The sequence below is a fragment of the Myodes glareolus genome, chromosome 10, assembly GCF_982192425.1.
Source record: "Myodes glareolus chromosome 10, mMyoGla1.1, whole genome shotgun sequence".
Taxonomy (NCBI): domain Eukaryota; kingdom Metazoa; phylum Chordata; class Mammalia; order Rodentia; family Cricetidae; genus Myodes; species Myodes glareolus.
The window spans coordinates 31484470-31628648 of record NC_142035.1 but is presented as its reverse complement, the minus strand read 5'-3'; the positions used below and the strand labels follow the sequence as shown (position 1 = coordinate 31628648).

At 38.6% G+C, this 144179-nt stretch overlaps 2 protein-coding genes and 1 long non-coding RNA gene across 3 annotated transcripts; 1 reads left to right on the top strand and 2 right to left on the bottom strand.

The window, feature by feature from the left end:
- Positions 1-27262: 27262 nt before the first annotated feature.
- On the bottom strand, positions 27263-34007 carry LOC125413837 (uncharacterized). The gene is made up of 3 exons (XR_007236063.3): positions 33883-34007; positions 29791-30054; positions 27263-27752 (listed from the first exon to the last, which is right to left on the bottom strand). It is a non-coding gene; the product is annotated as an uncharacterized LOC125413837 (long non-coding RNA).
- Positions 34008-34025: 18 nt separating this feature from the next.
- Positions 34026-108012, top strand: Xrn2 (5'-3' exoribonuclease 2). Its single transcript, XM_048455532.3, has 30 exons — positions 34026-34186; positions 49497-49624; positions 49705-49816; positions 50196-50307; positions 51292-51350; positions 51427-51516; positions 52263-52335; positions 52582-52632; positions 53085-53242; positions 54344-54418; positions 54504-54637; positions 54736-54793; positions 54877-54984; positions 59722-59766; positions 60865-60996; positions 63467-63585; positions 66189-66324; positions 67106-67213; positions 67297-67386; positions 68392-68464; positions 71349-71432; positions 73492-73589; positions 74173-74252; positions 76104-76160; positions 88319-88387; positions 88475-88606; positions 90505-90632; positions 99349-99412; positions 104859-104997; positions 107489-108012. The coding sequence occupies exons 1-30, from the start codon at positions 34112-34114 to the stop codon at positions 107552-107554; spliced, it is 2853 nt and encodes a 950-aa protein (XP_048311489.2). The 5' UTR covers positions 34026-34111; the 3' UTR covers positions 107555-108012.
- A 5663-nt stretch (positions 108013-113675) lies between these two features.
- Positions 113676-115154, bottom strand: Nkx2-4 (NK2 homeobox 4). The gene is made up of 2 exons (XM_085696247.2): positions 114695-115154; positions 113676-114289 (listed from the first exon to the last, which is right to left on the bottom strand). The coding sequence occupies exons 1-2, from the start codon at positions 115140-115142 to the stop codon at positions 113676-113678; spliced, it is 1062 nt and encodes a 353-aa protein (XP_085552373.1). The 5' UTR covers positions 115143-115154.
- Positions 115155-144179: the final 29025 nt, after the last annotated feature.

Below are 144179 nucleotides of genomic sequence, written 5' to 3'. Positions count from 1 at the left end.
CAAGAAAGGAGAGTTCCTTCTCACATTCTGTTATGTAGCAATAACTCACTTAAAATATGCTGGGAAACCATCTCCATCTTGACACCTGCCACCAAAAAGGGGAAAGAATTTTGCTGGACCCCTGATAGTTTGCTCTTCTTGGTATTGAAAGAGGAGCATCCCCAGAGAGGCTGAGCCGTGTAGTGGTTAAATGTTCAGGTTCAGGACCAGATAAACATATACTGGAATCCCAGAACTAGGCACATTATCCAGCATCTGAAGATACTTAACAGACTGCCTAGACTGCCTGTGAATAGTTATTATCAAGCTGAGATAAGGACATAGCCTTTGGGCTGAATCTCAGCAGTTCAGCAAGAGGCCACCTGGGAGCTGAGTCATCTTGTGTCTTGTGCGTCTGTGAGCCAGGGGATGTGCATAACTAGCAAGTCACGTTTTCCAGTAAGTGATTAGAAGTTTCTCATACCGCAAACGGGTGGCCTGTCTCTTTATGAAACTGGTGTGTGGATGACGGTCCAAGCTGGGAGCTATAAAAGCTGTCAAAACAGACCCTGAGATCCCACAAAACACCTCAAAATGGAGACAGCATCGTTTCAGTTCCTCCAGATCTGGGTTTGATAGTCCTCCCAGGCTGAGAGGCTTGTCAAGGATCCCAAGTCTGTTCTCCACGGACAATACTGTCCTTGTGGTTTTTAGTCTATGGATCTTTCCACAGGCCATGAAGATGGAGCAGTAATCTGTTCTTCTGTCTTCTCTTCCACCGAAGCCTTTCCCCAGTTTCTGGCAAATCTGTTTCTTTGGGAAGAAAAAGGTAAACACCAACTCCTCGGATCCCTTTTAATAGCCAGTGGGGTTCCTAGCACTGATTAAGGAGAGGTGCTATTAAACCGAGAGTTATGGTCCTTTATCCTTCCATTCTAAAGTTCTTTCTAAATTCATGTCTTCCCTTCCCACACATCTATACCAGCATTTATTGTCCTCAGTTTTCTTGATAACAACCAGCCTGATTAGGGAGAATTGGAACCTAAAAGTGCAGTTTTCATTTGCACTACCTGATGGCTGGGGATATGGAATACTGTTTGCTAGCCATTTGTATTATTTCTTCTTTTAGGACTTCTGTGTTCAGCTACACAGCCTATCTTTTAGTTGGATTATTTTCTTGATGTTTCAGTTTGTTTTGTGTGGTCTAGACATTACTCCTCTGTCATATATGTAGCTGCTAACCATTTTCTCCCGTTCAGTAGATTTCCTTTTCACTCCATTAACCCTTTCCCTTGCAGCAAAACCTTTTAACTTCATTGGGTCCCAGTTGTCAGTTGTTAGCAGTATTTCCTGAGCAGTCAGCATCTTATTCAGAAAGTCCTTCCCTTTGCCTGTAACTTGAAGTGTTTTCCTTTCTTTTTCTTCTAGAAGTTTCAGAGTTTCAGATGTTGCATTAAGATCTTTAATACACGTGAAGTTGATTTTTGTGTAGTGTGAGAGATAGGTATCTAGCCTCAATCTTCTAACGTATAGATACCCAATTTCCCCAACACATTTGTTAAAGAGACTCTTTTCTTCACTGAGTACTTTTTAGCTCAAAAGAAAAAAAAATGTACGGCTATAGCTGCACAAGTTTTTATCTGTGTTTTCTCTTCTATTCCATTAATTTATGTGTCTGTTTGGTGTGTGTGTGCCCTTACCATGTTTGTTTGGTTTTTTTGTTGCTGTGGCTCTGTAATATACCTTGAAATTATGTTTGATGATACCTCCAGATTTCCCTGATCCCCTCAGGATTACTTTTCCTCTCTGAGGTTTATTGTGATTCCAAGTGTCTTTTAAAATTATTTTGGAGCCAGGTGGTGGTGGTGCTCACCTTTAATCCCAACACTAGCAAGGCAGAGGGAGGTTGATCTCTGAGTTTGAGGCCAACATTGTCTACAGAGCAAGTTCCAGGACAGCCAGGGCTGTACAGAGAAACCCTGTTTTGGAAAAACTTAGAGCTAGAAAGGAGTCAGTGGTGGAAGGTGTATGCTGCTCCTGCAGAGGACCCAAGTTCAGTTCCCAGTCCGTACAGCTCCCAATTGTCTCTAACTCCAGTACCAGGGATCTGACACTTGTTGTGGACTCCAGAGGTACACATGCACATGACTCCATCCTCCAAAATACACATGATTAAAAAAATCTTTACAGAAAGATTTATTTTGTCTGTTTCTGTAAAGGGTAGAATTTGAATTTTGAGGTGGATTGCACTGAGTCTGCAGATTGCTTTTGGTAAGACAGCCATTTTCACAATATGAAAGTCTTTGCATCTTCTTTGAGTATTTTCTTTGGTTTCCCTCTTGAGCTGTTTCAAAGTTTCAGTGCATAGCTCTTTCATGTCCCTCCTTAGGCTATTTTAAGGTGGCTTTTGTGTGTGTGACAATCATGAATAGGATTGTTTCCCTAATTTCTTTCTAGACATGTTGTTTGAGGCTGCTCATTCATTTCCTGGCTACCCAGACATGAAATAATCACACAGAAATGTATTTATTAAAACACTGCTTGGCCTATTAGCTTATGCATATTCCTGGCTAACTCTTTTATGTTAAATTAAACCATTTCTATTACTCTGTGCATCACCATGAGGTTGTGGCCTACTGGCAAAGTTCCATCCGGCTTCTAGCAAAGTTACATGGCTTCTCCCTGACTCTGTCTACTTTCTTCTCTATCTCTGCTTGGAATTCCTGTCTTGTTTTGTTATGCACTGCCGGTAGGCCAAAATAGCTTCTTTATTAACCAATGGGTATTCACAACATACAGAGGGGAAGCCCACATCAGAGACATGCTTGTTCTTATGTTAATTTTGATTCCTTTCACTTTGCTGAAAGGGTTTATCTACTGTAGGGATTTTCTGGTGAGTCTTACTGTGCCCCCTTTAATCATGAGTTGGTTCTCCTTCCCAGCAGCTTTCAACGCATTTGCTAGTTTTGCATATTTAACATTTTCACAATCATGTGAAGGTTTCTTTTCCGGTCCTATCTACTTGGTGTTCTGTGTGCCTTTTATGTCTGGATGGGCCCCTCTAGCCCTAGGTTTGGGAAACTTTCTGCTTCAGTTGTATGTTTCAATTCAGTTTATGTTTTCTATGTTTTTGGTATGGGGGCCGTCTCCTCCTTCTATGGCCATAATTGTGGATTTGATCTTTTCATGAAATCTCAAAGATCTTGCATATTCTGTTTACACATTTGAAAAATGTATTAGTGTTCTTAACTAATGCGTCAGTTCTTCCACTCTGTCTTCAACCTTAGACAGTCTTCCCTCCCCTTAGTCCATTCTGCCAGTGAAGCTTTCTACTGGGTGTTTTATTCATCACATTGCTCATTTCCAGTGTTTCTGATTGATTTTTTTTTTCAGTAAGTCCTTTCTTGCCCTCCTCCTCCTCTTTTTTTGCTTGTGTATGTCTGTGGCATGTGCATTTTCACATGTGTAGGTGTGTGTGTGTATGTATGTGGGTATGTAGGGTGTATATATATGCATGTGCATATGTGTAAGGCGTGTGTGTATTTAGGGTGTGTGTGTATGCGTGAATGTGTGTGTGTGTGTGTAAGGTGTGTGTATACACACATGCGTGCACACTCTGGATGCCAAAGGTTGATGTTTGGTGTCTATTTTGCCCTCACTGGTCACGTCCCCATCAGTAGCCCCTGCTTTGGATGTTGCCTCTGCTCCACATCATGGATTGCTGGATGTTGTCTCTGTTTGTCTCGTAGCACTTTGCACGGAACAGTTGCCTTCATACTCTTTGGAGCTGTCTAATAAAATATATTTCGTTCAAAGGATCTGTCTTCTCCAGAATCAGCAAAATTAAACTGTGCTAGTAGAAGAGAAAGAAAGAGCTGGCAGGGGAATTGTTTGAGAGGGGCCCAAAGGAACTTTCTAGAATGCTGAAAATGTTCTGTACTTCCAATCACAATTACATGAGCATTATTTCTGTTATCTGCTGCTGAAAAATAAATCACCCTCAAACTTAGTTACTCAAAACAGCTATATAGATAAATAGATAGATAGATAGATAGATAGATAGATAGATAGATAGATATAGATATAGATATATGGATATGTAAGTGGGCAGGGAACTTAGAGAGGGTGCCATGGAGACTGAAGTCTGTGATGCCTGGGGCCTCAGCTGAAAATCAGTTGTCTCCATGCATTCATCAGTTTCCCATCACTGTAGCAAACTCCTGGGATAACCAGCTTACAAAGAAGAGGGGTTTATTTTGGCTCATAGTTTCAGAATTTCCAACAAATTCTTTGGTTGCTTTGGGCCTGTGGCTACACAGTCCATTGTGGTAGAAACACATAGTGGAGAAGGCTGTCACCTTATAGTGGCCAGGAAGCAATAGGGAGAAAAAGGAAGAAAGGGGCAAGCCTCCCACATCCTCTTCAAAGGCACATCTCCAGAGTCCTGATTTCTTCCATTAGGCCCCACCTGTTAAGAGTCCCGTAACCTTGTAATAGTGCTATGGACTAGCTATTAAATTTTTCATCCATGGAACTTTGGGGCATTTCAGAACCAAAGTATAGCAAGCTGTCAGCAAGATCATCCATACATAATTTCTTCTTGTGGCTTCTTGATTTCCTTTGAAGCTCAGGGAGTGGATTTTGTGGAACAGAGAGATGGAAAGAGGAAAGATGAGATGCAAAGGAAGGAAGAGGGGAGAGGGGAAAGGGGGAAGGAAGGGGCAGAGGGAGAGATTTGGGATGGGAGCAAGAGGGCGTGAATAAGGAATGTTCCCAGGCAGAGTCGATGTTGAGTTGTCTAACTCAGTTTTAGAAATCATACCAAATGTAAGAAAGTCACTAATGCCAGCTCAAATTTGAGAAAAAGGAATGACGTGGAGAATCGCACAAGATTTGCAGATTTGTTTTTGTTTTTATTTATTTTGTTTATATTTTTAGACTTATTTTTATTTTGTGTGTTTGTGTGTTTGGGCTGCATGTCTGCCTGTGTACCGTGTATGTGCCTGGTACCCATGGTGTCAGAAGAGGACACTGGGTTCTTTAGAACTGAGTAACAGACAGGTATGAGCTATCATGTGGGCTGGTGGGATTCTAATCCAGATCATCTGGAAGAGTAATGGTGATTTTAATCACTGAAGAATCTCTCCATCCCCTTCAACACACTTTTAAATGCCTACGGGCTTGTAAAACTGTCAGAGCTCCCTGAGTGAACACTTACCCCATAGGCATCTTTCAGTAAGCCAATTATACATTTTTTTTGAGATATGATCTCACTATGTAGCCCCAGCTAGCCTGAAATATACCTCAATTTAAAAAAAGAAATAGAAACAAACATGGTCACCCCAAACCCTAAAGTGAGAGTCCCCCACCACAGTCCTTTTGCTTCAATTTACTTCATAACACTTGTCAAAACCCATCAAAGCATTGCATATTGATTTCATCATTTGTTTGCTGTCTCCCTTCCACTCCCGCTCACAACCCCAATATGCTCATAAAATCTAAGACCGTGATCACTTTATGCTAAACACTAACCTGAGTCAGGAACATGGCAGCTACCCAGCCAGCATTTATGGGATGCACAGTACGGCTCCAGGAAGGACAGTGGAGACCTACACAACTGAAAACAGGGACCCAGGCAGGTGTGGAAGTGAACCCCCATGTCACTGGCACTGGAGAGGCAAAGTCAGAGGGCCCCAGATCAAGTTCAGCCTGGGTAACTATGGTGGTTCACCTGCATCATCAATGTCATTGGATTTGGCATCACTGAGGAGATGAACCTCTGGGCGTGTCTGAAAGAAGATTTCTAGAAAGTTTTAGCAGAGGAAGGAGAACCCACTTTACATGTGGGTGAAGCCATCCCATGGGCTGGAGTTTCAGACAGAATTAAAAGCAACAAATGGTCTTGTTGAAGGAGGGTCTTCTGTCTATGTGTTACTTTCATTGATTAAATAAAGAGACTGCCTTGGCCTTTTGATAGGGCAGAAAATTAGGTGGGCAGAGTAGACAGAACAGAATGCTGGGAAGAAGACAATGTGGTACACTCCCTGGCTCTCCTCTCCAAGATGGACGCTGGTTAGACTCATGCTGGTGAGCCACAGTCAAGTGGCAATACACATTGTTGGAGATGGGTTAAACTAATATGTGAGACTTAGTCAATAAGGGGCTGGAGATAATGGACCAGGCAGTGTTTAATTAATACAATTTCTGTGTGGTTATTTTGGGGGTTAAGCTAGCTGGACACCGGGAACGCAGCCCCCTCCTCACTACAACAAACAAAAGAGAAAGTGAGGGCACACTAAACAGGAAAAGTTTGAAAGTCAAGCAAAACCAGAGTGTATTAGGAAGAACAATCTTATTAGAGCATCTCTATGGAGAACAAAGAAAGGGCAGGGGAAACCATGCCATCTGAGTTATGCTGGCATGGAGGTGGTCCCTGATGGGCAAGCACTGCTTTGTGAACATAGGAGCTTTGGAGAAGGAGCACGGAAAGTTGAAAGTACGAGAAAAAGCCATCCAAAACCAAAGCAGAAAGGGGGAGAAAGGAAAAGCTGCCTCTTTCTGAGTCAGGAAGGTAGGCAGAACCAGAAGCTGATGGCAACATGGATGACTGGGCTGGGGTCAAGAATTCTGGGAAGGAAAATACAGTATTCCTTTAAAGGATTATTCTGCCTATCTCTATAGCATGGCTTAAGGTGCGCTTCCTAGGGCTGGTTCTGTCTCCTTGAGGGGTAGTCCCTTGGTTGGGTGATTGGCCAGCCTGTCTGCATTCATTCCTTTATGTCTTTGATAATCAAGGCCAGACACCCCATCCTTTAATGGGCCTTTACTGCTGCTTAGTCAGCAGTGATGGGAAAAGTCACCAATGCAGTCACACAGTAAGATACAGTCTCAAGACAACATATCTCACTAAACCAAACCTGGGCTTGGGAGCTCAGCCAATGAAGTGCATACAACAGAACCTAAACTCAATCCCCAGAACCCACGTTTAAAAAGCCAAGCTCAGCAGATCCTGGGCCTCTCTGGTCAGCCTGCCAAGTCTAATTGGGGAGTTCCAGGCAGGTGAGAGATCCTATAAAATGTAAAGGGAAAAAGTGTCAAAAAAAATGACTGTGTTAACTTCAAAAGTAATTTGCAGACAGATGCTAGGAGGATTGCCCAGTGTTAAGAGCACTTACTGCTTTTCTGGAGGACGTGAGTTCAGTTCCCAGCATCCCTGTCAGGTGTTTCATAGCTACCTGTAACCCCAGTACTGTAGGAGCTTCTGGCCTCTGTGTTCATATACGTTTATGTATGAATGTATGAATGTCAGACTGTGCTTAGGGCTCTTCAGTCGTGCCAGTACATTGGGCACGTGGAGAGTTCAAGTTCATAGACTTATGTAAGATTAGAAACTCTTTGCTTTTACTTATGGAACTTGGTCTCCTTGTTGGTTTTTTGGGAGACTCCGTGGATCTGGGTATAATAGTGCCCACACAACTCTGAAAACAAAGCAAGCAACAATAAGATTTTTAATGCCCATGTATCACTCTTTATGGACAGGTGTCTGGTTTCTTTCACTCTCAACCCCACTGTTACTGGTTCTTGGGCTGCTGAGTGGATTCAGACAGAGCACAACAGTGTGTCAAACAGTCAAGAGTTTAACTGGAAGCAAGGAAGCAAGAATAAACTCTATATTATTTGAAAATTTTATACATTGCATCTTGGCCACATACACAGCCCGCCACACACACATACACCACCACCCCACCACACATCACCCCTCATACACACTTCCCCCTCTTTTCCTCCTCCTCCACAAAAATATCTCCCCTCTAACTTCAGATCCTCTATTTTTATGACAGTCAGCAACTGCTACTAGCTCTCAGCTAGGGATGGGGCACAGGGAGCACCCTGTTGTGGCATATTCTGTTACACTGTGTGAAGATATGTCACTGCGATTGGCTTAATAAAAAGCTAAGCAGCCAATAGCTAGGCAGGATTTTCAGGCCAGCGAGAATGCTGGGAAGAAGGCAGAGTTGCCAATGAGACACAGAGGAAGCATAACATGGTAGATGAAGTAACAAGCCATGAGCCATGTGGCAGCATGTAAATGAATATAAAAGGGTTCATTAAGTTATAAAAACTAGTTAGAAACAAGCCTATGCTGTAGACCAAGCTTTCAAAATTAATAATAAGTCTCCATGTAATTATTTGGGAGCTGGCAAGAAGGATAGAAGAATCTATTTGTAGCACCCCCAACTACGAATAAACTTCAGAAAATGAGTGGATTGAGCAGAGCAGCATCTACTGGATCCTGGCAACCTATGGGCTTATATTCTTCCCTGTTTGTCCCCTCCCCGGTCTCCTTCAGGGTTGTCACTTTAGGGAAAGGAATATACTTTTTTCCAGAAGCCCATTTTGCCCAGAATTCAGTCTGCTATAAATAAATATATAAGATGCAAGAATATGTGTAGGGCTTAAAGTATTCCTAAAGTTGAAAACTTTAGTAGGGGAAGGGACAGCAATACTTTGCCACATGCTTCCCTGGAGACATTGCTTTGAAGTTGCTTTAAGCTGGCGTAGCTAGTGTGGGCCACTATCAGCCATTGTCCCTTATATCTTGGTTTTGAGGCTCTGAGTTGGCCCAGCTGGAGTTGACCACAATTATTTTTACAGCCTGTTTCAGACTGTTGAGTCTAGTGGTATATTATTTGAGTTTTAATAAATAAAGCTTTCCTGAAGACCAGAGGGCAAAACAAACATACTAGTCAGTCATACAGGCCAGGGAGTGGTGGCATACACCTTTAATCCCAGGACTCGGGAGACAAAGGCAGAGGAATCTTTGTGTGTTCAAGGCCACCCTGGGCTACAGAAGATTGAATCTGTCTAAAATAGAAACAGAGCTCACACAAAGGTGATCCCAGCACTTGGGATCACGTGCCTTTAATCCCAGCACTAGGGAAGGACAGGAGTGATATGGATGGGTGGAGATTCGTGGAGACAGGATCTTGCCCTTGTGTTTGTCTGAGCTGTGGTAGAGATCTCTCTAGTGGCTTGGCTACTTTGCATTTCTGATCTTCAGATTGAACCCAAATATCTGTTTCTGGGTTTTTATTATTCATGCTACAATTGAGCTGGTCTACTCACTGTTCCTTATGTCTTCTTTGGGGTCTGTATGTCCTGGAAGGAGTCTCCTCACTAACAGTATTGAGTGCAGGTCTCAGACGTCACATTCAGACAAAACAAGTAAGATCATCTCCCTTGGACCTCCAGATCTAGAAAGGTCCTTGAAGGCAAATTGGTTTTGTTCCTCTATTTTTAATCTTTAGTTTCGTTTTTAATTTTGGTTTTTGAGACAGGGCTTCTCTGTGTAGCCCTGGCTGTCCTAGAACTCGCTTTGTAGACCAGGCTGGCCTCAATGGCCTCAAACTCATAGAGATCTTACCTGCCTCTGCCTCCCAAGTACTCGAAGTGCTACAACCACCCAGCCTGGCTCCTCCATTTTTGAGGGCTGTGAGACTCTAACAGAGATGAGGAGCTTTTTAGAAGGTTCATAACAGCAGGTTTAATGTCAGACCATGCAATCTGGGTCCTGAGACATGGCTCTGCCACCTCCCCCACCCCCTGGCCCCCATGCAGCATTAGGAAGTTGAATTCTAGTCTGCCCCTGCTGCTGGGGAGGAAATAAGTGAGACTCAATTGCCCTATCAATGTAACGCTCACACTTTATGCTAAGCGGAAAGGATATGATGTATTTCTATATTTGTTATTATTATTTTTAGTTTGGGGTGATTTAATTTGCCTTTGGTGGTGAGATCAGCTGTGTAAAAAGGATTCTTGGTTATTCAGTGTCAATCGCGTTCCCCGGCCCGCTTCTAACCAATGCACGCTCTGTAAAAGGTAAAGATTTCTAAGCCAGCTCTTCCTCAACAACTGCTCCCATGATAGGAAGATATGAACATGTTCGTGCCACTCACTACAAGAAAAGCTTCTGGATCTTATCTTTGTTGCACGCTGAGAACACTAATTAATTTCAGGCATTCTCCTATTGTGTTCCTCAAAACTCTGGAGTGTGAGGCGCTCCAGCATTGTGCAGCACAAGCCAGATAATAGCTTGCTTTTGCATAACACAAGTGCTCAGTCCCGTGTTTTAGCTCTTATTCAAGTTTCTTGAATGACTCTATTTAAGGAACTCACGTCGGGACAAAGAAGCACACTAGCTCACGTGGAGGATTAATTTCCGAAAAGTATAGAGATTTGCAGGACGGTGTACATTAGTTTTGAGAAACAGCAGAAATGACCAATGACCTTAAATTATTAATAAGTTTTGGGCTTCAAGTTGATATCATCATATTACTAAGCAAAATTGACTACTGTTGATTCTTAAAATAAAATTTTTTTCTCACCTATCCTTGTTTTCCACTTCCTCCTCAGTATTACCTTAAAGACATAACAGACTGAGCCAAGAGATTTCATGGGTCCAAATCTGAAATGAGATGAAGATGCAGCCTTGGCAATAGATCCAGACTTCGTGCATGCTCAGCATCACCAAAAGGATGATTTATAATTAGTTTCTTAAGCAGCAAATGAATAACATGACAGGATTGCTGTTGCAGTTGCTTGTCATGAGCCATACATTCCAATTTTCTACTTCATGTTTCAGCTAAAATTGCATCAACCTACTCAGTCACCTCAGGATCTCTAATAGTTTCCTGCTAGGGTCTCGTGTTCTTCAGCTCTGCAATGTGTCCATCAGGCAGAGATGCTGCATATCTGTAAACCCTGTGCCCCCTCACCAAAGCTTTGCCTATAGCAGATGCTCACTGAGTGTTTATCCACTGAATCTGTAAAGACGGAATACTCTCTGTATCCTTCTCCCTTAGAAAATAAGATCCTAAAATAAACAGGTTTGGTATGGAGATCACACCTGTGAAACTTGGCATAAGAACATGGTAAGTCATACCTCCACTGGGCTGTCCAGCATTGGCCCGGATGAACTCTACTGACCCCTGTGGCTAGTAACTGTGTCATGACCACATGGGTGACTGTAGACCTAGTGGAAGCACTGTCACTGAGGTATGGCTCAGCTGTGGGCTAGCAAGTGGCCCACTGTAGTGTGAATGCTAATTGGTGTCATTAATAAAAACCTGGACTCAGATACCAGGGTAAATGCTGAAAGATCAAAGAGACAAAGGAGCAAACCACAGCCACCTCTTACCTCACCAACTTCTCAGCTGAAAAGGGGCCAAACTCCTGTCTCCACCCTGCCTTATCACTGCCTCTCTCTGCCCAGCTATATTACTTCCAGTTTTCTCCTCCCAGGCGCTGGGTTTAAAGGTGTGTGCCACTACTGCCTGGCCTCTATGGTTAACTAGTGACTAACTCTGCACTCTGATCTCCAGACAAGCTTCATTTGTTAGATCACAAAGAAAATATCACCACCTTTCCCCCTTTTTTGTCTAAAATAAAAAAAGGTTATAACTAATATAAGAAAAACTATATACAATAAGTGCAATAGCTATATACAATATATACAGGCAATAAATACATCAACAATGTCTAGTCCATTTGTATTAGATAAATTCAAAGAAAACACTCCATTATCTATCCTATCTTGGTGAGTCCAAAGGATTGTACCTAATGCACTTTCTATTCTAACTTGCATGGCCAAAATTATCTTTTAATGTTTTTCAACTTTATATATTCTTTATATACCTCTTTAGTGAATTTCTTTTCTGAATCTGGTAACAAGAAAACCTATATCTATAAAGTCTTCAACTCCATCAGACACCCGAGAAGGAAATAATTTTGCCTGAGTAAGCAGGAAGTGCAAGTAACAGATTTCCAAAAAATGAAAAAAAATTATAGAAACATCTGACTGCCTTGACAGTAACCCAAGTTTCCTCTGCAGTGTTGGGGCATCCATCTTCAGCCTACAGACCTAGCATATCTGACTGACTTTTCTGTGAAGGATATTCTGAGGGGCTGTCCTATCTTGTGTTGGCAAAGTTTGGCAGTCACTTTGTGTCCTGCTTGTCCAATTTGGACAGCATACTGTTAGCAGTCGAAGAAAGATCCATTTCTTGCCTAGTGACTTACTTTTACCACAAAGAAAGTAAACTCTGTATGGCATTTCTTTAATGTCCATCATCTTCTGCAATGTAAATTGGTGCTACCAGGAGCAGACATGTCTCATTGTCATAAAAAACTATGTTATTAAAACATCGTAAATGCCACATTCTGCACATCTCTAAAGTATTTGAAGATGACTTGTCTATCTAAAATATCTGTTTGACCTTGAAAAGATACCAATATGACTAAAAATTTCATTATAATAGGTAACTAGTTACTAGCCTGCATTTTCTTATTATCCTAAAGACTTGGTAATAATAATTTTCAAGGACTAGAAATTTGTATTACATTGTTAAATGATCTGTATAGGTACAATACCTTGAACAAAATTAGAAACGTATGTATGGTATGTTCTAACAAAATAATCTTAAATTTGTATCAATATACAAAAATTCATACCAATATTTAAATACTTAACATGAGTAGTTGCTCTTTTGATTTAAACGTAGATTCAGCAATCTACCTTTTTATCTTATTTCTACATTCTCTCTTTTTCTTTTCAGAATAGGCTCAATAATCTACTTTTAAATACTATCATATCTATATCCCACATTTGTCTTTTCAAAATAGCAAACCTACATCTAAACCTCTTTGTTCAATTTTTTTACTGACAAATACCAATAACTACTTGTAACCAACCCCCATAAACAATTACAAATAGCCATAACATAATAGAAAACCAAAACCACTCATCCCATATCTTGGGAATGTGGGTGTTGTGTTCTTAAATTTACTTCCTGATGTCTGGAGGCAACAGCAACTTTAGAGGATCCTGAAAATAAAAATTTGGGTTAATTGTTAAGTCCTGGGAGAGGTAGCTGTATCATTTGTTGTCCAGTCTCTGTGCAATGGGAAAATGAAGGACTTGTCTCTAGTCCTGGCTACAGTAGTGTGTAAGGCTGGATCATCTCAGCTAGCCACCTCAAAACTGTTCTGAGCAGTTTGTAGTCCAAAGCTGATCTTCAGGTGATGTTTGTCAGCATAGTGACATTATCATAGCCCTGGTGGAATTGCTGTTGTGGGGCCCCATTCTTCTTTTGGAGACTTCAGAATTTGCTGTTAAGGCATGGTCTTGGTTCACTGCAGAAAAATTAAGCAGATCTCAAAGAGGTTAAAGGATCAATATTTGGTATGTACATCCAGAATATAAAAACATAATTCTTAGCTACCTGATAGAAACTTAAACCCAAAATCATGTACAGGGAGCTAGATGAAGCCTTTTTCTAGAATTACTTAGTACTTTATATGACCATTAATATCACAACAAAAAGTTTAATATATATATATATATTATATAACTTTGAGATAATATTTATACCTTAAGAAAAGCTGATAATGAGTCAAAATAAAACCAAAGGATTATGAGATTAGTGACAATGAAATAGTCCCTTAATTTTGCTTTTTCTTCTGTCTCTTATCAGTGGCTCTTTTCACATGAGACAGAGATTTTGGATTTATAGGGATTTACTTTAACAAGCATACTTGGGTTTAGAGAAGGAGAGAACCACACTCCAACTTCAAAGTCGGCTTTAATTTTTAATTGGACTGGGACCATAAAAGACCATTTTCATTATATATTTGTAGAGAACAACAGAAACAAACATTTGGGAAGATTTATGAAATTTTATTCTGTTAAAATGTGATATATCAATAGACCAATTTACTCTTTTTCTTGGGATATTTTTTTCTGGATGATTTGTCATTTTTCTTCAGACATCTCGTTTGTCCAGTGAGCTTCAGATTCCTTAGCTGGCTGCCTTTATTCTCCTGAAAAGACAAAAGCAAAACCCTGCCACAACCCTAACTTTGGAGAGCTTCCCTTTTGGCAAATTATATCTGACCAAATGAAAAGTATTTGTTAGTTGTATAGGTTAGTTTAGATTCAATGGCCAAGCTGCTTGATGAACTATCATCTCTTCTAATTAAGAGATCTCTCTTGTTCAAATCAAATCTTTATTAATTTTTATGGTATCCATAACTTTTCTTCTCCTGTGGAAACAAAAGCAAAACTCAGATATGCCAGGTAGAGCTATCAGCCTCCCTAGATGTAATGACTCTCTTGCCCTTCCTAACTATAAACAAAAATGGTATTTGTAATGTTCCTGGTAATTCTGCTAATATCTCCTTTATTTTACAAGAGCAAGAAAATCAGGCCAAGGTCACACCAAACACTACCATTCTATTGGCAATCAGCTTTGAAAACAGACCTCTAAGTTCTTATGTGGAAATGGGTTATGTTTGTAATAATTTTAACAGTGATTCTGTGAACCTTTTGACTATGTGCACTTAATGCTGTTTAATTTTATCTCCTCTTACTGCAGTCAATCTCCCACTAAGATAGTCCTGTGAAAAATTCACTGAGGGTATTGGGGTTCCCTTGATTTGCCTCCAAGGCCTGAAAGTCTGCAAGAATGGGAACCCTAATCCTTTTGCACCCCAGTTTACTCAGTGCAAATTTAATCCTAACTCCCATCTCTAAGTACTAATCAAGGACTTCCTTTTCTCACTTCAGCTGGGTTTTATTTAAATAAAATCACCTATGCACTTTCAAGGCTATTTAGATAGGATCACTGGAAGGGCATTGCAATGAACACACCCAGCAGCAACTCCACCTAGCAAGAAAAAGCCAGTTCTGTCATTGTCCAAATTTCCTAATGGGAGTTAGGGTTACCTGGTCAGAAGGGGTAATGATGAGAAGAAGTGATAAAGTTATATGGGCAGTTTAGGGATAAGGGCCTTGACTCATATCTTTCTATCCCCTAAAGTTGGTTAAAGGGGGAAAAAAAAACACATAACTGAACATAGTTGGACATGAGGCAAAGAAGAAACAGGGCTCAGGTATCAAGTGAAAACAACTTATGCCACACAATAAGTAAAATGTGAAACTGATTCACACATTTATGGATTGTGGATTTCAAAAACATCACACAATTAAAGTAAGCCAGACAAAAGACTTTAAGCGAATGACTTCCTTTCCATTAAAATCTAGGCAGAAACCTAGTCCACATCACAAAATGCAGACCAGCGATCGCTGTGTTCCAGGAGAGGGCGGAGCTCCTTTGTGGGGAGATGAGGCTGTTTTAGGTCTGGATGAGTGATGATTTCCAAGTATGCATGCATCAAACTTTCTGAGTCCTGTGGTTAAAAACCATTTTAAAAAATGTTTTATTGACTCTTTGTGGGTTTCACATCATGCATCTGGATCCCACTCATGTACCCATGCCCTTGCTTTCACCCTCTGTCCTTGCAATCTCCTCCACAGAACAAAACTTAAAAGTATAAAAACAAAAACAAAAAACAAGCAAACAACAAAAACAAAAAATAATCTTGGCATAGAAGCTATAGTGTGTGGCCCAGTGAGTCACACAGTACACTTTAAAACAAATAATTTCTTTATTGGTTCTTTGGGAATTTCATATCATGCACTCTAATTCTGCTTACCTTCCAGGCCCTTCATATCCTCCCCTCACCCATGAAGCACCCCACAAAGAAAATTTTTTTTAAAAAAAGCAACATAACAAACAAAATAAGAATAAAACAAATAAAATAAAAATAAAAACAAATAAAATAAAAAACACTTGTTTCTCCTTGTCCCCACCTCTCCAACACCTCTTCATTCATCCTGGTGGCACTAGGAGCACTGTGTCACACAGCATACCCTTTTGTCCAGTCAGCTTTACTAGCAAATGTTTGTAGCAATGAGTCACTGGTCTGGTTCAAGGTCTCTGGTTTCTGGTCCACCATCATCACTGGGTCCTCACCAGAACTCCTCTGGGACATCCTATGGCTGCCCTGAGTTAATCAGAATTCCTCTGGGCTATCCCACAGCTGCCCCGCGTCATGGCGACCCCACTGGTATTGTTCCACAGGTCCAGCCCTTTCGTGAGCTCCAGCAGGTCCTAGATGGGGATAGATGTTAGGGTGGGCCAACCCAAGGCCCAGCTGTGAGCCTGGGTGGTAGCTGAGAGGGACAGTCCTGGCTGCTGGGGCCACCTGCCTCAGATGAGGGTGGAGCCAGCTCCTCTATGCCCATGCCATGAAGGTCAGTTCTCCTTTGCCTGTGGTGAGGGGTGGGGCCATCTCTCCTAGGAGCAGGGGTCAGCTCTCCCATGAGGGTCGGGGCCAACTCTCTTGCTTCAGTGTTCAATGAGAGGCAATGCCAACTTTCCCTGGGCCAGCCAAGGGCGGGGCTGGCTCAGACTGGACCTCTGATTTCATCACATGTGGTTCCTATGGCCCCGGAGGTGACACAGGCCACAGACATCACCACAAACCCCAGCTGCAGCTGGACCATGGTCCAGACATGGTCCTTGACAGCAGCCTGGGCCCAGGTGACATCCTGGCTCCAGGTGGAAGGACTGGCCACTCAGATTGGGATGGTTCTGGTGGCAGCAAGTTCCCCGGACACCACCAAGGCCTTAAATTGCAGCCCCAATTCCAGTGCTCTTTGTCAACTTTGGTAGCAACATAGGACTTGGACTTCAGCACAGACCCCACCCACAGTAGAACCGTAGACTCAGACTTGGTCCTCAGCAGCAGCTAAATATCAGTGTTACCAGTGTATGTTACTCAAGGCCCAGTCAGCAGTGTGGCCCTTGGACACCAACATGGCCCTAGACCTCAGGCATCTCTATAGCCTTCAATGGTAGCAGGAGCCTCAGACATCAACATAGACCCTGGCTGCACAGTATACACCCTTTAGTCCATACATTTTTACTTGTAAGTGTTCATTGCAATGGGTCATTGGTCTGGTTTGAGGCCTCTGGCTTCTCCTACAGCCTTGATACTGGGCTATTTGGGGATATTTGTACACCGTGTAAAGATGATTGGTGTAATAAGAAGCTGAATGGCCAATAGCAAGGCAGGAGAGAATGGGTAGGGCTTTTGGGCAGAGAGACTTTGGGAAGAAGAAAGGCAGATATGCCAGCGAGACTCAGGGTAGCAGGATGTGCAATATGGAAATGAGGTAACGAGCCACATGGCAGAATGCAGATTAAAATATATGGGTTCATTTAAGTTATAAGAGTTAGTTGGGAACAGCCTAAGCTAAAGGCCAAGCTTACAAGATTAATAATAAGTCTCTCTGTCATTATTAGTGACCTGGCAACTCAAAGGAGGTTCGACTTCACTGGGCCCTCTCTGGGATTCCCCTTGGCTATCCTGTTGTTGCTTTGTGTCATGGAGATTCTGCAGTTTTGAATATGCAGGTCCAGCCCCTTCACATGCTCCAGCAGTTCATAGATGAGGTGGGTGTTAGGGTGGGCTACTTTGTAGTCCTGGTTCTTGGCCTGGATGGAGCTGGGTTGGTCGGTCTGCCCGCGTTCCCTCATGCTCGCCACTTAGGCAAACTCTCCAGCACTGCCCTGGCTTGTTCATCCAATGTGAACAGACAGCAAGGAGTAGGGTCAGCTCTTGGGCCCAGCTCCCCCACACTCACTCCACCAGGGCCAGCTCTGCTCTTTTGCCCAGGTGAGTTTCAGGGCCTGCTCTCTGGATTGGTGCACTTGGTGAAGGGCACGACCAGTTCTTCTGTTCTCATGTCCCCAAGCTTGGCTCTCCTGCCTGTTGCAAGTGGCAAGGTGTATAAGGGGAGGCCATATTTTTCATACTCTTGCCATCCCATGGCGTACAAGGGAGGGGCCAGGGGCAGCTCTTCTGCTCTCACTGCCACAGGACTGGCTCATCTCCTGTGTGCTGCAACTGGTGAGGAGCAAGGCCAGTTCTCCTACTCCCGTGGCCCCAGGCCCAGCTCTCTCACCTATCACAGGTGGCAAGGGTTGAGGGGAGGGAGGGCATTTTTTTCTCACCCATGCCACCACATGGCAGATGAGGAGGGGCGGGGCCAGTCCTCCTGCTCTCACCAGCACCCACCCTGCCCAACAGGGTGAGTTGTATTGTGTGGCCCAGATAAGGTACCAGGCCTGGATCTCCCAAGAGCCGCTGCCAGAGGATGGCAGTGCCAATTCTGCCACTCTCATGACCTCAGCATCAGCTGTCCCACCTGCCACAGGCTGCGAGGGGTAAGGGAGGGGGAAGGTCATCCCCCGCAATCCATCATATGGCGGATGAAGGGTGGGGCCAGATTTCCCGCTGTCGATGGGGTCCACTCTAGCTGCCTGAACTAGGTGCAGGGCCCACGCTCCCAACTGTTGCAGCTAGTAAGGGGCAGGATCAGCTCTCTCATGCGGGACCAGCTTTTGCTGCCTGCAGTAGGTGGCAAGGAACAAGGGAGTATCTTCCCACCCCTATGTCACCTTGTGACAGACCAGGGCTAGTTCTCACACTCTAGTGTATTCAAGGCCTGCTCACCCGTACCCTGCTAACAGGGACAACGCTAGTATGCTGCCCCAGGGGAGGTTCAGGGCTCTCTCCAGAACTGTGCAATAAGTGAGTGGCAGAGCCAGCTCTCCCTAGTGCTGCAGCCAGTGAGGGGCAGGCCCAGCTCTCTGCAGCCCTATCTTCACTGCCTTCGGTGGCGACAGAAGCCTCGATATCAACACAGACTGTGACTGCGGGTGGGCCGCAGACCCAAATATGGTCCCTGGCAGCAGTCCAGGCCCAGATAACTCTTTGGCACCAGGTGGCAGTGCAGGTTACTCGAATCTGCATGACCCCAACAGAGATTCAACCCTTAGATACTAACCTGACCCTAGGTGGTGGCCCAGGCCCCTGACATCCGTGTGGCCCTTAGGGATGCTCTGGGTCGTGGACATCAATACAGACCCCAGCTGAGACTATCCAGTCATGGTCCTTAGCAGCCGTCCAGGCTCGGATGTCACCATGGTCATTTAGATCATCATGGACCCAATGGCAGAGTAGCCCTTGAACCCCCACGTGGCCCCAAGTGTGGACTGCTAAGGGAGCTCCTTCCACTCCTTCAGCCAATAGCCACTGAGATACCAGCCCATTGGGGCATGGTCTCTCTCTCTTTTTCTCCTTTGAATAAATAACCATTCTATTGATCATAATTCAAACTGGTGTGGGATTGTTTGTGACTTATGCCTTTAGTGGACCCAAATCCCAGGCAGCCGCACTAACTTGGATAATGACAGGAGCCTTGGACAACAGTGCAAGTCCTGTCTGCAACGGGGCCCCAGGTCCAGACATGACCTCGGCTTCAGCTCAGGCCCATGTGACTTCCTAGCCCAGGATGGCAGTGTCTGTTACTCAGGTTTATATGGGCCTGGAAGCAGCACAGTCCTTGGGCACCAAGAAGGCTACAGATGGAGGCCCAGATCCTGGGTATCAGTGTGGCCTTTGGTGGCAACATAGGCCACAGATGTCAGCACAGAGTCAGGCTGCAGTAGGACCATGGACCCAGATATGGTCCCTGGCAACAGCCTGGGCCCAGATGTCATGTGACCCTAGTTGGTCTTGTAGATTGCCTAGATAAGCATAGCCCAAGTGGTGGCATGGCCCCCAAACACCAACATGTCCTTTGGTGGCAACTCAGACACTAGGTATCAATCAGCCTTCAGTGGCAGTGGGAGTCATGGACATTGACACAGATCCAGGCTGTGGTAGGGACACGGACCCAGATGCAGTTCAGCACCAGACAATGCCATAGCCCTGGGTGGCAACATGGACCACCCAAGTCTGTATGGCCACCATAGCAGCTTGACCCTCTTAGACCAATATGGCCTCAGGTGTTGTTCCAGGCAGTGGGCCTCTGCACAACCCTTGGTGGCAACTCGGAGCCCATCTGTAGCACAGGCCCAGACATGGCCCCTTGCGACAGTCTGGGCCACATATCACCAAGGTCCAGGGAGGTGGCACAGAAATCCTGGATCAGTAAGGCCCCTCTGGAGGCGCATCCCTTGGGCATCAACTTGGTCACAGGTAGTGGCCCAAATTCTGGGCATCCACAGGGCCCTTGGTGGTAACAGGAGCCATGAACATCAACACAACCCCTACATCAGAGTCTTGGACCAAGTCATGACCCTTGGCAAGGAGCCCACGATCAGACATCACCATGACCCTGGGTGGCAAGCAGGACATCTATCTCAGCCCATTCCTCATCACCTCACCACCCTCACCTCCTCTCTTCAGACCTGCCTCTCTTCCAGCACACAAATAATTCTCTCTCTCTCTCTCTCTCTCTCTCTCTCTCTCTCTCTCTCTCTCTCTCTCTCTCTTCCCACCACTCTGAATTCACTAACCATAATGGTGCTAGACTGCCTGGGTAGGGTCATGGGTGAAATTCTTTAATTCTTTTTTGCTTTGTTTTTGTTTAGTTTGGTTTGATTTTTTTCGAGACAGGGTTTCTCTGTAGCTTTGGAGCCTGTCCAGGAACTTGCTCTGTAGACCAGACTTAAACTCACAAAGACAGGAGGCTGTCTGCCTCCTGAATGCTGGAATTAAAGGCGTGCACCACCACTGCCCAGCATGGATGAAATTCTTGTGCTTGTCTTGTGCTTGTCCTATGCTTGTCTTCCAAAGCCTGCCAGGCCTAGAAATGCCCAGCAGTTCATGGGTGAAATTCTTCCTGCCCCAGGACTGTGCTTGTCTTCTGGAGTCTGCCAGGCCTAGCAGTTAAAACACATTTTAATGTGTGTAATTGTACCTAAGTAACTGGACCTCCACAAGTTGGTTTTATTATTATTGTTTTTAGATTATTTGTCTTTAATTTATGGATACGGGTGTTTTGCCTGCATGTTTGCCTGTGTACTACATGCATGCAATGCCCATAGAAGCCAAAAAGGGCATTGGATTCCCTGAAGCTAGAGATACAGCTGTTAGCCTGTATGTGGAGCCCGGAAAGCAAATCCCATGTCCTCTGGAGGAGCAGCTAGTACGCTTATCTGTGAAACCATCTCTCTAGCCCCTAAAGTTAATTAAAAGAAAAAGAAAAAAAGAATCATGGCCAGGTGGTAGTGGCACATGCCTTTAATCCCAGCACTCGGGAAGTAGAGGCAGGCAAATCTTTGAGTTTGAGGCCGACCTGGTCTACAGAGTGAGTTCTAAAACAGCAGTTATACAGAGAAATTCTGTCCCCCCCATCAATCAATCAATCAATCAATCAATCAGTCAGTCAGTCAATCTATGTTGTAATAAAAAACGAACCATAACTGGACATCGCAAAGAAGAAACAGGGCTCAGGCATGGTGGTGCAACCTTTAATTGCAGCGCTCAAAACCCAGAAACCCGCAGAGTTCTATGAATTTGAGGCCAGCCTGGTGTACATAGCAAGCTCCAGGCCAGCTAGAGATATACAGTGAGACACTATCATAACAACAAAACAAAACAGCTTAGAGAGATAGCTCAGCACTTGAGACACGTACTGGTATTCCAGAGGACCCAAGTTTAGTTCCCAGTAACCTCTTAAGCAGTTGTGAATCCAGCTCCAGCAGGATTCAGTGCCTCTAGCCTCCTTGGACACCTTGTATGTATTTGGGTACACATATACACACCCCACACACAATTAAAATAAAATATTTAAACAAAACAACAAAAGAGGAAAATTTCCAAGATGACACAATTACTCAGGTGTAATCTTAACACTTGGAAGGCTAAGGTAGAAAGATGGTTGTGAATTTTAGGCCAGCCTGGGTTACAGAGTGCGGCCTTATTTCAAAACAAAACAAATAAGACTTTTGAGGTGTTTATGACTTAAGATGAGGCTAGACAAGCTCATAACATGGGTCCTATATTGTAGGACAGAATGAATTAAGTGACCAACAAAACATGGACAAGGAGCCGAGGAGAGAAAGAGAAAAGGGGAAGAGTAGGTGGGGAAGTTGGGAGAGAGAACATTGTTTCTTGGCGTTAATGATACATCATCTTTTTAACAATATTAATTTATTTATTACATATACAATATTCTTTCTGCATGTATGCCTGCAGGCCAGAAGAGGGCACCAGACCTCATTACAGATGGTTGTGAGCCACCATGTGGTTGCCGGGAATTGAACTTTTGGAAGAGCAGGCAATGCTCTTAACCACTGAGCCATCTCTCCAGCCCATGATACATCATTTTAATGGAAGTCTCATTTATCCCACCAGGAAGACCTGTTTCTTTTTCCCCTCCCTCTACCGATTCTTGCTTCACTTCATCAGCACTCACGTTAGGCCTTTTTTCTTTCTGTCTTTTGAACTCATATACTAAGCTCTGTTAATCTAAATGTTTACGTTCTCTCCCTTCACAAACTGCTTGATGTTATTTACTTTTAAATGTATTTATGCGTACTCACCTTGGAACATAAGCTCCTTATGGTGACATTGGACCCTCAATCTTCCATAGTTCCTTTTAGAGCTAGGCAGGTCTAGAAGTCCTTCAGTCATCTTGATTTTCAGTTGCCAAAACTGGTCTTTAGTAATCCATTGTTTAATTGGCAAAACATGATTTCAATCAGGAACAAGAATCTCTTCAGGGACTATCTTTATAGACAAACTGGTGTTGGTGTCGTAAGTCTCCACAATCTCTTTTTCTTCCAATAAGAAATTTCAGCCAGGGCAGTCACATTTGTATTCGAAGCCTGCCAACTCTGACCAGAAATCAGGTCTCCATTTAAAGTCACACCTTGACAAGTGGATTAGATGTTCTAGTGAAAGGCAGATAAATGTCACTCATGTCACTAAAGAAAAGTCAGGGCTGGCTTATCAGCTTGTAGGGTTGAGGTCTTACCTTCGACACTTCTCAGAGTGCTTTACACTTTATTATCCATTAACTGGGGTCTTTTCCATTGAGCCTCTTCCATTTGTACCACAGAGGGAATTACACTGCTCACTCTTAGGAATATGTGACTTCTGACAACAGCCTGTCTTCCTTTAAGAGACAATACAACCTGTGGCCTTAAATGGAAATCTTCCAGAATTTCCTCAACTGTCATATTACAGAAGGAAATGGAGTAGGCTCCTTTCATTGTACTGAATGTAGGACATCTTGTATCTGCTTTACCAGCAAATCATGTTGTAGCAGGCTCTGATCATATAACTCCGAGTTTAGACTCAAGCATAAGATTTGTCATCGAAATCTATGTAATACCAAGTGTGGATTTAGGTCTGTTTTTATCTTATCTTTCTCCCCGAAACCTAGTACATGCAGCCAAACTTACTAAATGTTAGTAGCAGGTACCGACCTCTATATATATAGCCTCAGTTCTCAAAGCAGCTAAGGAATGCAACTGTTTTGCAAACAGTAATCTCACTGGCAGAAAGATTTAGAGATTGGCTGCCAAAGAGGCTTTAAGGTGACCACAAAATGCAGTCTGCTTGGTTACAAATGCCTGGCTATTCCACAAAAGAATCTTTCTCACAAACTTTAGACTACACTACTCATTGTTACGTTTTCTTGTGGCTGGGGATACGATATGGTTTTAGTTGACTTAAGATGTGAGCAGAAGCTGGATGATGGTGGCACACTCCTTTGATCCCAGCACTCAGGAAGCAGAGGCAGGCAGATCTCTGTGAGTTCAAGGCCAACCTGATTTACAAATCCAGTTCCTGGATAGTCATGTCTATACAAAGAAATCCTGTCTTGAAAAACCAAAAAATGTGAGCTTTAGCGGTGGAACCTTAGAATTGAATAATATTTCTGATTATACTATCAATGTATCCTTACTGGAGCTTTAAAATGCATATTTTAATTATCTACATTTCTATATTACACTTCTGTCCTTGTGTTTCTGAGCTACATTGTAAAGGCTAATGAGGCTAGAATTGTATATAAACAAACATGTTCTGAATGCTTGCTCACCAACATCCTTTTTACTTTTGTCTTTGAAGTACACTTGGAGATTATGGTGGTTAATCTTCACTTTCACGCTGACTAGATTTAGAATCGACTAGGAGATTTACCTCCTGGATGGCCTGTGAGGCTGATTCCTGAGTGGTTTAGCTAAGGAGAGAAGACTCCTCTTACATGTGGATAGCACCATGCCAAAAAGCTGAGGGCCCAGCTGGAATAAAGAGGAAGGGAGGTGAAAACCCATTGGGCGAGGACATTCATCTCTCTCTCTACTTCCTGCCCTGCCCAGATGGCAGTGATACCCCAAGAGAAAGCCTTCTCTACTGTGATGGACTATGATGCCTCTAACTATAAACAAAATAAATCCTTTCTCCTGTAAGTTGTTATCAGGATTTTGTCACAGCAATGAGAAACAGGCTGTGTACAGAGCACTGGACTGAGAAGTGGAGCCCTGAGTGATAAACCTGACCTGTGGAACCAGATGTGGGAATATGAGAGCACGAATAATAAAAACCCAGAGAAGATATTAGGGTTCAATCTGAAGATCAGAAAAGCAAAAACAACCAACCATTAGAGAGACCTTTTACCTCTACCAAATCTTCAGACCGAAAGGGCGAGAGCCTGTCTTCATGAACAAACTTCACACTCCTTTGTGTCTCTTCCCCTTTATATCCTTCTCTCCACTCAGCCATAGCACTCCTGTCTCCACCTCCCTAGTGCTTTATGTGAGCTCTGTTTCTCTTTCAGACAGATTCAATCTTGTGTGTAGTCCAGGGTGGCCTTGAACTCACAGAGATCTCACTGCCTCTGTCTCTGGGATTAAAGGTGTATGCCACTCCCTGGCCTGTATGACTGACTAGTAAGGCTGTTTTGCTCTCTGATCTTCAGACAAGCTTTATTTATTAAAACACAAATAATATACCACTATAGAACTTGACTTCATTTTGTCCGTGTCCTAAAAACTTGAGCAAACCTGAATGAAAAAGTGATGGATTAAGTTATTGGGTGGAGGAAATCCCAAGACAGCATAGCATTCAGGCTGTGACTCAGTTTACCACTTACTGTGCTATCTATGCTTATACTGAGAGAGTAGAGATAGGAAAACAATGTGCAGTTTGGTGAATAAAGGAGTACAAACAAGATTAAAGGAACAGACAGGGAGGGGTGCAAAGTTCTGTAATTCCTAAAGTACTTAGCACAATTAAGGAGAACCGTGAGCCATGGGCAAAGTAACGCAAACAACAATAATGACTACAGATTATTTTAGGTTGTGAAGAACATTTAAAATGGAGCCTGAATATGTCAAAACCCTAAAAATCTGAAAGACAACCTTTGGATAGGTTCCAGAAACAGAAACTAGTAGTTCCCTTTTCTAGCTTTATGTTCTAAAATACAACTTTTCAATATCTTTAACCGTTAGGCCTCTTTGTACTTGTCTTTTCCCCAGTGTTTATTGTATGTTCAACAGTGTTTTGTCTGCATATATGTCTATGTGAGGGTGTCGATGACCTGGAGCTGGAGTTACAGACAGTTGTGAAGCTGCCATGTGGGTGCTGGGAATTGAACCTGTGTCCTCTGGAAGAGCAGTCAATGCTCTCAACCACCAAGCCATTACTCCAGCTCCTTTATACTCTTGAAAAGTATTACATTTTTCAAAGCACTTTGTTTAGATTTATTTTGGTATCATGATAAACCAAACTGGAGAACACATCCTTGTCTCCAAGAAACTATGTTCTATTAAAAAGTCACTTTTTGTCACGCATGGTGATTCATGCCTAGCACTCGGGAGGCAGAAGCAGGCAGATCCCTGTGAGTTTGAGGAGACTATGATCTACATAGCGAGTTCTGGGTCAGTTAGGACTATATAGTAAGACTCCAGATCAAAAAATAAAAATAAATAGCATATCTATATAAATATTATATAAATATAAATAAAACATGTCATATGTATGAGTGGTTTCCCTCCATGTTTGTCCATATAGCAGGTATGCTTGATGCTCTAGGAGGCCTGGGAGTGTCAGACTCCTTGGAACTGGAGTTACAGACAGCTGTGAGCCATCATGTGGGTGTTGAGTACTCTGAAAGAGCAGCCGATGTTCTTAACCACTGAGCCATCTCTCCTGCTGCAGAACTGTGTTCACATTTCCTGTTTTTGCCCAAAGTTTAGTAACAGTCCAAAGACTCATTTTATTTCTTCCTTATGTTTTGATGATTTTATTAGATAACAAAATCTCTACTTTTTCTGAATGTTATCTTATTATGACCTGGAAAATTCATTTGAAATCTAATTAGATGCAATGGTGAGAGATTTTCCTTAAATTGTTATGCAATTATTGCTGTGTCTCATACTGATATTCGATACAGCAATACTTAACTCTTCCTAAATTAATGTTTAAATGAGTAAAGAAAATAATCCATTTAATTGTGTTATTTTCATTTTCCCCTTTTATGGCTCCAAGGATATGTAGATCTTTTTTATGTGTGGGTGTTTTGTCCACATGTCTATTTGTATACCACATGCATACAGTGATCATGAAGGCTGAAAGAGGGAATCGGACTTCTTGGAATTGGAGCTACACATGATTTTTAGCTACCTTGTGGGTTCTGGGGACCCAGCCTAGGTCTTTTGAAAGAGCAATAAGCTCTCTTAATGCTGGGTCATTTCTGCAGCCCCAAGATTGTGGATCTTAGATAGTTAGTAAGTTGATTTGCATCTAAGCCTGACAGAGACAATGCTATGGGTTCAACCAATCCTAGTTCCTTTCCTATTCCTGAGTACTCAAGATGACTACTTTGCCTGGTCTTCTTCTGCACTTGGGACCAACATGTTTGGGCCTAGTGAATGTAAGTACTATAAGCTACCACTAAGTATGGCCCTTAAAAAATCCGGCTCAGTCCCTTCTTCCTCAACTTTGCCTTTGTAGAACTGTCTCAGTTACTTTTCTATTACTGCACTAAAATCCCATGACCAAGGCAATTTAGAAAGTGCTTAATTAGACCTATGGTTTCATAGAGTTAGAGTTCATGATGACAGAGTATGGTGGAAGGAACAGCTGAGAGTTCACATCTTGATCCACAGGCAGGAGGCAGGGAAAACTGGGAAACCTCAAAGCTTGCTCCCAGTGACACACCTCCTTCAACAAGGTCATACCTCCTAATCTTTCCCAAATAGTCCTACCAACTGGGAACCCACTATTCAAACACATGGGCCTAGGAAGGCCATTCTCATTCAATTCATCACAAGAATCAAAGATGAAAGAAACAAGATCTCCAAGTCACTGTGAGGATTAACATTATGTTTTAACTGCAAATTACTGTGCTTAAGATTTATGGGAAAAAAAATACCTCTAATCTGTGAGTCTTGCTTGCCCAAGGACAAATCATTTCCTGGAATGTTGCTCATATAAGATAACAAGTCACATGTTTTTGCTTTTGTTTTTTTTAAAATTTATTTATTTATTTATTAAAAATTTCCACCTCCTCCCCGCCTCCCTTTTCCCTCCCTCTGCCCCTCTAGTCCTAAAAGCAGTCAGGGTTCCCTGCCCCATGGGAAGTCCAAGGTCCTCCCCCCTCAATCCAGGTCTATAAAGGTGAGCATCCAAACAAACCAGGCTCCCACAAAGTCAGTCCATGCAGTAGAATCAAAACCCAGTGCCATTGTCCTTGGCTTCTCAGTCAGCCTTCATTGCCAGCCACATTCAGAGGGTCCAGTTTGATCACATGTTCCATCACTCCCAGTCCAGCTGGCCTTGGTGAGCTCCGATTAGATCTGTCCCACCGTCTCAGTGGGTGGACGCACCCGCTGTGGTCCTGACTTCCTTGCTTATGTTCTCCCTCCTGCTCCTCATTTGGACCTTGGGAGCTATGTTTTTGCTTTTGTAAACAAACCTGGTTGGACCAACTGTACAGGATGTGCTTGATCACATGTAGGTGGGTGATACATAGGCAGGAAGTATGTCAAGATGTATGCTTGCCCCTGATTGGATGAAGACAAAAAGTACATAGCCTTGTGGGTTTTGCCTTTATAAATCTCTAACTTACATAATTTGGTGCCATACTATGGTGATCCTGGGTATGTATCTGGTCAGTGCCCATCATTCTGAGTATTTAATAAAGCTTACTTCAAATTTGGCTCAAAAATTGTAGTAGTGTTCTTGTTCTTGCCTGTTTGGGATTTACTTCACCATAAGAAGACCCACCCTGGAGCTTGGCCTCACAGATGACAAATGCAAACTTCAGAATCATTTGTCCTCGCAACAAATCATACCTTCATCCTCATACAATGTCAGAACCTCTAGCACCTCAAAATGTGAATGTATTTGAAGACAGGTCCTTTAATGAGCTAATTAAATGAGGCTATTAGGTCTTAAGTCATTATGTTTGACCTCCTTAATTAAAAACAGGTGTTTGATGCCAGTTGAAGTAGAGCATACATGTAACCCTAGCAACTGGAGGCTAATACAAGAGGATTTCAAGTCTGAGGTCTGCCTGGGCTATACAGTGCTGTGGGAGAACTGTTTGCAGTGCCACTCTGCTGTGCCAATAAAGTTTATCTTGAATTAGAGGGCGGAGCTAGCTACTAGCTGACCAAAATTAGACGTAAAAGTTTTGGAGGACCTAGGACATATAGGAAGTAGTATCAAGGGTTTAGGAAGATGTGCGGCCTTTTGGATGGAGGAAAGAGAGAGAGAGAGAGGTTGTCACTGGTTGCTTCTCCACTGCTTCTCGGATCAATCAGGTTTGACTCCCGAGCTTCTATTAATAATAAAATGATCTAGATAACTGTATCTTTAAAAAGTCTCTGAACTGAACTCACACAAGAAGGAGGCTGAAATAAAGTTATAGAAAGAAAAGGGCCAAGAAGAGTCCGTAGAAGTGATAGTGTACCTTGGTCTTGGACTTTTGAAACTGTGAAGGTTGAAGAAAAAGTGACTGCTTTAACTTCAAGGGACTATTGCAGCTGGGGGCTGAAAAGATGATGGAGTGTTAAAAAGAGCACAGAAGAACACATTACCCACACCAGGAAGCTCATAATCTGTAAGAGCAGCTCCGCGGTCTCTGGGGGCAGCCATGTGCACAAACCCCTCCCTACACATATATAATTAGGATTCTTTTCAAAGTCTTAAGAAAAATGAGACTAGATTGCAGCTGGGCATGGTGATGTATGCCTACAATCCCAGGATTTAAGAGGTGGAGGGAAGAGGATCAGAAGTTGTAGTGGCATTTCATTTGTATTTTAATAAAGCTCGCCTGTGGATCAGAGAGTAAAACAGTCATACTGACCGGCCTTATAGACCAGGCAACAATGACATATACCTTTAATTCCAGTAGCCACACTAGCTTGCCATAGAAACCAGGTGGTAGTGGTGCATGCCTTTAATCCCAGAACTAGAGAGGATTGCTTATAAGACAGGAGGAGACAGCTCTCAGTCTCATTCTGAGATTCCTGGAGGCAGGATTGCCATTTTGGACTTAGGTAGAGGTAAGAGCCAGTGGCTGGCTGTTTTGTTTTTCTGACCTTCAAGTTGAACCACAATTTCTATCTTTGAGTTTTTATTAATTGTGCTTCAAAAAGTTCAAGGTCACTCTTGGCTGCAAAGAGATTTTGTGGCCAGCCTGGGCTACATGAGACTGCCAAAACAAAACAAAGAAGACTGTAGTGTGGAGATATAACCTAGGTTAAACTGACAAGGATCAAGAAAGAAGGCATTCAATGATCTAGAAACCACTAGTAGGCAAAGACAAAATATTCCCTATGATAGTAACAGTGTTGAACCTTTTGGGGTCTATTTTTCCCCCAACCTCCCCACCCTACCTCCAGAGAGCTCACTGATCCTATCCTTCCAGATTTGGCTTTGCCCCCACTTCACTGACAAAGTCCCCAGAGAAGCAGGAGTGTTCATGTTGCTCTGATAGGGACTGTGGTAGTTTTGCATTCTTTAACCTAACTATTTGCTGTTGCTTTTGATTTTTGGTTTTCTTGAGACCAGTTTTCTGGCTGTCCTGGAACTTACCCTGTGGACCAAGCTGGCTTCTAACTTAGAGATCCACCTGCCTCTGCATCCTGAGTGCTGAGTTAAATGTGTGCACCTCCACCGCTGGCCAGAATAACTGTTTTTTAAGAATCGCCCTTACTAGGCCAGTGAGAAGACTCATCCGATGGTAAAGGTGGTTGTGGTTGTGGCAAAGCCTGAAAACTCGAGTCTGAATCCAGGGATCCATACGGTAGGCTAACTTGTCCTTTGACTTCCATATATTCATTGTGACATGTGCTCCTCCTCAAATAAATAAACAAACAAACAAACAAGTAAGTAAGTAAATAAATAAATAATAAAAGTCGCCTTTATTGAGTCATATTATGAAACATATATTCTTATGGCAGTTTAGTAAAACTTTTAGCTGCTGAAAAATCTAGATTTTTAAGGTACAACAAAAGCTGAATATCCTGCTTTACATATTACCCTTTGCTTTGATGGAATTCAGATGCCAGCTGAAAGCTTTCCTCTGGCCATGAAATCCAGGTTTGCAGACGTCTACAATCTGCTTCAACATTCCTGTGCATTTCCAACATTCCTGTGTATTTCCAACACTCAAATTCTTGTCACCTCTTCTGTTGCCTCCACTTGTAATAACAGACCACAGAGATGCAACTCGGCTTCTTCCTCAATTTATACAAGACAAATTCAAGCTTGAGTGGTGTGGGACAATTGTCTATGTTCTGTCAATTATGTTTTAAATAAATGTTGATTGGCCAATAGCCAGGCAGGAAGTATAGGTAGGACAACCAGACAGGAAGTAGAGGTGGGTCAATGAGAACAGAATTATGGGAAGAAGGAAGCTCTCTCTGCAGTCCTGTCCAGACACCGAAAAAGGAAGATGTGACCTGCCCCGCTGAAAAAGGTAGCGAGCCATGTGGCTAATATATACAAGAATAATGGGCTGATATAAGTTATAAGAGTAAATAAGAAGCCTCAGCTAATGGGTCAAACAGTTTATCATTAATATAGACCTCTGTGTGAGGGCATAACGGCTGTGGGACCTGGTGGGAGGACAGAAACCAGGCAGGACAGAAACCCCAACAAGCAGGCCCTCATGTTACACTTGAGTAGTAAAAGACTTCAGAGGACACATGGGGCTGTAGAAAGTATCATCACACTTAGTCCACAGCCTCCTGCCACCATCTGGACTCCATCTCATTATCTTCTTCACTTCTTTTTTCTGAGTGCTGAACATCCAAATTTTAAAGAGATTTATTTATTTTTATTGTTTAGTGTATAAATATCTGTGCATCATGCACATGCCTTGTGTCTGAGAAAAGAGGACACTGGATTCCTGAAATTGGAGTTATGGATGGTTGTGAGACATCATGTGGGTATTGGGAACTGAACCTAGGTCCTCTGCAAGAGCAGTTAAGTGCTCTTAACTGCTGAGCATTGCTTCAGCCCCCAAATGTTCAGTTTTTCTACCTCTTCTATGTAAATAAATTGATTATTTCACTACGTAAGTGAATGGGCTTTTTAGCTCCCCAAATTCTGCAACTGGTTGGTTAGGACAAGTCTTTACAATAGACAGAGGCTTAGCACAAAATAGCTTAATGTAAAAGTGCTTTTTGGGGGTGGAGGCTCATGTATGTAATCAACAGACAAACATACTATATTAATTACTTTTCTATTGCTGTGATAAACACCAAAACCGAGGCAGCTTAATAGAAGGGTTTATTTGTGCTTACAGTCCCAGAGGGAGAAGAGTCCATCACCATCAAGGTTGGGAAGCATGGCAGCCAGCAGGCATGGCAGCCAACAGGCACAGTGGCAGCTGCCACAAAAAGCAGAGGGCTCCCACCTGCTGAGAGCTCCCACCTTCAACTGCAAGTATGAAGAGAGAGAAAACTGGAAATGGTGCCTAGCTTTTGAAACTCTCATAGTCCTTTCCAGTAACATACTTATGTCAAGAAAGTCATACTGATAAGTATTGGATTTCTGTTTATTGGGCTTCTCTGTCTATGAAGTAAGCCACATTAGACCGAATTACTAAGACCAGATTTAATAAACAGAGCCAAGCAAAGCAGAGCACTAATGGGTGACTTTCAGAAAGGCAGGAGAGGAATCACAGGGCAGGTGTGGTCTTGAGCAGTTCCTGGGGAGGAGCTGACCCTTGGCCGGCTTTCTGAGGTGCAGGATCTGGAATGGGAGTAGTGAGACCTGAGCAGAGATTCCCAACACATACCTTGTAAGCCTCTCCAAAAATTGTCACCAACTGGGGACCAAACATTCAAATACCTGAGATTATGGGGGACATCTTATACAAACTACATTTATCAACCAAATTACAAGGGAAGGTTTTTAGCTGGGTCTCAAAAACCCCTGGAACTGGTCTTACAACTGTTCCTCCTATTGTAGACTAGCAGAAGTTTCCTTATTTTTCCTGTTTTTTGCAATAGGGCCTGACTCAGGCTAGCCTCCTGCTTCTTCAACCTCTTCAGTGATATAATTACAGGTCCCTGCCTCATTGCCAGACCAAGAAATTTCAATGCTTATCATTTTATACAGCTTTAACTTTCTTTACATTTCAAAACTCAAAACGATCTGTGATGGACTCTCCTGGGCTCAATATAGCAAGCTGCTTGCTCCTACCCAACTGCCTACAAATTTGTGTTCTTACGAAAGCATAGCGCATCCCAGGGGAACCAAACTCTCAAGAAGGGCTATTTCCAATTAAAATGAGAAATTTCATCATAGATAGAATATTCTAGGATTTTTATTTTTTACTATCCTTAAATTAAACATGGGTTAACTACCTAAGTTCCATGCTAGAATTTAAATCAAGTCATTGAATCACTGAGGAAGGGGCAAGATTTACTGCCTGACAGGAAGCAGAGAAACAGGCTTCTTGAGGTGAGCCTTTGGGATTGAGTGTGATTTGTCAGGCCAAGAAGGGATTGGGGAAGAGAGACTTCCAAGCTTGAACAAATGGACACAAATATCCCCTTTCATACTTCTTCTTTCATATGCTGAGGGAAAATATTTGAAGCCACCAGAAAACAAGGGATAAAAATATCATGTTGGTTTGAGGACAGAGGATTAAACGATCCTTGCTTGACGGGAAATGTAAGCTTTACGAACAAGTAAGCAATTTAACCCTTTGGCAACCTGACTTTATCTGTTAAGTGTTACAAAAATGGTTCAGCAGGACCACAGGAAGGGTGGAGTTGTTACACTTCCTGCAACGGGCCAACAGGCCTTGCTTCAAGGTCAGGCTGTTACCGCCCTTACTACAAACACAAACACACTCTCCCAAAAGCAGCCCCTTTCAGCTTTTCCTTTCTAGTCTGCTGCCTGCCCTGAATCTGTTTTTCTGTTTGGAGACTTCTTTCCCTACCAGAGTCACCAGCCTAACACAGCCAGCCAGCACTGAAGGCTCAAATAAACAAGACAATTCTTCAGTTCCTTGCCTTAGCACATTGTAAGTCCTTAATAAATGATAGAGCATGGCACTAGCAAGTGTTGATACACGGAGTAGAGCGGCAAGGTTCAGCAAATTCTTGCTAGACTCTGCACCTATTTAAAGTGACTTGTTGGGCTGAGAAATGGCTCAGCAGTAAAGAATTCATGCTGCTCTTCCAAAAGAGCAGAATTCGATGCCCGGCACCCACATCAAACAAATTATGGCTGTTTGTAACTCCAGTTCCGGAGAATCTGACGCCTCTGGCCTCCACAGGTTCCAGCACTCATGCACATACCCACACGCAGACATACACACATACACATAATCAAAAATAAATCTTGAACATTTTTAAAGTTGCTTATGCAAAGCAGATTTTTTTTAATTGTAAAATATCCTATGATGTTTTTTCATAGTTCTGCCAGGTACCGTAGCATCAAAATGAGAGAAACAAGGAAATGGAAACTAGAGCGCAGCCCAAGACTGATTTTTGCGAAAGGAAGCGAGACAGGCCACGCCTTTCGAAAAATCGTAACTACACCGGCAAGAGCCTGCTACCGCAGGCCTGCTGTGCCACGCGCCCCGGGACTACTGCGGGCGAAGACGTAAGCCCGGAGCCTAGCTCTGGAAGGCTCGATCTTAGAACGCCGCAAGCCAGGCCTTACCATCCCGCCACACAGTCTGCCCAAACCAGCCACAACTTGTGCCGTCTAGGAGCTCCTTCCACTTAGCCGAGCTCCTTTCCCGGCTTCCCCCGCGGTGGGGCGTGACGCCACTTCCGGTCCCTGACCGCACGTGGGAGGAAGTGTCGGTGCCCGCGCCCGCTGCTCCTGCCAGTCCCGTTGGTTACACTAGCCCGCTGGCCCGGCCGCTGCCCCGTGCCGCCCGCTGGTCATGGGAGTCCCGGCGTTTTTCCGCTGGCTCAGCCGCAAGTATCCGTCCATCATTGTCAACTGCGTGGAGGAGAAGGTGAGGAGGCTTTCATGACGCCGCGGTGGGGATCCGGCGCGGCACGTCTAGGCCGCGGCCCTAGGAGCCGGGCGCCTGCCCCAGGCAGCCTCGCGGGCCGCTCCGTGGATTCGCGGTTCCGGAGACGGTCAGGGCAGAGCGAGGAAGAGTGGGGGCGTCCATGGGGGCTTGGGCGGCTTCTTCCCCGCCTGCCAAGCCGGACACCCTGGTCTCTGTCCACGGCTTTGTTTCCTTGACTGCCCGCGCAGCTCAGGGCTCGGAAGGGCGCCCGGGCTGGGTAGACCCCTGACGCGGGCTGCAGGGATGGCAGGATGGGGACCGCTTGCTGGTCCACACGCGTATTGTTTCCGGTGGCCGGATCGCGTGTTTTTCACCCGAGCCTGGCCATTTGTTGCTGTCAGAGTGGCTAGTTCCGAAGGACTGGGACGGGGGAGCCGTCGGTCGCCCGAGCGGGCTCCACTGTAGGGCTGCGGAGCAGCTTGCAGTTTCACTTTCCGGATTCTCAAGTGGTGTTAGTTTACTAATTTGCGGGTAGGCTTTTAGCCGTTCCTATTCGTGGGTTTTGCTTTCATCGTTCCCATGGTTCTGTCTGAGTTCGACTTTGTACTCAGTTAGAATTTCTGGATTGGAAAAGTTCCGTACACATGTGTCCCCTCCCACTTTTGGCTTTAGAACCTACTACTCTCCTGTCTTTAAGAACCTATTTCTCCTGCTTTAGGTTATTTGCTCTCTCTCTCTCTCTCTCTCTCTCTCTCTCTCTCTCTCTCCCTCTCTCCCTCTCTCCCTCTCTCCCTCTCACACCCTCTCACCTCCTGTCTTAGAAGAAACCACACGCATTGTTTTGGTGACATTCCTAGCATTTCTTGTGTTCTCAAAAGACAAGTTGCTAAGCTGAATCGTTGTTTCCTTTGTAAAACTTGATGTTTCTCTGGGCCAAAGGGAAAGCAACAGTTCCTTGTTCCGTCCTTTCCGGTCTGGTCTTCCCTTTAAAGACAGTCACTTTGAACTGTTTTGACTCTATTTCTCACTGTGTTTATATTTGGTTTATGGGTCTCAGGTCTATCTAATTCTAGGTGGAAGAGGAATTAGACATTTATTCACCACCACTCTGCCTTCCTAATGCTAATACACATATCTCACATATCTGACAATGATAAATTTTGTAATTTAACCGAGAATGCCTTTAAATTTTTATTACGCGCATGCCTTTACCCCAGCATTCAGGAGGCAGAGACAGGCTGATCTATGAGTTCCAGGTCAGCCTACTCTACGTGGGAGTTCAAAGCAAACCAATCTACATAAGCGTTCAGAGCAAACCAAGGCTTACATGTGAGACCCTCTCTCAAAACAAACAAAAATTCTGTCGCCTTTATAAAGTATCATTTTACTAGTGTCTGTAGCCTATACAAAGTATCCTTTTCTAGTTTCTAAGGCTGATGTTAGCTTTTTCTCCTCAAACAGTCGTAACTTCGATCAGCTGTACATTAGCTCTTGTTCCATATGAGCTGCGAGAGAAGTGGTCTTGCTGACTGTTATGTATGTGATTAGTTTAGGTTGCTTATCTTTTACCCAAATTGGCCCCTCCAATTTCCTCATATTTCACCCCTCTTACCTTTCCCCATGCAAATTATTTTATCATGCATTCTGTCAAGTCCTTTTGTTCATTAAGCTTCTTTAATTTTTCCTTGGATGAAGAATCTCAATGCTTAGCCACAAACTCCAGACTCTCGGATTACCATGTACACTGCCACTCCCAGCTTGTCTTTATGTCTGTTTTCTTCACAGCAGTTTTTTTCAGTATGCTTCCTGGAGGTGATTCCTGGGAATTACTGTTTCCTGAATTTTAACTTTCTTGGCTTAAAGTGGCCTTTCCTTTTTGGTTTTGAATTGAATTCTTAGGAAATGCCACTGTGTGTCATCTGAGTTTTCTGTTCTGAGTTTTCATTTTAGGTCCCAAAATACCCTTATTCTCCTCATGATTGAGTCCAAGTTGGAAACCCAGTTCCCATGAAGACGTTGGAACCATTCTTTTCAGCTATTATTGTTGATGAAAAGTTCAGTTTTAATTTTCCTTTTTTAGACATTGTCTTACTATATAACTCTGGTTGGCCTGGAACTCAGAGATCTGCCTGTCTCTGCCTCCCAAGTGCCAGGATTGAAGGTGATGGCTACTAGGCCTGACTGTTTATGTGATATTTATTTATTTAAGTAAGTTTTTGGTAGCATTTACAATGTATCAGACACTGAACACTATTGATAATAGGTTGATAGGTGCTTATAACAAACAGACAATAACTGTCAGTACCAATATGAAAACTAGGAAAGCCATGCTTCTGATGTGCGACCCTCCCATTTCATTCTTTGGAATTGATCAGTTTTTTTACTTTTCATTGTGCCTTTTGCACATATTTGCACATTTAGATACCAGTTGTCCTTCCTTACAGTGTCTTGCTCCTCTCTTGCTCATCTTTATTCCCAACTAGTTACCCTCCTACACTGACTTTGTGTGAATTGGTCAGTTTTATTAGTATTTAGAAGAATGTGGGTGAGAGTTTTTTTTTTCTCTCTTCTTATTTTTTGTTTTTCAAGACAGTGTTTCTCTGTGTAGCTCTGGCTGTCTAAAACTCATTCTGTAGACCAAGCTGACCTGGAACTCAGAGATGTTCCTGCCTCTGCCTCCCAGGTACTGGGGTTAAAGGTGTGTGCCACCAGTGCTTGGTGAAAGTTTTTGGGTGTGTATGTATGTGTGTGTGTGTAACATGAGGGCCGGCTTGTTGGGGTTTCTGTCCCGCCCGGTACCCCACAGCTGGCAACTCCCAACGAAAATCACAGACAGAACTCCATAAGGTTATAAACTGATTGGCCCATTAGGTCAGGCTTCTTGTTAACTCTTATAACTTATGTTACCCCATTATCCTTATCTACATTAGCACATGGCTCAGTACCTTTTCCAACAGGGCAGCTTACATCTTTCCTCTCTGGTGGTCTGGGCAGAACTGACAGAGGGATCTTCCTAGAATACTCCAGCCTCTTTGCTCCACCTCTACTTCCTGTTTGGCTTTCCTGCCTGTACTGCCTGCCTGGCCAATCAGCGTTTTATTAAAATATGATTGACAGAATACAGATAATTCTCCCGCACCAGGTGTGTGTGCAGACATGCGTGCACCCTGGACAGGAGTGGAGGGACAATAACATGTGTGCCTTGGCATGTGTATGGAGGTCAGAGGACAACTTTGTGAACTCGGTTCTTTCCTTCTAAGCAAGTACCTTAGCCCAGTTGAATTTGTGGTTGACCCCTCCTAATAGTCTTCATGGCTCATTGGCGTTCATGTTACATAGTTAGACTTTGAGACTGATATTGTTGCATTGTGAAACAGTAGATCAAACTTTTCAGGAACTCAGGATCCTTTCTACTGGGTGCTGGGATTATAGGCATGCACTACTGTGCTCAGCTTCATTACAGTTTTAAAAAATATATATTTGTTATATTAATGAATTTCATTACCACATTCTCATGTGTTTATGTTATGTATTCTGCTCTTCTTTATTTACTCCCTCCCATTACTTTCTTCCGGCACAAGTCTGGAATCCTCATGAGAGAATGCATGCATTATTTGTCTTAGCCTGCTTGTTTAGCATAATAATTTCCAGTTCCATCTATTTTCCTGCAGATGACATAATTTCAGTCATCTTTGTGGTTCAATAATACTCCAGTGTGTGTATGTACACATCTTTCTGTATACATGGAACTCCTAGGCAATTTTTTTTTATAAACTGAATACTGGCTATTAAAAATAGTGTCTCAATAAATATGGATATGCAAATATTTCTGTTCTGTGCTGTCTTTGATTTCTTCTAGTATATATTCAGAAGTGGTACAAAAGCTAAATCATGTCATATGGTAATTCTACCTTTTTCTTTTGTTTACTTTTTACTTTTTTTTTTGAGTAATCTCCATACTCTTTTCCATAAAGACTATAGTTAATCATTTTTCCTCTAGCAATGTGTGTCTCCACTCCCCAGTATCTTTGCCAGCTTACGTTGTTTGATTTCTTTATGATAACTATTCTCACTGGGGTGAGATTCATTGTAGTTTTGATTTACATTTCTTGATGACCAAGGATTTTTTTTTTTTTTGTATTATCGACAACTTTATCTTATTGTGTTTCAAGACAGGGTTTCTCTGTGTAACAGTTCTGGCTATCCTGGAACTCATTTCATATACCAGGTTGGTCTCAAACTCACAGAGATCTGCCTTCCTCTGCCTCCCAAGATGTGTGCCACCCTGCCCAGCCACCACTTTAGTCTTTTAAAGGTCTTATTTAACTTTCCTGTTTATTAATTAGATTCGTGTATGTGTGTAAAAACTTTCAGTTCTTAATGGCCTGTCAGAGGAATAACTATCAGGGATGTTTTTCATTCTGTGTACTTGCTCATCACTAGTTGCTCGGTTTTCTATACAGAGATTTAATTTCATTCATTAATTTTTTAAAAATTTATTTTTATTCACGTGTTTCTTTGTATGAGTGCCCTCTCAGGCCACAAGAGGGCATTCGATTTCCTCTAGAGCTGGAGTTACAGGTAGTTGTGAGCCGCTTCCTGTTGGTGCTTGGAACAAGAGCAACAAATGCTCTCAACCTCTGAGCTGTCTCTTCACCCTCTCATTTGTCTGTTTTTTTCCCCTATAATTTCCTGGACAATTAGAGCCTTTGCTTGTGTGTTTATCATAAAATGTCTTCTTATATTTTCTTTTGTTATTTGTAGAGTTTCAGATCTAGCATTTAAGGTTTTGTTCTATTTTGAATTTATTTTGTACTAAAGAGATACGGTCTGGTTTGTTCTTTTGCATGTAAATACTCAGTTCTGTAGAAATGTTTGTTGAAGAGACTGTTTTTCTCTATCTTTTTTTTTTTTTGACACTTCTGTCAAATGCATGAAGGCTATTGCTGTTTTATTTCTGGGTCCTCTATTTTATTTCTTTTTTTACATGTCTTTTTGTGATTGGTAATAATGCTGTTTTTGTTACCATGGCTCTGTTGTATAATTTGAGATGGAGTGACACCTCTAGTGTTCTTTCTGCTCAGGATTGCTTTGACTTTTTGTGCTTCCTTATGAATTTTATTTCTCTCTGTAGAGAATATCATTGGAACTTTTATATAGATTATATTGAGTCTGGATTGCTCTTGGGTCAATCCAAGGTATGGGAGGTTTTCGTCTCCTAGTGTCTGCTTTCTTCAATGTTTTATTTTGGGGATGTATGTGTGGTGCATGCACACGGGTATGGGGTTGCTTGTGCTTTGCTTGTATGTGAAGAGGCTTAAGCAGGACATTGGGTATTTTTCTTATTTACTACCTACTTTATTCATTTAAGACAGGGTTTCTCACTGAACTGAAGCTCACTTTTTAGATGAGGTAACTAGCTAGCAAATTTCCAAGATCTCCTTGTGTGACCTTCCCAACTCTAGGTTGTACTTATGCGCAGCCTGCTTTTTGCACACAGATCCTGGGATTCAGAATTAGATGCTCAGTTCTTACAGAGCACACACACTTACTTATTGAGGCATATCCTCATTATAGAGTTCTCTTACCTCCTTGATCATACTTACTGTAGAATGGGTTGGTTGATTTTTTTTTTTGAAGCTGTTGTGATGGGATTTTTTTCCCCTGGTTTCTCAGCATGTTCATTATTTGTATGTTAGAAAACCGCTATTGAGACAGGGAGTATTGTTCTATAGACCAGGTTGACCTCTAAATCATAAGATATCTATCTGCCTTCCTAGTGCTGAAATATGTTTGCCCTTTGTCTTGTTTTGTCTTTTTAAATGATATGTCACGGATTGAATCCAAATAATACTGTTCACATGTATATGGAGGTGTTGGACTGGAACATCAACAATGTGCTGGAGGTTATACGCCCGAAGAAAATTGACTCCCTTCTCTAGCTAGGGACAGGACTTTATGAGTCCTTCCCTCATCCTTGCTAGAATATTGACTGGCTTGGTCTTGTGTAGATTTTGTGCTGGTAATTCCAGCTTCTTATGAGTGCAACGACCATGTCATGTCCATCAGACAGGATTTTACAACACCCTTCTCCACCCTTTAAAACTTAGATTTTTCCTCTTCCATGATGTTCCCTGAGCCTCGGTGGCATGAAAGTTGATGTCCATTTAGGGATGAACACTTAATATTCACTTATTCTCAGCTGTTGCTGAATAAAACAAAACAACCATACTTTCTTTTGTGTGTGCATATGCTTGTATATGGGTGTGCCTTAGTGTGTCTGTGGAGGTCAGAGAACAAATTTGGTTCTCTCCACTATGTAGGTCCTGGGGTTCAAGCTCAGTTCATCAGGCTTGTTGATAGTTACCTTTACCCCACAAGCTATCTTGCTGGCCCTTTTGCTGGTTTTATTTTAATGGTGATTTTATATCATGATATTTCACTGAAGATATTTATCTGCTCTGAGAGTTTTATGGTAGAATTTTGAGGGTATCCTTAAATGTATTTTTTGTATATGTACAAAAATACATGAGCATATGTATGCAGTGACAATAGCTTTTATCCAGTGAGCCATCTCGGTTAACCCGTCCTTAGCACCTTTTGAGTATAGAACATTCAGTCTACAAATAGGAATAATTTACTTTCCTGTTTGTATCAGGTTTCTTTCTCTTGCTTTATTTCTCCAGCTAAGAATTCCAGTGCTGTATTGGAAATACGAGTGGATAGAGTGGACATCCTTGTCTTGTTTCTGTTTTTAGAGAAAATACTTTTGTATTTTCCCCCATTTACTATTGACTGTGTTGCTCATAATAACATTTGTTATGTTGAAGTATGTTTCTTCTATTCCTAATTTCTTGAGGGCTTTATCATAAAGGAGTGTTGAATTTTGTTGGAGGTCTTTCCTGCATCTGAGATCATATGATTTTCCTACCTTTGCTCTAATTTATTTATGATGTATGAGATTTGTGTACACTGATTTGTGTATGTTGAATAATCCCTGTGTCCCTGGGATGAAACAATCTTGGTTATAAGATCTTTTAAAATGTATTGTTGATTTAGTTTGAAAGTGTTGTAATGAGAATTTTGTGTCTGTGTTCACAGGGAAGACTGATCTACCTGTAGTTTTGTTGTTGTGTCCATATTTCCTTGTGTCAGAGTGGTACTATTTTTTTCAAGAATGAGGTTAGCTGAATTCTATTTTCTGGAACAGTTTGAAGAACATTGGTGTCATTTCTTATTTAAAGATCTGGTAGAATTTAGCAATGAATTTGCCCTAGCCTGGGAGATTCTATTACAACTTTACTTTCACTGTGCATAAATTCTAAATTTAATTTGGTAAGTCATAAGGGTCTAGTCATTTATCCAATTCTAGATTTTCCAGTTTATTGGAATAGAGTTTTCTCTAATGGGCCTCTGAATTTCTTTACTATTTATTATGTTGTCCCCTTTTCACTTCTAACTATCAATTTGAGTATCCTCTTTTGTGGCTTATTTGATTAAGGAATAGTAGTTAGTATTATGCTAAGGCCATGCTTATCTTCCCTGTTTGTTACAGTTTGAGTATGTACTGCTGAAGTAAGCACAGGATCAGTCAATCTAGATAATCTTTTCGAGATTGATAACATATTGTCTTGTGGTTGTGTTATATTTGTTTGGTTTTTTTTCCCCATTCTTCTCAGGAACATTTGCCTTGTTTCTAGTTTGGGACTGTTAGAGAAAACCCATGAGCATCTGCATACATCTTCAAATAGACACATATACTTCCTTTTATGTGTGGAAATCTAGGCGTGAAATGATGAGATTCTGTGGTAGGTGTATGATTTTGCAAGAAAAATCAGTCCTCCAGCCTTTTGTTGCAAATCAGATCTGTCTTTTTGACTTGAGCAGCACATGATCGTTCTCAGTTGCTTCATTACCAATGGTTAGTCTTCTAGGTTTAGATATTCTAGCGTAATGTCATCTGATTGTGGTTTTAAACTTGCATTTTCCTAGTGACAAATGATAATAAAGCATTTTATCAAGTGCCATATGTATCTTCTTAGGCAGAAGGTCTGTTTCAATTTTTTTGACCATATGTGAATTAAGATTATGTTCGGTTTTATTTAGATATTCTAGATAGAGGTCTTTAGTTTGATAAATATTTTACATATATTTTCTGTTAATCTTCAGATTACTCTTACTTAAAAGAATACCTTAAATTAAAAATTTTATGTTTATGATTGTTTTGCTTGGATGTACGAAGGTCTGTGCACCATGGATGTACAGTGCCTGAGATACCAGAAGAGGGAGTCAGAATACCTGGAACTGGAGTTACAGAATTTTGAGCCCTGTGTATTGGGAACTGAACCCAGGTTCTCTGGAAGAACAGCTGTGGTTTTACCCACTAAGCCTTCTCTCTAGTGCCTTAAAATTTTAGATTATAATCATGAGTTTAGTAAGTTTTCTCTTTTAAATTTCTGCATTGTTGTTGTTAAAAACTTAAGTTTATGTCAAGATCATTCAAGCTCTTTTTTTTTTAAAGAAGTTTGAGTCTCTGTTCATTACATTGATCTTTGTTTTTTTTTTTTTAATATTTAAACCTAGTTTGCCTTCCTTGGAAAGACCACAGAGGTCATATTATATTGGTTATTATAATTGTTGTTGTGTTCAGTTCACTTTTTGCTTGTATATTTACAAAAAATACTTGTACAATTCTTGCAGTGTCTTTTAGTGGGTGATTTGTGTTTTATTTTTTGAGATGGGGGTCTCACTGTGTAACCCATGTTGTGGTATTAGTATGATATAGTAAGTTTTTTTCATTTTTTATTGAAAAACTATTTTTCATACAATATATTCTGGTTACAGTTTCCCCTCCTCCCAGATCCTTCCAACCTCCCCACCCACATCTTTTTTTTCTCACTTTTTAGAAGGCAAACGAGTTGGCAACAACAACAACAAAAAGAATTTTAAAAAAGAAACACACACACACACACAAAGCAATAAGAATACAAAATTGGAAACCATGCTATACAAGCAGACCAGTAAGACAAAAAGAAAAGGAAAGAAAGAAAGAAAGAGAGAAAAATACCCAAAGCATGCTGGGACAAAAAGTCTATAAAAGTACCGTGGGGTTTGCTCTGTGTTGTCCATCTACTGCTGGGCCTGCCCTTAAGTGTGGTTAGTGTACCCAGTAGGGTTCCATTGAAGAAAACTAGGTTTTCTTTTGCAAGTGAGTAGCAGTTGTAGTTGGCATCTTGGTTAGGTCTCAGAGCCCTGGTCCATTTCCTTTTCTCAGTACTGGGAATTCTTGGAACACACACTTTGGTTCTACTTTCTGGCACTGATCAGGGGCACCGATCAGGTGTTTGATAAATAAGCAGTCAGTGTTTTCTTGGGGAAACTCAGAGGGGCTTTGAATGAAGGTGGGTGGCTCTCAAGCTGCCATCATTCCAGAGCATTTGCAGAGACTGTTTTCATTTTCTTTCCCAGGACTGGTGTCATAAGCCACACCACGACAGACTGGCCCTGTGGCTTCACTCAGCCCTGCCCGTCACACCCTGAATGGTGGGGGGTTGGTGGTGGAGGAGGTGGGGGTTTGGGAGGCAATACTCTCAGGGAATGATCCCAACCCAGTGAAGGGGAAGAAGAGCCGACTTGGTCTGTGGTGACCTTCACAGACATGAGTGACCCTTTTACCAAAACCAACTACTTCAATTTCCCCTTGAGGCTCTATAGAGACAGCAAACCCGGTCTACAGAGCAACAGCCAAGGCTACACAAAGAAACCCTGTCTTAGAAAAAAAAAAGAAAGAAAGAAAAGAAAGCTGGGGCCCTGATGGCTCATGCCTTTAATCCCAGCCAGCACTTGAGACAGAGGTGGGCGTATCTGTGTGAGTTCGAGGCCTGCCTGGTCTACAGGTCTACAAGAGCTAGTTCCAGCACAGGCTCCAAAGCTACAGAGAAACCCTGTCTCGAAAAACAAAAAAAGTAAAACAACAACAACAACAACAACAACGAAAGAAAGAAAAGAGGGCATACACTTGGTCTGTAATGTCACTTGAATTGAATGCAAAATTTTTGTGTGACAGGAGAAAGGTGGTCATCAACCCATGAAGATAGCTCAGGAGCTCCTAGCTGTGAATATATTCTCATTCTCTCTCTCTCTCTCTCTCTCTCTCTCTCTCTCTCTGTGTGTGTGTGTGTGTGTGTGTGTGTGTGTTGTTGGGGCTGACTATTATGTGTTAGTGTTTTGTTGAGGATTTTTGCATCAATAGTCCCATGAGCTACTCATCTGTAACTTTTTTTTCTTGCTAGGATTTGTCTGGATTTGGTGTTAAGATACTGACTTTATACAACATATTAGGAAATGTTGGAAAGGGTTGATGAATAATAGGTGGTATGAATTCTTTTTGCATACTTGGTGTAGGATTCACTGCTCTTGGCCTGGGGTTTTCTTGCTGGTCAGTTTTGAATTTCTGATTAGTTTCTTCACTTATTATTGGTTTGCTTTGATCATCTTTTCCTGAATGGTTTTGGTAATATGTTTGTCTGTGCTAGCTTATTTGTTTATATCTTTATTTGTAGTATTTTAATAATTATTTTTGGTTTCTAAAGTTGGCAGTAAAGTAAGTTTTTGTGTCGCATTCTAGTAATTTTAGCCTTTTTCTTGCTCAAGTTAAATAAAGGACTGTCAGTTTCATTGATCGTTTTGAAGGATTAGCTTTTAGTTTCACTGACTTTTTTCCTGTTCTCTGATTATTTTCTACTCTAGTTTTGCATTCTTTTTGTTTACGGTAGACTTGATTTATTCCTTTTCGTGGGGTCTTGAAATGGAGAAAGGTTATTGAGATATTTATTTTTTTATTGTGATTATGATTAAGGTGTAGTCTAGCTATACAAGCAAAACTAACCTCAAGCTCAGGCTCATGTTGTTTCAGCCGACTGAGTGCTGGAATACAGATGTTTGCCATCTTGCCTGGTTTGATTTGAGATCTTTTTTTAAAGGTATGTTTTTATGTTTATGTTTATGTTTGCCTGCATCGCATCATGTGTATGCTTGGTGCTCACGGAGCTAGAAGATCTTTCTCTTTTTCTCCTTCTTCCTCTTCCTTTTCTTCTTCCTTTTCCTCTTCTTTTTGGTTTTTTAAGACAGTTTCTCTGTGTATCCTTGGCTGTCCTGGAGATCATCCTGTAGACCAGGCTGGCCTCAAACTCAGATCCACCTGTCTCTGCCTGCCTCCCAAATTCTGGGATTAGAGGTGTGCACTACCACCACCATGCTAGAGGATGTTCTTTTATTAACATTTTTTAAAGTCCTGTTTTGAGGGCTGGTGAGATGACACAGTGGGTAAAGGCATATGTTTTCAAGCCCAGCAACCTGAGTTTGAGCTCTGTAACTCACACGATGGAGAGGATTCTAGCAGGTTTTCTGATCTCTACATAGGATTAGTGGCATGTGCATGTTCCTTACCTCCACATACAAAAAGCAAATAAAATGTAGCTAAAAATTAAAAGTATTGGGGGAGGGTAAAAAGGCAGATTAGTAGTTAGGAGCATTTGTGGCTTTTGAAGAAGACCTGTGTTCATATCCCAGTACCTACCTTTGGTAGCTCACAAGTGCCTGCAACTACAGTTGCATAGGATCCAATGCCTTCTTTTGGCCTCCAAGGATACTTGTATGCATGTGGTGTGCATGTAAACAAGCAGGCACACATACATACATACATACACAATGTAGCTACTGCAGCTTTCTTTCATTGGTTGTTTGCCTGATTTCTTTTCTCTGTTAACTTCTACTCTTTGTGTTTGAATCTCAACCCTGCTTCTTATAGATATATTTTGGTCCACTGGCTTTTTCTGTTGTATTTATGCTGTAATTACCAGTATATTTGGATTTGTGTTTGCTATTTGACTTTCTTTCCTATGCTTCATATAGTTTTTCTTCCTGTGTTCTTTACTTTCTTTTACACTGAGTGATTATTGTCTTTTTTGCTTTTTAAAAATTATTTTTCTGAAGTCATCACTGTGGAGTTTGAATTATCTTACAGAGTCATTTTAGTCTGAAGAAGATTCATATTTCTTGGAAGTCAAGTCTACTATCGACAAATTCTGTTTCTCTTCACAGAGAAGTCTTTATTTCACCTTCATTTTAAAATTTTATTATTATGTGTGCATAGTATATTATGGTGACTGTGTGCCATGGTGTGTATATGGAGGTCAGAGGACAATTTTTCAGAGTTGGTTCTTTGTCCATATTTGTGGGGCTTTTGGGGATCAAATTCAGGTAGCCAGGATTGGTCAACAAGGTGCTTTTACCTCATAAGCCATCTCACTGTCCTAAATGCTTTAAAATTATGTTTATTTTATTTATTTGGAGGCCATGGGTGCATGTGAAGGTCAGATCTTTCTGCAATGTGGCTTGGCATCAAGGGCCTTTTATTCTCTGAACCATCTTGCTGGACTTCATCTTCATTGTTTAATGATAACTTTCCTACTTCCTTGATAGAATTTTCCTTGGTTAGCATTTAGTATTTTTATGCCATCCTTCTGACTGCCTGAGAAGTTGCTCTTTCTGAGGTTCTCTTGAGAGTTACTAAGCATTTACTATGTATTTGTTTATTTAAATATTTTAGATTTATTATTTTATAGCTTCCTCCCTCCCTGGGGTTTCTCTGTAGCTTTGGAACCTGTCCTGGAACTAGCTCTTGTAGATCAGGCTGTCCTTGAACTCACAGAGATCTGCCTGCCTCTGCCTTTCAAGTACTGGGATTAAAGGTGTGTGCCACCGCTGCCCAGATTTATTATTTTATCTGTATGAGTGTTTTACCTGCGTGTGTGTGTATGTGTGCGTGTGTGCACACGCCCTTTGGAGTTTAGAAGAGAGCATCATATTCGCAGGGACTGGGATCACAGATGATTGTGAGTGCCATGTGGGTGCTGGGAATCAGCCTTGGGTCCCTTGCAAGAGCTCTGAGTACTATTAATCGCTGAGCCAATTCTCCAGCCTGCCTTTTACCATATATTTTTTAAAATTTTTGTATATTTCAGCATTTTTACTGTGATGTTATCTGTAGTTTAGAGTTCATAGAGCTTCTAGGTATAGTTTTTAAATTTGGAATAATTTCTGCTCCATCCTCTTTTTCTCTTCCTACCGTAACAAAAAAAATGTATCATATGTACATTCTTTTGAATCCATTTTCATGGGTTTTCTTGGTAAAGTTACTGTTTGTCCTTAGAACAATTTCCAAAGACTTGGGATATATACATATTTTTATTGTTTGTTTGTGTCTCTCTATGTATCCCTGGCTTTCCTGGAACTCTGATTGAGCCCCTGCCAAAAGTTTCCTTTTTCCATATCCCTCACCCTCAATTACAATACACACTGAATCTTGCTTTCATGCCCTTCCCGTCCTCTGAGTAAACACTTTTCTGAAATGGGCTTGTCGCCATTCCCTTGCTTTTCTCTGCCTTCACTGCATATGTATTCAGTTCTGACAGTATCTCATAACTATATGTGAATGGTATAATATGAATTCTTTTGTCTCTGAATTTTTTTTTTTTTGTTCAGTGGTATGTTTGTGACCATCCAGCTTGCTTTTTAGATCTTACTTGGTCTGGCAGTCCAGTACATGGGTACACTACAGCTTATTCATCATTGTATTCCTGAGGTTTTCCCTACCAAAGTTAACTTCTGCTTTTTATTCTTTAAACAGCTTTGTTGAGATATAACTTTTTATTTGTATGCTAATAGGTTTCACTGTGACATTTTCAGACACATGGAATTATTTTTATCATGTTCATTCTTTATTACCCTTGAAGTATAAATTCTATACTTGAAATTCACTTGCTTAAAATATCAGTTTTTTTATTACTATTTGCATTTTGACAGAGTCTCACTATGTAGTCTTGACTGTCCTGCATGCAGGTCACTGTATAGACCATTCTTGCTTCAAACTAATAAAGATCTACCTAACTTAGCTTCCCACATGCTGGGACCAAAGGTGTACACTATCTTGCCTGGCAGTGTCAGTATTTTTAGTGTATTTGCAGAGTTGTGTGACCCTTGCTATTAAATGTTTCCTTACTACCTAAGGCAGTGCATTCTCATTGTCACTTTTCTTTTCTCTTACCTTTTCCCCATCCTCAGCTTGACACAGCCATTATCTATCTTCTGTTTCTATAGATTTGTCTATTTGAGACTTTCTGTATGTCACAAAGGATGTGGACTTCGGTAACTGATACCATTTTAGCATGCCCACAATGGGTTTTTATGTATGTGTTTGAGGATTTATACTAGTTAAACAAAAATTGGGTCTTAATCTTTCATTGAAGTTCTGGAAGAAAAAGGCAAAAGTACTGTCATTATAAAAGTATAATTGAGAACTTTTGAGAGTACAACCCTATTTCTTGAAGGATTTAACAGTGTAGTTGGGTGGAAGTGACAGATTAATCCTAAAACTGGTGGTACTACAAGAATATAAGCAAAATTCTAAGAAAATATTGGAAGAAAACAGTTTCTTTCTTGGGTGATGTGTTACATATACTGTGAAGCAAGCGTCTTGATTTGTGTCTAGCTGAAAAGTTACTAAGATTTTAAGAAGTGAGTATTGGTAGAGAGGAAGAAGGCATTCTACCAAGAGGGTAAATAGAAAGGGTAGTGAGATGACAGCACTTTCTTGGAACTTTTGTTTTGTTTTTAGGTTTTCTTTAGAGACAGGGTTTTACTCTATAAATGTATAACTTACTGTATAGTGGAATTTATTGTATAGCCCATTAGCCTTAAACTCAGGACACTCTCCTCCTGAGTGCTGGGTACAGGTGTTAGGTACTATATCTGGTTTATAGGAGCTTTTGAGAAATAAACAGGCTGCATAGTATTGTTGTGGGGCAGGCTCATTGTTTAGTATTTGGTATGGAAAGGACTGGGAAAGTAGGCAAAGTTAGACAAAGATGCTTTTGTGTTTTCCTGATTAAACTCTGGACTGGAAATGAGATTGTGTACTGGTGAGGCAGTCGTTGGAAGGTAGTTGTGACTTTCTAGGTATGATGTGCTAATGACATGGAAGGGAGTGGAAAAGCATTTTATGTTAAATTGACAGAACTTGATGTGAATGATGAGAGAAGTCACTAAGATGACTCTCCCTACCCATGTGGATACCTCAGTGATCTCACATAATTAACTTGAGTTAGAAGCCATTCACATTTAATGGGTTAATTTGGTTCTGTTTGTACTCGAAGTATTTTATTTCCAGTTCTGAAATTAAATTGGTTCATATTGAGTTTAGTGCTTGTCTTGTTTAGATTTTAAAAATCAAATTATTATTTCTTCATAGCCAAAAGAATGCAATGGTGTAAAGATTCCAGTTGATGCCAGTAAACCTAATCCAAATGATGTGGAGTTTGATAATTTGTATTTGGATATGAATGGAATCATCCATCCCTGTACTCATCCTGAAGACAAGTATGTAGTCCCTTTTTGCCATTGATAGCACAGGTCATAGAAGTACTATAGTCTTTTACATTGTCTGCTTATAATTATAGACCAGCACCAAAAAATGAAGATGAAATGATGGTTGCAATTTTTGAGTACATTGACAGACTTTTCAATATTGTAAGACCAAGAAGACTTCTCTACATGGCAATAGATGGAGTGGTAAGTGCTAAAATACTTTAAAAGTCTCTTTTTGTTCTTACAACTTTCTGAATATTGTAATGAAAGTCAGCTGACTAGTGAAAAATATTGACTGTTAATTTTAGAAAGAAAAGCCTGATACTTCATAGTTCATTGATACTTTCTTTTAGTGCTTATTTTGTGTCATTACTGTGCCTTATTGGTGATTGCCCTTTTGAAGTGACATAGGCCCATGCGTGAATTTCATTACTTACCAGTACTAGGTGACACATACAGAGGAGTTGAGAAGAGGCAGTTTGGATTTACTGTGGTGATAGAAAGAGAAGGTGGGGAATAATGTATAGATTTGCTTGCGAACATTTTGAATAGCATTATGTAAACATGAGGTATACATTTTTAGGCACCACGTGCCAAAATGAACCAGCAGCGTTCAAGGAGGTTTAGAGCATCAAAGGAAGGAATGGAAGCAGCAGTTGAGAAGCAGCGAGTCAGAGAAGAAATACTTGCAAAAGGTAAGGAGAGTGTACCTTTAATTTGGACTTTTCCCCTTTTTTCTACAGTTTCCAAAGCTTTAAAATTCTTGGTGGGTACCTAGGTTAGATCTAAGTCTCACAGAAGAGGAAAGTGGGAAAGGGATACTGAGGCCTGGTTCTTCTCCTGCCCCATGTGTGTGGTATGATGTCTCGTTGGTTTTATCAGGTTTATTTTTGGTGTGTGCTACCCATAGCAGTCTAATAGATAGGAAAGCCATGATTTTATTTGACACTATAATTGGATTTTACAGCTGAAGAAAAGGATGTCATGGACTGCATTTATAAATCTTATTGTGCTATATTAATTTATTTGGAAGTGTGTAAGTATATAGTTGTTTTAGACATGGCTTTAATTAAGACTCTTAAAGTTTTTGATATCTTAATGATTTATTAATATCTATTAATAAATTAATTAATTAAATATCTTAATGATTTATTAATATCTATTGTCAAAGTTAAAACTATTATCCAGTGCTTATGTTCTTTTGTTACAGAGGAAGGACTTCATGATTTTTTATTCTACTGGTGTTGTAGCATCTTTTGTATGTTTGACAGTCTTGTTAAAGAAGTGATTCTCAACCTGTAGGTCATAATTAATACCACTGAGAGTCAAATGGCCCTTTTACGGGAGTTGCATATCAGATCTCCTGCATATCAGATATTTACATTATGATTCATGACAATAGCAATATGAAAATAATGTTATGGTTGGGGGTCACCGCATCATGAGGAAACTGTATTAAAGGGTTGTAGCATTAGGGAGGTTGAAGACCACTGTGTTACAGTTTTATTTAAATTGAAGAGGGGAAATGCTGTTTTTTTTGGAGAGGGAGGTCACTTTTTTCTTACCTGATAACATGTTTCTTTTATATTTGAATGTTTTTGTTACTGTTCGCTTTTGGTGATTAGTTTATTTCACTTTTTATGGGGAAAACGAAACAAAACATTGTCTCTTTTGTCTAGGTGGCTATCTTCCTCCAGAAGAAGTAAAAGAAAGATTTGACAGCAACTGTATTACACCAGTAAGTAGTCTCAGGTTTTGCTAGCTGCTGCTAACTCTTAAATGATAGGTTAATTTCTTTCTTTCTATCATTTTAGGGAACTGAATTCATGGACAATCTTGCTAAATGCCTTCGCTATTACATAGCTGATCGTTTAAATAATGACCCTGGGTGGAAAAATTTGACAGTAAGTTTCACACTTTAGTACTTCAAAAAGATTAGAGTGACCATTTGAGTCTGTACTTTGATATGACTGATATTATTTATGATTTTCTCCCATAAAATGCTAGTTGACTGTCAGAAAAAAGAGAAACTTTCCAAGTTATTGGAAATGGGATACCTTTCATGGCCAGGTTTTATATAGCTGAATTTTCTCTAATGCCAATTTTTTTCTCTTACCTCATGTGAAGCTATAAAATGGGATTCATAAATCTTAAAAATACATGTCTAAGAATGTAGTTTTTACTAGAAAATAGATTTGTCATTAGATAACAAGATGTAGCAGATTAAAGTTGTGGGACTGCATTTACAAATGCATAAATAAAGCTTGAGTGAACTTTTCTGTAATTGTAGCTTAAGATGTGTTTCCTTTTAATTAGACTTGGTAAACTCTACCTTTTATTGATTGCTCTTGGGTTTGGTACTTTATCCTTGATAGTAAGTAGTCAGAGTCTGTGAATTGATTGGTAGTAATAATGGCTTCTGACCCTAGTCCTTTTCTGCTTTTCCACTCTATGTGGTTAGTTATTCAGTGGTGTACTGTTAGTGTTTAGCACACATCTTTAGAGATTTTTTCCACCTAGTAACACCACGTTAACGAAATCATCTGTTTTTCTTAAAGCAGTCAGTCTCTTTGTTCTGGTAGAAATTGGGGAGATGAACTAAACATATTAAACTTTTTTAATAGGTAAACATATTAAACTTTTTTAATAGGTTATATTATCTGATGCTAGTGCACCTGGTGAAGGAGAACATAAAATCATGGATTACATTAGAAGACAAAGAGGTAAAATTCAAAAGTATTTGATTGTATATTTGTTCTAACAAATATAACACAGGCTGGGGATATAACTTAATGGTAAAAGATTTACCTGCACATGGGGTACTTTGGGTTTTATCCCCAGCACTGCCTGTAAACAAACAAAAAGGCTGTTAACTAGAAAATACTTGGCAAGTTGTGGTACTTCTTTTGTAGATGATATGTTTCTATAAATATGTCTCCTTTTGTTTTTGTTTTTGTTTTTGTTTTTAGCCCAGCCTAACCATGACCCAAATACGCATCATTGTTTGTGTGGAGCTGATGGTATGTTTCTTCTTGAGGATTTTCTGTTCTTGGGTTAAACCAGAGTATGTTGTTGAATTGTTGTGTTGTGGATATTTCAGGGTTGGTTGATAGTTCCCAGATGTCTTGCCTAAGTTTAGAAGGAATCTCTGTTGATTTGCTGTTGTACTGTGGTCACCTGTCAGGAATTTTGTTCTATGTTTTCTTTAAACTTTAGATAGCATGTCACTGACTTTATGACGGGTAGTTTCCCACATGTAATCTGAGTGGGGGTTTGTTGTAGATCCATGTCTCTGAATGGCTTTGTAGACAGAACTACTACTAGGATGACTTTTTGATTTTTGCTTCCTATGCTCTGTGTTTTGTGGGGCTTTTTCTTGCGTCATTGTTTAGTAGTATTTTGATTACGGTAAAGGATTCTTCCAAAGTGCCATTCATTTGTTTTTGGTTTTTTTTTTTTTATTGATTGATAGCTGATCTTATTATGCTTGGTCTTGCTACACATGAACCTAACTTCACCATAATCAGAGAAGAATTCAAGCCAAACAAACCCAAACCATGTGCTCTTTGTAATCAGTTTGGACATGAGGTCAAGGATTGTGAAGGTTTGCCAAGAGAAAAGAAGGGAAAGGTAAGAACTTTAAGATGGACAGTACTGCATTTAAAAAGTATGTTATCATGGGAAAAAATGGCACTGTCACAAAGTATGCCATTTAACTATTTTAAAGTGTACAGTTAAACACCAAGTCTATTCAAACTGCTTCATAAAAGTATTTCACAGAAATGCAGCTTATAAAATAATTTAAGGTAAACCTGTACTCACAAGCTTACACATACTCATATTTTCTACTTTATGTTTTTCTAATATAATTTGTGTTTCTGTGAAGGTAAGTTCTCATAGATGATGATGCCCATTGAATGTGAATTACTATGGAAGATATTTCAAGTGATTAGTATTTTTTAAGGGAGCTATACATCAAATACATTAGATATTTTGTTTTCTATTTATTTGAGCTTACTTGGTTGGATGAAGTTCAACCTACATGTGTTTCTATTTTAAGAACTTTGTGCTTGGAGAAAAAGTGAAAAATAAATATAAATATAATATACTATATGATTTCGTAGTGCAGATAGAATAAATGAAGTATGTATGTGTCTGAGAAGGGACCAGAGGAATATATAACAAAATACTAATATTGGTTGGACATAGGTAATGAAAGACAAATATGTCTTTCATACTGACCTATGAGTTAAAATTTTTTTTACTTTTCTTTAGAAGGTTTTATTTTAAGGTGTGTGTGTGTGTGTGTGTGTGTGTGTGTGTGTGTTACTCTGGATCTGGAGTCACAGGTTGTTGTGAGCTTTCTGATGTGGGTGCTGGGAGCTGAACTTGGGTCCACTGAAAGAACATCAAATGCTCTTAACCACTGAGCCATCTCTCCAACTCCTTTAACATTTTTTAAAGGGTTTTAAATATATTCTAGAACATGAAAGAATATTCATCTGTATCTGTCTCCTCCAAAGTAAAGTATGCACTGCTGGTCCTTCATACCAAATACTTGCTTACTTATGATCTAGATGTGTTTATTTTTAAATAGTTTGATGGGCTTTTCAAATTTAGTACTTAAGTATTAAATGGGATCTTACATTAGAAAAACCCTAAAATTTGTGTGACTAGAAAAAAAAATTTCAGGGTTTAGTCTGGGAATAATCTCCACTGTCTTTCTTACAGCATGATGAACTTGCAGATAGTCTTCCTTGTGCAGAAGGGGAGTTTATCTTCCTTCGGCTGAATGTTCTTCGAGAGGTACGTTTCAGTGATTATTGGAACTGGCATTCCTCAAACATGTTCTTTTCATTGCTTTGATGTCAGCATTCTTCTTTGGTTGTAGTATCTGGAAAGAGAACTCACCATGGCCAGCTTACCATTCCCATTTGATGTGGAGAGGAGCATTGATGACTGGGTGTTCATGTGCTTCTTTGTGGGCAATGATTTCCTTCCTCACTTGCCGTCACTAGAGATTAGGTATGTGTATCTGTGGGATGTCTGAGTGACTGTCTCAGCCTTCTTGACTTTACAGAGCCCACTGGTCCTAATGAATAATGTTTGTCTCCTGGTGGCAGGGAAGGTGCGATTGATCGTTTGGTTAACATATACAAAAACGTGGTACACAAAACTGGGGTAAGTTTATTCTTGAGTAATTTAAAAACAGAAGTATTTGGTTTTCTAGACAGGTCATTTTACATGTATTTTATCACTTACAGGGTTACCTTACAGAAAGTGGTTATGTCAATCTGCAAAGAGTACAGATGATCATGTTAGCAGTTGGTGAAGTTGAAGATAGCATTTTTAAAAAGAGGAAAGATGATGAGGTAAATACATTGCAGTACCTAAAATTACTCCTGTCTCTAGGCTGGGATAGACTTTTTACGTCTGTGTTGTAATACCACTGTAATGTGTCGTCACGTACGTAATCCCAAGCTTGGTACTTGATTATTTTACAAAGGTTGCAATGCTTGCTGTGTGTAACTGTAGTGTACATTATTTGAGTTGTATTGCAGTTTTTCTCTTCCTAATCTTATTTAGGATATAAATCTTAAACTGCTAAAACATGGGTGCCACATTTTACAGAAACTGTTTATACTCTAGAAAACAGGGTAAGGACTAGGAGTTTGTATTCTAGGAGTTCAAGTGTAGGATCTGAGTTAGATAGCATCAGCTAGAGCAGAGTGATGGAAGAATGTAGGCTTTGTGGAGGGTAGTAGCTCTTAAGTAAATTGAAACATAGAGGGAGGAACTTAAAAAAAGAGCACTTGGAAGCTGACCATGTAAGACTGACAAGTGCTTTTTGAGAAGTCCCGATTTCTGTCCTAGGCAGTTTGGTGTTTGTTGAATCCATTCACTGAGATAGCAAATAATGTGAGTAGAGGAGATTGAGGTGAGAGACCAGATACAAATTGAAGTTAATTTTGAATATGAGGGGACTACAGGATGTCTGACATGGAGAAAATCTTGAAAACAATTTTAGAACCTTGGTTGATGGGAGGGGGTACTTGAAGCCATGGTGGAATGTAAAATTCTATGGGAGCTTGAGTAGAATGAAAGTGCCCTACGAGAGCTTGGGAAACATTTACCATTAATAAGAGGTAAAAGGAGATCCCTAAATGGAAGAAAAGCTGCAGGTTAGAGTTTCTTAGTCATACTACCTAGCCCTTGGCCAGGGGTGCAAAGCCTAAGGAAGCTGGTGGGCTGGAATGGCAGCAGTCTACAGTCAGAATGTTTGGAGATGGATATGTAGGGGTAGCAAAGGAGACCAGAATGGGGAAATGAGCTGATAATAGCTTCTTTCTCTCCCTTTTTAAAATCTATTTATTTATTATGTATACAGTATACTCAGTATTCTGTCTGCATGTATGTCTGCAAGCCAGAAGAGGACACCAGATCTCATTAGAGATGGTTGTGAGCCACCATGTGGTTGCTGGGAACTGAACTCAGGACCTTCGGAAGAGCAGGCAGTGCTCTTAACCACTGAGCCATCTCTCCAGCCCTGATAGTAGCTTCTTAAAGAGAAAGAAATTCTTTTCTAAACTAATTTTGTAAAAAAACAAAAACAGAAACAACAAAAAACCCACATGGCTTTATTGAGCAAATAGTAAATAATAATTACATTTTTTTTTAAACTTTGTATATCACAATTCTGTTCTCTTAGTTTTAGGACTTTGAACCTCTCTTATGCATTCTTTCCAATTGCCTTGATATTGAGTTGTTTTCTTCCAGCATCTGCTGGAGCAGCTGTTTTGGAGTGTGTGTGTATGTGCATGTGTGTGTGACTATATCTTCAGCACTTAACAGTGTTTTTACTTTATTACTATTGATACTTAGCAAAAAGTAATATATACTTTGTTACAGCTTGGTATAAAAGAATCCTTGCAAGATCAGTCTTTTTATGTGACTTTAGAAGATGCTATCACGTTAAATATTGATAAGTTAGCATTGTAGCAGAAAAGGTTTTATTTCTGCTTTAGTGTTTCAGACTTAATATGATTTCTGGCTGACCTAGTGAGAAGATTTTTTAAGCCTTGGTGTCCCTTTTGTCATATTGTTTTCCCCATTGGCTGGAAACAGGGGAAACATCAAAATTTCAGTTTGAAACTTCTAGAAAGTATATTTGTGGTTTTTGACACATTCATAAAGGTATTCATAGCACATAAAAATTAAAGACCAGTAAGGTTTACACCAGCAGTATGTTCTTCTGTTTATGTGTTACTACCAACCCTCTGAGTCAGATATTTATCAGATAGCAGAATGGAAGGCTTCAGAAAAGGATGCATTATGAGCTTTGGTAATCTTACTATGAGCCTAGCTATGTGCCAGTGTTTTGATTGCCAGTGATAAGGCAGCAAAAAACCAAAACAAAGCACTAAAGTAAAACCAGACAAAAATTTCTGCCTTCCTGGAGCTTGCATTTTTTTAATTAATTAATTTTATTTTATTTTATTATTAAAAATTTCTACCTCCTCCCACTTCCCTCCCCTCCCCTTCCTCCCATCCCCCTCTCCCTCCCCCTCCTTCTCCAGGCCAAAGAGCAGTCAGGGTTCCTTACCCTATGGGAAGTCCAAGGTCCTCCCCTCCCCCCGCCCCAGGTCCAGGAAGGTGAGCATCCAAACAGACAAGGCTCCTACAAAGCCCATCCATGCAATAGAATCAAAGCCCAGTGCCATTGTCCTTGGCTTCTCAGTTAGCCTCCACCGTCAGCCACATTCAGAGAGTCCGGTTTGATCACATGGGAGCTTGCATTCTTTAGTGGAAGATGGACAACAAACACAGTCACCAACTCCACCATGTAATGTGGTTGTTTTAAATGCCATTAAGATTTAAAAACAAACAAACAAACAACAGCAGTTGAAACAGTATGTGGGAAAGTGGTAATGGCATTAGAAATCATAGTGAGGCCGTGCTGATAGATGAGTGTGAATAATGTGGAGAAGTATGCTGTGTAGATACTTAATGGAAGCACTTAAAACCCAGAGAATAGCTGTGCCAGAGCTCTGGACAGGAGCTGCCTTATATATACACTGAACAGCAAGAAGCAAGTATTATGTGGCAGAAGCAGAGGCAAGAAGGTAAGAGTATTAGTGTGGAGTTCCAAAAAGTGATGGGGGCCAGATCTAGTACCCCTATAGGCCATCTCAAGGACTTAACTTTACTATGCATCAATGGAGGGCTCTGGATAGAAAACTGACAAGATCTGACTTTCCACCTACCTTGTTTTGATTAACTATTGAGGGCAGAGGGATTCTGAACAAGTTTTGAAAGTAGTGCCAATGGGGCTGGCTGATGGGCTAAATGCAGGTTGTAAAAGAGAAATGAGGTGTCCGGAATGACCCCAGTGTACTTCCAAGCAGTTAGAAAGTGTTTGGAGCACCTCCCCTAGAAAAGGTTAGGGTGCAGGAAAGTCTTAGAATTGGAGGTGAGTATTCCATTTTGGACATATTTAGTTCAAAGTACCTAGATGGAGATTTTGAAGGGGCAGATGTCCTGTTTAATAGCATATAGATCGTGTTTAAAGCCAAGAGCTGGTGCTCATTCCCATGGGAAGAGAGAAGTGAAGATGTCCAAGTACTGGGCTCAAGGCAACAATAACATTGTGTAAAGGCAGGAAGCAAGGGTAGGGGAAAGCCAGGTGAAGAATGTGACTGGAGGAAGTTCTGAAGAGTGACAGATTTCACAGTCTACAGATGACCTAGGTAGAAGCTGCTTTGAAGGGAGAGAGGAAGAAAGCTTTATTAGAGAAATTAGTGAGGGAACCAGCTAGATAGCTCAGTGGGTAAAAGTTCTTGCTTCCAAACCTGCATTTGGTTTCTGAAACCCACATGGTAAGAGAGGACAGACTCCTGTAAGTTCTCACATGTGTGTGTGTGCTCGTGCATGTGCATGCACATGCATACTCCTCTCATACATCTCTCTTTCTCTGATGTAAATTAAGAAAATAATAGAGAGCTAGGGATATAGCCGAATACATAGAGTACTTACCTCACATGGAAAAAAACCCTAGGTTAGATTTCCAGAACCACAGATAGAAATCAAAGAGAAAGAAATCAACAGTTTCCATACCATTGGAGGTTTCATAGCCTCATCTTTAGGTATGCTTTGTTAAACCTCTCTCCTGAGCTGGTGTGGTGGTGTATATCTTTAATTCTAGCAGAGGCAGGTGGTTCTGTGAATTCCAGGACAGCAAAGGCTACACAAGAAAACTGTCTTGAAAAACAAGACTCCTCTCCTGGGAGAAAACACCAGTTTCAAATCTCATTAAAGTTTTGCATTGCGCTTGACAGAATGCACTTAGGGTAACCACCAGCAGTATACCTGCTGCCTTCTGTTTCAGCCCCAACAGAAGTCGTGACCATTCTGTTTTACTTTGTTGAATGTGAGTGTGCAAAGCTGTGGAATGGACCATTTGTTAATGAGCAATATCAGCCCTAAATCCTAGAGAGCTGAAAACATGACTGCCCTTTGAGAACAGAGAGAAAGAACTCTACCCTATTCATAAACTTGGCCCAGAATAAATAGTAAATCTGAATTCTCTTTTTCCTGTTGATAGCTTTTTGGAAGCTAGGGGTTAGTGTTTGTGGAATTTCACTTCTTTCTTGCTTGCCATTCATGCTAGAATTAGGAGTGGTTAGCAGCCTTTAGTAATGTAACCAAATGTTTTCATTCAGCTATCTCATAGAGGTTTTAAATGGTAATTACATTTAACAAGATAAGATTCATTGCTTTTGTATTTGTATTTTCTCTGTATTGAAAGGCTTATTCTATCTAGGTAAAGCTAAGGTCTTTATCATAGTTCTTTCATTTTCCTGCAGTGTATTTTTAAGATCTAAAAACTTCAAGAATAGTTTATTTTTATCTAAATTTAGTCTTTCTGCTTATCTAGAGTTCTGATAGACAGGGCTTTGTATATATAGTGTGACTCCTAGTTTAGTTAAGTTTCCATATTATTGATATTTTCCTTTAAAACTTAAATGGTCTTTCGAATCACTCCTGCTAATGTTTAACTCTGACATTTTTGTGTAATTATTTGACAGAATATGTGGATTTTATACTTTTAGGACAGTTTTAGAAGACGACAGAAAGAAAAAAGAAAGAGGATGAAGGTGAGTTTTAATTAATTGCGTGGGATTGGTCATAGTTTAACTTTTTTTTGAGCACGATAAATATTCCTTAGTCAAGACCATCCACCTCCAGTTCGCTGTCTTCTGTGTATGTGTGTGCGTGCACGCATGTGTGCATGGGCATGTTGAGATAGCCTGAGTTGGTCTTGAGCTCTCAATCTTCCTGCCTTAGTCTCTCAAGTGCAAAAGATTACTGGTATGTGCCATTATACACAGTCATTTTTAAAGAAGTTCCTCCTGAGCTTTAGGAGTTCTGCGTGATGGACAAGAAGTGGGCAACAAGTGGCATTTTTCTACTAGAATTGTTTGTAACAGGTAGTTTTTGTAATAAGAATAGTTGGCCCTTTGTATCTTCTTGGAAGTTACTGTACACATTTTCTCTTCCTTCATCTTTGTCAGATTCTAATCCTCTTAGAATGCGACCCTCTGAATTTTGTTTCTCACTTTGAAATCTCCTCAGACTCCTTTGTCCCTTCGGTATTCAGTTGTGTTGTGGTCAGTTGTGTTGTGGTTTTGATCTAATTCTGACCATCTAGAATCACCCCCCATGTTCTAAACTCACCTATTGTGCTGTTGAGGGGTTCCTTCATTTGTACTTTTAATTACATTCCTGCTTTTGTTGCTCCCTCCCATTATACACATGACCTTCTTTGTTGGTGTTGCTCCTAATATTGATCAGTCCTTTCTCTTAACTATGCTGCTTATTGTCTGACTGTGATAGATTCTGTCTATAATTGCATAATGCTTTATAATCACTTCACCTTTTTTTCTTACCGATGGATTTTCAAACTTGTTGCCTTTACTGTGTTTTATAAGAACTGAGCAGTATCTGAAACCAAAAGGGAGAAATGTTAAGTTGCTTACCATTGCATTTGGATTCAAGAGCACTGTCTTAGTTAGGGTTATCATTGATATGATGAAACGCCATGACAAAAAACAACTAGTAGAGGGTTTATTTCTCTCAGAGTTCCACATAAAACAGTTCATCATCAAAAGCACTTATGAGGACTATTCCATTATCTTCTTTGTTTCCTGTCACTAATTGTGTTGTAATTTAATTTTACTTCTATTTTATATTAGAGAGATCAACCAGCTTTTACTCCTAGTGGAATATTAACACCTCATGCCTTGGGTTCAAGAAATTCCCCAGGTTGTCAAGTAGCCAGTAATCCAAGACACGCGGCCTATGAAATGAGGATGCATAGTAACTCTGTAAGTGACTTGCTTCTGTGTGGTATTGCATGGAGAATGTTCAGTTCCTTTTAGAATTGTGTGTCTGTGGATTTTATTATTTTGTATAAGGTTTTGTTTGACAGGGTTTTCCCAACATTGTCTCAGAATATTTTTAACTTTATTAAATCTATCTTTATCAAGATGAAAATCACTAAATGAAGTGAAAGAAAATCGAATAGTCAATACAAGTTATATAAAGAGATAGCTAAATGGCATAGCGTTCCTATAATACATGGACTACAGCTGCTTTCTCTACCCCAAAGAACTGACTGGTGGATGGTACTAAAAATGTAAAAATTTGGGGTAACCAAATGTCTTAAGGCCTAGACTAGAGGGGACAGTGACTTTTGCTTTCTTATTTTTCCTTCCTCCTAGGAACCAGTTTTGAGCTTTTGCCATTTGTTTTTTATCTTTACAAATACAAAGTAACCAGAATTTGGGTAGTAACGGATACCTTAAAATATCTTTTCAGAGTTGTTCCATTCCTTAATTAAACCATGAGGTTTAGTCATTGAGGAATATCTTTTTTTTTTTTTGATAGTCTAAGAAATACTGTATTTTGAAAAGCATACAATTTCTCTATGCTTTTGCTTGGGCAGTTAATATGAATGTCACCCAAATAGATAAGACTTACCTAATAATGATCATTTACTGGTTGATTAACTACTTGTGCTAGACAAGCATAATGCTAGTCAGTGATCTTTGACACACATGATTTTATTTAACACTTGTTATACCATCTGAAGAGAATATCATCATCAGTGTGCGGTGGAGCTAACAGGTTGCACTGCTCAAGGCCATGCATGCATCCAGTAGAGACTGAACTTGGTGTGTCAGACTCTTATCAGTCTGCGGATAATGCCTCTCACTCTCATTTTCCAAATACAAAGATACCTTTCTGTACTGATTTGTTTAGACACTGAATATGTATTTTTAAAAGAAATTATTTAATGATTATTACTGTGTTTGTACATGGTGTGTGTGTGAGGATGCTGTGAATCATCGTGTACTTAGGGAAGTCATAGGGCAATTTGTAGACTTGGTTTCACCTTTCACAAATTTTTTTTTCTCTTTTAATTTCTTAAAAAATATTTATTTATTTATTATGTATACAATATTCTGTCTGTATATATGCCTGCAGGCCAGAAGAGGGCACCAGACCTCATTACAGATGGTTGTGAGCCACCATGTGGTTGCTGGGAATTGAACTCAGGACCTTTGAAAGAGTAGACAATGCTCTTCTTAACCGCTGAGCCATCGCTCCAGCACCTCACATATTTTTTTAAAGACAAATTCTAACTATACAGTCCTGGCTGGTACTCACTGTGTAGACTAGGCTAGTCTCAAACTCATAGACTTTGTGATTAAAGGCTGTGTCAGGCCTTTTCCTTTTTGATATATGTGGGTTGAACTCAGAGTCTCGTGCTGGTGCAGCAAGTGCATTATTCACTGAGCTGTCTTTCTAGCCTTGGTTTATTAAATTGCTCTGAACAAAGCTGACATACATTTTTGAAAGGAAAGTACTTTAAAGTTCTATGTGAGGTATAGCTTAACATTTTTTTTTAGTATATAATGTGGACTGTCTTCATGCTAAGATTTTGGTTGTAGTATCATTAAAGCCTTGAGAGCCTTGTGAGCTCTCATTTTAAAGTAATTCAATTTATTTAAAATAGCTAATCTGCTTTGATTAGCAGAAGGAAAGCTTAACTATGAAAATGTTACCTATCATGACAATTTTGGTCACTTATTTTACCTATAATCGCAAAGATTTTTTTAAATAATTAATTAAATATTAAAATATTTAGGGTCCTGTTGTGTTCTTTGAGTTTGGTACAAAGGAAAAATAGTAACTTAAAGTATCATTCAAGTTTTTTTGCAATACTAATAAAAGTCCCCACTTTTCTATTTTATATACTTCATCTTAAAACAATACATATAAAATAATTTAACAGTTTTCAGATAAAGTCTTTGCTGCTTTCCAGAGTGGTTGGGTATGGCTGAACCCTTACTATTTGATGACACTCTCACAGCTTTGTCTGATGTATGTAAGTGTGTATAATTGTTATGTATTACAGATAATATGTACCATGTATTTGATTTTCCATTCAGAGATTTTTTATAACTTTATTGTTTGATAGTAGAAATTAATTGTAAATCCATAAGGCTCAAGCTGAATAATTTTTTATGTTTGTTAAACTATTGTGTTTTTAAAAGCATGTTTTGTCTTAATAATTCTTCGGAATTTGAACATAGAAAGCTTGGTACTTTGTTGGATTTTTTGGGAAGGGAACTGGTGTGGGAGGTCAGTCTTTTTCTAGATAACGTTTGCTCTCTGTTTAATAGTTTTGAAAATTATCACCATGAAACTCTTAAGTGGTAGATATTTGCCTATATCTTCTTATGTAAAATGAATAATGCCGTCCTTCTGTAATGTCATAATTGTCTGCAGAGTCCCTCAGTATCTCCTAATACAAGTTTTGCATCTGATGGCTCCCCATCTCCACTAGCAGGAATTAAGAGAAAAGCAGAAGACAGTGACAGTGAGTCAGAGCCAGAGGATAACGTCAGGTAAAGCCATTTTTTTGGTAGTACTTTGTTAGCAAATTGCTGAAATAGATGTGGTCTAATTAATGCTATTTAGCTTAGAGCAGCAATGCCTTCAGATACTCGCCTGTGATCTTTTTATCCATCAGTAATTAATGTGGAGAGTTAGGATAGTCACTAATTCCAGGGAGATGTGTAAGCTGTTGCTGTTAAACCCAAGTATCTAGATTAGTATGCAGGCAGCTTTCTGTCTTCCGAGCCACTTTCCCCTCTGAGACCAAGCGCTTGATTGGCTAGGCACGAATATTTAGCTCCAGTAATGTGATCTGAATGTTACTGTTTGGAGATTAAATTTTGAAGTTGCTTAGCCTAGAAAGTTCAGATACATTTTGACAATAACATACTTTACTTTAGTGTTCTCAACTGAAAAGGTTGCTCTTCAAATGAAATGTGCAGAAGTCATTTTAAGATATAAATATGTATTTTTTAAAAAAGAACTATAAAACTGCACATGTACAATTTTGTTTCATGGCAGAGGAGTTTTCTTCCTTTTAACTGCATACATAAATTTTATAGTGAGAAGCTTTGATTCTGTAATTGGTTCAGAGGCTGGACTTGGAGTCATTATGTAGAAAGATTATTAGCCTCTCGTATACCCAAGTCCAGATTACCCTGTGCTCCCTTTACAAAAGGACAATTTAAAACATTGTAGCTCATTAAGAATTTAGGAAAATGGTGTCTTTCAAAGTCCAGCAAGGCAAACTTCTTGCACAGGAAATAGAATGTGGGTATTCTTATTTATGATTAAGAACTTCGTGTATATATCATATATAACTTGATTTTCCTAGAGTCCTTTAATATTGGATTAGTAGGGAAAAATTAGATCAATGAATTGCCATGAGACAAACATTTAATTAATATATCTCCGGTCTTTGCCCTATCACTTTGAGTTTTCATCCTAGAAGTTTTCTTTTATATATATTTATGTGTTTTAGCCTGAATGTATGTCTTTGTACCATGTGTGTGCCTGGTACCTGGAGAGGCAAGAAGAGAATTTCAGATACCCTGAAATTGGAGTCATAGATGGTGGTTGGGTGCTGGGATGTGAACCCCAGTCTTCTGGAAGAGCAGACAGTGCTCTTAACCTCTGAGCTCTCTCTCCTCTGAAATGTCTCCCCAACCCTCTCCCTTTCTTTTTTTAAACACAAGGCACTGAGTAGCCTAAGTTTGTGCGGAAATTGTTTTGTAGACCAGACTGCTCTTGAGCTGACAGAGATGTGCCTGCTTCTGCTGTTGATTGCTAGGATGCCATCTTACCCAGCTAGATTGTTTTTTGTTTATCACATAGCCATCATGATAAACACTAGGTTAATAGGTAACTTGATTTGTTCAGTAATTTATTATTTAATGGATGCCAGGGTTATTCAAAGCTTTTATTAAGAAATGGTTAAGGCTTTTGTCATTTGTTTCATTTATACTTTTATGTAAAACAGTAGAATAGAGGCCATTTCTTCCATTCTCTGAGTGTTTTTGTTTTTGATAGCTAGTTTGGGAAGATAGTGTATTCTCTGAAGTTACTTTGTTAAAGTCTGACATGGGTTAATTGGGAAGGACTTGATGTTCTTGGGCTCCCTTGATTTTTTTTTTTGAAAGTGTTTTTTAGTTTTTTCTTGTTCCTTGAATAACATATTTAAATCTTTTAAAGAATAAAGATACAAAACAAAACACAATATTTTGGGAGTGAAAATTTGTTTGTGGGGCTGGAGAGAGACAGATCAGGATTTAAGAGCGTGGGCTGCTCCTGCAGAGGACCTGGGTTTCATTCCCGGTACTAATTTGGCAGCTAACTCCAATTCCAGGGAATTCAATGCCCGTGGTCATGAGACGTGCATGTTGTGCTCAGTCATGCATATAGGAGCACACATATAAAGTTTAAGATGTGATTGTGTATTTTCAATGTTAATGATAATTACTAAATTAATTGACCTGTTCTAGGTTATACCAGAACATAAGTGAGCAGAATAGGGATATGAGGGAAGGGGGATGCAGAAATAAATCTCTCTCTCCTAGTAAGTCATCAGAACTCTGTTGAAAGAGGCATGAGGTGAGCCAAGATAGTGAGTACAAATATCACACAATCTTTGCTTGCCTGCTCCCTAGAATTTTTAATATCTTTTTAACATTTAAAATACATTTTAAAAATAACTTACTTTCTTTATATGGTTTAACATACTGTGACAAATTTGAAATATAAAATGTCTTCAATATTTTAATCTTAGAACATAGTTTCAGAATTATTAATAAAAAACATGGAAAGCAGATTTAAGATTGGCATAAAGGAGTATAATGTATTTACTGAAAAAATGGTTATTCTTTTTTTTTTTTTCAAATGTAGTTATTTAATGGCCTTACCATAATCATTATTTGGTTTTTTTGATGTCTAGTTATCATTGGTTCTAAAAGTAGAGCTCATCATTTTAGAAAGTTAAATGAATCTCTGTTAGTTTTTCTGTTCAGCTTCTTCAATTTCCCTTAGATATTAAATATAAATTGATTTAGGTTGGAATCAGTAGATTATTGCTGCAGATGTATTAATTCAACATTAACTTATTTCACCTAATCTTTAGGTTATGGGAGGCTGGTTGGAAGCAGCGATACTACAAGAACAAATTTGATGTAGATGCAGCTGATGAGAAATTCCGGCGTAAAGTTGTTCAGTCCTATGTTGAAGGGCTATGCTGGGTTCTTCGATATTATTACCAGGTACCAAAAGAATTTTTCCTTTTAAGTTTTTTGGCTACTCATTTTAGAAAACTAGTAATTTCTGTAGTTGTACTTAATGTTGAATATTTTTAGATAAAATCCATACTTGTTATTTAAAACTTTCTATTAAAAATTGCCATTAGTAATATTTGTAAAGACTTGGAATTTCCTTAGAAATTACGGTATCAGTGAAATTTGATTTTGTTACCTTAAAAGATTTTAGGGTCAGAGTGTTTGAGTTGATCTTTAAAATAATTAAAGTTTACTGGGGTTTTGGTTTGTTTGTTTGTTTAAATAGAGTTTAAAAATAAACAAATAAAATAAAAATATAAAGTGATAGTCACTAAGTAAAGAAAAGATACAATGTAAATCATAGCAATAGAAATTTGAAAGGAATTTGGTTGTACCAGCTCTCCTATAGTATTATGATTTTTATATGAAATAGGAAATTGAATTTCTTGTTAATTGGTTTTATTTGATGATAGAAGCTTGAGATTGGAAAGAAATGTCATCAAATATATTAAGGATAGATATCTTAGCCCAGTTGTGTTTGTGAAAAAAAAATTTGATGTTAACTACTGTTTATTCAAGAAGTTTCACCATATGTTTTAGGTATAGGAACCCCTGATATGAAGTAGGCAACTAAACAATATTTTGAACTCAGAAAATTAATGAGTGAAGTATATACCAGAAGGCATTTTTTACAAATATTATAGACTTTTTTTTTTTTTTACCATGTTCATCATTAAGAGTATTTTGCTTTTGTCATTAATGATTTTAGGGCTGTGCTTCCTGGAAGTGGTATTATCCATTCCATTATGCACCATTTGCCTCAGACTTTGAAGGTATTGCAGACATGTCTTCTGAATTTGAGAAGGGCACAAAACCGGTAAGCCTCAAGTTGATGAAAAAAAAATAGTTAATTTGAACTGGATAATAATTTGGAGTCTTTAACCTTTCCCTCTCTTGCAGTTTAAACCATTGGAGCAACTCATGGGTGTCTTTCCAGCTGCAAGTGGTAACTTTCTACCCCCATCATGGCGGAAGCTTATGAGTGACCCTGTAAGTCTTAATGTTCTAAAGTATGCTGGCAACATTAGTCAGAGTTGCTTAAGCATCTCATAGTTGAATAACTGAAGTACAGAAAGAATAAATTCTTCCATATATTTTTCACCTCACAGTATGTTACTCTGTACTTTATTTGGCTGTGAGTATTCTGTCCAGTAAATAAAAATGATTTATTTTCAGTCTTCATGTAACTTTTTTGAGACAGGGAACTGAGTAGATACCCCTGGAGTTCCCTCTGTAGATCAGGCTAGCCTTGAACTCACAGAGATCTACCTCTGATTTCCAGTATCAAAGTTGTAAGTCACCATGCTCTGCATAAGTATTCCAGTTTGTTTCATCCCTATATAATGACTTTAAACATGCTATCTGACTTACCTAAAATTACTGTTAGGAATATTTTCCTAACGTGAGCTCTCTGCCGACGCAAAATCCCATCAAGCCAAATCAAAACAAGCCAAATAAAGAAATATCCAGGTTTAATGAGAGTTTTGTGCTCTCAGGCGAACACAACCACTGGGAGGAAGGAAAAGAGACCACGTGTTCCTCTTTTGGGCGTTCATTTAAATTCTCTGTGGACCTGGCCTGCAGGGATTTGGAGTCCAGACCAATATAACTCTCAGACTTGGGGGCTGGGATAGATGCAAGGGGCTTGGGCCTACGCTCCCAACTTAACAATTACCTCTAAGCTTATTTTTTTTGTGCTAGTTAAAAAGTGAGACCCAGCCAGGGAGAAGGAAATGTTGAGTAACTAAACCCTTCAGTGACTACATGTAGCCCATAATTAACGGTTCTGAAATTCTTTTTCTTTGTTTAAATAAAGTTTTTAATTTTTTTTACTGCACCTCGTATTAGTAACCTCATGCCTTAGCATTTAGAGAAAAAATATACTTCAAAATTTCTCCATTGAAGTTTGATGACTTGAACAAGAGTCCTGTCATGTTTCTTGTGACAAAGTATTTGACTTTTGTTTTTGATTCTTTTACTTTCTCCCTGAAATAGGATTCTAGTATAATTGACTTCTATCCTGAAGATTTTGCTATTGATTTGAATGGGAAGAAATATGCATGGCAAGGTAAAATCTAGATATTTTTGTTTACTTTTGTTGTTGTTGGTTTTTTTTTTTTTTTTTTTTTTTTTGAGATATGGTTTCTCTGTGTAGCCCTGGCTGTCCTGAAACTAGCTCTGTAGACCAGGCTGGCCTTGAAAGGCATGCACCATCACTGCCTGGTTTGTTTACAGCTTTTTAAAAAGGCTGATGATTAGTCTTGACTTAAGGATAAAAGAATTCTGGAAACCATACTCTACACTTATTTTCATGGTTACATTTGAAAGTGGATGTATCTATTCAATCCATGATTGTCAGTGGTCAATAGTAATTTTAACAGTAACTTTCTGGTAAATAGTAACCTGTTGAAATGGGTTAAAATTGCAGGTTTAGTATCCTTAGTGACTTTTTTTTGTAGTTAGCAGTCCATTGTCTGAGAAACTGCTGAGAAAGAAACAGGCATGCCCATTTGGGGTTATACCCTGGTAACTTAAAAAAAAATGTACTAGAAATTTAACACGTGAAATTCATTTATTTTGTCTGTTTTTAAATTCCTTTTGTGAACAAATTTTGTAGAAAAGGCAATTTTAAGATTCATACTAAATTTGAGCTGTTCTTTACTACTCAACAAATGTTGATCATTGAATATAAAACACAATTAAAAAAATCCTTGGCCAAAGACTTCTTTTAGCAAATGGTTTTGACTTATTTTGTTGTTGTTGTGTACTTTTTTAGGATTCTAAGCTCAGAATTGTGAGACAGAGGGGCATATGAAACAATTACAGACTGAAGGACTGGGATGTAGCTCAGTGGTAGATCATTTGCCTGGCATGTACAACTGACTTTGGTCCACAGCAGCCTCACAACATTCACCCTCACCCCCAATGCTATATTTGAAAATTTTAAGAGATTTGCGGGGGAGGTTGGGCTTTGGTTTACGTAGTAGTGATAGTTTCATGTTACTTTTGTGATAATGGAAATGCATCCTACTGATTAGGGGTTATGTAAAATGTTTTTGTCTCATATAAATGGTTTAGAATCTCAGGGGGTTTTAAAGGAACTGTGTGGAGGATGTTTTAATTAAGGAAAAGGAGCATAGAAAAATGGAGGGGTGATAAAAAATAAGTAAATATATTTGTGTTTATTAAATAATTCAGTCCTTGCTTAGGTTTATACTAAATATATATATATAAGCATATAGATTATTTGCCAACTTACGTTATTATAATTATTATATAGAGAGTTTTGAACACACTTTTAAAACTTGAAGTAGCTGGGCGGTGGTGGTGCAAACTTTTAATCTCAGCACTAGGGAGGGAGAGGCAGGTGGAACTCTGTGAGTTCGAGGCTAGCCTGGTCTACAGAGCGAGTTCCAGGACAGGCTCTAAAGCTACAGAGAAACCCTGCCTAAAGAAAAGAAAAGAAAAGAAAAGAAATAAACTTATTGAAAGCATTGTCAATATATTACTCGGTAACGTTTTTGCCCAGGTTGATTATATCTTAAAATGATAGAGAACCGCAGCTGGGCAATTTTTAAAAAAACAAAAACAAAAACATTTTTTTTTTTTGAGTGTGTGTACTAGAGGACCTTTATTGAAGTGACTCTTTATCTGAGCAGAACCACGGCCTGAGCTGGATCAGGGTGAATGTGAGGATCAGAAGAGGCAGTGTATGGACTAGAGCACCGAGAGATGAACTGTCTACCTCACCTTTACCTAGGCAGCAGCGGCGATGTGTTCCTTGGTGACTTTAGCACTGTCAGTGTTACTGCAAGTTGTTTCCTGATTGGATTCAGCTTCTGGAACTAATATTGTAGAAAAGTTTTACTATAGGAAAGTCTTGCAGTACTTTTTTTAAATCCTGAGTCAAATGGGTAGAAAATAAAGATAAATAATGACTTGGGTATTTGTTGGTATATTTCTCCCAAGTGTATAACTAACCAGAATTTGAACAACTTGAACAACTCTTTCTTTTCTTCTGTGTTTGCCAGTAATTGAATTTGGCTTTATTGATAATAGGTGCTAGTAATTTTGAGATCACTTCTTTTAGGCACTGCAAAATTTATACCAGAACTTAGTTTCTTTTTAAACTTAGGTTCATATATGGCACTAAAATCAGATGCTTCCTTACTGAGAAAATAATAGTAACTAAATCTACTTTGGAAGTTTTTCATTTCTTATAATTTTTCAAATACAGTAGTTTGGAGTGGTGGTTGTTTTAGAATTATTTAGTTCTATTAAACATTTGTTGTTGCTATTTATCTTTAAGTTTTATTTGTTCATAATATGATTTTTGCTGTTCTCTAGCAGAAAATAGATATGCTTCAGTAACCCTTTTTAGTATTACAATAGGTACTGTATTAAGGATAAACTTCCCTGAAAATAATAACCTTAGGTCAAATAAAACAATGCCTTTAGTTCTGCATACTCTGGGGGCCATTTTTAGCCCCATGTGGGCAGATAGTTCTATTTCCCAATAGTAAATTATTTAGGCAAGGCTCTGAAGAATGCTTGCATACAAATTAATCGGATTAAAGTATAAACAGTGCTTTGGAAGCTTAGAAGTTAAAGAGACTTCATGTAGCCCATAAATAGAACTTCTGAGTATGTTAGGTAAATGACCTCATTTTTACAAAAAATCAGGAAGGACAAGTCAAGCTCTAGGAAGATTAGCTGCTGTTGGCCGAAGGGCTTTAGTGAGGTGCCAGCATTGTAGGTATGAAAAATAGGGGACAGTTTTGGTCATTACTACCGCATATGAAAGTATTTACATCAGAGTTTTGGCTACATGACAAAATAGAGTTTAATGTCTTTGTGTCAACAGAGATACTGTACTAGAATGTTCATTTGAACCTATGAAAATCTGAAATCAGGTGATTTTAATAGCAAGGTGGTTTGTTGATTTTCCCCAGGTGTTGCTCTATTGCCCTTTGTGGATGAACGACGGCTGCGAGCTGCCCTAGAAGAAGTGTACCCAGACCTCACTCCAGAAGAGAGTAAGAGTCACAGCTTGACCAAATGGCAACTTGGTCAATGTTGAGTTTGTGCAACATAGATTTTACATGTCTGTATAAAATGACTTTTTTTATTCTGTTTGTCCAATTTCTCATATAAAAGGCACAGATTATTGTTTTACTTCTTTGTAGCAGACATTAACGTTGCTTCTTAATCTGTTATCTGGAAATTGACTACTAAATGACAATTTTCTATTTAAAAATATTTGCTAAATTTATTTTATAAATTACTGTTCTACTGTACTTGGTGGCACAGTCCTCTATTATCCTAGTACTGAAATGGGTAAAGTAGGAGGATTGCTCAAAGTTCCAAGTTCAGCTTGGGCTACATTATAAGACTTTCAAAAAAAATTACATTTCAAGAGTATTGTTTGAGTTATTTCAAGGAAGTGGACCGAGGAAACATGGTATTGTGCCTGACAATATGTATTTCAAGCCCAAACTAGTGGAAACAGATGAAGGTGGTCACTCCATACTGATTAAAGGACAATCATCGAGAGGATGTCAGTATTCTAAACCCTGAATAGAAGTGCATCCAGTTTGATAAAAACAAGTATTGATAGAGATAGTGTCACAGATTAACCCCAGCAATTGACAGGTAATCCTAATCCTGACAAAAATATCTGAATAAAATGACATCCTAAAAACCTAAATGCCCCTCTACTGAAGAATGGATAAGGAAAACATGGAATATTTACATAATGGAGTACTACACAGCAGAAAAAAAATAATCACATCTTGAAATTTGTGGGCAAATGGATAGATCTAGAAAACATCATATTGAATGAGGTAACCCAGACCCAGAAAAACAAATATATATGTACTCACTCATAAGTAGCTTTTAGACATAAAGCATAGAAATCTAGCTTACAATTTTACAATCCCAGAGAACCTAGAAAACAAAGAGAACCCTAAGAGAGACACACATGGATCTAATCTACATGTGAAGTTGAAAAAGACAAGATCTCCTGAGTAAATTTGGAGCATGGAGACCATGGAAGAGGTCGAAGGGGAGCAGAGAAAAATGTATAGCTCAATAAAATCAATTAAAAGAAAAATGACATCCTAGGTCAATGTACTGAGCAGATATATATAGAACATTCGTTTCATCCAAACTGCAGAATACACATATTTCTTAGCAGACCATGGAACTATCTCTGAAATAGATCATAAAGTAGGACACAAACCAAGTCTTAACAAATACAGGGAAATGGAAATTGCTTGTATTCTGTCTGATCTTACTGGAATAAGACTATAAATAAACAGTAAGAGAAACCCTAGAACATTCACAAACCTGTGGAGATTAAACAACACACTACTGAACAATGACTGGATCCTTGAAGAAACTAAGAAGGAAATAAACATTCCTAGGTTAATTAAAAAGAAAAAAGGAAGAATACCCTTTGACATTTTGATTCTTAATGACATTCACACACGAAAATACTCTTGCCTCTTAGGAAAGCATTATTCATTTTCTCCATCTGCCTTCTTCCTGTTATCTTCAAAGGATTAACTTTTCTTGAAAGAGTTGAGTAAAATAAGCATTTACCCCTAGAGGGCTATTTTGAAATGTTACTCTGCATAAAAAAATAGCATTTTATAATTAGTACAGAATACTTAGATTGGAAAATTGTAAAGATGAACTCAGTTTTGAAAATTTCAGTATCAATGTAACAAGTCTAAGAAATCGTTGGTTTATTTTTGTTATGATGTGGTTGTTTGTATTTCCTTAGAGAATGTTTATGACTTCTGCAAGAAATTGGATACATTATAGCTAAGAAAGTTTTGCCCTTTATCTTGCAATATATCCAAGTATGTCTCAGCAATAACCACTTTCTTAGAGTTATTTGTTCAAAAACTCATTTCAGATATTATAAGAGTTACACATCACACATTTAAGTTTATCACTTATAAATTATTTTTCATAAACACTGTACTGGGAGTATATTTAGAATGCAGGTACTTTCCTTTGTTGTAGTTTTATAAAAATACTCTTATTAGATGTAATTGCTTGACTATGGTCCTATTCTTTTTTATTTAGACAGGAGAAATAGTCTTGGAAGTGATGTTTTGTTTGTGGGGAAACTTCACCCACTACGTGACTTCATTTTAGAGCTGTATCAGACAGGTTCCACAGAGGTACGGTATCTAATTTGTAATAATTAGGAACATGTGCATGCGTGTGTGTTTAGGATTTAATTTACTCATATCTTTTTGGAGCATAAAATTTTGTGACTCTTGGTGTATTTATGGTATTGTACAACTAAAACCACTATCCATCTGTTGAACTTTTCCATTTACCCATTTAGAAATTCTATGCCCATTTGACAGTATTAAACAACATCTCTGTGATCCCCAAAGTCAGATATTTATCTGTCTCTATGAATCTGTTTATTCTTGATACCTCATATAACTGGAATTCAACAGTGTTAATCCTCATTGTCTGCCTCGTTTCACTTTGCATGTTAAAAGTTCATCCATGTTTTAGGCATTAGAAAAATGCCATTTCTTTCTATGACTGAATAATGTTCAGTAAGAAGCAAATACACAATCTGTTTATCAGCTCACCTGCCGATAGATCCTTGGTTTGTTTGTACCTTCACCTTTGGCCCTGAATAACAGGCCTCTGAACTTACATCTTCTTAAGAGAAGGTACACAAGTCTCTGCTGCATCCTTGTTTACCATTCATTCTGTAAAATACAGAATTTCATTTTTCCACAGCCAGTAGATGTGCCACCTGAATTGTGTCATGGGATTCAAGGAAAGTTTTCTTTGGATGAAGAAGCCATTCTTCCAGATCAGTAAGTACCCACTTGTACATCATTGAGACAACTACAATGAAATTTAGTTAGCTTTTCCTTTTTGTCCAGTGTGACGATTATAACAAAACTCTGCTATACTAAAATACAGACATGGATTCCTAGTCCATCTGTAACATTTAGTAGCTTTGCTGCCTTCTGTGGGGTTTCTGGGTTCCTAAAACTAAGGCACCTGCACAGTCACAGCTGTTGTCTTATGCTACTACTATTTCATTGCCACTTGCTTTCTCCATTCTGTTTCTTGAACACATGGTGGAGTTTTCAGGGGCAATATGTGGGATAAGAAACAGAAAAGATGATTGAAATAAATAAGACAGATTTTTAGGTTTAAAAAAATGTAACAGGAATACCCTTATTTCTTGTTTGATTTTGTAAAACACAGTTGTTTTACATTGAAATGTTATTTGCTAATTTAGTATTTTAAACATTTTAAATAGATAGTTATAACCAATAGAAAAGTTCTTTGAGATCCCCCTCTCCATTGTGTATGTATACAATGTGTGTGTGTACACAAGTGTGTGCATACATTCACCTGTATAGAAACTAGACAGCTATATTGGATGCCTTCCTCATTTACTCTCTACTTTTTTATTTTCCTTTTCCTTTTTGAGACATGGTCTCTCTGATCCTGGAGCTGGAATATTGGCTACACTGGCTGTCCAACAAGTACTTGGGATCCTTCTGTTTCTACTTTCTCAGCACTGATATTTACAAGGACAGTTTGCCATGCTTAAGTTTTTACATGGTACTGTGGATTAGAACTCTGGTCTTCATGCACTTTACTGACTGAATCATTTACCCAGCCTGACTGCATAATTTTCAAGAATATAAAATAGTTCTGAGATCAGAGTTTTTGGACCGCTACTCAGGGCACATATTCAGTAGGAGACTTACTAATCATTAAAGCGAGTTGGATATTTCTAAGTGATTACAATATAGTATCATCCTAGTGAGCTGTAGTGTGAGAGGTTGATACTCTCTGCTCAGGCAGACCCTTGAGACTTTGTCACCTCTTTCTTTCTTAATCTGTTCAATGATCTCTTGTGCTTTACTGTTGTATTTCTCTGTTTTCTACTAAGATTAAATATTTTACAGTTAATTGTTGTCTGGGTTTCTGTCCTGCCCAGTTCCCACAGTCGTTAAGTCCCAAAGAAATCACACAGAGGTCTACATTAATCATAAACTGATTGGCTTATTAACTCTTATAACTTACATTAGCCCATTATCTTGTCTATGTTAGCCACGTGACTCGGCAAGGCAGTCACATCTTGCTTCTTCTGTTGCTGGGTCAGAACTGCAGACTAGGACTTCCTTCTTCCCAGAATTCTGTTCTCATTGATCCTCCTCTACTTCCTGTCTGGTTGTCCCGCCTATACTTCTTGCCTAGCCACTGGCCAATCAGTGTTTATTTAAAATATAATTGACAGAATACAGACCATTGTCCCTCACCACTGACTATTAGGCTTTCTTTTCTAAATGATTTTCTTTTAATCATGTGAGATCTTGTCTGTGTGTGGGTGTGTGTGAGTACCCATTATTTGTGGAGGCCAGACAAGAGTGTCAGATCCCTCTAAAACTGGAATTACTGGAGGTTGTGAGGTTCCTTCCCTTTTTGGATTAACTGGGGTAAGGGAGAGTGTCTTTCGTTGTTCTGTTTTACAGATTTTAATATAAACTGTCCATAATTATTTTCTACCTATAATAAACAGGGTCATCTTATATACTATTGCTGTTAGTGCATTTTAATGATTTTTCAAAAGCCTCACAAATAGTGTGTCTTACTTCCCCAAGAGTTTCACTGTGCTCACTGGTGATTCTTCTGGTTTTCTTTAGAACAGTATGTTCCCCTGTGCCCATGTTACGGGACCTGACACAGAACACTTCAGTCAGGTAAGTTTTCTAGAATTTGGAGCGTTTGCCCAGGGCACAGTTTCACAATTACAAGTGAGTTTTAACATATCTCTAATTTACAAGGAAATGGCAGTGTTAATTTACCAGTTCTTTGAGATTGAGAGTCCTTGTGTTGCAGACCTCAGAGCAGAGCCTCTTGACTTTAAATTATGTATATTGTTAAGGTTACTGATTTAACAAGCATGCTTATCTGTTTTCTGGTTTCCCTTGACAACCTCTGATTCTTCCAGGATTAGAGAAAGTGGGAGGCGGAAATAGAGTCTGTGGGTAGCATGTTATACAGAAGCAGACGAACCTTACCGCTCCATTGACTTACACTGATTCGCTGTTTTTGTAATTATTGCTATAATTGTGGTCCCGCAGAATTAAAAAATAAAAATATTATGTAGTATATTTTCTTAAGATTAGCTGGAAAATTTACCCCTAACTTCAATATCTTCTATTGAGTTCAAAAAGGGGGGGAGGGGAGGGTGGGATGTAACTGTTACAGATAAAGTGTACAATAGCACACTGCTTCTGTGTGCAAACTCTGAGTTCATGCTGTTATTATTTTTGGCAGTTTTTAGGCAAGACCAAATCAAATACATTTAAGAATTTGGTAAATACATGATAATTCTAAGTCTTTCTCTCTGACCCATTGTTAAAATTGCTCATACTTTCAGGAGATACTGTAGATTTTACTTAAATTTCTCATTCCAAACTATAATCAGTTTATTTCCTGACGTAAATGGATCTAGCAAATAGCTAATTGCTGTTCTAGAAGAGCTTATTTTATATATATGTTTTGCTGTTTATCTTTTTATGTGGTTTGTCCTGATTCTCTCTTTGTTCTTTTGTTAAGGGTGAAGTGCAGACTTAAAAGCCATGCTCCTAAGCCCATCACAAACAAACTGGCTCTGCCACATTTAGTGTGGACAATGCATTAACCTGTGGGGTCTCTGCCTCACATTGGTGCTTCAGACCAGTTAATTACACCAGTTCTCTATTTGAATTGTTACATTTTTGTTTATACTCCTTGGGTTTTCTGCATTTTTCAAAGGCTTTACTACCAAGCCCTCTAGAAATGGTTAATTCTACTCAAGTTTCTAATTATGATAGAGAAGTTTGCCCGTAGGAGAGCTATAGATCAGTGGACAAGTCCTGGAGTATTTTTTTGAGTGATAGGTAATGAACTTGCTGGCTCATTGTTTCCAAACATAAAGGACCCTGTAATATTTGATGCCTAATGTATCTACTATTCTCATTAAGTTTATAAAACGAATCTAAGTTCTAGGTGCATATTCAGCTTTTTGTTTAAACTTCTTCAGATGTGGACTTTTTTTGAGACAATTTTCTAAAAATTTGTGGAAAATTTGAGCTTATTTTTATTTTACAGTGTAATTTTCAGCATTTTCTCTGAGAGATGAATTTGAGGCCAAGATCCAGGTTTTTGCAAGTGTGTGTGTGTGTGTGTATGTGTGTGTGTGTGTGTGTGTGTGTGTGTGTGCGCGTGCGGGCGTGTGTGCACACTCGCACTTGCACACATGCATGCATGTGCATGCACATAATATGTCTGCATTGTATATTCCAATTGTAATTGATAAATGAAGATCAAAAAATAGAACCTTCCAGTCATTATTTTGACTCTTTTTATACTTTCCTTCAGCCAGTATCTCCTTCCATTCTTGAAATTCTTTCCTCAGATTGATATTGGTTCCTGTCACATCTGGTCTTACCTCTCAAATTCATTATAAGCAGATATAACTTGTGGCCTGGGAGATCTTTCATTTTTTTCAGTATTGATTTCCTTAGCCATTCATTGTATTAGTAGCTTAACTTTGATCATTTAATTGTCCTTATCTTGGTTTTTTCCTTCACAATTTAATTTGTTTGGACATAGTGTTTTTTCTAATAATGCTAGTTAACTCTTGTTGTTTTATCTTTGACACAGTGACTGCACCTTAAACTACTTCTATTTCGGCCTGCAATTGCAACTCTGCAGTTCTCGGCCAGTTTCTCTAGCAGCAGCCTGGCTGCTCAGGCCGTAGCCTGGTGGGAATTCAGTTCCCACAGGCATTGGCCCTGTTGCTGCCGCTAAAGGTAGCTTTAACTGAATTTCTATCATTCTATTTATAAATAAGACTCAAGATTCTAAGGCTGGGGTGAAAACCTGCAAGCTCAGAGAGACTGAATAGCAACTAGCTAACCCTCTCTCCTTACTGACATCTCTGAAAGATCTGCGTTTCTTCTGGTCACCTATCCAGAAAAGGCCCAATTATCCCAACTTACTGTGTCTCTCTATCTCTTCCAGATACCCTCTGCTGTTCTGTGATTACTGTCAACTAGTTGCTAACTCAGCCTCCTGACCCAAGGTTAATTTTATGTAGTCAATGTAAATGCAAGCTTGGGGCTCATAGTGTGATTGATATCCCCCAATAAGCTCTAAATATATAAATCATGCTATATATGACTTAAATTATAGAAAAGTACAGTTCATCAGCACAATTGCCTCTTCTCTTGGAGGGGCAGGAGGCATTCATACACACTCAGTGTGTGCTTCTAGGCCTGTCATGATTTAGAGCAGTGATTCTTAACCTTCCTAATGCTATAACCCTTTAATACAGTTCCTCATGTTATGGTGACCCCCAACCATAAAATTATCTTCATTGCTACTTCATAACTGTAATTTTGCCACTGTTATGAATTATAATGTGGATATCAGCTATGCCACTCCTGTGAAAGGGTCATTGGCTCTGTGGCTTGAATCTCTGCTTTCTTAAGGTTACCTCCTTGCCATTCTGGCTGTCCTTTCAACATTGCTTTGACCTTTTTGCCTTTCTTTCAGTGTTTGAAATGTTCTTTCCTTATTTATTTGCCTGTCTATGAACTAACTTCTATTGCTTTTTTGATTGTTTTCTGTTTAAAAAAAATGTGTAATTTGTATAATTTTGTATTAGACATTTTCAGTTATAACATTTTTTTTCTTGAAAGAGTTGTGTCTTTCAAAGTTACTCTGATCATCTTTGAATAAATGTAGCATAGATCATTTCATCTCTTCAGACAGTTTTGCTTTTTAATTGGATTGTGTGTAAGACAAATTTTAAATGTTAATAATTACCATAGTATTTATAAGGCTCACAGCTAGCACATAGGTAACTGAGAATCAAAGCCTAGAGGAAGTGGGATACATACACTCAACAGCAGGTCTAATGGTGGAAAACACTTAGGAGGATTTGCATCTAGGACATTGAACTGGTTAACCTCTCTTGATAGAATGTCACAGTTCTACACACTCTTTGTTTTAAAATGTCAAGTATATGAATCATAAAAACTCCCTGCAAGAACAGATTGCATTGGTTTAGAAACGGTAGAGTAAAAATGAATCTTGCTGTGTGGAGTTTTCTCCTTGCTTTGAGAAGCATGCTACCATTCTCAAACAGTGTTGGAACAGCATTTGTCAGAATAATTTTTTTTTATTTTAAAATTTGTTATTAGGCATGCAGGTATATGTGCACAATACACACACACACCACACACAGCACATGTGACTATCAGAGAATGACTTGAGGAGTTGGTTCTTCCATCTTTTTGTGGGTTCCAGAGATGAAACTGGGTTGTCAGGTTTGTACAGTAAAGGCCTTTACCCTCTGCAGCTCTGCAACATCTTGACAGCACCTCAAATCTTAAAATGAACTAAGTCAGATGTTGAGTCAACACTGTTACATCTGTTTGAAAAAAGCAGGTGAAAATATTCTCAGGTGCACAGTTGTATGGAATAAAGTAAATCTGCTGGTCTCAGCCAAACAACCTTTTGAATTCATAAGCTGGGCTGACTTAGGAACTTTCATTTAAAGTTTTGGGGCACATACTCTACCACAGAGCTATAGTCCTTTTGCCATAGCCATTCTGCTGTTGACTTTCCTCTTCTTTGGACTTTCATGAGAGGCAGGGTGAGTTCTCTCTTGTCTTAAGCGTTGGGGCTTCCTTTTCCAGATAAATTCTACCTACATACTAGTTCCTGTTTCTGGTTTGTAGAGATTTGGGTTGGTCATCAATATGTATCTCTTCAGTGTTTTACCTGAGTTCTTACAAGATAATACACCTGAGAGAAGTGAAGGGACAGGAAATGTATGGACCCATATCAAAGATTATCCTTAGCCAGAGATATCTCAGCAGGTAAAGGTGCCTGCCGCCAAACCTGTCTCTGACCTTGTACCATGGCTTGTGTGTTCCACTGCACAAATAGATTGATAAATAGGTAGGTAGGTACATAGAATGTTTTTTAAAAGGCTTTTGAACTTTAATAGATTTTTTTCCCCACTTTGAATCTTTGCCTGGTGGGTTTTGCTTTAGGGAGTAAGTTTGTGCTGTGGCTGATGTTACAACATTGGAAAGTACACTTCTATATACATTTTTAGTTATGATTTGAAATTTTAAAAGTCTTTATTTTTTTTATGTTCTCAGATATCCAGTGAGTAAAGGAATGATTTAATCTTTAAGATTATAAGTAATATCTTTGTCTCCTAATTGCTATGTCCAGATTTATTTTTAGATACTTTTCTTTCTTTAAATGATTTGTATAATACCTTAAGTATAAAAATTATTGTTCGGGTGTGGTTCTGAGGGAAACTTTGGGAATTTTTTTCCCTATTGACTTGAACTTCTTCCCCTTCCAGAGAATGAGCATGGAAAATGAAAATATTTAAGTTAAAGGAATGGTACATGAAGTAAATTGCAAATGAGTATATTTGTTTTCCCAAATGTTAGTTCCAGCTCTTATTAAATCTCTTTGTTGTTACCTAGGCATGCTAGTACATGCCATTATTCCCAGCACTCAGGAGGCAGAGGCATGCAGATCTCTGAGGCCAGCCTGGTCTACAGAGCCAGAGGAGATTATCTTTGGCACCCTGAGCCTAGTTCCTCTTCCCCAGAGCTTGTTATTTTGCTGATCTTGTTCATTTTCTTAGTTTCAGATCATTCTGTGTGTGACTTGCTGGAGATCATCCTTTCACTCTGTCGTCTGAACTTGAACATACCCATTGAACGCTCTTTCCTAAACTGTCTGTTCTTTCTCCATAGGAGAATAGAGTCTTGAGAATTTAAGGCATTTGTTGTATGCAACAGTAGAACAGTACTAGCTCTATGTCTTCCTTGGGAGAATTTAGTAAGTACTAAGATCATTTTTATAGGGTTTACAGCTCTCCCAGATCCCTATTGTGAGAAGGACTGCTTCATTTAAATTGCGTTTTTCTTTGGTCTTGGGAAGAAGACCATGCCTTTGTTCCTTTTAAAAATCTCTCTTTGGTTTTTTAACATAGGGTTTCTCTGTGTAGCCCTGGCGGTCCTGGAGCTCACTCTGTAGACTAGGCTGGGCTTGAACAGAGGTCCACCTGCCTATGCCTCTCAAGTGCTGGGGTTAAAGGTGTGGACCACCACTGTCCAGCTAATAGTTTGATTTCTTGAGCCTTTTATGTATCTTTGCATGAATTTTTTTGTCAGTATCATAATTTTCATAGATGTCTTTTACTTCTTAGTTTAATTTATTCCTAGTTTTTTTCTTCCTTTAAAATGTTGAGTATGAGAAGGAGACTGCCTCTAAAAATGTGTTTTTTATGTGTGTGTGTACTTGAATGTTTGTATGTGATCCATGTTTGTGCAAGATCCCCTGAAACTAAAGTTACAAGTGGTTGTAAACTGCCTAGTATGGGCACAGGTCCTCTACAAGAGCAACAAGTGCCTTTAATTGCTGAGACATTTCTTTAGCCCCATGAAACTGCTTTTTAAAAATTAGCTTTTCAGCCAGTTTGTTATTAGTGGGGTAAAATGCTTTTCTCTCTCTCTCTCTCTCTCTCTCTCTCTCTCTCTCTCTCTCTCTCTCTCTCTCTCTCTGTTACTTTCCCTGTGTATTGATTTTTGTATCTTGTAATTTTACTAAATTTATCAATTGCATTGGGTTTTAGTAGTCTTCAGGGGATTCTGTATATAAGAGCATATAACCTGACAGCAGTGAGTTGACTTGTTGGTTCTTTTGTTCCGCTTTGGATGTCCTTTTTCTCTTTGCCTTACTTAATAACCCTGGCAAAATTATGTTAGATAGGAATGGTGAGCATAGAACCCTTTAATTTGTTTCATATATCAGAGGAAACAGTTTCAACCTTTTCCCATTAAAGCTTAAGATTGTTTTTGCTTTTTCATATATAACCTTTGTTATGTTGACCCATTTTCCTTTTATGCCTAACTTATTGAGGGTTTTTTTTTTAATCAAGAAAGACTGTTGTATTTTTGCCGGATGGTGGTGATGCACACATTTAATCCCAGCACTTGAGAAGAAGAGACAGGCAGATCTCTGTGAGTTCAAGTTCAGCTTGGTCTACAAAGCAAGTTCCAGGACAGCCAAAACTGTTACACATTGAAACCCTATATCAAAAGAACAACAACAAAAAATAATGAGTGTAGGTGTAAGTGTGAATCCACAAAAGCCCAAATAAAAGGATAGCAAAGATATATTAGGGAACACTCATGAATAATGACAAGGTGGACAGCTGCCAAGGTCTTCCACCCTGCCCAGGGATGAATGGAACCAGTAGTCTGATCTAGAAGCTCTACCTCTATTGGGCCAGATAGCCCAAGGTCATGGATGGGGTGAATACTCACTACACGTCTCACTTTTGTCTAAATAAGAATGTTCTTCCCAAAAAATAATAAAAAAAAAAACTGTATACAATAAGAACAGTTATCAAGTTTTGTCCAGGAAAAAGAAAGGGTAACAACATATGTTGACTGAGTTTCTGTCCTGCCCAGTCCCCCAGCCGTTTAGTCCCAAAGAAATCACACAGAGGTCTACATTAATCATAAACTGATTGACCCATTAGCTCAGGCTTCTTATTAACTCTTATAACTTACATTAGCCCATTATTCTTATCTGTGTTAGCCGCATAGCTCAGTACCTTTTTCAGTGGCATAGTCACATCTCGCTCTTTCTGTGTCTGGACAGGATTGCAGAGGGAGCTTCCCTCTTCCTAGAATTCTCCTGTTCTCATTGACCCATCTCTACTTCCTGTCTGATTGGAATCTATATAATTCCACCTATATTTCCTACCTGGCTACTGGCCAATCAGCGTTTATTTAAAACATTATCGACAGAATATAGACAATTGTTCCACACCAAACATACACAAAATAGAACTACAACCAACAAGAACAATATCACGTAAGAAATACATCCTAAATATCCAGGCTAATGGGTAATTGGCAAATAACGGAGATTATTTCAACAGATACCCTATTCTGATGAGTCTAAGTCTTGTAACTAAAATGCTTTAGCTAAAATATGAGAGGACAGTGACTGTGACTATGTAGTCTTCAACCCCATCAAAGACCTGAGAAGGTAAATATTACCTGAGTAAGCAGGAAGTGCAAGCAAATGACTTCCAAAAGGTGTAAGAAATGACAGGAACAGCTGGTCACCTGGACAGTTACCCAAGGTCTCTGCAACATTGAGGCAACCGACTTTGGGTATAGGCCTAGAATATTTGACAGACCATTTTTAGAAGCAGGAAAAAATCAAAAGACTCTCCTACCCCGTTTTGGCAAGGTTCAACAGTTGCTTTTTCTTGAATCCTGTTTGGGCAGCATGCTTACTGACTGCTGAGTCAAGGCAAGGACAATTCTTCACCTGATAGGCCAGTTTTGCCAAGAAGAAAACAAGCTCCATATGAAGTGTCTCTGGTGCCCATTATTCTCTTGGGAATAGTTTGGTGCTGTCAGGAGCAGTTGTGTCTCACATCAGCAGAGTTTTAAATTATTAAAATATTTAAATGTCAAATTTTGTAGGTCTGAAGTGTTTGAAGATCTATGTGGAGTACATCTCTGTGCATATAGAGAAGCTAGCTAACATAAGTATAACAAACATGGGTGACTATAACCTATATTTCTCAATAGCCTATACAGCTTACAGACATGAACTTTACATAAAAGTAATCTTTAAACAGATGTGCAGCATAAGGACAATGATATCAAAATTGTAACATATATAAAAATATCTTGATCAGAGGTAGAAATGTATAGTGTAATATGACAAAAATATCCTTAAATTCTGTCAATATATAAAGTATCTTAAGCATATATAGAAACATACATATATACATGCTATATGACGAAAAGTGTTACATTTGTGTGCAAAACATTGTAAACAAAATAGGATCATACATAATCTGATAAATATAATTTTAAATTTGTATCAGTATACAAATTATCTTAGAAATGCAAAATAATTTTACTCAACGATATACAAGAATCTCTATCATTGTAAATTGTCTATAATTAATAGTTGCTAAAATAGTTTACAAGAAGACACACTAATCGATCTTATTATCCTATCCTATCTATACCCCTTTTTTTCTATACCAAAGGAGATTCCTGAATCTAACTATTATTATTATGCTTCCAACCCTGTAATAACTTATAATCAACCATTAGAAAAACCAAACCATCCCTTTAGAGATGGGGCTTTGTTTTCTTAGAATTCACTTCCAGCTGCCTTGGGGGAATATCTCTATGCGATCCTGTAAAGAAAACTAAAACAATGGTTAAGCCAGTCTCTGAGTAGTGGTTAAGGCTTATCTGAAGTTCCTATCTGAAGTTCTGGCTAGATTGTTGTAAGAAGGTAGACTGTCTCAGCTAGCCAATTTGGGATTTTTGGTTTTCTGTCCCACAGCAAGCGACTCTTCTGAAACTCTGAATTCGTCTTTTAACAACATGCTTGGGTTTAGAGGAGAGAGCCATGCTGCAACTCCATAGCCAGCTTTAATTTTTAATTGAGCCAGGACTGCCAGTATACTGAGAAGTAAAGAGAGAGATGTTAAGATAGTGAGATTTTATCCTGCAGAGACTATTGCTACCATAGGTCAGATTTCTCTTTGCTTGATATTTTTGTTCTGGATAGCTTTCCCTTCTTTAGACATTTAGATGTCCAGGGTCATTTGATTTCCTTAAGATGGATATTTCTATTTTTCTCTAAAGACCAAAACAGAACCCTTAATCTCAGGGTTGTGGGTTTGAGCCCATGTTGGACGCCAGATGTAGGAAAAAGTGTAAATCCACAAGAGCCTGAATAAAAGGATATCAAAAGATTCATTAGGAAACACAAATAGCAAGGTAAAGAACTGCTGAGGTCTTCTGCTCTGCCTGGGGTAAATGGAACCAAAAGTCAATATCCAACCACCACACACCTGCCTCCTTCCTTTTAAAGGAGTTATGACAAGAAGCTCCACCTCTATTGAACCAGATAGCCTAGTGTCAAGGATGGGACAAATAAACCCACTACAAATGTTGGATTTATTGGGTGCTTTTTTAAAAATGATCGTATGGTTTTGCCTTCCTCTTGAATTATATTACTTCCACTTTAATTACATCCACTTCCAATACATGAATGTAATGATGCTTTAGTTACTTTTCTCATTGCTGTGACAGGGTCCATAAAACAGCTTAAGAGGATAAATTATTTTGGCTTACAACTTTAAATAGTTTGGGTCTTAATTGTTTGCTCTTAAAAGCTTGGGCAGAGCACATGAAAATGCTGAGCAGAGGAGAGTTGTTTTACTTCATGACTAACCAGAAAACAGAATGTGGCAGAAAGTGGCCATAAATAATGTACTCACAAGGACTTCCTCCCCAGTAACCTATTTCCTCCAGGTGAGCCACCTTCTGGTTTTTACAACCTTCACAAAAGGTTACTAAGTAGTGACCAACATTCAAATCATGAGTGTGGGGAGGACATTACATATTCAAACCATATACCAGAGGCACTGTTTTTACTGACTTGTGAAAATCCCATCACATCTCTGGGATAAATCCTACTTAATCTTGGTGTTTCATCTTTTTGATGTCTTACTCAATTCAGTTTGACAGGGTTTTGTTGACAATTTTTACATACATATTCATCAGAAATATTGGTCTGTATTCTTTGTGGTTATTATGCCGTTTGTGTGGTTTGGTATCTGGGTAATGCTAGCCTCATAGAATGAGTCTGTTTTTGACACAGTCTGTTTTTTCAGTCTTTTGGAATAGTCTGAGAAAGACAGCTTTTAATTTTTCAAGTGTTGTATAGATTTCAGCAATATTTTGGATTTTTTTTTTCGTTTTGGTTTTTTTGTTTTGTTTTGTTTGAAGCCTGTCCTGGAACTAGCTCTTGTAGACCAAGTTGGCCTCGAACTCACAGAGATCTGCCTACCTCTGCCTCCCGGGTGCTGGGACTAAAGGCCTGCACCATCACCGCCCGGCAAGATTTCAGCAATATTTTTTTCTGCCATTCCATAACTAGCCTTACTGTACCTCAGACTTCAGCCCCTTTGGTGTTTTCCTTGGTTTCCAGTTGAAAGAATTTCCTTGTTCCTCTCCCCCATTCATGCATACCTTTGTTTATGAAAGACAAGTGCACACAGCTTTTATTTGGCATCTTTTTATGGCATCTTATTGCATATCTACTCTCTTGTTTACAAAACAACTATGACAGAGAAACCGCATCACATAACACTAAAAAACAAAGAAACAAAAACTGTGAAGCATTCTTTAGTTCTACTCTGAAACATTTCATTGCTATTCCAGTTTTGCTATAGTAAATTTTTCTGTATAACACATGGACCCTAGTTGTAAAAATGATGATATTGAACAAGAAAGAAAATTATTAGCTGCCTCAAAATGCCAACTTTTTTTCTTTTTTCTTTCTTTTTTTTTTTTTTTGGAGACTAGGTTTCTCTGTATAACAGTTCTGCCCGTCCTGGAACTCACTTTATAGATTAGACTGGCCTCAAACTCAGAGATCTTCCTGCCTCTGCCTCCCAAGTGCTGGGATTAAAGGTGTGTGCCACCACAATCACCTGGCAAAAGGTTTTAACTGACTATAAAAATTAATTGTAATTATAAGAGTAATTTAGAAAATATTAAAAAGATAGGATTGACAAGGAGATAATGATTACACAAAGAAAATAACAGTTACTGAAATGTATCTTTGGTCTACTGTGTATATACTTTACACGTTATTTTTTTGTTACTAAGTTCTTTTACTTGTCTCCTGAGGATTTCATTTTTTGGATGAATCTTGGTTTCTTTAACAAGTTGAAATATTATTCACACATTCAGATTATAACTTACAACATGGTGAATAAGGATGTCATAAGCATTCCCGAGTATAAGCCTGATGCATAACTAAACTAGAATGGTTGGTCCTGAGTTAGAAGGAAGACTCGGACATATACCTAACAATTTAGGGGCTAGATATATGTACACCTGCTACCACCAAAAAGGGAAAATTTGATAGAGCTACTCAGTATATCTTTAGTTGTTAACCAAGATTTTACTAAGGAAGGGTGTGTGATTCCAGCTATGACATTTAGTTAAGCTCTTAATGTTTGTCGTCCCCTGTCCCCAGAAGTTGCCGTCTTAGTTAGGATTTTTATTACTGCACTGAAACACCATGATCAAGCAATTTGGGGAGGAAAGGGTTTATCTAGCTTACACTTCCATATCAATGTTCATCATCAAAGGAAGTCAGGAAAAGAATTTAAAAGGGGCAGGATGCAGAGACCATGGAGAAGTGCTCCTTGTGACTTGCTCAGCCTGCTTTCTTACAGAACCCAAGACCACCAGCTCAAAGGTGACACCACCTGCAATTGGCTGGGTCCTCCATCAGTCCCTAATTAAGCAACCTAATTTATGGAGGCATTTTCTTAATTGAAGTTCCCTCCTCTCAGGTGTCAAGCTTGTGTCAAGTTGGCATAAAACTAGCCAGCACAGTTGCTTAGCTATTTGTGTATACATTTTATTTTTAGATATTGTTATAAACTTCCTCTGCTTTTCTGGTATTGTACTGGAACTACTCAGGATTTGGGATAATGTGTATTATTTTTTCTGTAGTCATTTATAGATGTAGAACCTGGCTCTTTGTAAAGAGAGTTACCTGAAGACAAAACATTAGAGATCAGAGGTAGTTTGGTAAGAAAGATATTTAACCATTTGACAACAGCAGTATTCTAAGATAATAATGTGGGTAGTTTTGAATTTTAGTTACCCTGTTTAGACATTAAAAAAAATCTTTGTTTACTTGATAATTAAACCAATGACATAATCAAATCATTAAAATTTTTGTTGTTCTCTTTCAGTATTAATTTTAAAGATCCACAGTTTGCTGAAGATTATGTTTTTAAAGCTGTAATGCTTCCTGGAGCAAGGTAACAATAGTAAACTACCTACCTACATGTGTGCTTTGTGATAGCGTCCATCCCTGTATCCTAAATAGTGTATTTTCAAATGATCAGGAAGCCAGCAGCAGTTTTGAAACCTGGTGACTGGGAAAAATCCAGCAATGGACGGCAGTGGAAACCCCAGCTTGGCTTTAATCGGGACCGGCGGCCTGTTCACCTGGACCAGGCAGCTTTTAGAACTTTAGGGTGAGTTTTATGATTCCTGTTTGTATATTATATTTTTTGAGTCATTCCATAAACAAGTTAATATTTCTGCCACAGATATTTAAGAGACTAATCAGTACTACTACTTTTTATCTATGTTAGTGATTTTGATAATCTACACCCCCCCACTTTTTTTGGCTGCAGGATCTTTCTGGCTGTCTGGTCTGGAACTCGCTATGTAGACCAAGCTGACCTTAAACTCAGAGCTCTGTCTGCCTCTGCCTTCAGAGTACTGGGGATTAATTTTTCTTTTCTTTAGATGTTTGTGTATATATGTATATATTTAGCTTCATTTGTTGCATGTAGAGTCTATTCTCTTTATAGGTTTTTTCTAGTTTTCTAGCAGACACAGGAATGAAATATTGCCTTTAATGTCAGTAAAGTTTGAGTTTGTTATGCATCACTACAACAGAGTATCTTTATGAATATTAACTAATATATTAGTGCACAAAGACACCAGGCTCTTAAATTTTATTTTCCTTTGCTTAAAAAGTGGTCTCTCATTGTTGTTTGAATTGGCATTTCCATGCCCACTAAGATAATGTTTATTTGACCATCTGTATTTCCTTTATAAATTTGAGTTTTTTATCTTTTACCCTTATTTGCTGTTGGATTGTCTTTTTCCTAGTGATGGAAGAAACTATTTACATTTAAAGAACTTTGAAGCAATGATAGTTAAGTCTGGGATAAAAAGAACGATGATAGCCTGGTGGTGGTGCATGCCTTTAATCCCAGAATTTAGGAGGCACAGGCAGGGGGATCTCTGTAAGTTTGAGGCCAGCCTGGTCTACAGAGTGAGTTTCAGGACAGGCAGAGCTACACAGAGAAACCTTGCCATAAAAAAAAAAAATCAGAACAGTGATGGGCAAGGTCACAAGTTGGATCCAATCTGGGCTGCAAAGTGAGACCCTGTGTCAGAAAAAGCAGCTCGTTAGAGGAAATGTTAATGATTCATTGTTCAGGAATTAAAATTATAACTCATTAATAAATATTTTTGATATTAACGAGACAACTAAAGAAAAATAGTGTCTTAGAGGTTAAGCGTAAAACTCATGTCTCTTTGAAGTTTCTTCCTGTATTTATAAGTTATTATACTAGTCTGCATCTAAGTGTAAAGTGGACAGTGCCTACCTTATGAAATGGTAATAGCTTCAACACTGTAAATGTCAGCTGATACTGTCACTGTTTGGAAAGTCTTTCTTCTTAAGAATAAAAGAAACAACTTTAATAGACTCAGTAACATTTGCTTAATTTTTAGTCTTTTAGAAAGCAACCTTGAAGTGCATCTAGGTAGAGTTCCTAGTTTCAAAGACAATATTTTAATTTAGATACTTATTACTTGGAACTTACCTTGAGAAAATAGTTTCAAAGGAGCATAGCTGTATCCCTAAATATGCCTTGCTCATCAAAGCCTATAATAATAGCACTAAGTGAGAGAAAAGTTTTAGTAACTTAGGGAAATAGCCTATAGATTGCATTTTATAATTAAGAGTAAAGAAAGACACAGGGCAGTGTTTGATTTAATAAATTAAAATAGCAGAATATAGGATAATAATTAGTAGTGACAGCAACAGGATTAGTAGTGACAGCAACAGAATAGATCCTTGAGGGAAAAAGCTTACATATACAGAAAAAAATTAGTTGTTGCCTTTTGCATAAGTAATTAGATGTTTAGAGGATTATGGCCATCTTGATATGGCAAATGAGCATTTGCTATCGCTATTATGTATACAGTTTTGAACATTAATTATGAACCTTTTATTATATGAATCAGGTATAAAATAGAGGCTACAACTAGTATTTGATCTGTCAGCTTAATGTATTAATATATTTGTATATAGCTCTCAATATCTTTTCTTATTTGAGGATCTCTTTTACAGCCATGTTATGCCAAGAGGCTCGGGGACTGGTGTTTACAGCAACAATGTACCACCACCTGCAGCTTACCAGGGCAGCTTACACAGGCCACTGTTGAGAGGGCAAGCTCAGATTCCAAAACTTATGTCAAGTAAGTTTTTACTGATTGGTTATTTTATATTCTAAATGAAATATGAGCAAAGACTGGTTTTCATCTTCATTACCAAAAAGATTGGTTGCTTCACTGGAGAAGCAGAATTAAGCAATTCTAGAAGAGTTGTAAGAGAGCACTTAATGAGAAGTCTTCCAAATACTTTGTCTCTTGTTTATATATAGCTAATTAAGGTGAACTGAATTTCTGCCTTTCCTTTCTTTATAAATCTATTTCTGAGTTAACTATGCAGAAAAAGGTATATGTAGTTGATGGGTGCCCATCTATTAATTCAAATATTTAAAGAGTTGAAATTGTGATCATTTAGATGTTAAAGGATTAAAGTATTCCTATCTTGGCCCAAATTGTATGTTAGTTCTACCTAACATGAGGCCAGGCATTACTTTAGTTGGTAATACCTCTCATCTGAGAGAACCTTGACCTTTCTTTCACTTCTCAGAACTTGTGTTAGAGACAGTTTATAAGTCAGCCTCAAAAGAATATAGTATTTTGATCGCCATAGTAATGTTAGAAAAGAGTTGAGTACTTAGGTTTTCCATTGATTTTAATTTTATTCCCATTTAGTGTTATTTTTCAACCCATGGCTGTGCCCATTCACCATGAAAATACAGATCAGGCTACTATCTTGATACAGCCTTTACTTTTCCATTCCTGGTTTTCTGGTTGATATCCAGCCAGGCAAGAGTAGCAGTGGGGAGACTATAGTAAAAGGCCACGTGTTTGTTTCTGTCACCCAGCCCCAAAATAACCACACAGAAACTTTATTATTTAAATCACTGCTTGGCCCATTAGCTCTAGCTTTTTATTGGCTAACTCTTACATCTAAATTTAGCCCAATTCTAGTAATCTGTGTATTGCCATGTGGCTGTGGCTTACCAGGTAAAGTTCCCTCTGGATCTGGCAGGACTGCATGGCTTCTCTCTGACTCCGCCCTTCTTTCTCCCAGCATTCAGTCCTGCCTACCTCAGTTCTACCCTATCAGGCCAAGTCGGTTTTTTTATTAACCAGTGGTATTCACTGCATACAGAGGGGATTCCCACATCAGGGGCCGACAGTTTGGCTTTGGCAAGAAGCTAGCATTTGTTAAGTCAGGGGTGCAATAACACTTAAAATCTATTTTTGAATGTTTGTAATCTTATTACAAAAATTTGATTTCAAAGAAGGATGAGAGCAGGAAATGTGACTCAACAATAGATCTTTGTCTTGCTTGTCAGGGTCTTGTGTTTGATGTCTGCTACCATGTGTAATAAAAAGAAAGAGTGCTGCTTTAGTGCAGAGAACTCAGAAGTCTTTAAGCTTCTCTCCCTCTCTCCCATCTCAATTGTTTTGTTGTTGTTTTTTGTTGTCTTTGAGATTAGATTTTGTGTTTGCCAGTATGTAGGTCTCAGACTTCAGAAATCTTCCCCTTTTTTGCGGGGGTGGGGGGGGGTGGGGTGGTGGTTTCGAGACAGGGTTTCTCTGTAGCTTTGGAGCCTGTCCTGAACTAGCTCTTATAGACCAGACTGGCCTCGAATTCACAGAGATCCACCTGCCTCTGCCTCCTGAGTGCTGGGATTAAAGGCATGTGCTACCACCACCTGGATTAGGCTTCAGAAATTCTTTTGCTTAGTCTTCTGAGTGCTGGAACAACAGGCTCAATCTGTCACAACAGATTTAAGCCATCCTTTCTTGATCCAGATTGTATCTCAGTACTTTATGCCATACAATCAGACATTGCTTTAGGTGGGTATGCTAGGTAGTTATTAAAGTGCCAGGTAAAGTTGGAGATTGTTAGGATGTGTCTGTGCTCTGTGCTTATCACAGTTTTAATGCCAGTTGATTTACAAACCATTTCTAACTTGAAGCACAGATTTTCTGGACATAGTCCCTAAGAAGAAATGAGTTCTGAAGATCTCATTCTCTCAGGGTCTACTTGTTATCAGGTATGCTATCTGATGCTTTGGCTTTTCTGTGTTGTATAACTTACTGAAATCGAATACAACAATCATAACTCACTGTCAGGGAAACTTTGTATTGCAACAGTTTTCTTTTTTCAAGATTTACTTTTATTTATGTGTCTTGTATGTGTTTATGTGCATGCCACATGTGTATGTATGCCAGTGGAGAAGGCATAGATTCCCCTAGAGCTGGAATTAACAGGTAGTTGTGAGTGCTGGGAATGAGTATTCTTGACTGCTGCCATCTCCCCAATGCCTTATTCTATTTTTTTTTTTTTTTGGTAGTGCAGAGGGGTTCAGAGAAACCCTGTCTAGAAAAACCAACCCCCCCCCCCCCAAAAAAAGGAAAGAAAGAAAAGAAAAAGGAATTGAGATGCTGAAATGCTAGAGCCAATGTAACTAATCTTAGTTTAGGTACTGTTTCTTAAGATGATAGTTAACAGGAATTTGTACACACTTCATTGTATATACTTCCATGGAATGAAACAAGTTTGCACAGCAAAGAGAGAAGCATGTGCTCACCATTTAATAGCTCCGTCTGTCCCTTATTCATGAAATGCCTAAGGTAGGATAGCTTAAAAAGAAAAAAGGTTCTTTTTGTTTTGTTTTTGTTTAAAACAAGGTTTCTTTGTGTAGCTCTGACTGTTCTGGAACTCACTCTGTAGAATGGACTGGCCTCAGACTCACAGAGATCTACCTGCTTTTACCTCCCAAGTGCTGGAATTAAAGTCATGTGCCACCACCGCCTGGTCCAATAAAGAAATTTTATCTGGGCTCTTCATTCTGAAAGAGCAGGGTTAAATTGGCAGAGCCCTAAAGCAGTATTTGACAACGTATAGCAAGAGATGGGGATATTTTCTAGGCTTAGTAAACTAACTGTGATTTAGTCATGAAGGGGACCCCATGATGATCGTAACCTAATTGTAATCACTCCTTTTTCTCCCTGTCATTGTCCCCTTATAGCCTCTCCGTTCCTTTTTGTTTTTCAGACAAGATCTTAGTATTTTGTACAGGTTTTCCTTAAAGATTTGGGCTAAAGCGATTCTACCTTAAGTATCCTGGGACTCCACCTCCTTAATACCACACAGTGAGAATCATATTTCAACATGTCATCCTAGAGGGACACTTAAGCCATAACTAACCCAAAGCATTATGTTCCTAAGTTTCAGTAACAGCCTACTACTGCTACTGTGATCTCTTTGGATAGTGTCTGTTAGATACTTACCTTCAACTCTTCTTTTTCCTCAATTTATTATATATTCATAATTATATTACTATTATAACATATTGGATGTGTCTTTTTAAAAAATGGGAAGATGGCTCAGTGATTAAGAACAGTGACTTTTCTTTCAGAGGACCCAGGTTCAAGTCACAGCACCTACGTGGTGGCTCATAGCCATCAGTAACCCTAGTTCCAGAGAATTAGGGGAATCTGATATTTCTCTTCTGACCTTTGAGGGCACTGCATGCACATTGTAGACAGACATGTGCAAGTAAACATCCATAACAGATATGTAAAAATAAATAAATCTTTGAAACACACACACACAATAAAGGCCTGATTGTGACTACCAAAAATCAGTTGCACTAGGCATGATAACACACATTTCTAATCCCAGCAGCATTTGGGAGACTAAGATAGGAGGAGGATTCCACAAATTTGAGGTCAGATTGGGTCACAGAGGGAGACCCTGTCTCAAAGAACAATACAATCTACCAGACAATGGTGTTGCACACCTTTACTCCCAGTACTAGGGAGGCAGAGACAGGCGGGTCTCTGTGAGTGCGAGTACAGCCTGGTCTACAGAACTAGTTCCAGGACAGTCTTCAAAGCTACAGGGAAACCCTGTTCAAAAACAAAAAACAGTCCAACACATCTGTGATGATTTGACAGAAAATAACCCTCAAAAGATTGACACTCTTAGGAGGTGCGGCCTTGTTGGTGTAGCTATGGCCCCGATGAAGGAAGTGTGTAACTGTGGAAGCAGCCTCTGAGGTCTCATATATGTTCAAGCCATACCCAGTGTCTCAGATCACTCTGCCTAATCAGTTACAGAAATTTCAACACCATGTCTGCCTGCTTGCCACCATGTAGCACCATGCTGATGATGCACTAAACCTCTGAAAATGTAAGCCAGCCCCAATTAAATGTTTTTTCCTTTGTAAGAGTTACCGTGGTCATGTATCTCTTCACAGCAATAGAAACCCTAAGACAACATCCCTCTGGGAAATGCTACACTAGGTCAGTGGTATTTGACTTTGGTGCTTGACTTAACAGGAGTCTTTAACCTGTAGAAGAAAATCACTCACTATGAAGAAAATTACTCACTAGAAATTTGAAGCTTGAAGCTTTATCAGAAACTTTTTTACTTTAGTAAAATTGAAGACTAAAACAGTAGGTGGTGGTGGCATATGTCTTTAATCCCAGAACTTGGGAGACAGAGGCAGGCAGATCTGAGTTCCAGGTCATCCTGGTCTACAGTTAGTTTCAGAACAGCTAGGGCTGTTACACAAAAAGAAACCCTATCTCGAAAAAGAAAAATACTTAAAACATTTAGTCTTTTTTTGTTTCTAATTAAAAATTTTTAAATTTTACTAGCCCAGTTCCCCCTCCTGCTTCTCTCGCTTCCCATCCACTCCTCAGCGGAGGTAAGGCCTCCCTTGGGGAGTCAGCAAAGTCTGGTATATCAAGTTGAGGCAGGACCAAGCCCCTCCCCGCTATATCAAGGCTGAGCAAGGTATCCCACCATAGGAAATAAGCTTCAAAAAACCAGTTCATGCACCCAGGATAAGTCCTGGTCCCACTGCCAGCCCTCCCACCCCAACAGATAAGCTACATAACTGTCACACACATTCAGAGGGCTTAATTCGGTCCCATAGAGGATCCCAACTGCCAGTCCAGAGTCAGTGAGCTCCCACTAGCTCAGGTCAGCTGTCTGTGTGGTTTTCTCAGTCATAATCTTGATACCCCCTTGCTCATATAATCCCTTTTCTCTCTCTTCAACTAAGCTCCAGACTTGTGCTTGGCTGTGGATCACTGTATCTGCTTCCATCAGTTACTAAATGTAGGTTCTCAGTTCAGGCACCATCTCCACTATTGCTAGAAGTCTTAACTGTAGTCATCCTTGTGGATTCATGGCAATTTCCCTAGCACCTGGTTTCTCCCTAACCCCATAGTGGCTCCCTCTATCAAGATATCTCTTTCATTGCTCCCCCTTTCCGTTCTTCCCCCCAATTTGACCATCTTGAGCCCTCATATTTTCATTCCCCATCCCCTTCCTTCTCCCTTCGCAGTTTACCCAGGAGATCTTAACTATTCCCCTTTCCTGGGGCCTTCCATGTGTGTCCCTCTTAAGGTTCTACTTTTTACCTAGTTTCTCTGGACTAAACCACTTAATCTTAAAAAACAAAACAAAACATTTTTAGTGCCACAATTATTTTCTGTAATATGGTTTAAAATTTACTGAAGATGAACTATTTGGTCAGACTGCTACTTCTACCAACTGTCAGCCATTGGTGTTTCTGACTGTTGGTGTTTAGTTTGCCTTTAATGTGATAGTTTGGAGCTCTAATTGTTCATTTATTGATAACTGTTGGAGTCAAGTGTAGCCCTGAGCACTCAGAATGAATTAAACATTGAGTTTCTGCATTCCAAAGAACCTGATGTGTGATTTCTCTTCATTTTGGACAGTAAACTTGTCAATTAGCTGCATTTGAAAAGTGATTTGTGATCACTGCAGTCAGTAAACATGGAATCTTTTCTGTGATTGGCACAAGGATTAAGTAAATTGTCACTTGAGAAGCTAATGGCAAAACTTAGTTGATGTGGCCTTAGAGCTCTAAAAAAGGGATAGGTTTTTAAAGACCAAAGGAAAAAATTAACTGTCTTTTTATTCCCCTTTGCGCTTGTACCTTCTTGAAGTGCAATTCATTGTCTCACAGGGTTTTTTTCTCCCACTCAAAAAGATCTTCTGTTAGAGCCATACAAATGAATGGTAATAAGTTTGTTTTACTGTCTACTTCATTACTTATCAGCCAGGAAATATTTCTGCTTTATGAATACTTAAGGGCTGTGTGTATTACTCAGAGCTACATGAAAAAAATATTTAAAGATAGCTTTGAAAAATGTTATCTCTTTTTTGTCATTTTTCTTTTTGGATTAAAAACAAAGGATGCTTAATAATTATGAAAAAAATTTTTAAATTTTATATTTGCTCAAGTTTTAGGAAAACATTATGTATTTGCTAATACTGAGATTATGTGGAAAGGGGTTGTTCTGAAAGTAAGGATTAAATACGGAAACACTTGATGTACCAGAAATGGTGACATGGGAGTGAGTGTTTATCACCATTTTCTAGAACTTAAAGGTAGATTGTTAGGGAGTGCTTAACCCTTGATGCTTGTGTAGTTAATTTCAGTTCCTGAAAATAATATTTTCTTAATTTAATGTGCTGCAGGTTTGAATTGAATGTGTGTGTATATTGATGGTAGTAATGGCATTACCCTCCAATTGTACATGTTCTAGGAGAAAATAAATTTTCCCTTCATTTTCAGAATAAATTGGTCTAGAAAGTTTATTTTAATGTACATATATCTTTTTCATTGTCTTCATTTGGTCTGTAAAAATCAGGTTTCATGTGAAAGTTTTTTCTAAATACCATAGAGAGTATGTATTCTGTGTTTATTAGGGGCCATCATGGAACCAGACTTAGAGAGTAAGTCTTATATTAAACAAAGGCATGTTTCCGAGGTGACGTGAAGAAGCCTGCAGAGCAGTGTGCTAAGGGAGGTCTGACCCAGACTCCTTCTGTTGCTTTGTTTTGTTTTCTTATCATTTTAACTGATTCTTACTAATTTTTGTATACCGTTGAATTGGTTTTCAAGTTTATAAATAATCAGAAAAATTAGAAATGCTGATTTTTACTTTCAGTAGACTGCTTTCTCATAAATTGCAACTCATTGAAAATTAACTATGTGTAGTAAATCTCACATTTTCCATCTAAGGAAGCTATACAAATGAAATAATTGCTGTTCTTGTAAGAATTTCTAGACTTTACCTGTTTTTCTTTGGGGCTAAGGTTTAGCTTAGTTGGTAGAGTGCTTGTCTAGCACAGCCATGGGTTCAGTGTCCCAGCACCATGTGTACCAGGCCTGGTAGTGGTGCTTACCTCTAATCCCCAGTACTCAAAACTAGAATCAGCAAGGCCAGAAGTTCAAAGTCATCCTTGACTATATAGAGTTGAAGGCTAAGCTAGACCCTGCCTCAAAAAAATGAGATAAAATACAGATTTTTTTCTGGCAATTTATAGTTTGTAGTAGTGATTCACTCTGGGCACAACAGGTACCTTTCTTCTCCATTTCTGTGAACTTTATGGTAATAAGCTTCCAAAATTTCTATGGAGGCCTTGAGTTATATTTCATATCTGATAACCAATGAGAAACCTCCTCTCTGTTATGATTCAGCTTGACTGCTAGTAATTTCATTATTAAGGAGTAAAACAGGACATAATTCAGCTAGAGAGACTGCTTGATTTGCTGGTGAAGAGCACCCTTTCCATCCAGAAAAAGGACTACTGGGGGCCGTGCTTGTTGGTATGGACGTTTGGGTAGCATGTCCACATCTAGAGAATTGCCTCAGACTGGCCTTCTCAGTACTGTGGATGGAAGAGAGCCCAGAGCAGAGGAGGCCAGCTGTGTCATGCTACAATCATCAGTTGCCACATACTTAACTTTGCCCATTTTTGCTCTATGAAATTTTTAAAAGCATAATTCTTTTTTTTGTAAAACAAAATTGTACATTTTTTGGTTCTTAACTAGGAATAAATGTTTTATTTCTTCTTTCCTTTAAGAAATTAATTTTTAAAAGCATAGTTTTGGTTTGTGTTTCCATTAAAATATGGGCCTGGGCCTGAATACATATAGTAAGCTGTGCTGTCCCTGGTCTTAGGGGTCTGGAGGTAGGTACTGTCCTCACACAGTGAACTCATTACACAGTTTCTGGATCCAGCTGTTTTAACTAGGGTACAGCAGACCCTGCTAAAGGCAGATGATAACAGCAAGGCTGACACCAGGAGCAGTAGTTAGTTGATTCTGTCCCTCTGAGTGCTTTGAATGTGAATGTCACTCCTGGACAGGAGTTGATGGGTCTTTCCTTTCATGTAATGTTCAGTTTATGGCAGCAGCCATTGTTTTTCTTCTAAGTAGATAAAGTTGCCAGTTCAGATTTGCACTAATGGGGTAGGAGGTTGATGACCAGGAAACTATGTAAAAATGGGTGGTTCTTTCATTAGCTTCTCTTGGTGGTTTGTGCTGGATAGAGATTGTATGCTTTCCACTTGACAGTGTCATAGCTGGCACACTCATAAGGAAGTATCAAAGTGTAGTCGAATTACTATTACCAATTCAGTGTGCAGTCATAAACAAGGCCAAGATCTTCTCTTTCATGTATAGCATTTAAAATATACATGTAAAAAGTGTGTGTAGTATATAGCTAGACAGTATAGCAAATGAGAGAAAAGTGTGAATATGGTCAAGGTTCTCAAAACCAACTTGTTAGCAACATAGACATAATCAGCAAAAGTCTTTTGTTGATTCTGTTGGTTATTTTTACATTCATGGTTAATTCTGATTCTAGCTTGCTTACTTGGTTTACATGTTATCTTGTTTCCTTTTTAGGACTTTGAATTATAAACTATGTGGACAGGTGATAGAAAATACTTTAACAAGGCTTCTATGAACTCCTCCTATTTATTTTCCAGATATGAGGCCTCAAGATTCCTGGCGAGGTCCTCCTCCTCTTTTCCAGCAGCAGAGATTTGACAGGTAATGCTAAAGCAAGCATGTTTTAAACGCTTCCTGTATTGATATGGTGTGTGTTTGTGTGGAGGGGTGGTTGGCTGCTTACAAAACCTACCTGGTTTGAAATAATACTTTCCCCCCACCCCAAATAATTTTTCCCACACCTGTTTTTAGAAAATATGAAGTTAATACTTGGAATTAAAATGCTTGTGTTTATATAGATTCCTATGTTTCTTGGTTCTCTTGGACTTTATTTTATTTAAGCTTTGAGGTACTCTAAAAAATGCAACACAGAGAGCTTAAAATTGTATTAGGTTTTTGTCAGGCTAAACAAATTTCTTTTAAGCAGGGTTGTGCAGTTTAATGAGGCATAACTAATGATGTTCCACTTTTATCGTGTCTGCCAGCAGCACAGCATTAGTACAGACCAGCTATTGATTCTTACTACAGACCTCTTCAAGTCCTAATCAGCTTCTTTGGTACAACTTTTTCAGGGCTGACAGGCCTATTGTAGGGCAGTGTCACTGTAGGTCAGTAGTTATTAGTTGCCACTGAAAACAGTTTCTTCAACTACTTAAAACTGAACTGAATTAAATGCAGAAGGGACTCAGAAGAGGATTATGGGATCTGCTGTCTAATAAGTACCATGGACTAGAAAGAATGTGACATGGTTTAATAACAAGGGATGTTTGACATGTGTTCCTTCATTCATAAGTTCTGTGTCCCTAAGTCAGATGGACTATCCATGAGAAGTCAGCTGGGCATGTTATGAATAATTTTTAACATCTGTAGGATAATATTTTTAATGATGCTTTAAAATCCAAGCTGGATTTTATTTTGTCAACGTCCACAAATGTAAAATCAAATGGAGTCCCATTCCAATTAAGCTACCCTTTTCACTTTTCCAGTTATCTGTTTTTATCTTTGCGGAGTTAACCATTTTGATCTAGTCACATCTGTAATGAATGGAGTGTATTAACAAATGGCGCTAGAAATAGTGTTCTTCTTACACAAACACTCAGTAGTATTCAGATCATCCAGAATTCTTTCTGTTGTTTAGTCAAGATTACCACAGAGATTTGTGTAATTCAGCTGTTTGCTGATGGTGTCATGCAAGTAATATTTTAAATTTAATACAACTGGTAAGCATATATTGATGTTTCTAATGCATGTGCTCAAAGCATAGAACATGTATTATTTAATTGTCACCAGGGAGCCCAGGCTGTCCTTGAACTTCCAATCCTCCTACCTCTCCCAAGTCTGAGAGTAGATTACAGGTAAGCAACACAACCAAATTAACATGAGTTTTAGAGAGAAGTAAAGGGATAAATTCTTCTAAATTATTAGACTTGGTTTCTTCCTATTGTTTTTTTTTTTACTTTTTTGCTATGTTAATAACAATTTCTAACAATTATCTTCTGCTTAAGAATTTTCAGCACTGAATTAACATCTGTTTAAAAATGTGAGTGTATGTTTTTCCCAGCAACCTTCTAAAGCAGTTGCTGTTAATTTTCATTTTTACTTAAAGTGAAAGACATAGTTCAGTAGCTTATCCAAGGTCACTCTTCCATGCTATTCTTTACCAAGAAACTTTTTAGTAGAACAGAACTCACCAGACTGTTTACTCTGAGCATAATATAAAGCCACAGCACATCAAAGGAGGTGAAGGATCGGTTTGCACTTCTGAGGCTCCTTCTGTAGTTGCAGCAGCTTTCCTTTCTCTGTGTACACATGTAAAGTATTTCTAAGACTACCGTCTTTGTCCCCTTCTTTGCCCTGTCCATCATTTTCTTGTTCTTATTCTACCCTTACCAACTAGTATTGTTAACCTGGCTGACTTTGTGAACCTAGGAAGCTAGGAATGAGTTTTGTGTGTATTTTGAGTTGTTTTAGATACTTTAAAGCCATCCCTGAAAGAAAAGAGTAAAGGTAAGCATTTATAGAATCCTTAATTCATGTTTTTTTAGGAAACGGAACTCTACTTTTTTAGTACAGTTTCACTGTATGGCCATGTTGGTCTGCAACTTGCACCTTTGTGTCTCAGTCTCCTGAGTACTAGTGAACGAAACCATTTTATTCATAAATAAAAAGTAAGTTTGAATTTTGCTCTCCTAAACTGTAGCTAATAAGTGGGTACAATCTGTTATTCATTTTCATAGTACTTGTCAATTCCAGCTATTCAGACCTTACAAGACAGAGAGGCGGAACCATTTTTCTTTAACAAGAAGTTATGGATAGTAGATGGTGGTAGTCATATGAGAGCCAAGCTTTTGTAATTCGTGGTTCAGAACATTTCCAGCGCACTAGTTTTGAGTGTCATTGAGAATCCTATTAGGAAAAAAAAAGCTTTTAATATATCTTGTTTCCTAAACTTTGATATGTTGTCTTGAATTATTTTTTTCTCTTTATGATAGTAGTACTTTAAATTCATATATTCCTTTGTCCTAAAAATACAGTGAGAGGGCTCAGTGGGTAAAGGCCTCAGCCACCAAGCCTGACAACCTGATTTATATCCCCAGGTCTTACATGGTGGAAGGGGAACACTAATTCCTTCAACTTATCATCTGACCTTACACACATGCACACATGCAAATAAATAAATAAATGTCATATCTTTAAGGAAAAAATCAGAAAGAGACTTCTGTGGTGGCTTACATCTGTAATCTCAGAATTGAGATGGGTGAGGCAGAAGAATTTGAGTTCAAGGCCTACCAGAGCTGCTTAGACTCAGAAACAAAGAAGTCATTCTTCTCCTCCCTCAAACAAAATAAAAAATGGTGCCAATACTAAGCAGAGTTAGCCTCCTTTTTAGTATCTTTTCAAGCTATTGAAGGTAAGCGTTTAGGTTTTTTTTAATTTGTTTTTGGATTTTTTGTTTGTTTGTTTGTTTTTGTTTTTTACTTGTGGGTGTTCAGTTTAATGATGGGAAAACTTTTAAAAACTGTGATTAACCATAGTACAAACTTAAACTACCCAGATTGGCAGACTTCATTTAACAACAGGTCTCCAGAGCAGTGATTTAGAAACATAACAGGATTGTTGCCACTGTGGTACCTACTAAAAAGTACTTTGACTTATAAGTTACCTCAGTTTATAACCACTAACAAGGTTTTATTTTTTGTTTTTGTTTTTTGAGACAAGGTTTCACAGTGTTGTGTAGCCCTGGCCATCCTGGAACTCACCCTGTACATTAGGCTGACCTCAAACTCACAGAGATACACCTGCCTCTGCCTCCCGAGTTCTGGAATTAAAGGCATGCACTACCATTGCCTGACTATAGCCACTAGCTATTATTTATTTGTTTGTTTGTTTATTTGTTTATTTTGCTTTTTTGAGGTTCAGGGTTCCACTATGTAGCTTTGGCTGTCCTAGAGCTTCCTAAGCAGACCTGGTTGGCCTCAAATTCATAGGAATCTGCCCGCCTCTGCCCCCAGAGTACTGGGAATAAAAGTGTGGGCCAACTGTAGCATTTCACTCTCACACTTCAGAAACATTTTGTCAGATAACTTTCAGTTTGCTTATATTTGCAAATTAGTATAATTAACATAAAATGATTGCTTTGTGGTAAATACAGGTGTTTCTGCCATCAGACAGAATACATAACCACCACTGTTTAATTGTACTTTCTCTTTAAATTTTATTACTATTGATTTTTATCATAAAAATTATCTTTGAACAAAAATAAAAATTGTATGTTTTACACTGTGGCTTTGTCTTCCAAGCTATTTTATAAAACTAAAAGGTAATGTTAATCATCGTAAGTATATGGCTTGCAGTTTTGACTTGTGAACTTTGCACATACATCCCAGCATTAATGATCCTTGATCAGAACCCATTACCATATTACTCATCTCTCTGCAGAAGCCGGAAAAGACTATTCTTGTGTGTTGTTAGAACTGTTCTTGTGAATCAGTTAGGGCATTCTTGCCAGAATTTGTCTGTACTGGTGATAACCCGTCTCTCACTCTGACTTTGACTCACATGCAGCATGTTGTAGTAGAGCTCTGGTTTCTCCCACTGTCTCTAAAGAGTAGCTTTGGCCTTTCTCGGTCGCCAGGAGCTGTTGTCTTTGAACTGTTACACAAGAATAATTACTTTGCATTTTTGTTGTTTTGTTTTTAAGAAGGCTTGTTGTAAGTGGTGAGTAAAGAGGATGGATTCAGATGAATAGCTAGCTCTAAGAATGAGTCCATCATCCAATGATCCCAACTTCAGGCTTTTATGCCTAAGATTTTTTTCTCCCATGAAGAAGTGAAATTCATATGCTGATATTGTTATAGTGATGCTGGCCAGTCAGAGCCTTAGTGAATGCAAAATTTTACTAAGTTCTTCCTATCATCATCTGTGGCCCCAAGGTTTCTATAAAGTACACAGGAACGTTTGCTTCTTTTTATTTTTCTCCTGACTATAAAATAAAAGTTGAAAGTGAATACTGAGAAAGTTCCATTTTAAATGGTGATTATTGCCTTTAGAAATATCTTTGCTACATTGTTGATGTGACAGGTTTTAATTAAGTTATGATTTAATGCCTTCTACCTGTTGTTGTATATCTAAAGTTAAAATAGGCACTTGAAGACAATTAAAACATGTCTTTCAACTAGTAATCTGGGATAGCAAACTGGTTTATAATAGCTGTTGAATCTGCGTTCCCATGTAAACTGTACACCAAATGCCAGTCAGCCCATGCCAATTAGTGCTCATGTTGCTAGGTCACCATGGTCAATTGAAAACTGCATCAATAGAACTTGAAAAGGTTTCTTCACGATCAGACCTTCTAACATATTGAGCAGAATAATGGATGGGAAAAAACAGCCAAATTCCCTACCCTGGATTCAAAATACTAAGCAGTAAGAATTCACTTGCAACCTGCAATTAACTAGAAAGAATAGAATCTAAGAACGAGTCTGGACATTTTGAAAATAAAGCCTCTTTCTCTTACTCGTACATGTTTACTCTTTTGGACAGCTTCATAAATGTAGCCTGCCAGCTTGTCAGGATCTAGAGCTTCATATGATTCAAAGAAACTTTATATTTACAACTGTACAAAATATTTTGTATAAATTAATCACCTAACTTTAAACATCCTCATTTTAAAAAATTACTATTTGTGTGTGTGTGTGTGTGTGTGTATACACTAGTGTGGCAGGGTGTGTGTTTCATAGTGCATACATGAAGGGTCCAGCTTGGGTCCTGGGTATTGAACTTGGGTCATCAGACTTGTAAGACATGCACTTGTACCATCTGAGCCATCTCATTATCTCTAAACATCCCTTTTAATAAGCTGTGGTGCTTTATGAAATGCAGTACACTGCTCTGGTTACAAGAGACATAAAGGCTACCATATTGCATATCCTATAAAACAAATCTAGGCAAATTGAGTTGTCCTAAAATTTGGAGGAGACAACCTGCCCATTTTAGGCTTATGGTGTAAAACAGGCTTCACTTCTGATATAATTATGTCTTTCTACAGAAGTGTTGGAGCTGAACCTCTGCTGCCGTGGAACCGGATGCTTCAAACCCAAAATGCAGCTTTTCAGCCAAACCAGTACCAGATGCTGGCTGGGCCTGGAGGATATCCACCCAGACGTGATGATCGAGGAGGGAGACAGGTAATAAATACAACGTGGGCTTTAGAGGAAAGCAGCATATTGATCACTGTTAAGCTTCTTAGGACTTAATATTTTCTTACCAGTATTTCTGGAGAAAATATTAATAGAGTAGTTCAGCTTTTGTCACCGTTAAAAATGCATCTAAGGGAAGTTCCCCACCTATGTAGTTTATACATGTAGGCTCAAGAATCCCAGCCTACAAGTCCCCTTTGTCATAGCAGTCAGTAGTGATTAGTATGAGTCACAGTCACCAAAACATTTCTTTTTACCTTGAAGAATATCATTCTCTAATATAAACTAGATCCATCATTAACAAACGAAGACTGACTGGAAGCTGAGAAAAACCAAACAAACAAACAAATAAATAGATAAAACATCCTACCCATTTACCAGTTGTCTTTATTCATCCTAGAATTCTTACCTGATTCATCATTGAGTCCCTCTTGTGGAAGAAATTTTTTTCTTTGATGATTTTCCATACATTTTTATACTAAATGCAAAGTGCCGTGTGATTCTAATGAACACTACAATTTGTAGATCAATTGAGATGATACTAGTTTGTTTTATTTTTTTTTTTAATTCCACCCAGTCTTAGCAACATTTAAGGCTAGAATCTACTTAACATATTTTCTCCTAGCAATTTGATACCCTGGACAGAATTTATATGCACTTTAATCCAACCCTTGGTAGAGAACAGGATTGGAATGATGCAACTCAGAGTGTGTCGTGTTCCTGGAATTGGGCACCTGCAGCGATGTGAAGGGATTTTAAGTTTTAAATTGTATGCCTGGTGTTGCCTCCGGGCCTTTTGCAGTGCTTTGTGTATTGATTTTCTAATTGTGCCCCTCTTTAATTTAAGATCTCTGACATATAAGGAAAACTTGTCTGTTTCAACCTTACAAGAAAGTAGTCACCTTAATTGCTTATACTTAATTCCTTTCGAGAAAATTTTGTTACAATCCATTAAAATCGTTTCATGGAATTTTACTTTTAATTTGTCCACCCAACATCTTTGAAAAGTCACATCAGGAAATTGCTGCTCTGTGCTACTGGGGTTTAGATGACACTGGTCAATTAAAATAACAACATTTTTTAAATGAAGACATTTAGAACTGAAGAAACCTTGGAGCATGCTATGTCCAATCACTTCATTTTGCAGGTCAGGAACTCAAAGCCTGTAACTTCATAGTTTGGAGCAGAGCTGGGAACACTGAACCCCAGTTCATTTTCTTTTCAAGGAACTCTGCTGTTAGAAGAGGTGGAATTCTTCACTGAGAATAAATAAACAAGTTGGAAGACTTTTAGAAAATATACTCATTCTTTTCAGTCTTATTTCTACTTAGTTTTTCTAAATCACAACTAATAAAGTTACAATATGTTATTATAGAAAGTCATGTCCATGCCTTCATTTTTTTAGTGACATTGATATGTCTGAACAAGTCCTTAGTCCACATTGTGCAGCCTTGAGGATCTCTCATACTATATAGTATAAACTGCTTAAGTGGCAAAATGGAACCCTGTGGTCCTAAATAAAAATTTTTTATTTCCTTTGGAATCAAACCCAGTACCACACTTACTTCACAAATGCTCGTACCACTGAGATATATTCCCAACCATACAAATTATTTAGAAATTATTTATGTATAAAAACGTTTTTGCAAATTAATTATGTAATAACTTTATTATTTAATGTTTGGCTTTTCGTTGAACAAAAAAAATATATTCCTAAATAATTGGTCTTTAGGCCTCAGTAAATCTCTTCCTTTGCTTAAATAAGTGACTTTCCTCCCAAGTGCTCAGAATGGTAGGAAATTTGTAAGCACTGTCTCTACAGCATGCATAATACCTGTGCAGGCTCAGGCCAGACACAGTCCCAGCATGGAGAGGGGAGGTTGGACACAAAGTCCTTAGTTAAGGACCTACTGGCAGCTGCTAGCCACTGGGAGAGAGGGAAAGTAGTGGTGGTTTTTGTTGTTGCTGCTCTTCGTTTGCTTTAAGGGTATGGATCCTGGTGGGTTGACCAGTCTTCAGTGAAGGCCACATAGCCAGAGTATATGGGCAGCAAAAACTATACTTGATGGGTTAAAAAAAAATAAAAACACAATGTTGAGTGGTTTGAGAGGAGTAGGGGAAGGGAATGAATACGATCAAAATACGTTGTTTGAAATTTTTAAAGAACTAGTAAAAATGTAAAATAACTTCACTGTACATATTTACAAGAAATATTTCATTGTTCTTTCGTATTGTAGGGAATTTCTTAGATGTGGTTATTAATGCCTGTTGGGTACTCATTCAGCCGTGTGTGTGTCTTCAGCTTTGTAACAAACTATGTTAGAGCTGTTGGCTTAGAGCACATACTTACAAAGACTTCCCATTCCCATGAGATGTACCTTAAACAATCCACTTCTTCAGGATGTGCTTTTCCACAGAGAAGTAAGGTGATTAGGCATATTAATCCAGACGATAAACTCTTTCTTTTGTTTACTTTCAGGGATATCCCAGAGATGGAAGGAAATACCCTTTGCCACCACCCTCGGGAAGATACAGTTGGAATTAGGCTTTTGTAAAGCTTTCCCAAATCATTTCACTATTATATACTTTTATGCTATTTGTGGAAAGATTTCTTTCTCAAGTAGTAGTTTTTAATAAAACTACAGTACTTTGTGTATTTCTTTTAACTATGTGTATATTTTTACTGATCTGATCTCACTGTTTTATGTTGCTTTCCAGAGATGTGTGTTGCATAATCCAGTGGGTCTGAATTTATTATAGCTTGTAAACACATTTGATGAAATTAGGAGTCCTGGGTTTTCATTATGGTTAAAATTCAAACCAGCTCTATGCTGATTTTGACACACATGAATAATTAGGTATGGACATTTGAACTGCACATTCAGCAGACTAGAGCATATGTTGCTCAGCATTTCTTTGGAAGCATTTCATTAAAGTACTTGTCTTATAGAAATTTGTGGACTTTAGTAAAAAAAATAAAAATAAAGCTAAACTTTAAAGCTCTGGTTACTTGTGTTCTTTATTTTAGCTCAAAGTCTTAACTTAGATGCCTTTTTTGTTAAGTCAACTTTTACAGAAAACAGTTGCTACAATTAGATGTCAGAAGCAAATCAGGGGCAGTATATTTCAAGAGGATGTGCTCAGCACTTCAACAGAAGCATTTATTAGCATGTTAATAACACATCTTTAAATATTTACAACTTTACAAATTTCATACTTGTTTTCTGGTTTTAAGGACTTCTAAAAGCTTAGGGACCATCTAAAACTTTCAAGCTGAAATTTTAATTTACAACTAAAGAATCTATACTTAGCATATTTTAAATGGAATTTCACAGTAGAATTCAATTTGAACTCTTCCTTTCATTTGAGCACACTAAGACCCTAAATGTGTGTGCAGTTCACACACAGCCTTTTCATTTAATTACCAAAACAAACTTAAGACAAGACACCTTCCTGTAAAGACTGAGGCTTTGTCTCAGTTTTTCTGTCGTAGCCTAAGCTTGTAAGGTAAGATTTCTCTTTGACCTTCTGACATTTTTGCTTTAATACACAGCTAAAGCACACTTGTTAATTGTTGCTTATGTGGGGGAAATCCACCTTATCTTTGAATAGACAGGCATTTTGAAGCTGTTGAGTCCATTGCTGATGCTGTGAAAGCAGCAGGATCCTTTTGTTAAAACAGTCTCCATTAGGAATTCTCAGCCTTTGTCACTCCACATAGTAATGAATCCTATACTGATTTCTTTCATTTCCAAATATTAAAGCTGTCTAGTCTTCTAAATAAAGTACTGTGTATTCCAAAGGGAGCATGTATCTTACTGTATATAGCTTCATGGGCACCCCAAATCCACACTAATGTTTTTTATTTCCCCAATTCCTTGGTTTTGATTTAGTTTTTAAATTCTGTTTTTGACTGACAGGTCCTGAAGAAGTCTAAGCAGAAGGCCTAATGAAGTTAGCTGACACTAGGTTCCCTGTTTTGAAAGAGGCGTGTCCTGAGAACATCTGCCCAGCTCCTGAATGCTCTTCCTCCTCCCCAAACTCTTCCTGAGTTGTAACCATGTTAGAATAGAAAAATACCATTATTTCATTTAAAGTGGGATATTTACGGCTGTAAATGTCCCCTTAAGTTCTCCTGTTTCAGGCAACAGGCTAGTTTTGTTACTTGTATTCTGTTACCTTTAATGCACCTTTTTTTCAGGGTCTCATTAAATTGTGTTAAGTCAGTGCCTGTAAACATCTCCTAAGGGAACCTCGTAAGGAGCAAGCAACTTCCTTAGCCCTACAGTACCAAGAAGGTGATGTAAAAGTACAAAGCCACCTTTGAATCAGTATTAGATTGCCTTTTAGCTTTTCAAAGGCAAAGGGTATAAATGACAGGTAGGTTAATTTCCTTGCAAAGACATGGGACAACATAACAGGGCTGGCCAGTTGTAGGGATCCACCTACCTCTGGATGGAGGTCAGTTGCTCAGGTTTGGCTAGGATGACGAGTTAGGGCACAAGTATTTCACAGTTGAGGCTGAGCTGGTGGCAGTGCCTGGGAGCAGCAGGTTGGCAGGGCCAAGGAAAGTTGGCTACCTCTCATAGTCAAAGTGTCATCTCTGTGGAGTCTGGAAGCTGCAGTCATTGGCCCCAGGGTTCTGACGCCCCACAGTCTCAAGGATCCCAAAGCCTGCCCAGGAGCAGGCAAACTGACAGTGTTGAGTAGGGTGGGTGTGGGGAATTTCAGACCTCCACCTTGGGAGCCTTGTAGCATCATCTCCACTCCCTGGATGCAGTCTCATCCTGCAGTTTCATCCTTTCAATTCTCCAGGCAAGTGCACTGAACCTGTAAGAAAATCAGAAACAGCCCCCACCTCCGCCCCAGGTTTCTGTTTAAAATTCACAGTCTTGATTGTTAACTAAATTTAGCTGTGCCTAGAAATCTAAAATCTGGACATTCCCAAAGGTCACAGAGTGGCTTTGCAACACTATATTCTCAAGACTTCAGGTTCACTCTAAAAGGGTCAGAAAGCTAAGGTGCCATCAACTGTATTCCTGGTGACTGACCAAGTCCTCCATTTCTAACCAGGAGAAAGGTCAAAGAACAAACAAAATAACAAGTGGCCAATTCTTGAAATATGTATCCTTCATTGAGTATTGATTCCAATAGATGTGGCTGTTTTTCTATACTCTGTTTATGGAGCTGGGGTAAAAGAACAGCATGCTTTAATTTGTATTCACTGCTGCAAAATTGTGCACTTTAAGCCTATACAGTATTAATGATTATTTTTTTATTAGAAGCTACCTAAACAAATACTGAGGTTACAGATTTTTTGTTTTTTGGTACAGCATTTCATTCCATTTCAGATAAACATTCTAAAGCAAAACTAAACAAAACCAAAAGCCCTCTGTCAGAAAGTTCCATCACCATTAAAATTAGAAAAAGCATCCTGGAGATCAGAGAAATCTCCATACTCACTGGAGGGTGACATGTGGATATGGTTCTCTAGTCTGGATCTCTGAAATTTCCCCAGATACTCTCACCAATTCTCACTGACAGTAAAAAGGTGTCTTATGTTTTACAAATGTATACAAGTTCTCTGTCTCTCTGGGCTTGTGGATAGCAAAAACAGTGTTATTAAAAAAAAATTCAAATAACATACAGGAGTTCACCACGATACTGTGTCATTAAATGGCAGGGGAATATTGTCTTTGCTTTGTGTCTGAACTGGAAGTTATATTGCCATCACATAATGCATTACTTTCTCATATGCACAAGTTGATATCTAAAAATCAAATCTATACATCTTTATATAATTATGGTCCAGAAATTCATTTTTAGAGCCATTATTGTTCATTGTGGTTAACAAAGCAAGCCTGTGGAAGGTGTGTGCATTTAGTGAGCAGGATTGAGTCTCTGATTTGCTTTAAATTGAAAGTAAACAGCTACTAGCAGAATGGAGTTTGAACACATCTGTGTTGATTAACTACTTGTTCTGACCTTTAGATTGTGGTTCTAAGCAAAGCCTTAAATAGGGCAACTGGGTTACACTCTCACCCTTGCATATACAAAACATCCTTCTTGTGTCCTTCAAAACTGAACACTCTCATACTTCAATTTACATCCTAATGAAGATTACATGGAAGTACCTGCAATCCCTGCCGTTACTCCCTGCAACTTTCATTCTGCATTTTGGTTTCCATGCTTCTGCTGGAAAAGATGTTAGACCCCAAGATGTATTGCAAAATGCCACGTCTGCAGAGTTAGCATTTCTGAAACCTGGTTTTGCTGTGGCCTCTGCTCAACTTAGAGAGGGCTTTGTTCCACCCAGCCCCTGCTTCAGTTCTCCCTCTTGGTTGTGGAGACACTTATCCTCCTCTTCAGTTAATGAGTTTCACCTAGTCTAGCCGTTTGTATTTTTATAAAAGATTTGTGAAGCACCAACTGCAAAAGAAGAAAAAGGCTCTTGCTTTGCATTAATCAGAAAGTGGAATTCTATAGTAAAAACATTTCTTTCAATGTTTCAGGAATCAAACCTTTTCCTAATGTCAGGATGTGCTCAGTAAGTCTCTGGGTGTAGAATGTTAAGCCCTCTGCAGCAATTACCTCAAGCTTGGGGTTTTTACTACTTAAGAGAACGCTGACTGGAAAAAGATATGGCTACAGTAAATATACTTTCAGAAAATGGTGAATGGAAAAAGATTGTTTGCTCCTGGTGACATTATTTTCAGTAGAGTTCATTTAATTTAAAGGACTCTTTGTTCTGGAAATAAGTTATCTAGGAAAAAAAAACTGTCACAGGTTTATTTTCCTGAAGGGCATCACTGGATGCCCATGGACCATAAAGCTATTGTTTTTGTAAGTGTTGATATGTAAAAATAAAAAAATTTGCAAACTGTGTATTTTTAAAACATGTTTTTAGGGGTAATATAGTCAAACTGATGAAAACAAAGCACTCAACTGCAGCACATCAGTAATAGCTTCACTGGCAAGATTAGCGCTGACTTCTGAAGTCAGTCTGCTAATAATACAGAAACTCATGCTGGGAAATTTTTCTGTATGTTTATCACACCATTTTTTAACTAATTTGTCTATTGAAATGCTCTAAAATTAAATCTCATCCTCCAAAAATGCACATTGGTGGTATGATAAGACAATCTCTTTGCTTCATAGTCCCTTCCCTTTTCTTGCAGTAAAAGGAATTAGAGTTTTTATTTTTAAAAGGAGGATTTACTTTATAAAGTACGTTTTGGAGAAAGTTCAAGCTTGATTCTATGTACTTTCCTATAAATTTACTTTGAATTTTCCAGAAAAATGTTCAAGCCATAAAAGGAAATCGAATGTTTCAGTCTCAAATTTGTTCTTCTAAAAACTCAAATGCAGGAGAGGTTTGGGGTCTCTAGTGACCTCTGTTTTGATTGTTTGAAAGTACGTTTTGCCCATTTTACTTAACTTCCATTAACTCTAGAAGTTTACACTTTTCAGTCAGCTTTAATTTCCTCCATTATGATTATTTTAATATTGAATAAATGAGCTGTGTTTGCCACACTCCACCAAAAGGAAAATGAAAAAGAAAATCCCTACACCACTTAAGAAAAAGAAATGACCCTTTAACTTTTAGAAAAAAAAGTACATTTTTTAAAGTTATATTTAAATATTCATTTGAAGTATTGGAAATATAAATTGGTATATTAAAGAGCAAATACATTTCTTTGTACAATAAAATTGGTACAACTCAAGTTCTAAATATTATGGAAAAGTATAATCTTAATTTTTTGTATATCTTGATTACAATTATTGACATGTTTTAAAATAAACTGATAGTAAGTAATAATGGCAATTTTACTTGTTTGTTTTAGTACTTTGTCGAGGAGTTCAAATTCAGGCAAAAATACTTTAAAGTGAATAAATATCATGTTTATAGAAGGAGATGGTATGTTTATCAGTTAATTTGGAAAGATCAGATTCTATATAAAAATTATTTTACAACGCTTTTTATGATGAGCTTCATCTTGGGAGTTGGGTTGTGGTCCTCTAGAAAAAAAATACAGTTACTTGGTTGTCTAATAATGAACATGATATTTTAAAATCAGCATTTAATGTAAAAACAGTAACGATCCATATAATTAGTATTTCGATTCTTTTTATTCCATTGCTCTATTTTACCCAAATGGCAGTAATTCCTCGGCAATCATGTTGCTGTGTATATGATCCACTCTGGGCTACAATTCAATTTACTTTCAATCAAGCATTAACGAAATTGCACTTAGGGGAGGGGCTTTGCAAATTAATCTCCCAAAATAAATTCCACTTCAAGGATTCATCGTGAAAGCTGGTTGATTTATAGAGATACAAACACCAACAAAAGTTTCCAACTCCTAAAACTCTGAGAGCTTTGGTTAGGAACGTGGTGAATGTGGATCCCGTCAGTTCTTCACATAACTTAGGAACTTCGGAAAGAAGGGAAATCACCACCTCCAAGTGTGGTGTCACATTATTTGGTCCTGGGCTGTAGCCTTCTCCCACCCCCAGCCAAGAGGTTCAAAGCAGTCTAACCCTCTCCGCGACTCTTTCGTCCTGATCTCCATGCACTAAAGGCTCAGCTTCTGTCCATTTTCCCCTATTCGTTCTTGCAGTTTCTTGGCAGATCCTGCCAGTCGCAGGCAGACCCCCGGGGCTCATCACCACGTCCTGCCATAGAGCAGGTTGGCGCCGAGGACGCCTCCGCCGTAGTCCCCCGTAGCCGCGTCCAGAGCCGCTAAGCCACCCCCGGGACCGTGCAGCGCGGGTGGACTGGGCGACAGCTCCTCCAGCTCCGGGCCGGGCGTCGGGGCCTGCGGCTGCTGGCCTCCCTGGGCAGGCGTCGGGGTGCCCGCGCCATTCTGGCACGGCTTGCCGTCCTTCACTAGTACGGGTACGGCCACGCGGCGCGGCGACGGTGGCGGCGGAGGCGGCGGGGGGCCCAGGCCGCCCTCCTGTTGCAGCTGCTGCGCCGCCTTGTCTTTGGCCTGTCGCTTCATCTTGTAGCGATGGTTCTGGAACCAGATCTTGACCTGCGTGGGCGTCAGGTGGATCATGCTGGCCAGGTGCTCGCGCTCGGGCGCCGACAGGTACTTCTGCTGTTTGAAGCGCCGCTCCAGCTCGTAGACCTGCGCTTGCGAGAAGAGCACTCGGCGCTTCCTTCGCGGCGCGGCCGCGTGCAGTGGTGCGAGCGACTTGGCGGCGTCCGCGATGCCGGTCAGCGAACCCATGCCGGCTACGTTCACGCCCGCCGACGGCCCCATGAACCTGGAGACTGGGGAGGGGGCCCAAGAAGGACGGCCGGTGAGCCCCAGGCCCGCGGGCACCGCTCCCGCCGTCGCCCCCCTCGCTTTGCCGGACGGCACGGGTCCCTCGACCGGCTCGCAGGTCCCCATGAGCGCCGCGGCTCGCGCCCCGCACCCTCCGCGCGCCCAGTGGCCCGGCCAGCCCCGCGTGCCCCGGGGGGCTCCCAGGAACCCCCGCGCGCCCCAGGCCGCCCCGCGCGTCTCCGGCCGTGACCCAGAACCCCTCACGAGCCCTAGGCCGCGTCCCAGGACCCCCCGCGCGCCGGCCCTCGGGCGCCGCTGACTGGAACGGCAGCACCCAGGCGCCCCAGCTGTGGCGGGAAAAGCCCGCGCCGCCCGCTCGCCCTCAGTCCCGCGCTTCTGGCCCCGCTCACTTGACGAGTAGCGCGGGTCCGTGTTGGCGCCGTACCAGCCGGTGGCCGCGGCTGCCGCGCCGCCCCGCATGCCGTCCGTGTAGGCGGGCAGCTCACCCATGTTGCCCAGGCCGCCGTTGCAGTAGCTGCCCATGGCGCTGTGCGGGAACTGCGAGACGCCCGGCGGCATGTGATAAGTAGCGGCTGCCGCCGCCGCCGCCGCCGCTGCCGCGGCCGCTGCCGCCGCGTTGTGTCCCGCCATGGCGTGGGCCGGCTGCATGCCCGCCACGGCCGCAGCCTGCGAGGAGGGTCCGGGCGGCTGCGCGCGGTAGGCGGCGGCCCCCAGGGGCGTCCCCAGACCGGGAGGCGCGCCGTCCATGACGCCGCCGAACTTCTTATAGGTCTCCTCGATGGGACTCAGGATGTCGGACACGGAGAAGGGCGTCGTGTGCTTGGGGCTCAACGACATGGCTCGGCGGACGGCCAGGTAGGGGGGCCCGGGGCGAGCGCGGGCGGGCGGGACGCGGCGGCAGCTCGTCGCCGCCACCTCGGCCCGGCGGCAGCGCCAGTGGTGAGCTGTCCGCGGCGCGGCGAGCCCCCGAGCTGCGGAATCTCGGGTTTATTTTAGTCCAGCGCCAGGTTTACGACAGACTCGGGGGGCGGAGCAACATCCCCAACGAGCAAACAATGGTCATTGACATCTTTTTCTCTCACCCCCCTTCCCCATAACGGAGGCAAAAAAGGTAAAGGGCCAGCTGGATGTTTCTTGAAAAGATCACTCCCCTTTGCGATCTTCATCCTTCGCACTTCTGCCTGGGTTACCTTCGCCCTCGAGAAATAGAAACTCCGAGGCCAGTGAAAGACGCCACTCTTGTTTCATTCAGACTGGGAGTTTTCCTAAAGTGACTTTGTAACAAACTTCAGTACAACGTCGAGGGTGAGGGGAGGGGGACGACCAGCTGTAAAGTTTGGGGGGGGGGATGGTTTGTAGGGCTCACCTCCTTTCCAGCTACTAGCCCCTCACTGGCTCCATCATCTAAAGTGTTAAAAAAAAGGGCTATTGGGTCCCACCATAAGAGCCCATAAAGAGAAGAGGTACAATGACGGTCCTCTGCCATTGTAGGGCTCCCTAATTTATGCATCGTTAGATCCTTTAAAGCATCATTTTGTAGGCAACCTAACGGACACTTCCAAATTAGCTCAAAGTATCCAAATCCAAAGAAGAGGGACAACACACAGAGAGATACTGGCTAACAGAGATGCTGGCTTGTAAGTATGCTGTTCCTACTCTCCGGATGGAAACTGAACAAGAGAAAGTGTATTTGCTAAAAATGTTTCATATTTAATTTGCACCTCCATTGCCGCTGCCTTTCCTTTGTTCACATCCCCAGAATCTGATTTAGGATTTCTTCATCTGTCTCTACCCTGAGAGGGAGAGAAAGAGGGAGGGAAGAGGAGAGAGAGAGAGAGAGAGAGAGAGAGAGAGAGAGAGAGAGAGAGAGAGAGAGAGATTTTACTTGTTTGTAATGGATCTTTTTGGTGGTGGTGGGAAAAATAACCTGTTTAAGAAATATGAAAATAGAGAAGGATGCAGAAAGCAGGTGAAAATGGCAGCTCCTCTTGAAATATGCAAACGTGTAAGCTGGTTTTCAAAAATTGTCATCTGTTGGTTTACAAATGTTCTTAAATGACAAAGAACTTACACCTTAGAAACTTACACCAAATGCTGAACAAGACAAAAGACAAAGAAGTGTGCAGGCATGGGTAAAATTTGAAAACATAAAGATGAGAAGGAAACAAAGACAATTTTTAAAGTTTTTTTGGAAGCTGGAGTAGAAGAAAGAAGCCTGCTTCTTAAGCAAGATTTTATTGTGTCTAATAACAAAAGGATAACTCCCAAAGTTTAACCTGGCGACACATGTCTGTGTTTTGACGATCTGAACAGTTCAGCATTATCTTTTTCTTGGTTTCAGTCCTGTGGGTTGAATGTTCTTGGTGATTTTGTCTAATTATTTTAAATCAACAATTGTGTTCATTTCAGTACACTTTTGCCAAGAATCTGCCCTTAGTAGGGAGAAAAAGACCATATGATCACTCATGGAAAGAAAGTACCAACCAGAGGGGTGGTTAGTATTTTGAAACACTTACTGTGGTACAAAATGCCAGGCTCTACCAGCTGTTTACAGTCATCAGTTATTGTCTTAACAAGATTGGTGTTGCTACAGTCTGGCATGATGCTACCTTTACAGGTCTTTCCTGAACTTGAGACACTTGAGCTTGCACTGGAACTGCTTCCTTGTATTTCTAAAACTAATGATATACAAAGAAGTCAGGGAGAACGAGGGAGGGAAGGGAGAAGGGAGAGAGAGAGAGGGAGACAGAGAGAGAGAGAGAGAGAGAGAGAGAGAGAGAGAGAGAGAGAGAGAGATCTCAAATGCTGGGAAACTTTTACAATGTGGGTTTTAAACTTTGTTTTACTTTAAATTGTATTGCTTACTACTTACTAGATTAAAGCAACAGAAAGTAATCTTAAACTTTAATCAACAATGAGATAAGTAAATATAGTTGTCATAATATTTGAATATGAAAGTCTTAAGGAAACCATTATGGTTTTCAAGTTTAGACACATTTAATAAATAAAAAAATTACTGTAACTTCATGTTGATGAGTTGTCCAAGCTGGAAAAAGTGCTTATAGTTTTTTCAGATAAATGTTACTTACTCTGTTTTCAAATTACAGATTTTATCTCATGATGTTTTATTTGTAGAACTTCAGTATGGCGATTTTATAGGTAGCTGTACTATATTTTGCTGCTTAGTTTATCCGAGCACTCACATGTGGAAGTTTCTCATCTTTAAAAAAATAAAAATAAAACAAAGCAGAGTCTCTGCCAAAATTCACTTTTTGACTGCTTAGGAGCATCATAAGCCAAGTAGAATTCCTTTTCTGGACATGAATAGTTCTGAAAGAAAAAAATATTTTAAAATTTTCAACATTTTCTTGAATCAGTTATTTGTGTCTTACCCTGGATATTTAAAACATTTAAAATGTAAGTGCTATTTGTGTGTGCAGATGAGTTCGATAATAGAATCTGGAGAATGTATACATGTATATTTAAAGACAAAATATTTTGGTATTCTATTGAAGATTTCCACCAAACTCGTTTCATCCAATTATTTTCTGCCCAAATTGTGAATGGAAATTTATAGTTAGTTGATTGTTAAATATTATCGACACAAAAATTGTTACAGAAAATGTCTTCCTCAGGAATGTTTTCTTGTTGTTCCCTGACCTCATGTTAGCACTCATGGGAAAGAAAGTAAAAAAAGGAAGGAAGGAAAAAAGAAAGGAAGGAAGGAAAACAGACAAATATTCTCAAAGGGAATACAGTAGTGAAAAGAGATTATTCCCACTCCCCAGCCCCCCTTTTGCTCTCTGGTTACATTTCCCATTTCCTCTCCTCACAGCACTTGACATTGTTATTCTGCTGCTGGGACTGGCTTCACATCTTGAAGTACAACACTGCTTTACACATCAGGGAGAGTATGTATTTAGTTTTTGGTACCTTGATTATTTTCCAGAGATCAGATTTTTGTAGTTTCATACATCACACAACACCGAACACTTAAGATAGCCTATAAAAATAAAGAACAAGTTGAAAGACAAAAAGATCCAGTAGGTTCTCCTGGCCTTTTTTTTTAAAAACAAAACAAAACAATAACAAATAACAAAAACTGACTTTTATTGATCTTTGACATGTTTGTTAACATTAGAATCAAAAACCTTGGCAAAAATTTAAAAAGTAAAAAAAAAAAATTCAGAAGAAAGAGCCTTCCCTGCAATTGGGATTTACTGATGTCATGAAGCTCAGCTAGAGGGGCCTGGGGAAGAGGGAGAAACCTTGTGACAGACCCCCTTTGAAGTAGAGTTCCAGCCAGAAAAACGAAGAGGGAGATTTTGTCTTCCTATGGTGGCACATAGATTGTCAATTGCTCCTGGCTTTCTACATCAAGTTGAGCCATTCTTGAAAATACTACTCTCTACTGACTAATCAAGAACATAAGTGCTATTTTAGAAATGAGGCATTTGCTGCACTTGTGGCTAGTTTGAAATAGTTGTAAACTAATTTGGTTAGTAAAATTCTCATGTTGAAGAAGTAGCTGTAATACTACAATTATGAACTTTTTACTTGGAATGGAATTAATAATCATGTCAACATGGAGGCAGAATGTAGTATACATAATAAATAAATAAATCTAAAAAAAGAATCTTGTCAATAGCACAAGTTTTGTGTAGCAAAGGTATAAGCAAAATGCTAAGGAGACAAAATGAAATTTATTTTAATTTTTTGCTAATTTTATCAATTTCTGGAATCTAGTTCCCATTTTTGTTTTTACTCTTCTAAATGATTTTGGTTTTAATTGATTATTTAAATTATTTCACATTTCTTTTGCTAATTTTACTCCTATATTTATGACCTCCTCTGTTACACAACATTCCTTTCATATTTTCTTTAAAAAATATAAAATCCTTGTAATTTAATACTGGCAAAAAGACTTGACTGAACATTTTCTATGATTCATATCTTCTTAGATTGAAAATTGTTTTCTGCTTTCTTACTAATGGTAAGTCTAACCAAAGAGTTTGTTTTAAATTAGTACAATTATTAATAGTATAGCTATTAGTACAACGTTAGAACAAATGGTAAATATCAGAAATATTATTTTTGGCTAAATCATAATAGTAAATTTCAAATATGATTCCCCAAAGCAAAAAAAAAAAACAAATAAAAAACAAAAACCCTAAGACAAACAAGTAATATAAAAACAGCTCAAACTGGACAATGTACTTCTCCTATAGGAAAAGTGTAATCTTAGTTTTTAACACACAGGAGAAAATAACATGGTATATATGGCAAGAAGTAAAAATACATCTACTATATTAAAATTCTCTTACCTTAAAAATATAAACTTAAACTAGATATTTACATTTTCTGTAGTTTTAAAAATAATGATTTAAAGTTTTGTATGCTATAGGAAAACTGACAATACTGAAATATAATTTTCGTTTCTGAATAACAAGTTTACTTGTATAGCTTGCTACCACAGAAACTTTAAAACTTTATTTCCATTTAGTTGTTTTTTTCACGTGTTATAGAATGTCATTAAATGCCCATTATAGAGAAAAAGAATGCTTTGAATTTTAAGAAAAAAATTATTTTAGTTTTTTTTTTTTTGCAGAGAGCAAATTTTAAATGTTCTGTCTTTGTACATTCTTAATAAGAATGACTTACACACAGCTTTTTAATAATATACATCTTCATAACTTTTTCATATACAGTAAATTTCCCCAGTCTAGTAGTCAAGTGATTTTATCGCAAATTATATTAACATGGTATCACCTTAGCTTTACAGATGAGCTTGCAGTGCTCAGAGGTGTCCTTTTCACATCTGTCCTGGGTAGCTGGGATATTTGTTGCCATCACTTACTTGAGGGAGAACTCCAAGTTTTGATGTTTGGTGACTTGATTATTAGATTATTATATTGTTATTAAAGCTTATGTACATTTTGAAAGGAATAACTAGAGCAATATTACAATTAGAGAACAATTTCTTTAATTTTTTTCTTTTTTCTGTGTATTGCTAATTTTGAGATGTTAGCTAGCAGCTGTTTATGATTATCGGTCTGAATTTTAGGTTGAGAATTGCACATAAAAGGAAGCAAAAAGCTAGTATTTACTTCATAAAACTGTCTGGGCAAATTTCAAGCAATTTAATTATTAGCTTAATAGTTTGCATTTTAAAAGCCTGATACAAAATAGTTTAATTACTCTATTCATTGTGAGTACCATCAGGAAAACCTGATTGATCAAGTTGTCTCATGTGATCTCAAAAATAAATAAAATCAAGTTGAATACAGTGACACATTTGTAATCTCTAGTCTCTTGAGACAGGAGAATTGTGAGTTCAAGGCTAGCCTGTGTGTCATAGTGAGTGTGAAGCCAACTTGGTCTACAAGAGGAGACCCTGTCAATAAACAAACAAACAAATAAACAGCAGTGAAATTTTTAGTGCTGTTTTAGTTCTGCAGTGCTGAGCATCAATCCCAAGGCCAAGTGCTGTAAACTACATCCTCAATAAAAAGTCAGTGTCAAACCACAACACATTTGTCAAGTGTACTTGGAAATTATTGCCCTAAAATACTTAGCTTGTGAAGTGAACTAAGAATGGGATCTGACCCTTTAACGAATCTAATGTTATCTTAAGATTTTAAAAAATGAAATACTAGATATGAAATATGACCTATAGGAAATTATATAGCAATAATATGGGAAAGGTGATTAAAACCATTTTTTCTTGTTTGCTTTTTTCTTTTGAAAATATAAGAAATTCACAAAACACAAAAGTATCACAACGTATAGGGAATTGTAATTCAATCTAAAACATAACTCCATAGAAATAAGAATTGCTTGAGAAATTCTGTACTAGTTTAAATGAAAGCAATTTATTGTTGGTGTGCAGTATGTTGTTAAGAATGTATAATAATCTAAAATAAAGGCAAAGTGGCAAATTACCTTTTCCTTTATGAAAAGCATATATATGTAGAATCACTTTTAAACACAACACTAATTCAATAATGAAAATGGTGCGTCTCAATGGGTAAAGACAAATTATGTAGTAAGGATAAAATTTTTAACAATTGAATTGATACTTTCATAAAGTTAACTTTTAGATAATATAAACAAGCATTGAGGGCTGAAGAGATGGCTCACAGGTTAAGAGCACTGGCTTCTCTTCCAGAGGTCCTGAGTTCAATTCCCAGCACCCACATGGTGGCTTCCGAACATCTGTAGTGGGATCTGACACCCTATCCTGGCATAAAGTCAATAGAGCACTCATGCACATAAAATAAATAAACAAGCATTAAAGGACAAGTGATGTGCATGTGTGTGCGAGCGCGCATGTGTGCATGTACATGTGCCCTAGGATTTGAATAATAAAATTATTTATGAGGCAGTTTAAGAATGAGAGTTTATGTTTTATATGCTTATCACTGTAGACATGTTAAGATGTATGCTAAATGGTCTGAAGTTTTGTCTTTATAATCTGATAGGTATATGTTCTAGAGTGGATTCTCTTAAATGCAATATTTCATTAGAATAATCAGTGATAGTGCATATATGATTGAGCTGCTGTTGGCAGACTGCCTTGACATAGCTTTTACCAACAATTTGCAGAGATTAAAAGGGTAGTGGAAATGGTGATTTAGAAATTGCTTTCTAAAGACACTGGAGGACAGAAGGGAAACCTGGGGCTTCCAGTGCCCTCTGAAATCCTCTTCGCATAAAACCAGGTTTAGCAGAGACAAGTGTCATATTAAGTGCCCTTTCATGAAAAAAAAATGTGTCAAAAACATTTTATTTGAGCATGGTTCTTTAATGAACAAATTAGGGTATCTATTCTATACCCAAACCAAAAAAGAAATGGAGAATGTTGTGTATATTCAATGTATTCTCTGTGATTGAATTTATTTTCATAGATAATAAATTAACATGGGAAGCAGTCATGAAACGTCAAACACTTTTCATGACCACGAAAATCTAATCACAAAGGCATGCATGGTGACACACACCTTTAATCCCAGCATAAAGGGGATGATTAAAGGAAGATGGTGGGTTTGGAGTCAGCCTACGCTTCATAGTGAGACCTTATCTTTAAAAAAAAAAAAAGGAGAGCTAACCCATAAACTGTACTTATCTTTATTCAGATTGCATCATTTGTTTGTGTTCAGGCCAGTTGCATCTCTCACATAAATATTTCGACTCCCAGGAGGAATTGTATGAGGCAAAAAACGCAGTTTATTTTTTCTCTGATTGTAAAATTAAAAGGCATTCTGACTATAACTGACAAATAAGAACTTTATTAAAAGAATAGAAAGGAGAAACATCTAACTATACAGACTATATATATGAAGCTTTGTAAGTATGTCAGCTTCTTGGAACATGTCCTACTTGGTAGGTGAAAATAGGTTAAAATTTGAAAAGTCATTAACATTTATTAATGTTTTGTAACATACTCAGTGCTGTCATGAGTCTTATGTGCTTATCTTATTTAACTGATACATAGAACTTAAAAGTGTGACTGACCCAAACATAATAATAATTTTGGCTTATAATTAAATATTTTCATTAGGAGAGAAAAGGAGATCTCAGAAAACTATACATCACTTTCTTGTAACTCTGCAAGGGTGATGGGTCAGGATTTATGCTATCTTTGAGTGTCAGTTGTGATAGACATTTTTATATTGCCTGATGACTTTGATACTACTCAGACAAAGTTTACAAAGTAAATATTCATCTGAATATTTGTATCATATAGATATGTATGGATTCATATGCACATGTATGCATGTTTATATTATAAGCAGAATAGAAAGTCTGAAAGTTTCAAGTGCCTGTAAATGGTTAATTGATGAAAGTTATTTTTTTTCTTGCAGATCCTACAATAATACAATAATTTTCTTAGAAAACTTAACAGTATGATTTCTCATGTTATAGTGAATTGCTAATTTACAGACCACTGTTATTGATCATTAATATCAGCTTATTAAGATTGTAAGTAGCAAAGAGAAGCTTGTTGCAAATCAGTTCAAGTAGTAAGTATATATACCAGTGCTCTTTCATAGAAATATAAGGCAATATGTAATTAAAAAAGCTTGAGTAGGTGGGTTATACTTAACCCAATATAACTGAAATATTATTCTCATCCATGAAGTTAATTTTTAAAAATTTGTTTATTTTTATTTTAATTTATTTATTTATAAAAATTTTCACCTCCTCCCATTTCCCTCCCACTCCTCCACTCCCCTCCCCCTCCCTCTCCAGTCCTAAGAGAAGTCAGAGTGCCCTGCCCTATGGGAAGTCCAAGGCCTCCAGCATTCTATCTAGGTCTAGGAAGGTGTGCATCCAAACAGACTAGGCTCCCAGAAAGCCAGTACATGCAGTAGAATCAAAATGCAGTGCCATTATCATTGGCTTCTCAATCATCCCTCATTGTCAGCCACATTGAGAGAGTCCGGTCTGATCACATGCTCGTTCAGTCCCAGTCCAGCTGGCCTTGGTGAGCTCCCATTAGATCAGTCACACCGTCTCAGTGGGTGAACGCACCCCTCGCGGTCATGACTTCCTTGCTCATGTTCTCCCTCCTTCTGCTCCTCATTTGGACCTTGGGAACTCAGTCCAGTGCTCCAATGTGGGTCTCTGTCTCTATCTCCATCCTTCACTGGATAAAGCTTCTATGGTGATATGCAAGATATTCATCAGTGTGGCTGTGGGATAAGGCCAGTTCAGGCACCCTCTCCTCTGCTGCCTAACAACCTAGCTGGGGACATCTCCTTGTACACCTGGGATCCTCTCTAGAGCCAAGTCTCTTGGTTTTATTTTTGTGTTTTACAAGCATGTAAGTACAATGTGTGTGTGTGTGCAGTGCCTTTGGAGGCCAGAAGATGGCATTGGATACCCTGGAACTGGCGTTGCAGACAATGTGGGTCACCATGTGGGTGAGTAGACTGAGTCCTGGACCTCTGGAAGAGAACAGCCAGTGCTCTTAACAACTGAGCCATCTCTGCAACCACTGTATATGAAATGATTAAGGAGGTATTTTTTTTCTGTCTGTGTGCTAGACTTTTGCAGTTGTATGCTTACTGCACTCCTGGTTTGGAGTAACCATACTTCAAGGTCTCAGTGGGCATGTGTCTCTCATGGTTATTGTATTGAGAGACAATGATTCTATAGTATTTTATTCACATTTCCTGTGTCTCCTCCTAAATGTATGTTCATTGTCATTACAAGTATGTTTTTTCACAGAAATTCACATGGATCTGAAAGTTGTGCCCCAGATTTGGCTTAGTATCTCTTTCTATATCTTCCAGGAACTAAATTGGTTTTATTCTTTTTTTTTTTTCCTTGAAAGAGTCTTGCTCAGTAGTCCTGGTTGATCTGATATCCACGCACCCAGATAAGCCTCAGACTCATGACAATCCTCCTGCTTTGGCCTCCTCAGTGCCAGTATTACAAGTGTGCACCAACATTAAATCAAATAATATTAATTTATCTCATGTGAAAACCCTATAAAATTCAGATTTAAGTACTCATAAGTAAAGGTTTATCAAACACAGTTACACTCATTTGTCTATGACTGTGTTCATGATACAGCAACAAAGTATCTACAACAAAGACCATATGGTCCATAGTCCTAAACTTTTACTTGCTAGTGCCTTTATAAGTACCGTTGACCAACCCTTGCTAGTAAAATAGAAAATCACCTTTGCATACACGCAGTCCCATACCTGTCTCCAGAACTAATCACTATTAAGTTTTTTTATGTGCTTTTCCAGGTATTTCTTTATACTTTTATAAATACAGGTGTGGTATAGTGTGCTCTACATGTGTGTGTGCATAAATATATAAGCATGTATTGCATACATAATCATATTCTGTAGCAATTTTTATGTATCTAGAACATACACCTTTTTATATAATGGAATCATTACATTACTCTGATTTCCTTTAATCAACTATACTTCCTATTCATTGGCACATCAGCAGTTACACATATGCTCCTTGTTATTTATATGTATGTTTATATTTAGTACTTGTTACAGTGTAGATATCCATCATCTTTTTAATGATCACATCCTGTTCTACAGTATGAGCTCACATAAGTTGTTTAACCACTCTCCAATGAGTTTAGGTTCACTCTTTTCTTTTTCTCTTCTCTCCATCCTTCCCTCCATTCTTTCCTTCTTTCCTCAGTTTCCCATTCTTTCCTTTATTCTTTTTATATTATAAGCAGTGCTGTAGGTAACATACATATAGATCCTTGTGATGCAGAAAATTTTGCAAGGTCTATTTCTAGTGGTAAAACTTAATCAAAGGTTGAGTTTATTTTATTTTATTTTTTTAATTGTTTCTTTTTTTTAAAGTTTATTAAATTATGAAAGTTTCCATTTACGCCCCTCCTCCCAACACCCTCCCACTCCCCCCCCCTCCTCCTCCCTCTCCATCCCGAAGAGCAGTCAGGGCTTCCAGCCCTGTGGGAAGTTCAAGTTCCTCCCCCCTCCCTCCAGGTCCAGGAAGGTGAGTGTCCAAACAGACTGGATCCCAAAAATCCAGTATATGCAGAGGAAAGAAGTTCCAGTGTCATTGTCAGTGGCTTTTCAGAAAGGCTCTGGGCCAGCCACATTCAGAGAATCCGGCCACATTCAGAAAATCTGGTTGGATCACATGCTCGTTCAGTCCCAGTCCAACTGGCCTTGGTGAACTCTCATTAGATCAGTTCCCTTGTATCAGTGGGTGATCGCACCCCTCGCGGTCCTGAGTTTTTTTTCATGTTCTTCCTCCTTCTGCCCCTCATTTGGACCATGGGGGGCTCAGTCCGGTGCTCCAATGTGGGTCTCTGTCTGTATCGCCATCCATCGTCGGATGAAGGATCTAAGGTGATAAGCAAAATCTTCATCAGTATGGTTATAGGCCAAGGCCAGTTCAGGCACCCTCTCCTCTGTCTAGAGAACAATCTGGGGATCTCTCCTTGGACCTGGGATCCCATTTATAATCAAGACTCTTGTAAACCCTAAAATGACTCCCTTAGTTGAGATGTATTCTGAACAGAGAATTCTCAACAGAAGAACTCCGAATGGCCAAAAGACACTTAAGGTCATGTTCAACATCCTTAGCGATCAGGGAAATGCAAATCAAAACAACTATGAGATACCATTTTACACCAGTCAGATTAGCTAAAGTCAAAAACACTAATGATAGCCTATGCTGGAGAGGATGTGGAGAGAGGGGAACTCTCATTCATTGTTGGTGGAAATGCAAACTTGTACAGCCACTGTGGAAATCAGTGTGGCGGTTTCTCAGGAAACTGGGAGTCAACCTCCCTCAGGACCCAGCAATTCCACTCTTGGGAATATACCCAAGAGATGCCCTATCATACCACAAAAGCATTTGTTCAACTATGTTCATAGCAGCACTATTTGTAATAGCCAGAACCTGGAAACAACCTAGATGCCCCTCAATAGAAGAATGGTTAAAAAAGGTGTGGAACATATATACACTAGAGTTTTACTCAGTGGTAAAAAACAATGACATCTTGAATTTTGCATGCAAATGGATGGACATAGAAAACGCTTTACTGAGTGAGGTAAGACAGACCCAAAAAGAGGAATATGGTATGTATTCACTCATAAGTGGATTCTAGCCATAATTAAAGGTCTTTGAGCCTTTTATTCGAGATCCTAGAGAAGCTAAATAAGAAGGTGAACCTGATGAAAATCATGTACTTATCCTCCTGGAGATTGAAAATAGACAAGAGTCCCAGGTAACCTCGGGTGCATGGGGGGGTGGGTGGGAAGGTTGTTGGAAGGGGAGAGGGTTAGAGAGAAGGGAGTAGGGGAGGAATGGGGAAAACTCGGGGGACTGAGATGGGGGGAGGGAAGAAGGATGGATATGGGATCAGGGAGGTTGAGTTTTTTTACATTTGATAGCAGCTGCCAAATTGCCTTTCAAAAAAAAGCTATCAGTTTGCATGTAAGAGTGCATAAACTTTCTTCGCATGTTTCTCATCAACACTAGCTAATAGCCAATTTTTAAAGTTACATTTATTTTGTGTTTGCATTTGTATGTGTTTGTGCACACATGTATCACGGTATGTGCTTGCATGTGCGCACATGTGCATGTTGTCATGTGTGTGCATTGTGTGTGTGTGTGTGGTGTGTCAGAGGACAACTTGTTGGAAACAAATCTCTTTTTCTATCATGTGGGTCCTGGGGATTGATCAGGCTTGGTGGCAAGTGTCTGAGCCACTGAGCCACCATTTCATCCTTAAGCTCTTCAATAGTCCTATTTAGTACTAGATAAGTATTTCACTATATCCAGTACTTTTCTGCTTTTGAAAAATACTGTCACTCATTTTTCAAAATAGAAAAGAAAATTAACGAAAACTATTTAAAGAAGAGACAGTTCCCTAAAATAATGTCCAGAGGTATCAGTGTATAATTACTCAAACTAAAAATTTAGCTTAGAATGCTGTTTTCGTTATTTTAAGAACAGTATACATTGTTGACTATATTAAAAAGTGATTATGTTTTAGAATTACATGGACTTTCATTGAATCCTACTCCACCAAACTGTAAAATTTGGTGGCAAATATTACGAAAGCCTTTTGAATCACTATTCTTAACTAAAAATGTGACAGATAAAATGGGTTAAATTGTCTGTCATAAAAGTTCCCCACCCCATCCTGTTGTTGGTTGTTTTTTACTTTTTTACTCTTTGTGGGGCCTGCCACCCATCTCCCAAATAAATCACATGAAGTCTTAATTCTTTCTTATGAATGCCCAGTCTTTGCTTGGCTTGTTTCTAGCTAACTCTTCTTAGCTTAAATTATCTTGTCTACCTTTGGCCTCTGGGCTTTTAGCTTTCTCTATTTCTGTATATCTTTCCCTTCCTTCTTACTCTGTGTCTGGCCCCTTCTTTTCTTTTCCCTTGATCTTTACTTCTTGTTTTCCAGATTTCTCCTCCTCAGAACTATTGAGTTAAGGACGTGTTTAAGATGGGAGAGAAAGAAAACTACTCACTAAAGTAAGGTGGTAAGAAGTTAGAAAAATTAAACATTATTGCCACACCTTCTGTTTTACAATCTGATAGATTTCATCTAGTTCTCGCTTTTAGACTTTACTGTTATCATTGCTGCTACTATGTTTGCAACACTCGTGGGTTTTGTTACTGTTAACCCCCTACTTTATGCTCATTGTATTCCAATATTTACTCCCTTTTCTTTTCTTGCTCCTTACAAATAATGAAATATAAAACTCAATCCATGATGTTCTGATTAGTAATAAAACTCAAACTTGTTTTTACATTAATAAAAAGTAAATAAATGTAGCCAGAAAAACAACAAACTACCATGCAACACCATCAAGTCCTAGATCTTCCTACTTTTTATTGGTAAATCATAGGTTGTTTGCTTCCACCATGCTTCCTTCTCATTTTTCCAAATATCCATCAAGAAAGAGTGCATTTGTTTATATTACTCTTCAGGATTCCCTGCACAGTAGCATTAGCTTTTATCTGGCTATCTCATAGATTGAGAGAAGGGAAGAGACAACCTTTTATGGAAGTACTCAGTTTCCTTGACATTTATTCAGAAAATCTTTTGCTCTTAGGGTTCCAACAACAACTCTGTAGATGACTTTCCTAATGTTCTATTTCCAGAACAAGTTTGGTGAGCTATCACATTGGTCTTCTTCTTATCCCAAGAATAGTTCTGCTACTCTACTTTTGTGCTGTCCTCCTCCCAGGAGCCCATATACTAACTATACATCAATGCCCAGCTCAGATTCTCTCCTGTGGTGACTCTCCAGATAGACTAGCCCTTTGATTTTTCCTTAGACGCCATACTCCATTTTAGAGTTCTGGATCTCAAAAAACAATTTTGATTTATTTGAGATAGCTTTTTGCTGTATATGTATTTCTAGCCATTTTGGAACTCTTTTTGTAGACCAGGTTGTCCTTGAACTCACAGAGATCTGCCTGCCTCTGCCTCCCAAGTGCAGGGAATACAGGTGTGCACCACAAGCACCGAGCTGAATTTTGAAAATTGATAAAAACATTTGAGTTTCTATGATATTAACTTTATCAATTGTATTTATCATTTTTGTTATTTTGTTGTTGTTCAAGAGAATTATGTGGAAACAGCTGTATTCTGATAAAAACTGATCAAGTGACTTGGCCTGAGTTTGTTTGTACATGTGTAGAATGAAGAGCCTGGATTTGCTTTTGGAAAACATTACAAGTTAAATTCCAGAGGAGTTCAAAATTAATATGAAGCAAAATATATCACAAGCAAGGCTAAAAGACATTTGATAGGGGAGGTGAACTAAGACTGTTAGTCCTCACATCATGTTTAAGCTAAGCTGGGTAACTCTAGCCCTCAGGAAACCCAAGGTATGATCTGAAACATACAGGCAGAGCAGTCTAGCCCAGGGCCTTGGTCTCCACTAAACCCCAAGGTTTAAACCTTGGGGTTTAGTGTCTGTATAACAAATTTTGATAAAGTTATCAATTTGATAAATATTTATCAATTTTGTAGTAGTTCATAAGAAAACAAAAGACATCAAAGAATACATTTCTCTACCTACAAATTTATTTGTGAAGCCTGGCAGTACAATTAAGCTCAAGATTAAAACCGCTGTTTCCTAATTCTTAAAGACAGCTGTCAGAATTTAGAAGGGGGCCTGGCAAACAGGAAAAAAGGTTGTAGGCATGGGAACATTGAAGCACATATATGAGATTTTTTTATATCAAAGCTAAGTAAGGATGATGCTTTTCCTCTGCAGTATGTTATCTATTCTATCATTGGCTTTGCCCATTACTTGGGCATTTAAGTAGTGAAAAATATCAATGCAGAAGAGCTGGCAGCTTACCAGAAGGATCAAGAGGTATTTCTGGCTACTCAGAAAGAGGCAGATTTAGCAGCTCAGGAGAAAACTGCTAAGAAGTGACTGCAGCATTCTACTTTCTGGAATTTTGAAAGAAAAAGTCAAGAATAGGACTGGTTAAGCAAGCTGTGTCACTGTCAAAAAATACTTATGATTGGAGAAAAATGTATACTACTTGTATATAAAAAAGTGATATTACCACTTATAGTGGCAGTGCCTTCAGACAAGCCAGCAGAGAATAATTTACGAAGGATATTGGATAAATCATCACCGTAAAAAAATGTTTTTATTCGCCTCTAGTATGAAGGGCTTACAAATATAACACCCATGAAAAGACATTCTTTGCTCCCAGAAAAATCTGTATTATAAACAGAGCTAGAGAATATAAAACCACATAGGCAAGATTGTTGACAAGACTGTGAAATAATATAGCATTTTTGACTGGGAGTTTCATATGGACATCTCCTTTTATGTATCAAATCCAGCTCCAGGAAAGTATCTTGCAAAAAATCGTTGGACATGCTTACACATAAAAACTATCCAGATTAAAAAGGAACTACCATACTCACTAAGTATATTCTTAGAATTTTATCAGTGTGCTTCTGTGCTTAGAAAGCACATCTGTTACAAGAAGTTATACATTAGGAAGTAGAAGGATTTTTTACTTTCTAAATTTGGCTTTTCATCTCTCCATGCTTGCTAACTCGTAAGCAAAGATAATGTTATTCATTTCAGCATTTACCACAGTGCTAATATCTGAATATCTGATCCCACTTTCTTCCTTTGGATAGTTTTTTAATAATCAGCTATGAATATTCTGTGCTTGAGTGTGATAGGATTAAGTGTAGATTTATCTTGCCAGTATTCTCTGACTTTCTGGATTTTCATTTTGGTGTCTATCATTAATTTTGGAACATTCTTGGCTATTATTACATCAATTATTTATTTTGTTTCCTCTTCTTTAGTACTCCTATGAAGTATATGTTCCATCTTTGGAAATTGCCCTACAGTTTTAAGATGTTCTTATTTCTTTTATTCTTCACTTGTATTTGAGTCAGGAAAGTTTCTACTGTCATCTCTTCATGTCTACTTACTGATTATGATTTAAAGTATGTGTCATTGAAACAAAGGCTTTTTAGTGGGTATTAATCTTTGCAAAGACACTGGGAGGCCATGTAGTGCTGGCTACATTGAATATAACCCTGGACCATAAGTCTACACACTCATTTGCAACTGGATTTGTGATGGTGAAAGCTTTATCTCATCTTAATTTTTCTATGGTCCAGCATTATCTTCAAAACAGCAGTAAGCCATCTTTTCTTTGGTATGAATTCAGTTGCCTTTCTTGACTGTGACTATCACCATGTCATCCATACCAGTAGCAGGAATTCTGTTCAGTCATCTTGATCCCGTCACAGAGATGATATATAGAGTTTTGATTCTAGAAGACCCAGGGAAATAGAGAATTCAACACCAGACGACCTACCATGTCCTTACTTTGGTATCCTGAACACCTGGAAAGAATAAAAAAAGGAAGTAGAATATTTCATTCCTTTTAGTTTTCAGCTCTCTGCTTAGATTACCTATGAGTTCTTACATGTAATTCTTTCCATTAGATTTTTTAATGCTTTAATATTGATAATAACTTATTTTTCTTGAGACTGTATCTTATAACCAAGTTTAGTTTGAAACTTGTAAAACTGTTCTCAAATTTATGATCATTAATCCTACACCTCCTGAGTACCTCTTCCATTCTTTTGACAGAAAAGTTAGCAGTGATTGGAGTAGAGAACTATCTTTCCTCAGATCGTGTGTTTCTAATAAAGTGCTTCTCCTGGAGTCTGAATCATGGGCACAGGTAGAGGAAAGCTCTTGGTATATGTCACAATTGTTACTTTCTTCTTTTGCTGTCAGAATCTTAAGGGATTATTTGGCATACCAACGTGGGGCTGTATTCCCATGTAGAGCCCAAGAAAGCTAAAACAAAAACAAAAACAAACAAGCAAAAAGAGAGATTGATATGGTTCTTTTATATCAATGCCCTTAAACAGCATTTTTTAATGCTAAATAGAAACAAAAAAAAACTAAGTAAAAAATACCTGTTTCAGGCAAGTATTGGCATTCTAGAGCTCTGGGGACTTGAATGCAGTTCCTGGGATACAAGCTTTCATGACTGAGAGTGGGTAAAGTCAGCCTATAGAGAAGCTCAGAGGACCCAGTTGAAGCTTAACCGTATGAAGTTTGACGTGTGGCAAAAAAAAAAACCAGAAAAAAAAACACTCCCCAAAAAAACTCAGAACAGTTTGCAGTGTGTTTTACAATGTGCATAAGCGTAAGAAAGAAAGAAAATGGATATATGCAATTATAGAAAGAAATAAATAGCTCTAAAAATAAAGTAAGGGTTTTTATCTTTTTTTTGTTTTTTTTTACTTTTTGTCATTTTATTTTTCCATTCAAAAATTTACACTTCCTACCCTCCTCCCATTCTCCTCCCACTCCCCCACTCACCCTCCTCCCTCTCCCTTCCTCTTTAAGAGAGAGCAGGGAACCCTGCCCTGTGGGAAGTCCAAGGCCCTCTCTGCTTCATTCAGGCCTAGGAAGGTATGCATCCAAATAGACTAGGGTCCCAAAAAGCCAGTACATGCAGTAGAAACAAGTCCCAGTGCCTGTATCAATGGCTTATCAGTCAGCCCCCATTGTAAAATAAGGTTTTTAAAGAGACAGTAATATAAAAGAAAAAGCCACATAAAGATTGGAAATACACAGGAAGTCTGGATCTTGTATGATATTGTGTTGATTTTGAATTTTTTGATTGTTGAAAAATAAAGCACAGCTGCTAAGAGACCTGGAATTGAAAATGGACTGTTGAAATAAACCAGCCTAAATACTTTAGGAATGCCTTAACTTTAAAATAAAAATGTATTGTCAAATAGAAGTTAAAAATGCTTTGGAGAAGAGGCTTTGCTTTTGTTTCCGCAGAAAACAAGAGGCTATGGATTCATTCCAGGTTGATATCGATCTGGTTTGATCAAGGAAGACCTCCTGAAACTTGACAGGTTATATATCTATCAACAAAAGTTACTGCTGGTCTTCCCAGGACTTGGTTATTATCTCAAAGTTTTCTCAGGGACCTTGAAGATGCTTCACCCACATCCAGAAGGAAGCGATCTAGAGGAAACAATGTCCACATTCCCAAGAGTTGGGTTGTGGTAGACTTTTGGTTATTTGGTGAATTATGGATTTTGTTATAATTTAGGGGAATATAGGATAAAAAACCCATTAATCTCAGATATTTTGCATTGGCGTGGATTTTGGTATACTGATACAAATTTAAAGTTATTTTTCTTATACTGTATTTTTCTACTCTTGTTTGTGATATTGTGTTCATTTAAAATGCAATGTATAATCAAGAAATGATCTTAGTAGTTAGTCTATGATAATCAAACTTGTAGTCACACTAAGCTTGTTTTCAAGTTTAAATAGATATATTTAGACAGATAGATGGTCTTCAAACATGGCAAAGACCTATAGAATATGATATTAGGATATGGTATTTAAAATGTTTTGTTAACAGGTCAGTGGTGGCTCATGCCTTTAGTCCCAGCACTTGGGAATCAGAGGCAGGCAGATCTCTGAGTTCGAGGCCAGCCTGAACTAGTTCCAGAACAGCCAGGGCTACACACACACACACACACACACACACACACACACACAAAACCCTGTCTCGAAAAACCAAAAAAGAAAAAAATGTTTGTTGAATTTATCTAGATATGGAAATAACCAGGTAGCTTAAAGATAGACAGATATATTTTATGTATTATAAGGGGAAAACTCATGCCACAGGAACGGAAGATCCAGACTCTGCTTGACCATGGGGGAAGCTACACAGAGAGTGCACCTGTGTGGTGCACAGGTTTTTATCTCCTATTCCCAGAAAGCCATACCTAAACTAGGTTCTACCTCTTAAAGATTATTGGTTAACAAGGCTTTCCCCATCAAATGTTTTGTTAACCTAAGGTTTTTCATGACAGTGAGATACATCTGCACCTGGCAGTACCAATTTACTTCATAAAAGGATGATGGGCATCGAAGAAACTCCATAGGATAGGCTTGGGAATGCCACTAAGATTTTCATGAACATAGGAGGTATTGTGGGCCTCAAGTGAGCATGTGAAAGTAGAAGCTAAATAATAGACTCAGATACTTATGGTAAAGGAAAAATCATCTTTGATGAGCAGTAGGACAATATAATTTCCAATGTGGGGATTCTCTGATTCTCAGGAGCAATTCTTTCAACTTTCCAGAGGAGATCTAGCATGCACAAAGCCTTGTGTTCTAATCCAGCACTGAAAAAAAATAGAAAAAAATTTTAAGGAAGAGAAGGTCCATTTTGCCTTTTAAATAATCATCTGTGGAGGGTTTTTGTTTGTTTTTTGTTTTTGTGGAGGAACTAAAGTTTGAACCCAATGTCTCATACATGCTAAGTCTCATACATGCTAAGGTGTTAAACCTCTGAGTCATACACTTAGCCTGTCTAACTAGAAATTTAAGTGTACTTTTCAATTATAATGGTGATGATCTTTGAAAGAACTGATGTGGTTATTGTTCTGAACTACGTTTCAGGTTTTAAGCTAAGGTTCATGATCCTTTATGGTGGAGACAAGGAATTAGTTACTGATTCAGCTCACTGGCATGTACCTAATATGAATTTCTGTGTATTGATGACTTTTAGGACAAGCTTATTAGCATGTCTGTGAAACAAGGACAGAATAGAATTTTCTTTGCATATAAACTTCTGTGTTATTAACCTTCTTTCTGCAGGGAAGAGAGAGATCTTGGGATTGATCTTTATTCTTGAAAAACTTGTACAGAGCAAGCCTCTTGAAAACACAGAACCTGTGTGCAGTGTGTTCATTTTGTTTTGCTTTTTCACTAAACACTTTACTATTGATAATGAAAGACAGATATTTATTTTACATTTTACTACTTCATTTTGAAGACATTTATTTTTCTAAAGCTTAAAAAATAAATGAAATTGAAGTGTTTTAAAGATTATTTTCAAGGACTAGGATCGTTTTGAAGTAATAATGGTTCTAAATTAGATGTAATTATAGCTTCTAAGTTTTATATTATACAGTGTTTCCTTTATCCTAGCTACTTTAAGAAATGTCTATGAATATATTATGTTCTACAAGCCACTTATATTGACTTTGATATACGTGTTAAAGAGCTGAGCTCAGGTTGGCATTGATGGCCCAACACTGGCCTTTAATCTCAACACTGTAACATGAGAAGGCCGGGCCTGCTTGTTTGTGTTTTTCTGTCTTGCCCAGTAACTTCCCCCCCTCAGCTGTTAGTCCCAGAGAAAAATCACACACAGATCTCTGTAATTATAATGCTGATTGGCCCATTAGGTCAGGCTTCTTATTGGCTAACTCTCACATCTTGATTAACCCATTTTTGTGATCTATGTTAGCCATGTGGCTCAGTACCTTTTTCAGTGGGGCAGCTCACATCCTGCTGCTTCTGTGATCTAGGCAGGAGTGGGAGCAATCATCTTCCTCCTTCCCAGAATTCTCCTGCTCTCCTTGAGTCATTTCCACTTCCTGTCTGGTTTTCCCGCCTACACCTCCTGCCTGGCCAATCAGCGTTTATTTAAAACATGATTGACAGAATACAGACAAGTCTCCCGCACCACAACACTCAGAAGGCAGAGACAGGCCAATCTCTGAGTTAGAGGCCAATCTAGTTTACACGGTGAACACCAGACCAGCTGTGGCTACAAAGTAAAATATTGTCCTTCCTACTCATCCACAGAGAAGAGTCAGTTAAGCCCAGTAGAGTTTGGCCTTTTACCCAAGTCATATTTGGTGGCCAGTGGCAGGAGTTGTATAATAAGTGATTTCTCTTTCTTTTTATTTTTAGACAGGTTCTTTTCCTGTCACTAGATCTCACTAGATATCCATTTGGTCAGGCTGGCCTCAAAATTGCTACCCTCTGCCTTAGCATCCTTCATGGACGTTGGAATTGTAGGACTATGTCACAATGCCAGATAAAATAAAAATTTTTAACACTCATACCTGGAAAATAATCAAAATTAAGTATAAATATGTGTCAGAATTTGTTCCTTTTAGTCTTTCTAGGTTTATGAATTTTGACAAATGTGCAATCATGTAACCAGGATTTTATTAACACCCCTGTGCCTTTTTCACTAATGTTTTAATTTGAGGTTTTGCCCTTTTTTTAGGTCTTGGTCCATCAAGACAAATTTTGCATAGCATATGAGAAAGAATAAATGTAACTTATATTGAATTATAAATGTATCTTATATAAGAAATATAAGAATTATATTTCATCCCTTTTTTCTTTCTTTTTTTTTCTTTTGGATATCTAGTTACTTTAGTAGCATTTATTGAATTGCCTTTGTTAAAAACTCAATTGACCATATATATGTACATATATAATGCCTGAACTTTCTTTTCCCATTTTATTGATCTAAACATTTACAAATCTTACAAATTTTAAATTAGTGTGGTTAAGACTAATGTTATCAGTATTTCTCTATTTGTCTAATCAGTGACACACAAAACAATACAAAGAAGGGCTGATGAAATGGCTCAGTGGGTGAAGCACTTGCTGCTAATCCTAACTGATGAGCTGAGTTCAATCCCAGGATGTACAGGGTTAAAGGAGAGAAGAAAGTCCTGCAAGTTGTTTCCTGACTCCCACATATGCTCTGTGGTATGTGCATGATGCCACACCACAAATAATAAATAAATAGATAAATAAATAAATAAATGCAAAAACTTTAAAGTGAACAGCAACTCTGTGTATTCTCAATATATCTTTAACTTTTTAAAATGCCTTAGGCAACCATAATTCATTGGCATTTATAACTCAGAGCTAAAATAAAGATATTATACTAGGATTAACACCTTCTGTATCTTTTTAACACTTCCCATACTTATATTCTAAAACTAATTATATTGCCAGAATAATGAAATGAAAATGTTAACATGTTTAAACTTGTCATCTGAAAATCTTTCCGATATTACAATGAAATTATTTATGTCTTCCTTGTCACAGGTTGTCACAGTCCCATAATTAAATACCAGTTTTTAGAAAAACCTGTTTCAATATTAAAATATTTAATAACAAAATATTACTTGAGATAGTACAGATGTATTTCTGAACTTCTGATAAATGATTCTTTGTTTTTATTTAGCATGTTATCTAAATGAGTTTGAGTTACAAAAATATGCATCAAGATTGGAGGGACTTAAATTTCTTCCTTGCCTATACCTGAAGCAATTTTTCTTTGTGGTTTTTGACAAACCTTTATTGTATCAGGAGTTTGACTTTATTTTAGTTAGGGTTCTATTACTGTCCATGAGACAGTATGTCCAAGAGACACCATGTCCATGGCTGTTATAAAGGAAAACATTGAATTGAGGTAGAGGCTTACAGTTTTAGATGTTTAGCCCATTATCATCATGGTGGGAGCATGGCAATTGGGAATGTGATGAAATACAGGCAAACATGGTGCTGGAGAAGTAGCTGAGAATTCTACATCTTGATCTGAAGGCAACAGGAAGTGGTCTGTCTCACTGGGCATGGCTTGAACATAAATGAGTATATGAGACCTCAAAGCCCACCTCCATAGTGACACACTTCCTCCAACAAGACCACACCTCCTAATAGTTCCAGTACCATTGGGGGCATTTTTTCCCAAACCATCCATCTTTTAATCCCTCCCTCATTATATATTTAGCTATGGATAGATTTTTGTCTGTTGTTGGTAGTGCAAAGAGCTAGGAATAGAGCTCCCGGCTGCTAAATACTGGGGTTTTCCTTATACTACCAAAGGTTCTCAATTACTGTGGACATCACCATAACTGAGGAGGGAAAAGAAATGGGAGGTGACTTGATACAGGTTTTCTGTTCCCCTTTCCAGCAGTTCTTATCTTACCCAACTATTATTGGGTTGCAACAGAAGCTACCATTTTTTTGTGGCCTTGGAAACCTTCATATCTGCCTTGACAAAAAAGCAAACAAAACAACAACAACAACAAAAAACAAAACCACAGTTTTATATAGTTATTTTCTTTCATAACTTATGTCTTCTCACATTTTTCTCAGACAAAAATATTAATAAAAATATGTTATTAAAAGTTTTTAATATATTGATTATTAATGCTTTTTTGAATCTAAACACAGATCTGTCTTGTTATGAGAATGCCAAATGGTGGAAGAGAGAAGGCTAATATAATATGAAGTCACTTTAAACAGATCTAATAACATAGACTAGCAGTTCTCAACCTGTGGGTTACAACCCCTGGAAATGGGGGGGGGGAATCTGATGATCCTTCCACACTGCATATCCGATATCTTTCATATCAGATATTTACATTATGATTCACAACAGTATCAAAATTACAGTTATGAAGTAACAATGAAAGTGATTTTATGGTTGAGGGTCACCACAACATGAAGAACTGTATTAAAGGGTTGCAACATTGGAAAGGTTGAGAACCACTAACATAGAATCTTATGAACACCACAAAGTAAGATAGGATCAGGAGTTCAGTTTGTGTTGTGTTCTCATAGTCTTATTCACAATTACTCCAAAAGTGCTGTAAGCAAATTAAATGTAGATTCTCCTGTCATTACATTGATCAATTTCTCTCTAATCTACAGCTATCACCAAATCTATACCAGCTTTGTTAATGTTTAAGTCACTAACTAGTAACCTGGATTTTTTCTTTTATTTAGATTTTTTTTTAGAAAAATTAAAGAAAATCCAGGTGAAAGAATCCCTATTCAGCACTATATTGTGAACTACTTTGTTACCACTGGGGAACAGAAAGGACACCACCTTCTCAAGATTAGTTTTAGATGTTGATACTAGTGACACCACACACATACCAATAGGATATGAAAAGCTCTATTTGCATACATAAGTAGTTCTGGAGAAAGCAGAGTAGGCAATACTGAAATGGCTCAAGAAAAACAGGAAAGGAGTGCTTAGGTTTTTCTCAGCTTGTCCAGATGTGGGACAAAGGGATAGAGAAGGGAAAACTCAAATGCAGATGGCAGTCAGAAACAAAACAACAACAACAACAACAAAACCAAACCAACTAGTGGTCTTCCTTTTTCTGAGTGATCTTGTTTACATAGCCACAGGCTCCTCTAATGGTGACAGATGAGAAAAGGATACACTCCTTCATAGGTGAGTTAATACTCAAATACATTTGCATAGTTGCTAATAGCCAGAAATAACCAACTAACTGCCTTAAAATGTTCATGCCAGTAGCACACAAGATCATGATGTGGGTATTTACCACACTCAGCCTGAGATATCTGGGCAGCTATGTTGAGACAGATTATAAATGATTCTTACCATATAGGTGCACAAGTGACCTTATAATACTCTTCTAATGGTAATGTCTCAGTCTTCTGACTTTCTCTATTATGTGGTAATTTAGTTACTAATGTTCTATAAATCAGATGTCAGCAGTACATTTATTTCTAGAATACTGAGTATCAAAACTTTGATAAACTGGGGCTATTTTCCTTTGTGAAAATTCTATTCGCTGATATATGATTTTCTCATTTCTTCCTGAAATCACTCCGTCATTGTCAGTAATTTCACTCTTATTTCTTTAGGCAGCAGTTACTGCCCTTAACTGCTTGCTTTTCAGATTTTCTGTCTTTCTTAGTAACCACTTTCAACAGAACAAACTGACATAATAGAGATTTTTCCATATCTATATCTATCTATCTATCCATCCATCCATCCATCCATCCATCCATCCATCCATCTATCTATCTATCTGCCTTTTTGGAGAGTATAAATGGTCATTTGATTTTTAGTATTTTTTAAACTTGGATAAGATATATGTATGTGTGCGTGTGTGTGAAAATTTTGTTTTGAGATAAATTTGGCTCATCACTTATATGTGACCAATTAGTGCTATCCAATTAATTTTTGCATTCTATAAAAGGTTGTCATATACCAGATTCTTGGGTCATAAATTCTTTTTATAATTTTTTGTTTTAAAAGGTTAGTTGTCTTTTTGTTTTATACTGTATCTTTTAAATTCCTAACTATAAAGTTTGCTTTCTTTTTCAAAGCATAATCAAGCACATTTCACAATCAAACTCCTTTATGTTCTTTTTGTTTATCAGAATTCTAAACTTGACAGTTTGACAGAAATTCTACACTTCAATTAAGTTCATTTAATCAAAAGACATTTTGCTGGAAATATTTGATGAAAATGAAATTGAGGATGTTAATACTTCAAAGATTAAAAATAAGGGACTGGAGAAATGGCTCAGCAATTAAGAGTCCTTATTGCTGTTCCAGAAGATCTGAACGTGGTTCCCAGTATCCCCACACCAGCTGCTCACAAATACCTGTAACTATAGCTCCAAGGTATTCAATGCCTCTGGTCTTCACAAGCACCTGCTCTCACTTGTATACACACACACACACACACACACACACACACACACACACACACACAATTAAAAATAAGGAAAAAGAACTACCTATCCGATTTTGGAAAGAGTTAGGCGATTTGTCACATAAAATGGAGGCAATAATTTAATAAGAATACTGTTGGTTAAAATTAGAACTCAAAAGTAAAATGTAAAGAGATTATATGTTTGCTTTGAGTCAGCAAACTCAATATTCAGAAAAATTTCAGCAAATACTAGTATGTAAAAAACTTCCACCATAACATAGCCAGTGTTATAATTGTAGTATATAGAAATTGCTATCAGTATATCAACACAGTGACTATTGGAAGAGAAATGTATCGTCCCATAAAAATAAACACTATACAATGATGAAACAGTAGCATAAAAGTGTAAAACTGATGTTAATAGCAATAGTTTGCAAGAAAAAGATGCTAAAATGCTAAACTTTAATCACCTTCTTTGCATAGTGGTCAGTATATTGACCTCATATAAATATTAAACTTTAATATATTGTGATCCTCAAACAGTGCCAGCCAGTGTTCTAAGTTTTACTATAATACAGTTACATCAAATACTGTTATCGTGTTTACCACTAGAATATTTCTGGTGTTCTTTAAGAGATTTGAATGAATTGTGAAGACTTGCTCTAGACTGCTCTTTAGTAGTTATTCTCAAGTGACTCAAATATCTGCATGGAATTACTTGGTACTCTAATGCATTTAGAAAGACTAGCCCTGGGAATAGCATGATGCTTATATGTTTCTAATATATAGAATTTATATATTAATAAATTAATAATTTATTAATTATTAATTAATAATTAGTCTAAAACCTTATGATAATTAATTTAATATTTAATTTTTCTATCAACTTGTCTAGACCACAGTGTCAAGTTGTTTAGTCAAACACCAGTCTAGATGTTACTATGAAGGCTTTATTAGAAGCGACTAACATTTAATTCAATGTACATGAATTCGAACATGTTACTCTCCATAATTTGAGTGAGCTTCATCCAGTTAGCTGACAATCTTAAAAGCAAAGATTGCTGTAGCATGATTAATAAAAACCCAGAGACAGATACTGGGGTTCAACCTGTAGGTTAGAAACACAAGCCAGCCACTGGCTCTTACCTCTACCTCAGTCTGAAATGGAGATCCTGCCACCAGAAATCTCAGAATAAGACTGTGTCTGAGAGCTGCCTCCTCCAGTTTTATAATCCTCTCTATGGTTGGGATTAAAGGCATGAACCACTACCGCCCAATTTCTATGGCAAATTAGTGTGGCTACTGGGATTAAAGGCGTGTGTCACCACTGCCTGGTCTGTAAGGCTGACTAGTGAGACTGTTTTACTCTCTGATCTTCAGGCAAGTTTTGTTTATTAAAATACAAAAGAAATATCACTATAGATTACAGTCTCCAGGGAATGGATTTCTGCCTTATAGATCAGATTTTCTAACTCCTAAAGTCCTATCAACCTATATATACTGTCAACTTTACAGATACACGGATTCCATGTTTGTGGCTTCAACTATAGACCAAAATTGTTTTCTAAAATGATATGGAATGTGTATAGACATTTGTTATTATTATCTAAATGATGTAGTATAAGAGCTATTCAGATTGTGTGACTTTATATATGATATAGATAACCAAGAGATCATTAAAATACTTGAGATAGGGAACTGGTGGTGTAGCTCAGAGGAAAAGTTCTTCCTTAATATACATAAGGCCAAGAGTTTAATCTCCAGCACTACAAAGAACACAATAACAACAATGAAAAAGAAAATAAGAAGTAAAGCATATAGGAAAAATATATAGACTCTATGTATATGATATTTCATGTAAGAAATGAGCACAGCAACAGATTTTTGTATTCATGAATGACTGTCCTACAACCATTCCTTTATATATCTTACGGGATGATTATGTGTATACATCTCTTTTTCTCATTTTGGTTCTGTTTCTCCCAAGAACCCCCACTGATCCACCTGCTACTTTTAAAATTAATATTCTAAAATACAGGCTCAGATTTTCATCGTGCTATTACTTTACCATGGTTTTAATCTAAAATATCCTCAACCTTTTAATCTAAAGAATTTTAGAAGTTGGCTACTTGAAGTTCTGTTTCCTCCTGAACCATTCTTTCTGTGTTTGGTACCTATTGGATATAATGCTGTCAGTGAAGTTGAAAGATAGACTTTTGTGAGCATGAGTGAGAAATCAATGAAGGAAAAAATATGACATTAATTGTCTAGCAAGAAATAGAGATAAACCCGTTGTGAGACTTCCTCATACTTTGTACACCTTCTTCCACGTGTCTCTTGACAAGACACAAAGTGACTTCCTGTTATACTAGGACTGAGATGCAGGGCAAATTATTCTGCTTATTTCCTATTTACCCTTTCACTCCAGCATATTCTTTTCTAGTGAAAATCTGCCTAATCTAGAAGGATTATGTGATCTGTTACATGTAAGGAAGTGAGAAAAAGGTAGCTGCAGTAGCTTTGGTGAAAGCAGTGATGCAGGTCACAAGGCTTCCAACCAATACAATATCATGTTTATTTTGCTCACTTTTCTGTTAAAGTTTTTTCTTCACTTTTTCCTTCTTGATCTAAAAGCAGCTTTTGCTTGTTAACAATAGGAGTGTCCTTTCTGTTTCATTTAATTTTTCCTTATTATTTTGGACTCTTTTAATTTATTATTAATTAATCAGCAATTTTTGCCAATGATTGTCTTATTTTATAACTCTTACAGTTATTATGTTTAGAACAATATTGGATAAAATATGTTTTTAATGTACTTACACATTTTCTATAATCTAATATTTGGTAAACTTTTGTAAATATCGCTTAAAGGCTGGCTAGGAAAGTAAGTTCAGTTTTTAGATTTAAAAGGATTATTTTAAATTTTACTTATTATTTTATGTGTATAAGTCTTTTGTCTGCTTATATTTCTATGAAATATGTGCATACCTGCTGTTCATAAGGCCAGAAGAGGGCCCTGAATTCCTCGGAACTAGAGTTATAGAAGGTTATAAGTAAGCCTCCAAGTGGGTTCTGTGACTTGACTTGGCCTTCTGGAAGAGCAGCAGGTGCTGTTAACTACTGAACTACCCCTCCAGCCTGAAAGACATGGTATGTATTTAAGTCAACCTTAAATTTTACGTTATATAGGTTTTAGTGCTTCCTACTTGAATTGAAAGAAGCATATCAGAGTAGTCCCGGCGATGTATATGCAGTTTGCCTTTCTTTCTATTCTTATCCAGTGGTCCTCTTGAGATTCTAGCTCCTCCTCTATTTTTTTTTTTTTTTTGAGAACAGTATTGTCATTGCCCTGGATACTGTAATGACTATTATGCTGTTTATAACTTAGAACTGAGTCATTTCCCTTTAACTGTCTTTAGTAGAGAGGTTAAGACTTTCTGGGGGTATATTCTGCCCCAGAAACTGATAAAGAAATACAAAGAGGACCGGAGAGATGTTAAGTCGTTAAGAACACTGCCTGCTCTTCTACGGGTCCTGAG

Coding starts and splice junctions, on each gene's coding strand:
- Xrn2 (XM_048455532.3), top strand. CDS start 34,112: ATGGGAGTCCCGGCGTTTTTCCGCTGGCTCAGCCGCAAGTATCCGTCC. Junction 52,633..53,084: donor TTGTTTGTGTGGAGCTGATG/GTATGTTTCTTC, acceptor ATTGATTGATAG/CTGATCTTATTATGCTTGGT. Junction 104,998..107,488: donor ATGATCGAGGAGGGAGACAG/GTAATAAATACA, acceptor GTTTACTTTCAG/GGATATCCCAGAGATGGAAG.
- Nkx2-4 (XM_085696247.2), bottom strand. CDS start 115,142: ATGTCGTTGAGCCCCAAGCACACGACGCCCTTCTCCGTGTCCGACATC. Junction 114,290..114,694: donor GGACCCGCGCTACTCGTCAA/GTGAGCGGGGCC, acceptor CCCCCTCCCCAG/TCTCCAGGTTCATGGGGCCG.